The 135522-nt window shown below is 42.7% G+C and overlaps 1 protein-coding gene and 1 long non-coding RNA gene across 2 annotated transcripts; one reads left to right on the top strand and one right to left on the bottom strand.

Moving 5' to 3' along the window:
- Positions 1-37953: 37953 nt before the first annotated feature.
- Positions 37954-39352, bottom strand: LOC140734121 (uncharacterized). The gene is made up of 2 exons (XR_012100484.1): positions 38200-39352; positions 37954-38102 (listed from the first exon to the last, which is right to left on the bottom strand). It is a non-coding gene; the product is annotated as an uncharacterized lncRNA (long non-coding RNA).
- Positions 39353-39525: 173 nt separating this feature from the next.
- On the top strand, positions 39526-120192 carry LOC140734032 (stimulated by retinoic acid gene 8 protein-like). Its single transcript, XM_073057611.1, has 8 exons — positions 39526-39876; positions 42765-42978; positions 47206-47281; positions 49285-49366; positions 53173-53325; positions 60580-60865; positions 67020-67108; positions 120039-120192. Exons 2-8 carry the CDS (start codon positions 42778-42780, stop codon positions 120190-120192), a joined length of 1041 nt encoding a protein of 346 aa, XP_072913712.1. The 5' UTR covers positions 39526-39876; positions 42765-42777.
- Positions 120193-135522: the final 15330 nt, after the last annotated feature.

Genomic DNA, 135522 nt, shown 5'->3' with positions numbered 1-135522 from the left:
CCTGCCCGATGGTAACAGTGAGAAGAGGGCATGTCCTCAGTGATGGGGGTCCTTAATAATGGTGTCACCTTTCTGAGGCACCGCTCTTTGAAGACGTCTTGGATACTACAGAGGCTTGTACCCACGATGGAGCTGCCTAATTTTACAACTCTCCACAGCTTACTTCAGTCCTGTGGAGTAGACCCCCACGACCCCAAACCAGACAGTGATGCAGCCAGTTAGAGTGCTCTCCACAGTACATCTGTAATTTGTTTTTGGTGACATACCAAATCTCCTCAAACTCCTAACGAAGTATAGCCGCTGTCTTGCTCCTTTATGGCTGTATCGATAAGCTGGGCCCAGAGATACTGACAGCCAGGAACTTGAAATCACGCATTCTTTCCACTTCTGATCCCTCTACGGGGATTGGTTTGTGATTTCTCGTCTTGCCCTGTCTTAAGTCCACAATCAGTTCCTTGGTCTTACTGTAGGGTAGTGTAATTGGTGGCAATGTACATAATTCACAACCACCAACATTGAGTTGGGGTTCACTATAAAAGACTGGTCTGCATGATGACATAATTATGTGAAGTTTGGTTACCACACTCTGTTTTCAGCTTTTGAAGTACAATAGATGAGTTGTCACAGTGATGCACCATCAATAACTCTCTCTCAGATGTGAAGGTGAGATATCGGCTTTTATTGACTGGAAGAAAGAACAAGCAGTAGTTGACCATCATACTACATCCCGGAGACTGAGGGCCGGGCTCAGGCCTCAATCGCCTTTATACCGGGGTCTGTGGGAGGAGCCACGGTCAGTGGGAGGGGCCACAGGAGCAGTCAGCAGGGGGCGTGTCCAGACAGGTATATGTAGTTCACCACATTCACCCCCCCCCCTTTGTTTTAAAAAGAAATCACCGCAGACCACACCAAATTTTACTACGCGATAGTGTTTCTCAGCAACTCCACAGCTGTGAAAGTGGTAACTCTACTGGAATATCTGCCTAAACATGATAAATGTCGATCACTGTAAACTCACCTTTACAGAACTTTGGACTTAGCAGAGTCTGAGTGCGCCAAACAGTTGTACTCCTTGCCCAGCCTCAGCGATGCTAAGCCGTCAGAGATAATGGACCACATGTTGTCTCTCCTGGAAAATCACCATCCTCGTTTCATTTTTAAAGAACTCTTCATGCAGCAAATGCCTGATCAAGATTGCATAACCCTTGCTATTGCTCCTGTGAAGGATTATAGGGAGCTTGCTAAAATAGCTGATAGCCTGACGACAGTGCATCATTCCTCCTGGTTTCCCTGCCTCAATAAGACCAGTCAGCAAGGCCTCCAGTAAACACACCACTAACTACTGCTATGAAACAGACGACGCCGGGTCTGCGTTTTTATCACACCCACTCTGGTACGAATGCTAGGAAATGCGGACCAGCTTACAGATTCGACAGTGCTGGCGCTTTGGGACGTCAGAGGTCTGTGAACACTGTGAGTTCCAGCTCTCAGGGTCATCTACTGTTCATTATGGACACGCTTTCAGGGTGACATTTCCTGTGTGACACCCGCACTCGAGTGAGTGTGCTGCCAGCATCGCCCGTGGATGAGAAGGGAAAGAGTGACGAAGCCTCACTGGAGGCCACCAACAGCAGCAGGATCCAGACTTACAGGATATGACGGGTGATGCTTTGGTTCAGTGGGCGATGTTACACATTGGACTTTGTCCTGGCTGAAGTGCCTAGACCCCTGCTCGGTGCAGACTTCCTGCGTGGCCGAGGACTGTTAGTCAATCTTAAGAACTTGCAGGCTAGTAGATGTTGAGGACTTTGGGTCATTACCCTGCTCCCCCAGTAAGTTCTCCACAACGACTCTGTCAAACCCATGCGCCACTGCTCGACTGCTGGGTGAATTCCCAAACCTGATCAAGCCCACATTTTCCACCACATTTCCACAAATGGCCCACCAGTCCAAGCCCATGCCCATAGACTGAACCCAGAAAAGTTAGCAACCGCCAGGCTGAGTTTGCCAACGTGGAAAGACTTGGCATTATATGCCCTGGTCAAATAGCCCCTGGGCTTTGAGTCTCCATATGGTCCTGAAGTCCAATCGTGGTGCCGCCCATGTGGCAATTAATGAGGCCACCACCCCTGATCATTACCTGGTCCCACACAACCAAGACTTCTCTGCACGTTTAGCCGGAAAGTTAATTTTTTCCAAAGTCAGTTTAGTTAGGGCCTGCCATTAGGTGCCTGTGTCCTCAGAGGACATTCCCAAAACAGCTGTGATAACCCCATTTGGCCTCTTTGAGTTTCAGCACCTGCCGTTTGGGATGAAAAATGCAGAACAGACTTTCCAACGGCTGTTGGACTCTGTATTAAAAGACAGATTTTCTTTTTGTTTACCTGGATGATATACTTGTTGGCAGTGCATCCAGTTCTGAACACATATCCCATCTCATCTCTTCTCTGCACACTTTGTGCACTCAAACAAAAGCAGGTTGATTATTAACCCCGCTAAATGCCAGTTTGGATTGTCAACCATTGACGTCCTCGGCCATCACATCTCCACAGAAGGTACGAAACCCCTCCCATCAAAAGTAGCCACTTTTATGGATTTCCCACCGCCCCACACTACTAAACAACCGCAAGAGTTTTTAGGAATGGTGAATTTCTACCACTGCTTCTTTCCACCAGCTGCTGAACTTGTGTTCACAACTGACATATAATATATCAAGGGGAAAAATAATGCCGTGGCCGATTGCCTCTCATGGCCAGCCATTGAGGTCACGTACATCGGGGTTGACAATGCCGACCAAGCTGCTGACCCAGAGGTCCAGACTTACCAAACAGCAGCTGAGGTTGGCTGACATTAAGTTCGGGGAAGCAGGGGTGTCTCTCCTGTGCGATGTCTCAACTAGTAGCTCTTGCCCCGTTATGCTCACTAGCTGGAGATGGACTGTTTTCAACTCCATACATACATCCTCACGCGTCCGGGCTGGAAGTCCTCACAGAAAATGGTTGCACTGAAGATGGTGTGGCATGTCCTACAAAAGGACTGGCGTGATTGGACCGCAGCCTGTGTGGAGTGCCAGCAGGCAAAACTTAACCGTCATGTTCAGACGCCATTGGCTGCTTTTGAGGTCCCTGAGCGACGGTTTGATCACATCAATGTGGACCTTGTTGGTCCTCTATCCCCCCTCCCATGGTTTCACACACCTCCTTACCATGGTGGACGATACCACCAGATGGCCAGAGGTTGTCTTTCTAGCATCGACGATGGCTGCAGACCTGGCTCAGGCATTCATTAGCACCTGGGTTGCTCAGTTTGGTACCCCATCTGATATTTCCACTGACCTTGGTCCTCAATTCACATCAGACCTCTGGGCTGTGATGGCCCAGAATTTCGGCGTTAGGCTACATCACACCACGGTGCATCACCCTCAGTCCAATGGCCTATGTGAACGGTTTCACTGCTCCTCTGAGGGCTTGCCTGACAGATGAGCGTTGGCATAATCATCTCCTGTGGGTCCTGATGAGGCTCAGAACTGTCCCAAAAGAGGACTTGCAGTTGTCCACAGCTAAGTTGGAATACGGGCAGCAGTTATGAGTGCCAGGTGATTTTATTTCTGATGCCACAACTGCCTCGGCGACCCTCCTCAGTAAATTCAATTCCTTTGCACTTATTTCCTACCTGCCATCATGGTGTACACCATGCACGGGTTCCTGTTGACCCACATTTCACCTTGTTTGTTTTCATCCACTATGATGCACATCAACATCCCCTTAGCCCCCTTACAATGGCCCATTACACATTTTGGAATGGAGAGAAAAGACTTTTATCATAGACAAGAGGGTGTCGGGTTCCGGTCCGGAGCCTGCGTTCTGGGTCTTGATCCGGTCCGCAGACTCAGGACTCCGGGTCTTGTAGCTGTCCCTCCCATCACCCTTGAGCCAGTTAGGATCCTCCTGGCTTTAGGAGGCACACCTGTGGCCAATTCAGCTGCAGGTGTTTATAAGGGGCCTTGGGACTGAGACCAGGTGGGTGGTTGTTTGTTCTGTATCCTGCTGGCTCTGTACTCTGCTCCGCATACTGTTTACCCTGCCCGGGTTCTGACCTGCTCCTGTTATGCCCGCAGCCCCCTCCTTTGTGAGAATCGCAAGAGCACTAGTGGGTTGGGTCAGTGGACCCAGGAAATGGGAGAGAGACGTGCCGAATGCCTCATTCCCCGGCGATGCAAAATAACACGACATTAGCCATTGTCTCTTGGAGACACATTTGTGGATTGGGGACTAGGCTACGTGCAAGCCCTCGGGCAAAGTGGGCTGGTTGAGAGAGAGATTGCATCACCCCCAACCTGATTGACATCTACTACCCTGCAAGTCAAGATAAAAGAGGGGCTGTAGAGACAGCCCCTCAGACGCACCAGAAGAAACGCTAGCGATCCCGTAATAGCGGGAAGCCATTTGAAGGAAGCCACGTGCGTTCGGTTCCCTTGCCTGGGAGCCGGTGGCTGGTACCACGGAAAACGATTTTCTTGAACTAACAACGGGGAACCAACTCCCCCGACTCAACGGATTGGCCACATCAAAAGACCTGGGCAAGTTTAAGACTGTCTCTCTCTACAACCCAAAAAGCTGCATCTTGAATGACAATTGACTTTTATTTTTCCATCGGACAATATTTTATCCCCTAGACAAACGATAGAGCTATTTCTTATTGATGATTATTACTATACCCGCGCTTTTAGATTGAGTATTGACGACGTATATTATCTGAATGTTTGTATTAATCTTATTTTTGTGCCCCTTTATAAATAAAGACTTTAAAAAATAGTACCATCAGACTTCAACGGACCTCTCTATCTTTGCTGGTAAGTGACCCAGTTACGGGGTACGTAACAACTTGGGGGCTCATCTGGGATTTTGATACCAAATTGGAGGGCCAGTGAATCGGGATTGTAAGTCCAAACTTGGATCTGGTACGCGGGTAGCCAGACGGGAAACCAGCAAAGATGGACATGGATGAATTTATAGGAAACCCGACTCTGGGGGCGCTAGAGGCGGCCACCAAATCAGACTTGGTAAATTTGGCGAAGGGGTTAAACCTCGCAGAGGTGAGGTCGTCAATGAAAAAGCGGGAGGTGCGAAGGGCCATAACTCAGTATTACATTGAGAAGAATGTGTTTGCAGCTGAGGTATTGGAAAATATCCCTGAAAAGGTACCAGCTAGTGGGACGGCTCAGTTAGAGTTGGAGAAATTAAGGTGGGAACATGAAATTAAGTTAAAGCAGCTGGAAGCAGCCGAGAGAGAGAGAGAGAGAGAGAGAGAGAGAGAGAGAGAGAGAGAGAGAGAGAGAGAGAGAGAGAGAGAGAGAGAGAGAGAGAGAGAGAGAGAGAGAAATTAAGTTAAAGCAGCTGGAAGCAGCTGAGAGAGAGAAAGAGAGAGAGAGAGAAAGGGCCGACAAACAAAGGGAGCATGCGCTCCAGCTAAAGGAGTTAGAGGTGAAACGGGATCATGAGATCCAGCTAAAGGCATTAGAGGTGAAAAGGGAGCAGGAAAGAGCTGAGAAGCAAAGAGAGCATGAACTTCAGTTAAAAGAGCTGGAAGCAGCTGTGAAGGAGAAGGAAAGGGCCGAGAAGGAGAGGGAGGCAGAGAGACAGAGGAAACATGACTTGGAGATGGAGAAGTTAAAGCAAGTGCAACGAAGTCAGGGGTCGGACCGAGAGGAGCGGTTTGATGTTAGTCGGGCGTTGAGGTTGGTACCCCCGTTCGAGGAGACGGATGTTGATAGTTATTTCTTGCTTTTTGAAAAGGTGGCAGTGAATCAGAAGTGGCCCAGAGCACAGTGGGTGGCGTTGTTACAAAGTGTGTTAAGAGGGAAGGCACAGTGGGCATATGCGCCGTTGTCCATGGAGGAGGAAGAGGAAGAGAATTATGACCAAGTAAAGGCGGCCATTCTCCGTGGTTACGAGCTAGTACCTGAAGCATATAGACAAAAGTTCAGAAATTTACGGAAAGGGTGGAATCAGACGTATACCGAGTTTGCCTATGAGAAGGGGGTGCTCTTGGACCGTTGGTGCACCACAGAAATAGTGGACGAGGATTATGGGCATCTCCGGGAGTTAATTTTGATTGAGGAATTTAAAGGTTGTGTTCCGGAGGAGATCCGGATGTATTTGAATGAGAAGCCGAATAAGTCCATCTCAGAATTTGCTAGATTCGCAGATGAATATGCCCTAACCCACAAGACAAAGTTTTCCTCAAATAAAAGATCCCCGAGGGACCGTGGGAACGATCGAGAAAGTCCGCCGGCTGAGGCAGAGGTCCCGCCGGGAGCTAGTGGTAAGGTTGGGGGGAAAGGCCAGACGGTCAGAGATTCCGGGCTTGACCTGTTTTAATGTGGGAAGAGCGGGCATGTTGCGTCTCGGTGCTTTGCTCCGAGGAGGGAGACGGGAAAAGGGAAAGCAGCAGTCCCTATCGGATGTGCCGTGGTAATCAGTAAATCGACAAGAGAGCCCCGGGTAGACAGAGTATGAGAAGGGTCTGAGACCTGTCTGTCACACGGGACCATGTCTTTGAGGGAGGGGGACCCACCAATTCCCGTACGAATCTGGAGAGACACGGGGGCTGAGCTGTCGTTGATCAGCAGTAAGGTACTAGAGTTTGGTCGAGAAACGGGTATGGTAGCGGTGAAGGGAATAAATAAAAGGATAGAAATGGTGTCCTTACATAAGGTCATTATGGATTGTGAGCTGGTGTCTGGACCAGTTGAAATAGGGGTGCCATCAGAATTCCTGAGAACTGACGTGGACGTCCTTCTTGGTAACGATTTAGCCGGTGGTAAGGTTTGGGCAGCCATGACGCTGATAAAACAGCCTGTGAGTGTTGAGGCTCCGCCCCTAGCTTCCAAGAGCTATCCCGCATGCGCGGTCACTCGCAGCCTGTCGAGAGCGGCAGCTGAGAACGAGAGCAGTTTAAATCTGGCCAGTTTCGATTTGGCCGAGACGTTTTTACCGACCCTGTGCCACGAGGGTTTAGAGGGTGGTAAAGCGAAGAGTAGAAAAGTGAAAGAGGGTAAGGGAGAGGAGATAGATCTTTCCTTAACGAGGAGCAAGGTTCTAGAGGCAGAAAATAAAGATGAGGAACCGTTAGAGCGGTTAAGAGGTCCAGAGTTGGACATGGATGATCTGTCTGGTTTGGCAGAACTGTTTGAAGAAGTTGAAAATTCTAAAGGTGTTCCCGATAATGAAATGAGGGCAGTCCTAGATGAAAAGGGTGCCCTTGCCTTGAAGAAGTCTGCTGGGTTGGCAGATGAGGTTGTTTCAGCCCGTGGGGTTGAGTTTACTCCGGAAGGGAGTTGCCCAGAGAGTAACTGGGAGGATCAGGGGAATTTAGAATTTGAAAAAGGTACAGGTATTGAAAGCCTGGAAGAGGTCAATGTCTCGTTTGAGTGTGTCCAAGATGGGGATGCATGTGATCCTGAACCTAGTAACGGAGCTCAGAAAAAGTCTGAGGTATTTGATTCAGCTGAACGAGATGGCCGTCCTTTTGGGTCAGATAGACTTGGTTCAGTGGAAAAAGGGTTAACCCTGGTAATCGTGGGAAGTGAGAGTTCCCCGGTGTTTGTGCTCGAAGGTGTGGTGAAACTTAATGCGGAGCTCAAAAATGGGGAGATAAATATTATTAGTGAAGGAAACGGGAAATCTGCAGTTCCCAAATCGAATGAAGAAATTTTAAACCCTGCAGATCGCTTACAGATTAAGCCGGGAGATGCCGGGGCCCCCCACCCTATTGTTATTCCGGAATGTGGTGTGAAGAGGCAGAATTTGAAATGCTGCTTGAACAAAGAGTTCGAATTAAAAACCAATAGCCTGAAGGGTCCTGATGAGAGGGCTAGCCAGCTGTGTAAAATTAAAGAATTGGGTGGAAATGGTCTAAGTTTGGGACACGGTGTTGATAAAATAACCCCTATGAATGAGGCGGGTGGGAGTTTACCTCGCCAAACTACCCGAGTTCCTCCCATAGGAACTCACCGGAAAAGAGACGACGGTTAATGAAGGGCGCCATTTTTAAATAGCCCAGCCGGTTGTACGGGATTTCGGCAAAGCATGTGAATAATAAAGACAAACCCCTTGGAAGCCTGCCTGTTAAGTTGAAAGCAACATAACGATTGGTACTTGCATGACCTGTGGTAGTATACACGTAAGCTTAAGATCACAACTCGTTAGTTTTGTTTGCTGAAAAAAAAATAGGTGGTTATTAAGTTGAAGTCTGATGCTATAAGACTTTAGTAAGGTACAAGATGTTAAGCTAGTAAAGGAAGTGACACTGTAATCGTTAACTGTTTGGATGCTGAATTAAATGTATAACTGTATTGCTCTGTAGTGAAAAGAAAAGCTTTTGTATTGCGTTAGATTCTAAAATCCTGTAAGACTCTGTACTACTTCGTTTTTAACCGCTGGTAAAAAACGCTTTTAAGAGGGGAGGTGTTATGCCCGCAACCCCCTCCTTTGTGAGAATTGCAAGGGCACTAGTGGGTTGGGTCAGTGGACCCAGGAAATGGGAGAGAGACGTGCCGGATGCCTCGTTCCCCGGCGATGCAAAATAACGCAACATTGGCCATTGTCTCTTGGAGACACATTTGTGGATTGGGGACTGGGCTACGTGCAAACCCTCGGGCAAAGTGGGCTGGTTGAGAGAGAGATTGCATCACCCCCAACCTGATTGACATCTACTACCCTGCGAGTCAAGATAAAAGAGGGGCTGTAGAGACGGCCCCTCAGACGCACCAGAAGAAACGCTAGCGATCCCGTAATAGCCGGAAGCCATTTGAAGGAAGCCACATGCATTCGGTTCCCTTGCCTGGGAGCCGGTGGCTGGTACCACGGAAAACGATTTTCTTGAACTAACAATGGGGAACCAACTCCCTCGACTCAACGGATTGGCCTCATCAAAAAACCTGGGCAAGTTTAAGACTGTCTCTCTCTACAACCCAAAAAGCTGCATCTTGAATGACAATTGACTTTTATTTTTCCATCGGACAATATTTTATCCCCTAGACAAACGATAGAGCTATTTCTTATTGATGATTATTACTATACCCGCGCTTTTAGATTGAGTATTGACGACGTATATTATCTGAATGTTTGTATTAATCTTATTTTTGTGCCCCTTTATAGATAAAGACTTTAAAAAATAGTACCATCAGACTTCAACGGACCTCTCTATCTTTGCTGGTAAGTGACCCAGTTACGGGGTACGTAACAACTTGGGGGCTCATCCGGGATTTTGATACCAAATTGGAGGGCCAGTGAATCGGGATTGTAAGTCCAAACTTGGATCTGGTACGCGGGTAGCCAGACGGGAAACCAGCAAAGATGGACATGGATGAATTTATAGGAAACCCGACTCTGGGGGCGCTAGAGGCGGCCACCAAATCAGACTTGGTAAATTTGGCGAAGGGGTTAAACCTCGCAGAGGTGAGGTCGTCAATGAAAAAGCGGGAGGTGCGAAGGGCCATAACTCAGTATTACATTGAGAAGAATGTGTTTGCAGCTGAGGTATTGGAAAATATCCCTGAAAAGGTACCAGCTAGTGGGACGGCTCAGTTAGAGTTGGAGAAATTAAGGTGGGAACATGAAATTAAGTTAAAGCAGCTGGAAGCAGCCGAGAGAGAGAGAGAGAGAGAGAGAGAGAGAGAGAGAGAGAGAGAGAGAGAGAGAGAGAGAGAGAGAGAGAGAGAAATTAAGTTAAAGCAGCTGGAAGCAGCTGAGAGAGAGAAAGAGAGAGAGAGAGAAAGGGCCGACAAACAAAGGGAGCATGCGCTCCAGCTAAAGGAGTTAGAGGTGAAACGGGATCATGAGATCCAGCTAAAGGCATTAGAGGTGAAAAGGGAGCAGGAAAGAGCTGAGAAGCAAAGAGAGCATGAACTTCAGTTAAAAGAGCTGGAAGCAGCTGAGAAGGAGAGGGAAAGGGCCGAGAAGGAGAGGGAAAGGGCCGAGAAGGAGAGGGAAAGGGCCGAGAAGGAGAGGGAAAGGGCCGAGAAGGAGAGGGAGGCAGAGAGACAGAGGAAACATGACTTGGAGATGGAGAAGTTAAAGCAAGAGCCACGAAGTCAGGGGTCGGACCGAGAGGAGCGGTTTGATGTTAGTCGGGCGTTGAGGTTGGTACCCCCGTTCGAGGAGACGGATGTTGATAGTTATTTCTTGCTTTTTGAAAAGGTGGCAGTGAATCAGAAGTGGCCCAGAGCACAGTGGGTGGCGTTGTTACAAAGTGTGTTAAGAGGGAAGGCACAGCAGGCATATGCGCCGTTGTCCATGGAGGAGGAAGGGGAAGAGAATTATGACCAAGTAAAGGCGGCCATTCTCCGTGGTTACGAGCTAGTACCTGAAGCATATAGACAAAAGTTCAGAAATTTACGGAAAGGGTGGAATCAGACGTATACCGAGTTTGCCTATGAGAAGGGGGTGCTCTTGGACCGTTGGTGCACCACAGAAATAGTGGACGAGGATTATGGGCGTCTCCGGGAGTTAATTTTGATTGAGGAATTTAAAGGTTGTGTTCCGGAGGAGATCCGGATGTATTTGAATGAGAAGCCGAATAAGTCCATCTCAGAATTTGCTAGATTCGCAGATGAATATGCCCTAACCCACAAGACAAAGTTTTCCTCGAATAAAAGATCCCCGAGGGACCGTGGGAACGATCGAGAAAGTACGCCGGCTGAGGCAGAGGTCCCGCCGGGAGCTAGTGGTAAGGTTGAGGGGGAAAGGTCAGACGGTCATAGATTCCGGGATTGACCTGTTTTAATTGTGGGAAGAGCGGGCATATTGCATCTCGGTGCTTTGCTCCGAGGAAAGAGACAGGAAAAGGGAAAACAGCGGTCCCTATCGGATGTGCCGTGGTAATCAGTAAATCGACAAGAGAGCCCCGGGTAGACAGAGTATGAGAAGGGTCTGAGACATGTCTGTCACACGGGACCATGTCTTTGAGGAAGGGGGACCCACCAATTCCCGTACGAATCTGGAGAGACACGGGGGCTGAGCTGTCGTTGATCAGCAGTAAGGTACTAGAGTTTGGTCGAGAAACGGGTATTCTAGCAGTGAAGGGAATAAATAAAAGGATAGAAATGGTGTCCTTACATAAGGTCATTATGGATTGTGAGCTGGTGTCTGGACCAGTTGAAATAGGGGTGCCATCAGAATTCCTGAGAACTGACGTGGACGTCCTTCTTGGTAACGATTTAGCCGGGGGTAAGGTTTGGGCAGCCATGACGCTGATAAAACAGCCTGTGAGTGTTGAGGCTCCGCCCCTAGCTTCCAAGAGCTATCCCGCATGCGCGGTCACTCGCAGCCTGTCGAGAGCGGCAGCTGAGAACGAGAGCAGTTTAAATCTGGCCAGTTTCGATTTGGCCGAGACGTTTTTACCGACCCTGTGCCACGAGGGTTTAGAGGGTGGTAAAGCGAAGAGTAGAAAAGTGAAAGAGGGTAAGGGAGAGGAGATAGATCTTTCCTTAACGAGGAGCAAGGTTCTAGAGGCAGAAAATAAAGATGAGGAACCGTTAGAGCGGTTAAGAGGTCCAGAGTTGGACATGGATGATCTGTCTGGTTTGGCAGAACTGTTTGAAGAAGTTGAAAATTCTAAAGGTGTTCCCGATAATGAAATGAGGGCAGTCCTAGATGAAAAGGGTGCCCTTGCCTTGAAGAAGTCTGCTGGGTTGGCAGATGAGGTTGTTTCAGCCCGTGGGGTTGAGTTTACTCCGGAAGGGAGTTGCCCAGAGAGTAACTGGGAGGATCAGGGGAATTTAGAATTTGAAAAAGGTACAGGTATTGAAAGCCTGGAAGAGGTCAATGTCTCGTTTGAGTGTGTCCAAGATGGGGATGCATGTGATCCTGAACCTAGTAACGGAGCTCAGAAAAAGTCTGAGGTATTTGATTCAGCTGAACGAGATGGCCGTCCTTTTGGGTCAGATAGACTTGGTTCAGTGGAAAAAGGGTTAACCCTGGTAATCGTGGGAAGTGAGAGTTCCCCGGTGTTTGTGCTCGAAGGTGTGGTGAAACTTAATGCGGAGCTCAAAAATGGGGAGATAAATATTATTAGTGAAGGAAACGGGAAATCTGCAGTTCCCAAATCGAATGAAGAAATTTTAAACCCTGCAGATCGCTTACAGATTAAGCCGGGAGATGCCGGGGCCCCCCACCCTATTGTTATTCCGGAATGTGGTGTGAAGAGGCAGAATTTGAAATGCTGCTTGAACAAAGAGTTCGAATTAAAAACCAATAGCCTGAAGGGTCCTGATGAGAGGGCTAGCCAGCTGTGTAAAATTAAAGAATTGGGTGGAAATGGTCTAAGTTTGGGACACGGTGTTGATAAAATAACCCCTATGAACGAGGCGGGCGGGAGTTTACCTCGCCAAACTACCCGAGTTCCTCCCGTAGGAACTCACCGGAAAAGAGACGACGGTTAATGAAGGGCGCCATTTTTAAATAGCCCAGCCGGTTGTACGGGATTTCGGCAAAGCATGTGAATAATAAAGACAAACCCCTTGGAAGCCTGCCTGTTAAGTTGAAAGCAACATAACGATTGGTACTTGCATGACCTGTGGTAGTATACACGTAAGCTTAAGATCACAACTCGTTAGTTTTGTTTGCTGAAAAAAAAATAGGTGGTTATTAAGTTGAAGTCTGATGCTATAAGACTTTAGTAAGGTACAAGATGTTAAGCTAGTAAAGGAAGTGACACTGTAATCGTTAACTGTTTGGATGCTGAATTAAATGTATAACTGTATTGCTCTGTAGTGAAAAGAAAAGCTTTTGTATTGCGTTAGATTCTAAAATCCTGTAAGACTCTGTACTACTTCGTTTTTAACCGCTGGGTAAAAAACGCTTTTAAGAGGGGAGGTGTTATGCCCGCAACCCCCTCCTTTGTGAGAATCGCAAGAGCACTAGTGGGTTGGGTCAGTGGACCCAGGAAATGGGAGAGAGACGTGCCGGATGCCTCGTTCCCCTGCGATGCAAAATAATGCAACATTGGCCATTGTCTCTTGGAGACACATTTGTGGATTGGGGACTGGGCTACGTGCAAGCCCTCGGGCAAAGTGGGCTGGTTGAGAGAGAGATTGCATCACCCCCAACCTGATTGACATCTACTACCCTGCGAGTCAAGATAAAAGAGGGGCTGTAGAGACGGCCCCTCAGACGCACCAGAAGAAACGCTAGCGATCCCGTAATAGCCGGAAGCCATTTGAAGGAAGCCACGTGCATTCGGTTCCCTTGCCTGGAAGCCGGTGGCTGGTACCACGGAAAACGATTTTCTTGAACTAACAACGGGGAACCAACTCCCTCGACTCAACGGATTGGCCTCATCAAAAGACCTGGGCAAGTTTAAGACTGTCTCTCTCTACAACCCAAAAAGCTGCATCTTGAATGACAATTGACTTTTATTTTTCCATTGGACAATACAGAAACCCCTAGACAAACGATAGAGCTATTTCTTATTGATGATTATTACTATACCCGCGCTTTTAGATTGAGTATTGACGACGTATATTATCTGAATGTTTGTATTAATCTTATTTTTGTGCCCCTTTATAAATAAAGACTTTAAAAAATAGTACCATCAGACTTCAACGGACCTCTCTATCTTTGCTGGTAAGTGACCCAGTTACGGGGTACGTAACACTCTGCATACTGTTTACCCTGCCTGGGTTCATTGACCTGCTCCGCATCCTATTTACCCTGCCCGGGTTCTGACCTGCTCCGCATCCTATTTACCCTGCCCGGGTTCCGACCTGCTCTGTATTTGTTCTGTCCAGGTTGGTCTTGTTCCCCTGCTTTTTCTTGCATGTGCTGGTCCTGCTGCTCTGCCTGTTTTGCCTTGCTCGTGCTGTCGTGCTGTCTGCCTGCCTCTCCTGAGCTACCTGGGGATCATGGCTGTCGTGCTGGTCACCCTGGACCTAGTCACCGTTCTACCCCTTTGCTTCTGTTGGGCAGGTCTGTCTGGACTGCCGCTGCCCTGTGGGGTGTTCTGCCCCTTCCCCCCCCCACCCGCTTCTGATGGGCTGTGCCCTGCACCTGCCTAGGAGTCCGTGTCTTGCCCAGGCCTCCGTGTTCCTGCCTGGGAGGCGGCCCTACTTGGGATATATGTAGCCCGCCCGGAGGGGGCTCTCCTCCAGCCAAGCCATGTACCTCAAGACCCCGCCTTCTGCCCAAACTCTGGGATCCTCCTGCCTCACCTGACTCTGGAATCCTGCCCTGCCTGCCTGCTCCGCCTGCCTCACTGGATCTCTGGGGTCCTTCTGCCTGAACTCTGGGATCCACCTGCCTCGCCTGACTCTGGAATCCTGCTCTGCCTGCCCAACTAAGACTCTGTCTGCCTGAACCCCAGCATTACCCCTTGCATGCCATGGCATCCCCCTCCTGTCCTACCCCTAGTACTTCAGTGCCTGTGTCCTGCACTTGGGTCCATTCCTGTCCCTGCTCCTGACAGAGGGGTAAACCTGAATGTGTTTCAGTTGATTGCCTTAAATTGGCTGACCAAGATTTGAAGGATTCTGCACCATGCCCCTGCTGTCACAACATGACCATGAATGTGTCAACACACCTCTGGATGAGCCAGAGGCATCTGCTGTTCCTGCACCCATGGAACACAGGACCTAAGTGAGTGGCTTGTCCGAGCTCCGAACAGGCTCACAATGTGGTTTTAGTGAATTCTGTGGGAGAGGGCGGCCTGTGTAGGAAACATATATAATTCACAGCCACAAATATTGACTTGGGGTTCATTTTTCGAGGGTAGTGACGTAATTACATGAGATTTACTTACTATGCTTTATGTTCAGGTTTTGGGGTACAATAAATGGGTAGTTACAACTTTTCTTAAACATAAAGCACATCACGTTGTTTTATTTGTGAAAACTTACATTCCTGTCATTGAGTGCAAGGTTGTTGCTACAACACCACTCATCTGGCTGGTAGATCTCACTGCTGTACATCCTCTAAACCAGCTGAGATTCTGCCAACAATGGTTGTATCATCAGCAAATTTATAGATGACATTTGAGCTGTGCCTAGCCACACAGTCATTGGTGTAAAGTGAATAGAGTAGTGGGCTAAGCGCACGTCCCTGAGGTGCGCCACTGTTGATTGTCAGTGAGGTGGAGGTGTTATTTCCAATCAGCACAGATTGCGGTCTGCCGATTAGCAAGTCAACAATTCAGATGCAGAGAGAGGTACAGAGGCCCAGACTCTATAAACTTGGCAATGGTGTGCATATTCATTAAAACACATGTACAACACCAAAAATATTGACTTACTTATTTTGTCTAGTAGGTTTTGCAAAAAGACTGAACAAAATACTGCCTCTACACATAGTCAGAAGCATATTTCTTTTCCATGTGAAGAATGTTTGATGTGAAACATTATCTCTCTTTTCCCAGATGCTGCCCAACCTGCTGAATATTCCCACCACTTACTGTTTTTAATTCATAAATATCTCAGGTTGTTCAAATTTCTGTGGGGCATGTAATGTATTTAATAGTTCAGTAATATTATAAATATATTGTTTGATTAAGCATTCTTTGTTTACATGATTCATTATGGATTACATGTAGAAAGCACGTAAATAGCTACATTATTACACAATCATGTCATATGTGAATACCTCACTAAAGAAAAGAAATGTAGGACATGTTATCCTGGTCTCCCATGTTCTTCTTTCGATTAGTTTCTAAAGTTACAAAACATTACAGTGGTGATGAGGTAGTTTTAAATAGAACCTTAAGACAACTGCCTTCCTGTTAAAGCACAGCATGTTTTTTTTCTTTGGAAAGGGAGAGAGACTTCCAAATTTTTTAAAAAAAAAGCACAGCATGTGTTTCTTTGGAAGTGGACAGATACAACTTAGTTACAAAAAGGCAGAAAGCAGACTAAATTAACAAGCAATGAGTACGACAATGAGTTCATAAATATAGTATGTGCCAGGTGAGAATAACAATAATGTTTTTTAAAAAGCAGAAATGACTGGCTACATTGGAGAGATGTGTTCGATTGCACAACAGATAACTGGATGATGACTATTGAACAAATTGAGCAGTATTTTAAAATGATTGGAATAGCTGATAAGAAATGAGTGCCAGTTTTACTGTGTGCATTTGATGGAAAACATACAATTTGCTTAGAAATTTGGCTGCTCCAAACAAACCAGCTAAAATGCACTTTGCTGATATTGAGAACATAATGCAGGAACATTTAGAACCAAAACCATTATTGATTGCAGAACGCTTTGTTTCATGAGTGGAATCCAAAGGAAAGGGAGTCAATTGAAGAAATTGTCCAAGCATTGACAGTTCACTGATGGGCTAAATGATACACCAAGAGATTGTTTAGTTTGTGGAATCTTACAAGAAAGCATTCAAAAATGGCTCCTAACTGAAGCACAAGTAAAAGAGCAGTTGAAATCACTATCAATGGAAACATCAGCCAGAGATGCAATTGAGTTGCAGTCAGGAATGAAAGTGAGCTTGGACAAAATTGCAACATCTAAACAGAAACCTGCTTGGCCGAACAAATTGTGTTGCCATTGTGGCAGGGGCTCACATCATACCTCAGGGGTGTGTGCTTAGTCCACTACTCTATTCTCTCTATACCCATGACTGTGTGGCTAGGCATAGCTCAAATACCATCTATAACTTTGCTGATGATACAACCATTGTTGGTAGAATCTCAGATGGAGACGAGAGGGCGTACAAGCGTGAGATATATCAGCTAGTGGAGTGCTGTCGCAGCAACAACCTTGCATAAAATGTCAGTAAGATGAAAGAGCTGATTGTGGACTTCAGGAAGGGTAAGATGAAGGAACACATACCAATCCTCACAGAGGGATCAGAAGTGGAGAGAGTGAGCAGTTTCAAGTTCCTGCATGTCAAGATCTCTGAGGATCTAACCTGGTCCCAACATATAAAGGGGGCAAGATGGAGACTATACTTGTTTGAAGAGATTTGGTATGTCAACAAATACACTCAAAAACATCTATAGATGTACCATGAAGAGCATTCTGACAAGCTGCATCACTGTGTGGTGTGTGGTATGGGGGGGGGGGGGGTGGGGGCTACAGCACAGGACTGAAAGAAGCCGCAGAGGGTTGTAAATTTAGTCGGCTCCATCTTGGGTACTAGCCTACAAAGTACCTAGGACATCTTCAAGGAGCGGTGTCTCAGAAAGGCAGCGTCCATTATTAAGAACTTCCAGCACCCAGGATGTGCCCTTTTCTCACTGTTACCATCAGGTAGGAGGTACAGAAGCCTGAAGGCACACACTCAGCGATTCAGGAACAGGTTCTTCCCCTCTGCCATCCGATTCCTAAATAGACATCGAACCCGTGAACACTACCTCAATTTTTAAAATATATATTATTTCTGTTTTTTGCACATTCAATATACATATACTGTAATTGATTTACTTATTTATTTTTTTTAAATTATTACTATTTTATTATTTTTTCTTCTATATTATGCATTGCATTGAGCTGCTGTTGCTATGTTAACAAATGTCACGACACATGCCAGTGATAATAAACCTGATACTGATTCTGATTCATAAACCAGACCAATGCAGGTTTAAAGGCAAAACCTACAGAAAATTAAACAAAGTAGGACACATACACAGAGCGTGTTGGGCAGTCAAAAATAAGTGGACTACACAGGGAAGAGAAAAAGATAAAAAGTCATTGCAGTTCTAAGAAGACCACAAATCTACATGCCATTGATGAAAAATCTGACAGTGATGCGAGTGACACAGGACGAGGTAGCCTTGAGATTTATAATGTGAAAACTAACAATAGACAAGCAATATGGCTTACACCAGAAGTGAACAGCAAATTAATTAAAATGGAACTGGACATGTGCTTTGTTGTTTCAGTCATTCCACGGAATGAGTTTGAATGGCATTTCAAAGATACTGAAATGAAGCCTGCAGATATCCAACTGAAAACATATACTGGAGAAAAGATAACTCCAGTGAGAATGACATTTGTAACAGTGAAATACAACAACCAACAAGCCAATTGAGTTTGTATGTGGTAAAAACAGAGGAGCCAGCATTATGGGGTTGTGATTGGCTGAGACAGCTACAACTTGATCGGAGATCCATCCACAACTTGCATGCCACATCCCCATAATAGAGTCAACTGAAAGTGAGTAAAAAAGGTACTGGATGATGCTACAGATATGTTGAAGGATAGCACTGGAAAACTCAAACATATCAAGCGTAAAATAGCGTTAAATGAAAATGCCACACACAAGTTTTATAAAGTCCATTCAGTTCCTTTTATCATCCGTGGTAGTCAGTGAGCTAGGTTGCATGGAGGCTGAATAAATTCTTTCCAAGTTTGAGTGGAGCTCATGGACAATGCCAGTGGTCCCAGTAGCCTACTTAACGTATTCTTCCTAATACAAATTGAAAGTCTTCCTATTACAGCAGAGATGATCCAAAGGGAAACCAGAAACCACACTGTCTCAGGTCTGCACGGGAACCCAAAATGGCTGGAACGTGCAGCAGAAATTTCAGTTCCTCCATTTTTACCCATGCCCAAATGAACTTCCCCTTCACAGGGTTTGTCTTAAGTGGAGGTTAAGAATTGTTGTACCATCCAAGCTGATAGCTAAAGTGTGAGAGGAGTTACAGGCTGGCCATCTAGGCACGGTCAAAATGAAAGCTCCGGCTCAAAGCTTCATGTGGATCAGCATATCGAGCAGCTTGGCATACTCTGTTCAGGATGTCAACATGTCCAGAAGATGCCAAGAGCAGCGTCTCACCATCCCTGGGAAAGGCCTGCATTGACCTGGCAGAAGACTCTTGTGGATTTTGCTGGAATTTCTTGGTAGTAGTAGGTGCAGCTGCTAAGTGGCCAGAAGAGTTCCCAGTAGCCTCCACTATAGCCACACACACTGTTACTGTGTTGAGAAGCCTCTTCTCAAGAACTGGTGTTCCAGAACACTTTGTCAGTGACAATGGATCAATTTGTTGCGGAACAGCTTCAGTCATTCCTGAAAATGAATGGAATAAGCCATATTAATTCTGCACTGTACCACCCAGCTATGAATGGCCTGGTGGAAAGTTTTGTCCGGAGTCTAAAGAACGCACTGCAAGCAATATCAGCAGAACACATTACACTGACACTGAACCAGAAACTCGCTATTCTCCTCCTTGCATATCACAATGCAGCACATTCCACAACCAACAACTCACTGGCTATGCTGTTCCCGGGTTGTCCCTTGCACTCACACTTGGATCTCCTCAAACCCGATCTCGGAAGGAGTAAGCAAGACAAACAGCCGAGACACATTGAGGACTGCTCAAACAAGGAGGTTTGATGTTTCACTCCTGGACAAGCAGTCCTGACGGGAGACTGCAGAGGTGATCAAAAGTGGGCACTTGGAAAGATTAAAGGCAGAACTGGACCACTCTTCTACACAGCGGAGATTGCGTATGGTGTCATCTGGAGATCGGTTGTGGAGAGCAGAGTCAACTGTTAGAGGAGAAAGGTGTCCAGATCTGTCCAAACCACTTTCTGCAGTCTCAGAGTCAACTCCTACAAGCACCACGGAGGGTGACCCAGAACCTGAGATTGTTTCAAAACCACAAGCCTCACCTGCCAAGCAGAGTGATTCCTCCCCCCCCCCCCCCACCAGTCAGGAAGGTTGTGGTGTATTTAATATTTCAGTAATATTGTAAATATTGTTTGACTAAGTATTCTTTGTTTACATAATTCATTATGGGTTATGTGCAAGAAGCACGTGAACGGCATTACGAAATCATGTCATATATGAGCACCTCACAAAAGAAAAGAAACTGAGGAAATGTTATCCTAGGCCACTGTGTTTTTCTTTTGTTTAGTTTCTAGAGTTAAAAAGCATAACAGAACATTTTTGAGTTTTTGGACAGCTCTGTTTGATGTAGAAAATGTGGAAGATGGCAATGCACTAAGCCCAGCGGAATTGGAAACCTTGTCAACCATGGTTCCTTCATCCTTTCTTTGCCTCAATGGGACAAACCAATCCAGGACACCATGCAAGTGCTCCCCAAACAACGTCTACACATCTGTTGTGTGCTTCCCTGAGTACATCGATTAGACAATAGACAATAGATAATAGGTGCAGAAGTAGACCATTCGGCCCTTCAAGCCTGAACCGCCATTCTGAGATCATGGCTGATCATCTACTATCAATACCCGGTTCCTGTCTTGTCCCCATATCCCTTGATTCCCCTATCCATAAGATACCTATCTAGCTCCTTCTTGAAAGCATCCAGAGAATTGGCCTCCACTACCTTCCGAGGCAGTGCATTCCACACCCCCACAACTCTCTGGGAGAAAAAGTTTTTCCTTAACTCTGTCCTAAATGACCTGCCCCTTATTCTCAAACCATGCCCTCTGGTACTGGACTCTCCCAGCATCTGGAATGTATTTCCTGCCTCTATCTTGTCCAATCCCTTAATAATCTTATATGTTGCAATCAGATCCCCTCTCAATCTCCTTAATTCCAGCATGTACAAGCCCAGTCTCTCTAACCTTAAGACAGTCCGAACATCCCAGGAATTAACCTTGTGAATCTACACTGCACTTCCTCTACAGCCAGGATTTCCTTCCTTAACCCTGGAGACCAAAACTGTACACAATACTCCAGGTGTGGTCTCACCAGGGTCCTGTACAAATGCAAAAGGATTTCCTTGCTCTTGTACTCAATTCCCTTTGTAATAAAGGCCAACATTCCATTAGCCTTCTTCACTGCCTGCTGCACTTGCTCATTCACCTTCAGTGACTGATGAACAAGGACTCCTAGATCTCTTTGTATTTCTCCCTTACCTAACTCTACACCGTTCAGATAATAATCTGCCTTCCTGTTCTTACTCCCAAAGTGGATAACCTCACACTTATTCCCATTAAATGTCATCTGCCAAGTATCTGCCCACTCACCCAGCCTATCCAAGTCACCCTGAATTCTCCTAACATCCTCATCACATGTCACACTGCCACCCAGCTTAGCATCATCAGCAAATTTGCTGATGTTATTCTCAATGTCTTCATCTAAATCGTTGATGTAAATCGTAAACAACTGTGGTCCCAATACCGAGCCCTGTGGCACCCCACTAGTCACCACCTGCCATTCCGAGAAACACCCATTCACCACTACCCTTTGCTTTCTATCTGGCAACCAGTTTTCTATCCAAGTCAATATCTTCCCCCCAATGCCATGAGCTCTGATTTTACCCACCAATCTCCTATGTGGGACCTTGTCAAATGCCTTCTGAAAATCGAGGTACACTACATCCACTGGATCTCCCTTGTCTAACTTCCTGGTTACATCCTCGAAAAACTCCAATAGATTAGTCAAGCATGATTTGCCCTTGGTAAATCCATGCTGGCTCGGCCCAATCCTATCACTGCTATCTAGATATGCCACTATTTCATCTTTAATAATGGACTCTAGCATCTTCCCCACTACTGATGTTGGGCTGACAGGATGATAGTTCTCTGTTTTCTCCCTCCCTCTTTTCTTAAAAAAATTTCTCAATATATGCTCCCAAGTTTCTGCCATTAGCATCATAATTCCCCCTCACCCAATTAAATATGTTCCCATACCATCTGCTCCTATCCTTTTCCAAGGCTATGGTAAAGGTCAGGGAGTTGTGGTCACTGTCTCTGAAATTGTCTCCTACCAGGAGATCTGACACCTGACCTGGTTTATTGCCGAGCACCAAATCCAGTCTGGCCTTTATCTAGATGGCCTGTCTAAGTATTGTATCAGGAATCCTCCTTGGACACTTAACAAATTTCATCCCATTTAAATCTTTGGCACTAAGGAGGTGCCAGTCAATATTAGTGAAGCTGAAGTCACTCAAGACAACAACCTTATTATTTTTGCAAAGTTCCAAAATCTGTCTTCCATTCTGATCCTCAGTATCTCTGTTGGCTGGGAATCTAGCAACACATCTAGGGTGGAAGTTAGTAAGCAAGTCATCAAAGACAGTCGTTATTGAATCATTCTTCGTTATCGCTTGCCAGAAATAGGAAATGTGATAGATTAATATGTGGCATTAATCTGTGGCGATTTCCCGTGACATTTTACAGAAAACTCTCCATAAACAGAGGCTAGCAAACGCCGATGTTCTAAAGAAGACTGTGTGTGGTGAACTACATATACCTGTCTGGACTGCTCCTGTGGCTCCTCCCACAGACCCCTGCTGACTGCTCCTGTGGCTCCTCCCACAGACCCCTGCTGACTCCTCCCACAGACCCTGCTGACTGCTCCTGTGGCTCCTCCCACAGACCCCTGTATAAAGGCGATTGAGGCCTGAGCCCGGCCTCATTCTCCAGGATGTAGTGTTGTTCATTCTTCCAGTCAATAAAAGCCAATATCTCGCTTCTTACGTCTCAGAGTGAGTTATTGATGGTGCATCACTGTGCAAATAAAAGTAACACTGAGAAGACGTCCTTAGGTCATAGAACCAGTTCAGAGTAGTGGTGATTGAGGTTATTCACATCGGTTAAGGAGCCTGATTGTTATAGGGTCATAACTGTTCCTGAACTTGGTTGAACTATCGAAGCAAAAAATGAGAAATGCAGACCCTGTCCATTTTCAACTATTTCTCAACAATATCTCCAAAGGATCTATTATTTTCAGAGACAACAACATCAGAATGTCCTTTCTTTCCAGAATGCAGTTTCTTTCTCTGCATCTGAAGCACGCCCACTCAAATATCGTGCTCCATTAGAAAAACAAAGCTGTATCTTATGCTCATCAAAGCTGAGGTTGAGAGTAATCAATCATTGGGAGGTTCAGGTGACACTGATATCTGAGAGACCATTGTCTAAGGTGCTGATGCAGTATTGGGAGTGAAGGCAAAGTAATGACCTGGGCCTCTGATTCCCAGGGTTTGATTTCTATCATTATCCTGTTCCAACGGTGAGGAGCTCTGTAAATATAATGTCAGGTGGCCAAGACCGGATTCTTTCTCTGAGTCAAGATTCAAGCAACTCTTTGACTTTCTGGCAAAAGGCTAGAGAAAGGCTAAATAATAAACCATCCAAAGACTTCTGACACAGAGCATTCTGAGGAGTTAAAACCCCTCTACGTAAAGGGGGTTTGCTTCATTTCAGCTCTAAATCTCAGGTCTCCGGCTCCCAAGAAGACCTGACATTGTGTTTTCCAGTTCTGGAGCTGGAAGAAACAGTTTCTCATCATCTGTCCTGTCAATACCTTTCAAGATTTTGTGTGCATCCACCAGATTAAATTGCTGTCTTTTTTTAAACAGTCAGAAGAGGCCTATCTTCGTTTAATCCTCAGAGAGAAGAAACCATCTTCTCCTCAACCTGCCATTTCAAGTATCAAATCTTTAATTCTTTCTGCTGTTTGCAACATTATTCTTTAGATACAGACCAAAACAGACACACACTACAACAAATGAAGCACAATACTTCCCTCTGGTGGCAGCACAGCCTCAAGTTAAGGTCATCAAACAGACAGACATACTTTATTGATCCCGAGGGAAATTGGGTTTCGTTACAGTCGCACCAACCAAGAATAGTGAAGAAATATAGCAATATAAAACCATAAATAATTAAATAATAAGTTAATCATGCCAAGTGGAAATAAGTCCAGGACCAACCTATTGGCACAGGCTGTCTGACACTCCGAGGGAGGAGTTGTAAAGTTTGATGGCCACAGGTAGGAATGACTTCCTATGACGCTCAGTGTTACATCGCGGTGGAATGAGTCTCTGGCTGAATGTACTCCTGTGCCTAACCAGTACATTATGGAGTGGATGGGAGTCATTGTCCAAAATGGCATGCAACTTGGACAGCATCCTCTTTTCAGACGCCACCGTCAGAGAGTCCAGTTCCACCTCCACAACATCACTGGCCTTACGAATGAGTTTGTTGATTCTGTTGGTGTCTGCTACCCTCAGCCTGCTGCCCCAGCACACAACAGCAAACATGATAGCACTGGCCACCACAGCCCTATAGAACATCCTCAGCATCGTCCGGCAGATGTTAAAGGACCTCAATCTCCTCAGGAAATAGAGACGGTTCTGACCCTTCTTGTAGACAGCCTCAGTGTTCTTTGACCAGTCCAGTTTATTGTCCATTTGTATCCCCAGGTATTTGTAATCCTCCACCATGTCCACACTGACCCCTTGGATGGAAACAGGGGTCACCGGTGCCATAGCCCTCCTCAGGTCCACCACCAGCTCCTTAGTCTTTTTCACATTAAGCTGCAGATGATTCTGCTCACACTGTGTGACAAAGTTTCCCACCATACCCCTGTACTCAGCCTCATCTCCCTTGCTGATGCATCCAACTATGGCAGAGTCATCAGAAAACTTCTGAAGATGGCAAGACTGTTTGTTGTAGCTGAAGTCTGAGGTGTAGATGGTGAAGAGAAAGGGAGACAGGACAGTCCCCTGTGGAGCCCCAGTGCTGCTGACCACTCTGTCTGACACACAGTGTTGCAAGTGCACATACTGCGGTCTGCCAGAGGAGCCTTTCATATGTATGTTCCAGAGCAGACAGTATACACCATCCCTATTCCATATTTGTTTACTGGAATATTTCAGTTTTGCTAGTGCCTTTGGGTAAGAATTTCCTCCATACTGGTTTGGTTGACAGAAGTCAATTGTGGTGAGGTTTGCACAAAGTATTCTGACTCTATCTAGACTGCCTCCTACTCCCTACACCATTGTCACTACACCAATATATCCCTGAAGATTTTGCAATCACAAGATGATTGTTAAAAGTAATTGAAATGTTAGGCTTGCAAAGAAGTACAATATGTTAGACTAATAGGATCACTAAATTCCAGCTTTGATGCTGCCAAATTAATTCTGAATATTGCCAGCTGGCCAAAGGACATGTGTGGTCATGCATAATAGCAATGAGGGAGTAAATGTTCAACAGTGGTTTCCAGTTACTTCGTATCTACCTTCAACGCTAACTCACAGGCTTATTAAAAAAAAACAATGAAATGAGAAAAGGAAATGATTGGAATAACAAAAGTCAACAAGTTAATGGAGTGAATTTCCAACACAGATGTTAAACACACTGGTGTGTAGTTACCGTGTTTATTTGTTTTTTTAAACAAGGGTGCAACGTCTTCTATTTCCCATTTCTCAGAGACCCTATACACTTAGTGACCACTTTATTAGGTATTTAAAGTTGCTACTGTACGTTTGTGGTCTTTTACTGCTGTAGCCCATCCACTTCACGGTTCAACATGTTACTCTTCTGCATACCACTGTTGTAATGTGTGGTTATTTCAGTTATTTTTTCCTGCCTGTCAGCTTCAACCAGTCTGGCCATTCCCCTCTGACCTCTCTCAGTAACAAGGCACTTACAGCCATGGAACTGATGCTCACTGAATGTTTTTTTTTTTCTTTTCGCACTCTTCTCTGTAAACTCTAGAGACTATTCTGTGTGAAAACCTCCAAGAGATCAGCAGTTTCTGAGGTACTCAAACCACCCCATCTGGCACCAACCATCATTCCATAGTCAATGTCACTTAGATCACATTTCTTCCCCATTCTGATGTTTAGTTTGAACAACAGCTGAACCTCTTGTCCATGTCTACATGCTTTTATGCATTGAGATGCTGCCACATGATTGGCTGATTAGATATTTGCATTAACGAGCAGGTGTACAGGTGTACCTAATAAAGTGGCCACAGAGTGTAGCTGTTTGTAAGATTGTGGCCAAGACCTCTGCCATTTACTCCCTTACACTGGCAGCAATCTGGGAAGCATCCCATCTGGATTTATCCACTTTAAATGCAGTTAGACTTATTTCTTTACTGACCCCCAACAACAACTTTCATGGTAAAGATTTGCAGAAAGAAATCAGAGAGTGTCTCAGCCACGACCTAGGAGATTTCCATGAAGTTATAAGACATATGGCCTAATTCTGCTCCTTCAGTCCATTATGTCTGCTGCACCATCCTATCATGGCTGATTTATTAACCCTTTCAACCCCATTCTTCTGTCTTCTCACTATAATTTTTGATACCCTGACTAATCAAGAACCTATCAACCTCCACTTTAAATATACCCAATAACTTTCCCTCCACAGCCACCTTTAGCAATGAGTTCAACCGCTTCACTGCCCTCTGGCTAAAGAAACTCCTCCTCATCTCTGTTCTAAATGGACATCAGTCTATTCTGAGGTAACCCTCTGGTCCTGGACTCACTGACTGCAGGAAACATCCTCTCCACATCCACTCTATCTAGGCCTCTCAATATTCGATAGGTTTCAAAGAGATCACCCCTCATTCTGCTGAGCTCTAATGAATACAAGCCCAGAGCCATCAAACACACCTGATATGCTAACCCTTTCATTCTTGGAATCATACTCATGAACCTCCTCTGGACCCTCTCCAATGCCAGCACATCTTTTCTTAGATAAGGAGAACAAAACTGCTCACAATACTCCAAGCGTGATATGACCAATGCCTTATAAAACCTCAGAATCACATCCTTGCTTTTATAGTCTAGTCCTCTTGAAATGAATGCTAATATTCCATTTGTCTTCCTTACCACCAACACAACCTGCAGGTTAACATTTATGGAATCCTGCGCAAGGACTCCTGAGTCCCTTTGAACCTCTGATTTTTGAATTTTCTCCCCATTTAGAAAATAGTCTATGCCTTTATTCCTTCTACCAAAATGCAAGACCATACACTTCCCTACACTATATTCCATCTGCAACATTTTTGCCCATTCTCCCAGCCTGTCTAAGTTCTTCTGCAGATTCCCTGCTTCTTCAACACTTCCTGCCCCTCCACATATCTTGGTCACAAAGACATCAATTCTGTCAGCCAAATCATTGACATATAACGTGACTCTGCAGAACGCCACGAGCAACTGGCAGCCAACCAGAAAAGGCCCCTCTGTTTAGAATACTTCTTCATCTTCGTGATATATCTTTTTGCTCCCAGAAATTCCAGCCATTGCTGTTTTGCTTCATCCCTGCTAATGTCCCCTTCCAATCAACACTTAGCCAGCTCCCTTCTCATGCCTCTAATTGCCTTTACTCCACCATAACACTGATACATCTGACTTTTGCTTCTCCCTCTCAAACTGCAGGGTGGATTCTCTCAAATCATGATCACTGTCTCCTAAGGATTCCTTTACCTCAAGCTTCCTAATCAAACCTAATTCATGACACAACACCCCAATCTAGAATTGCCTTTCCTCTGGTGGGTTTGGCAACAAGCTGCTCTAAAAAGCCAACTCATAGGCATTCTATAAATTCCATCTCTTGAGATCCAGAATCAACATGATTTTCCCAATCTACCTACTTGTTGAAATCCCTCATGACTATCATAATATTGTCCTTTCTACATGCCCCTTTCTATCTCATATTGTCATTTATATGCCACATCCTGGCTACAATTCAGAGGCCAGTATATAACTTGCATCAGGGTCTTTAAACCCTTGCAGTTTCTACATCTTCTGAATCTTTGTCACCTCTTTCAAGGTTTTGATTTTTTTTTTGACCAACAGAACCACCCCAGCTCTTCTGCCTACCTGCCTGTCATTTTGATACATCATATATATCCTTAGATGTTATGCTCCCAACTATGATCTTCTCTCACAAATCAGCGATGCTAACAATGTCATGCCTGCCAATCTCTAACTGCACTACCACATCATCTAACTTATTACCCATATCGTGTGCATTCAAATATAACACCTTCAATTCTGTATTCATCACTCTTTTCAAATTTGCCCCCATTTACACCTCACTTCATCCCACTGACTGCAATTTTGCCCTGTCCTCTGTCTGTCCTTCCTCAGTCTCACTATCCATCACATCTATTTGTGTACCAATGGCCCAATCCTCACCCCTATGTTCCGGTTCCCATGCCCCTGCAAAATTAGTTTCACTTTTTGGTCTGATTGCCTCCACCTCTCATCTATCAATTCTATTCTGGATTCTTGCTTTTCACACTCACTTTGCTTCTCTTATTTCCTATCTTTTTGGCCTCCCCTTTGAACTCTTGTTTTGATTTGTATTGTAGACATTTTTCTTCTCTGTTTTCCTCTCTAGTTCATAGGTCAGTGATGGAGAACTGGAAGTAATTTCCTCTCCATTCTCCCTCATGTAAATGTACCTAGATGGTAGCTGACACCTCTCCATTTTAACGATTTCCGCCTGTAAAGTACTGCCTGCATGCTTGGATTTTCACTTACCCAGGCCAAGTCTGTCCTCATCCCATTGAAATTAACCTTTCCCTATTGACTATTTTATCTTGAACCAACCTACACAAGTTTCCATTACATCTGATGAAATCTTAAAAGCAGTTGCATTAACATATCTCCCTCCATCAATCGAAGTTCCATTTGACTATTCAGCAATTTTGAAACTTGGTCACCAGTAATGTGTGTGACATATGCTTTTACATTTACACCATAACGAACCTTTCTTTCCCCCCCCCTGGCTTTGTAGAAGTGCAGGTTAGGTCCAAGTATAGTTATAGGCTAGCTATAACTTGTGGAACCCACTGGATATTAATCATTGGTTGCACAGCAGGACCATGTCTACATTAGACAGACAGATAGATAGATAGATACTTTATTGATCCCAAAGGAAATTACAGCATCACAGTTGCATTACAAGTGCACAGACATACAAATATTAAAAGTAAGAAAGAATAAAAAATAAGTTAACTCGAACAGTCTAACAGGAGGGGCTTGTCAATTCCCTGGCTATAGGTTGATTCATTAGGGTCATTCAACTCTAATGGCCAAAGGTAAGAATGACCTCATATAGCGCTCTCTGGAGCAGCACAGTTGTCTTAGTCTATTACTAAAAGTGCTTCTCTGTTCAGCCAGGGTGGCATGCAGAGGGTAAGTAACATTGCCCAGAATTGCCAGGATTTTCTGTAGGGTTAGAAACAAGTGATGAGAGCTAATCCTGCATAACAATTCCCTCACATGCTTTTTGGGAGGGGCTTAGAATTTAGCCCCCCAAGTGATTATTGACAGCCTTGGGGAAAGTTGAATGGTTAAAACAGTCTCTAGTCAAGCCTTGGTGCTTTAGTTCTCTGGACCAAATTGAATGTGATTAAAGTTCTTTTCCCTCTCTGAAACTCTAACAGGATGACTTCCTTTATTTCCAACGAACAAGTGCTTTTTTGGTTTGGTTGTTAGATTAGAAAGTGCCTTTGCTAAGATTACTCAAGTCTCATTATAAGGAATTACTCTGCACAAATGAATGAGGCACAGTGGCAGCTCTGAGAGGCGGAATTTGAATAACAGCTGCAAAATTTTATTGGATCTTTAATGACATTGCCATTTTTCTGCCAGCACACCATCAGACTGTGACATCCCCACCCCCACATTCCAGTAATATTAATTCTTCTACTATTTTTATACACGCAGACTTAACATTTTGAAACATCCGGTAATGCTAGTTATACTGAGGATTTGAGGTTCTGTGCCAGGGCAGCTTCAGATGAATCACAATTGGCTTCCTCAAAATTCTAGGTCCATTTTGCCAAAGAGTCACAATATCCTCATTACAAGTTGCCCTTCCACCAATGTCTATATCATTAGCAAATTTGGACAATTTACATTGTAGTCCTTCCTGCACTTCATTAATGTAAATACTAAGTAACCCAGGACCAAGAGTACTCCACTACCTGTATCCTTTCCGAAAACAATTCTGGAAAGGGCCAATTATTCTGAATCTGTTTTCTATGTGATAGCCAGTTTTCAATCCATGCTAATGGACCTCCTCTGCATCAGGAACCCTTGTGCACCTTGAAAAATTTGCCTCACATTATTTGGTTTTAGATTTTGATCTGGTTGATGGGAAAGAATAGTCAGATTGGACTTATCGTACAATTGTTTTTGGATAGGACACATCACATCAAATAGTACAGCCACAGAGAGACCTCTACTGGTATCAGCCAGAAGTTAAGTATTGACAAAACACCATACATCCTCCCCCTGGACGTATCAATCACTCCCCATTAAAATAAATATAGACAGAAAGAACTTCACGAGGCATCAATTTTACTTAATGGTTAATATTTACAAACAATTTGGAGCAACTAAAATGCCACCTACAGTAACATAATTCACAAAAATGTATGTAAAAGTACTCACAAATATCAGTAAATAACATCAGAATTACCAAATGATACTGTTACGAATGTGCCACAACTCTGAGGGGCCGAAGGGTACAAAGTTGCCCCCTCCTTTTCGAGAATCACAAGATCGCTATTAATTCGGGTCTGGGACCCAGGAAATGAGAGAGAATCCACAAGGTTTGGAATGTGTCCTGGCCTCAGCGAAACAAAACCATTGATAACGGCTATTGTCTCTTGGAGACGGAATTGTGTATTGAGTACTGTACTATTCATTGAAGCCCCTCGGGACGACCAGAGTGGGCTGGTTGAGGGATTGCATCATCCCAACCTGATTGACATCTGACACCCCGTGAGTAAGGATAAAAGAGGGTCTGGGGAACAACCCCTTTAGACGCACCAGGAGAAACGCTAGAAATCCTGTGACAGCGTTTGATAGCGACAGCCGGTGGGGGCTCGTGTGCGTCCTTCCCTTGCCTGGGATTGGCGGGCTCGCCACAGAAGAACGGCTTAGCTAAAGGAGAGGCCACAAGTGAACGGCCACACCAACGAGACTCTGACGGATCGAAATCATAAAAGGAATCGGCAAGTTTTTCTCCCAAATCTCTCTCTCTCTCCAACCATTGCCACCCAGCGGTCCCCAAAGGCTGCAGCCTGCATGAACTGAGTGAACTTTATATTTCCATTGGACAATACATTATCCCCTAGACAACGATAGAGCTTATTTCTTAGTGATTATTATTATACCCGCACTTTTAGATTTAGTATTGACGACGTATATTATCTGTATATTTGCATTGATATTATTTTTGTGTATTTTTACTAATAAATACTGTTAAAAATAGTATCATCAGACTTCAACGGACCTCTCTATCTTTGCTGGTAAGTGACCCAGTTACGGGGTTCGTAGCAAAGTGCGGGCCTCGTCTCGAGATTTGATACCAAATTGGAGGGCCAGTGAATGGGGCTTTTAAGTCCAAACGTGGGTCTGGTTGCACGGGTAACCAGACGGGAAACCAGCAAAGATGGACGTTGACGAATTTATAGAAAACCCGACTCTGGAGGCGCTAGAGGCTGCCACAAAGTCGGACTTGATAAATATTGCAAAAGGACTAAATCTCACAGAGGTGAGGTTGTCGATGAAAAAGTGGGAGGTGCGGAGGGCCATAACTCAGTATTATATTGTGAAGAACGTGTTTTCTGCTGAGGTATTGGAAAATATCCCTGAAAAGGCACCAGCTAGTGGGACGGCTCAGTTAGAGTTGGAGAAATTAAGGTTGGAACATGAAATTAAGTTAAAACAGCTGGAAGCAGCTGAAAAAGAGAAGGAGAGAGCCGAGAAGGAGAGGGAGTATGAGGAGAAAGAGAAACAGAGGCAACATGACTTGGACATGGAGAAGTTAAGGCAAGAGCGAAGAGCTCAAGGGTCAGACCGAGAGGAGCGGTTTAATGTTAGTCGGCAGTTTAGGTTAGTACCTCCGTTCGAGGAGACGGATGTTGATAGTTATTTCTTGCATTTTGAAAAGGTGGCAGTGAGTCAGAAATGGCCCAAAGATCAGTGGGTGGTGTTGTTACAAAGTGTGTTAAAAGGGAAGGCACAACGGGCATATGCGGCGTTGTCCATGGAGGAGGAGGAGTCTGAGAATTATGAGAAAGTAAAGGAGGCCATTCTTCAGACCTACGAATTGGTACCTGAAGCGTATAGACAAAAGTTCAGAAATTTAAAGAAAGGGTGGAATCAGACGTATGCAGAGTTTGCCTATGAGAAGGGTGTGTTCTTGGATCATTGGTGTGCAGCAGAAATAGTGGAAGAAGATTTTTGGCGTCTCAGGGAGTTAATTCTGATTGAGGAATTGAAAGGTTGTGTTTCGGATGATATCCGGATGTATTTGAATGAGAAGCCGAATAAGTCCATCTCCGAATTTGCTAGGTTCACCGATGAATATGCCCTAACCCACAAGACAAAGTTTTCCTCGAATAAAAGTTACCAGAGAGACCGTGGGAACAGTAGAGAAAGCCCGCCGGCTGAGGCAGAGATCCCGCCGGGAGCTAGTGGTAAAATTAAGGAGGAGGAAAGGCAAGACGGCAGGAGAGGTCCTGGCTTGACCTGTTTTAATTGTGGAAAGGTGGGTCATATTGCATCTAAGTGCCTTGCTCCGAGGAAGGAGACAGGAAAATGGAAAGCAGCAGTCCCTACAGGATGTGTTGTGGTGATCAGTAAATCGACAAGAAAGCCCCAGGTAGACAGAATACGAGAGGGGTCTGAGAAATGTATTTCAGAAGGAACCGTGTCTGTGAAAGAGGGAGACACACCAGTTCCAGTGCGGATCTGGAGAGACACGGGAGCTGAGCTGTCATTGATTCACAGTACGGTACTAGGTTTTGGTTGCAAGATTGGAGAGGTAGCTTTGAGAGGCATAGGAAAAGGGACAGAAGCGGTGCCCTTGCATAGGATTGTTATAAATTGTGAGCTGGTATCTGGACCAGTTGAAATAGGGGTGAAATCAGAATTCCCGAGAACTGACGTAGACCTCCTTCTGGGTAACGATTTAGCTGGTGGTGACGTTTGGTCGGCCATGGAGCTGACGAGCCAGCCTGTAAGTGTTGAGGACCCGCCCCTAGATTCCAAGATCTATCCCGCATGCGCGACCACTCGCAGCATGTCGAGAAAGGCAGCTGAGAACGAGACCAGTTTAAATCCGGCCAGTATCGATTTGGCCAAGACGTTTTTACCGACCCTGTACCAAGAGGAGTTAGAGGGTGGAAAAACGGAGAATAGGAAAGTGAAAGAGAGTAAGGGAGAGGAGGTAGACCTGCCCTTAGCCAGGAGGAAATTTATAGAGGCACGGAGTAAAGATGAGAAACCGATAAGGCTGTTAAAATGTCCAGGGTTGGACATGGATGATCTATCTGGTTTGGCAGAACTGTTTGAAGAAGTGGAAAATTCTAAAGGTGTTCCCGATAATGAAATAAGGGCAGTACTAGATGAAAAGGATGCCATTACCTTGAAGAAGTCTGCTGGGTTGGCAGATGAGGTTGTTTCAGCCCGCGGGGTTGAGTTTACTCCGGAAGGGAGTTGCCCAGAGAGGAACTGGGAGGATCAGGGGAATTTAGAATTTGAAAAGGGTACGGGTATTGAAAGCCTGGAAGAGGCAGATGTCCTGTTTGAGTGTGTTCAAGATGTGGATGCACGTGGTACTGAACCTAGTAATGGAGCTCAGAAAAAGTCTGAGGTATTTGATTCAGTTGAAAAGGAATGCAGTCCTTGTGGGTCAGATGGACTTGGTTCAGTGAAGAAAGGGTTAACCTTGGTACTAGTGGGAAGTGAGAATTCCCAGTTGTTTGTGTTCGAAGGTGTGTTAAAAGTTAGTGAGGAGATAAAAGGTGGTGAGGTGAATATTATTATTGAAGGGAAAGGGAAAAGTGTAGTTCCTAAATTGAATGAAGAAAATTTAAAGTCTGGATTGATGTCAGAAGCAGTAACCAGGCTACAGAGACGATGGCTTGGTAACATGGTGCCTGCAAATCAATTACAGGTTGATTTGGAATGTAAAGGTGCCCACACGTTATTGTTATTCAAGGGAGTGCTGTGAAGAGGCAGAATTTGAAATGCTGTTTGGACAAAGAGAGATCGCTTGCAGAGTTTAAACTGAAAACTCATGCTAACAACTTGCTTAAAATTAAAGAATTGTGTGGAAATTCGGAAAATGGTCTAAGTTTGGAACACATTGTTGATAAAATAACTCCTATGAAAGGAGCATGCAAAAGCTTATTCCACACTAGTATACAAGTTAACCATGTGGGAGTTAACTGGAAAAGGGGCGAGGGGTGACGGGATGCCATGTTAAATAACAGGATCCGGTTTTAAGGTATTTCGACAAAGCATGTGAATAATAAAGACAACCCCCATGGAAGATTGACTGTTAAGTTTGAAAGTAACATAAAGATTAGTATTTGCATGAACTTTTGTAGTATACACGTAAGCTAAGATCACAACTCTTTAGTTTTTGTTTGCTGAAGGAAAGGAATAAAAACAGGTGGTTATCAAATTGGAGTCTGATGCTACAAGAATTTATTAAGGTACAAGATGTTAAGATATTAAAGGAAGTGACAATGTAATCGCTAACTCTTTAGATGCTGAATTGAATGTAAAACTGTATTACTCTGTAGTGAAAAAAAACTCTTTTGTATTGTGTTAGATTCTGAAATCCTGTAAGACTCTGTATTAATTAATTTTTACCTGTTGGTAAAAATCTTAGAAGGGGGTGTTACGAATGTGCCACAACTCTGAGGGGCCGAAGGGTACAAAGTCGCCCCCTCCTTTTCGAGAATCGCAAGATTGCTATTAATTCGGGTCTGAGACCCAGGAAATGAGAGAGAATCCACAAGGTTTGGAATGTGTCCTGGCCTCAGCGAAACAAAACCATTGATAATGGCTATTGTCTTTTGGAGACGGAATTGTGTATTGAGTACTGTACTATTCATTGAAGCCCCTCAGGGGATGACCAGAGTGGGCTGGTTGAGGGATTGCATCATCCCAACCTGATTGACATCTGAGACCCCGTGAGTAAGGATAAAAGAGGGTCTGGGGAACAACCCCTTTAGATGCACCAGGAGAAACGATAGAAATCCCGTGACTGCATTTAATAGTGACAGCCGGTGGGGCCTCGTGTGCGTCCTTCCCTTGCCTGGGATTGGTGGGCTCGCCACGGAAGAACGGCTTAGCTAAAGGAGAGGACACAAGTGAACGGCCACACCAACGAGACTCTGACGGATCGAAATCATAAAAGGAAAGCCGGCAAGTTTTTCTCCCAAAACTCTCTCTCTCTCCAACCATTGCAAACCCAGCGGTCCCCAAAGGCTGCAGCCTGCATGAACTGAGTGACTTTTATATTTCCATTGGACAATACATTATCCCCTAGACTACGATAGAGCTTATTTCTTAGTGATTATTATTATACCCGCATTTAGATTTAGTATTGATGACGTATATTATCTGTATATTTGCATTGATATTATTTTTGTGTATTTTTTACTAATAAATACTGTTAAAAATAGTATCATCAGACTTCAACGGACCTCTCTAGCTTTGCTGGTAAGTGACCCAGTTACGGGGTTCGTAACAATACAACCAAACTAAAACAGGACTGGCCCGTCACATAAAAATTGCTTCTGAACTTTAATAGTATAAGCAATAAAATCTGTGAAAATATTAAGAAAATGAGTAGATATCATAGTACCACAAGTTTAATGACAACTCTGTTCCCATAACGGTCTGATTCTCTGCTATGTTTTAATTTGAAGAAGAATAACCGTTAACTTGGCAATGGAGTCATCGGGGCACCGTCTTTTGACAGTGTTTTTGTAGCAAGCTATTCTTGTTTTTACGAGGCTAGCTCGACGCTCATCCCGACTTGGAATCGAACTCAGGAATTTTCACTCTGGAGTCTGGCACTGATATTATTGCGCCACCAAGTGGGACACTTTAATTTGAAAAGCTGGCTAAATGCAAAGTATTTGCAATGATTTCCTAATCTCTGGTCTAATAGAGGCAGTGGGAACCAACAAACTGCTTCATCTCCACAGAAATTGCCCCTTTCCTTATGCATCTACAAAAGAATGGCAACTCTTCTCCCAGAGGACTGGGTGATGGAAAGGTGGTGAATCAAGGCATGTCATGGTCAAATGTTCATTCATACATCAATGACCTCGAGGTGCAATCTGAAGGCTGGAGCAACAGTGCATTTTGTCTGCACTTTCTGTCCGTATCTCTATCTGTCTCACAATGCCAACCAGGTTCTTCCTCCTCTAATTTGTATAATCCTGCTTTGCATCCAAGGCTTTATCAGACCCCATATTAAATCAGGCCCTGGTAAGGTCTTTTCATCTGGCTCATATCAGAAGGTGAAAAGCAGTTTGATTTTCTTCTCACAAACATCAAGGCTAATGAGCATGGCTGAAACACACTGAGTCTGCTCTCACTCTTCCTGAACTCTGTCCCTGACTATTTCACAACGGACTGGCCCTGATGCTCAGCAACTGAGTGACTCTCTTTCCACCTTCAGAAAACTCCTTCCATACCACCGGGTATATCGTGACTTTGTGATAACCAATCTGCTGGACCAACTCAGGGGGTCAAGCAAAATCTGTGGGAGGAAGGGAATTGACATTTTGGGTCGACACTCTGCATCAGGATATTGCAACTTAACCTTGCTCTGCACAGGCATAGAAAATAAAAATGTTGGTTTCTCAGTTCAATGCAACTTTAAGAACACTTGGTAAGCTCAATTACTGGCAAATCAATACAAACTTAATTTGAGTTACTACTACTCAACCATTGCTTTTCAATATATTTGTCCTACCTCAAACACTTTTCATGCAACTGTAGTACAGGCAGCACATTAACTATTTAGTTTCCGTTTAGGTATTGCTCTGTGTATGGTGAGTTTGGCTCACAGGCTTAATGATCTACTTCACTGCTAACTTGTTAACTCTGAGGAGCCCTGCACTGTGTTTCCTAAGAACAATAGTTCCCTTGTCCCCATCTCATTGAGGTGTTCATGTCTTCCTCAATGAACACGTGACTTCACCTCATATCATCCACCTTTGTCTTAGCTATCCTTTTCTGTACATAGGTGTAGTTCCTTAAAAAGTTATCCAGCCTATCACCTTTCAGAATCCTTGTTAATATAGTGGTTAGTATTCCTGCCTGTCACACAGGAGACCGGGATTCAATTCCCTCATGGGGAGGTAACAGTTTATTCAAAGGAAATCATTGTGGAAGCTGCAGCCGAACCATTCCCCCTCTGCAAACACATGGCTTCTGCATAGAGAGAGTTAAGTGCACCAAGTTCCGAAGAGTTCACATCACAGGTCTCTTAACATCACCTCCCTCAACAAGAAAGCACGGCAGCCACCTCCACTGCTAAGAAGATTGAGGCGAGAAAGGCTCCCCTTCCCCATCTTAACTGAGTTTTACAGGAGCGCCATTGAGAACGTCTGACAAGTTGCATCTCCATCTGCTATGGGAGCAGCCAATGTCAGACCGGAAGTCCCTACGAAGGACGGGAACAACGGCTGAGAGGATCACACAGGTCTCCCTATCATCCTTTGAGGATGTTTATCAGGAATGCTGCATACGCAGGGTCCTTAGTATTATTAAGGATCCCACCCATCCGTCCAGCATCCTCATTGACTTTCTGCCATCAGGCAGGAGACTGATGTACATAAGCAAGAACGGTCAGGATGAGAAACAGTTTCTTCCCCCAGGCTTCTGAACTCCCTAATGCATTGTATTTGATGCATCACTGTTTAATCTGTTCCAGTACAATATCTAATATTAATGCACTTTAGTTTATTTACGTGTGATTCATCTGTAGATTTTATCCTACCTTCATAAATTATCGTGTGTTATGTGCTTTGTACCCTAGTTCAGAGAAATGTCTCATTTCTATATACAGTGCTTATAAAAATATTCCCCCCTCCCCACACCCAGAAGTTTTCATGTTTGAGTCACAGCGGATCTGATCCTGTTTCAGTTACTGTTCTATAGATTTGCTAAGTATGCCCGCAGAATAAGAATCTCAGGGTTGTATGTGGTGCTATGTATATACTCTGATAATAAATTTTACTTTGAACACTTCATCTCAGGTTCCTGATGTTTCTTGCCATTTATTTAGTAGCATTATTTCTTTCTTTTTGTGTTTGCAGTTTTTTGTCTTTTGCACACAGGTTTAATGCCCAAGTTTGTGTGGTCTTTCATCGACCCTATTACGGTTATTATTCAATTTTGGATTTATTAAGTATGCCAGCAAAAAATTGAATCTCAGGGTTGACATGTGTACTTCGATAATAAATTTATTTTGAACTTTGAACATGAAAAGTTTATAACAACTTTTGTTGAACAAGTTCTGACAAGTTACAGAAGTTTATAAAATTTTACCATTACCAGGAAGGATACACGATGACTCTGGTAACGTCATCCTTTTCTGAAAAGATACAATGTAAAACAATTTTTTCACTTTTTAACATAGAGTTCTTTATAAAAATTAAACTGGATAGTGATGAAAAGCTGATTTCCAATACCTGCTTTTTGTTTTGCAATTTGTATCCTGAATTCTATTTCCATTAATGTGTTGTCAATTCACTTTCACCCACGTTCCAATACCACACCATCAAAATGTATCCGTTTACCCCATTCTGTGCCACACTAAAGATCTGCAAAATATATTAAGAACTGATGCATTTAAGTGGTCTAGGACCAGAGGCCATCACCTCAGAATAGAATGACATCCCACAAGAGATGAGGAGTAATTTCTTTAGCAAGAGGGTGGTGAATCTGTGGAATTCACTGCTACAGACTGTTGCAGAGGCCAAGTTATTGGGTACATTTAAAGCAGAGGTAGATGGGTTCTCGATTAGTAAGGGTGTTAAAGGTTACGGGGAGAAGGCAGGAAAATGGGGTTGAGAGGGAAAATAAGTCATCCCTGATTGAATGTCGGAGCAGACTCGATGGGCCAAATGGCCCAATCCTACTCCTAGGTCTTATGGATTTAAGTCTCTGCTACAGATGGAGGTAATGGCTAAATGCTTTCACGTCTGTACATCCCAATTTCAGTGAAAAGTTCAGTCGACACCCCAGAAAGCTGTTCTGTAATACAGTTGTTCAGATCCTTCAAGGAGATATCCAACTAGTACAGGTTTTCTATTTTTTCTCCACAGCCATTCAAATTTTCTTTTTCTTTGTATTTTTATGAGATGTTAAACTGAGCAATCATCCGCACATGCAAGTGGATGTACCAGTCATCTCAGCATTATTTTGATTTTAAAAAACAGAGTTTTGGCAGGTGAAGAAGCTTGAGAGATCCAATGTGCCACTTAAGTAATAGTGAAGAATCATCATCTATTATTCACCTCTTAAACAGATTTCCTCAACCACATTGTTTCCCTTTACATATTGACATCTAGTAGTCCCCCGCCCCCCAAGTTGCAGCCACTTGCAAAGCTTCCACCGCACTCCCAGCGTTCATTTCATAACCGTTGAGGGTATCGAGTGAGTCAGGTGCAGTTCGATGTTCTCACAACGAGCGACGGAAGATTCCCGCACAAACCACCGGCCGACTGCCCTGCTCCCCATCTTTACCCACACCATCAAGGACCCATGCACCGACGAAATCAATCTCTCACAATTCCTGCAGACTAGGAAAAACAAAAGCCTTGCCTGCAACACCAACAGCCACTCCCGTCACCTCCACCCTTCCCTCCCCCCGTGCCCACTCGCAGTTGCCCCGCCCATTGACCGCGCCCTCACCCGGGACCCGCTGCCGGCCGGGTGCCCGCCCACTGACCTCGCAGCCGCCTTCAGCCGCCATAGAGTGCCCACCCACCAGCCTCCCTTCCCGTGGCCCAGCCTCTCCTGTCGACACCCGAGTTACCCTCCGGCTCCCGGCTTCACTCCTATTGCCCGCTGAGGGTAACCTTCCCGCCCTTCGCAAGCTGCCGTCCGCCATTGGTCACCGAGTTGCTACCCTGCGCGAAGTGGAGCTTCCCATTGGCTAGAAGATTAAAATGGAACGCGAGGTGTCAAGGGGGTCCAAAACAGCAGAGCGAGGGAGATAGAATACCAACAGGAGTCTGGAAGGCGAGGGTTAAAGAGTGAAAACGCCTTCGGGGCTAAGAAGAAGTCCGGTGTTAGAGGGTGAAAAATACAAAAGGACCGAGGAAGGCGAGTGACAGAGAGAAAACACAGAGGAGTGAGCAAAGGTGAGGGTCAGAGTGGGAAAACAGCGACAGGAGTGAGTGGAAGCAAGAGTCAGCGTGAAAAATACTAGAAAGTGAGGGTCTACAATACCAATTAGAGTGAGAGGAGGCGAGTGTTAAAGAGTAAAAAACACCGATAGGAGTGAGACCAGGCGAGGGAATGATGAGTGAAAACCCTGACTGGTGTGAGAGAAGATGAGTGTCAAAGATTGAAAACACCAGTAGGTGTTCGAGGAGGTGATTCAGAGTGGTAATACTGGTGGTGCAGTTGCCTACTGGGATATGTGTGTAGTTCTACTCATTTTTTGTTACGTATTGGAATGCTTTGGAGAAAGCTCAGAAATGATTTGTGAGGATAACAGAACTGAAAGGATGGAAATAGTAGGTAAGATTCAACAGGTAATGATCTTGTTTCTAGAAACAAAGGTTTTATTAAATTAGGACCAAGAGGATGTAATGCTGAAGCTTTGTAAGGCATTGGTCAGACCACATTTGGAGTATTATGAGCAGATTTGGGGCCCATATCTAAGAAAGGGTGTGCTGTCATTGAAGAATGTTTATGAGAATGATCCAGGGAATGGAAGGGTTAATGTGTGAGGAGCTTGTATTCGCTGGAGTTTAGAAGAATGAGAGGGATCTTACTGAAACTTACTAAATATTGAAAGGCCTAGATAGAGTGGAAGTGGAGAGGATGTTTCCAATAGTGGGACAGCATAGGACTACACGACATAATCTCAGAATATTCCTTTCTAACAGGAGTCCATGGACCCCTTAGTTCATGTAGGGGCCATGGCATAACAAAAGGTCAGGAACCCCTGATTTAGAACAGAGGTGAGAAGGAATTTCTTTAGCCAGAGCGTGGTGAGTCTCTGGAATTCATTGCCACAGATGGCTGTGGAGACCAAGTCATTGGGCGTAGTTAAAGCTGAGGTTGACAGTTTCTTGATAAGGGCATCAAATGATACAGGGAGAAGGCAGGGTGAGAGGGAAATTAAATCATCTGTGATCAAATGGTGGAGAAGACTGTATGTGAATGAATGGACTAATTCCGCTCCTTTACAGCCTCATGGATAATTGTAGGAAACTGTTCACAAGTCGTTGGAGATCTGTGGGAGTCTGAAACTTAGTACCACATGAACTATTTGCTGCAGATGGCCTTGTTACATTTTTAAAAAGAGGCTGGCTTCAGAACTAGTGGGGAAAGGAGATTCTAGGAATATCATCAGCCTTAGTGACAGCAGTGGGTAGTGGAGATGGGTGGTAGAGGGTTACTAGCATCTACGTATTCGCGGCAGTGTTTAGGCCAAATTACCTAAGAGATTATCTTTGCTTCTTCCATTATAAAAACAGGTTTTCAGCCAATTAAAACCATGTAATATCAAGAAATGACTGGGAGCAGAGGACACAGTAAAGGCAACGAGACCAAACAATATCCGTACTATAGTACTGAAGACATGTGCTCTAGAAACGATTGTACTTCTAACCAAGTTTTTCCAGCACCGTCATAACACCGGCATTCATCTGACAATGATCAAGATGAGCTTCATTTATAACATGTACATCAAAACATGCAGTGAAATGCATTGTTTGTGTGTTGTGGCACAAACACACCAGTAGCCTGATCACCAATGCCCAACTTGATTTTTGCTAGAATCATTCCGATTCAGATTCCTCTCAGACCTGATTCAAAGCTGTCCCAAGTCTTGAAGTGCAGTGAGGTCAAAGTGACTGCCCTTAACATCAGGGCAGTGACTGAGAGGCATCAAAGCTCCATGGTGAAACTGAGTTTACTGGGCACTTAGGGGAAAATGCTTCTCAAGTGGCAGTCATGCTCTGCACAAAACAAAACACTGTGGCAGCTCTGCGTCAGTCATCTCAGCCCCAGGACGTCACCACAGGAGTTACGTAAGCCAAGGTCCCAGGCCCAGCAATTTTCAAGAGCTTTGTCAATGATTTAGCTACCATTGTGAAACCTGAAGTACAGATGTTTGTTAATGATTGCACAATGTTAGTTCCATTCAGAACTCCCTAACAAATGAAGCAGTGTATGCCTGCATGCACTAAGACCTGAACCACATTCAGACATTGACTGAGAAGTGGCAGCTAGCATTTGTCATATCAAAGTGCCAGGTAATGGTCATCTCCCACAAGAAAACATCTTTGCCAATGAGTGGCACTGCCATCACCAAGGCCCCCACCATCATCTGCACCATTGACCAAAAATTCAAAGGGACCAGCCACCTAGATACTGTGGCTGCAGGATCAGCTGACTTGATTCAGCTGCTCTAAATCTTCCACCCTGGAAATCTTGGGACATCAAATTCGACAGCAGTGTGGCAGTATTCGAACAAGAGGCTAATTAGAGGTGGACATAAATTGTCAATAACATTAAATCCCACAAAATGAATTTTTAAAAAAAAATCACAAGCAGAGTAGGAAAACTCAATCAATATAAAAGAAAATCATAATGAAATAAAAATATCAGCATAGACCAGTTGGGCTAGATGCTGTAGGTAATGGCATATAGAAATTCATTGACTTCAGTAGAATAGATTTTGGAGGAAGAGCACATCAGGCTGATGCTATTATATATTGTGTTTAGTACTACCAGCAGGATTAGAGGTATATGAATATTATGAGAGATAAAATGCTTGATTATTTCTCATTCTCCTTGATTTATGGAACCTTATGAAGGACATTATTATATAATTTAAGTCATAGGATCAAATTGAGAATTTCCTTAAATGTGTTCTTCATTTCAAAGGGAAGTACTACATGAAATATTTCAAAAGTCAGGCAACATTATAAAGGAATGTATAGGAGCATGTAATTGACAGATTTGTAACGCATAACAGTCTGTAGTATGATTTGTGTCAATGTATAATTTGTAGAGTTCATGTTTCGATGGAGAGCTCTGGAGAATGCACCAGTCCGTACACAGATGCTAGCCCAAGGTTTATGGCGATGCTGCAGGAAGTGGAACCGCGGGTGGCTCGTCGTCGCCTTTCTCAGGCTCGGCATCGTGCAAAGCTGGCAGGTCTTTTCAATCACCTGCGAGATACAGTATGTCCTGTTTCCAAGAGGACCAAAAGAACAACTTCAAAAGTAAGATGGTGTTGAGCAATAATTCACAGGCACTGGAACAAATCATATACAGTGCCTATAAAGAGTATCATGTTTTATTGTTTTACAACATTGAATCACAGTGGACTTAATTTGGCTTTTTTGACACTGATCAACAAAAAAAAGATTCTTCTGTGTCAAAGTGAAAACAGATCTCTACAAAGTGATCTAAATTAATAACAAATATAAAACACAAAGCATCTACCCCTCTTTAATATGACATACCAAATCATCGCTACTGTAGCCAATTGTTTTTTTTAATATAGGTATCCGTTAGTCTCGTGAGACTGTGGATCTGCACCTTGGAAGGTTTCCAGGGTGCAGGCCTGGGCAGGGTTGTATGGGAGACTGGCAGTTGCAGGCCTTCCCCTCTCCATGCCACCGATGTTGTCCAAGGGAAGGGCACTAGGACCCAAGCAGCTTGGCACCGGTGTTGTTACAGAGCAATGTGTTGTTAAATGCCTTGCTCAAGTACACAACACGCTGCCTCAGCTGAGGCTCGAAGCAGTGACCTTCAGATCACTAGACCGATGCCTTATCCACTAGGTTACGTGCCAATTGATTTTAGAAGTCCCATAATTAGTTAAATGGAGATCACCTGCGTGCAGTCAATGTGTTTCAACTGATTGTAGTAAAAATACACCTGTATCTGGAAGGTCCAACTACTGGTTTGTCAGCATCGTGATAAAAACTACACCCTGAAGACAAAAGAACACTCCAAACAACTCTGCAAAAACGTTACTGAAAAGCACAGGTCAGGAGATGGATACAAGATCATTTCCAAGTCACTGAGTATCCCTGTGAGTGACTGTGCAAGGAGGGGATAGTGAGGGAAGTGGAAGAGACCTATGACAATTTTGGAGGAGTTACAAGCTTCAGTGGCTGAAATGGGAGAGACTGTGCATACAACACCAGTTTCAGCTTTATCAGTCACAGCTTTATGAGAGAGTGGCAAAGAGAAAGCCACTGCTGATAAAAAAAACTTTCATGAAATCTCAGCTAGAGTTTGCCAGAAGGCATGTGGGAGACCTGGTACTTATCTCTGTAAGCGTAAGTGCTACACCTGTGATGCACCATCAATAACTCTCTGAGACGTGAGGTGAGATATAGGGTTTTATTGGCTGGAAGAAAGAACAAGCAGCAATTGACCACCACACTACATCCTGGAGACTGAGGCCAGGGCTCAGGCTCCAATCGCCTTTATACCGGGGTCTGTGGGAGGAGCCACGGTCAGTGGGAGGGGCCACAGGAGCAGTCAGCGGGGGGGGGCGTGTCCAGACAGGTATATGCAGTTCACCACAACCTGTACCTACACCTCCTCTCTTACCACCATTCAGGGCCCCAAACAGTCCTTCCAGGTGAGGCAACACTTCACTTGTGACTCTGTTGGGGTAATCTATTGCATCTAGTGCTCCCGGTGCGGCCTCTTCTACATCGGTGAGACTCGACGCGGATTGGGGGACTGCTTCGTCAAGCACCGTCCGACAGGATCTCCAGGTTGCCACCCACTTCAACTCTACTTCATATTCACAATGTCCATACATGGCCTCCTCTACTGCCATGATGAGGCCAAACTCAGGTTGGAGGAGCAACACCTCAAATACCGTCTGGGTAGTCTCCAGCCCCTTGGTATGAACATCGAATTCTCCATCTTCCAGTAACACCCTCCCTCTCCCTTCCACCAACCCATTTTCACTCTGCCTCCTCTTCTAGCTGCCTATCACCTCTCTCATGATTCTGCCTTCTTCTACTACCCATAGTGCTTTCCCCTTTCCCCTTACATTCCTTCTTCACCTTTCCTGCCTATCCCCTCCCTGCTTCCCCTCCCCTACCCCTTGATCTTTCCTTTGATTGGTTTTTCACCTGGCACCTTCCACCCTCCCCCACCTTCTTTATAGGGCCCTTGCCCCCTTCTTCTTCAGTCCTGACGAAGGGTCTTGGCCCAAAACGTTAACTGCTCATTTCAACAGATGCTGCCCAACCTGCTGAGTTCATCCAGCTTGTTTGTACGTGTTGGTTTGACCACAGCATCTGCATTGTACTTTGTGTCTGCTAAGTGGGAGACTCTGAAGTCAGCTGAAAGAAGGTTCTATGATCTGATGAAACCAAAACTGAGCTTTTTGTCCATCAGACTAAACACTATGTTTGGTGTAAGCCAAACACTGCACATCATCAAAAACACACCACCCCTACGGTGAAGCATGGTGGTGGCTGCATCATGCTGTGGGGATGCTTCACTGCAGCAGGCCCTGCAAGGCTTGTGAAGGTAGAGGGTAAAATGAATGCAGCAAAATACAGGGAACTCCTGGAGAAAAACCTGATGCAGTCTGCAAGAGAACTGCAACTAGAGGAATGATGTGTTTTCCAGCAAGACAATGACCCCAAGCTTAAAGCCAAAGCTACACAGGAATGGCTTAATGTTAATATCCTGGAGTGGCCAAGACAGAGTTCAGATCTCAATCTAACTGAGAATTTGTGGCTGCATTTGAAAAGGCTGTTCACTCACAATCACCATACAATCTGACAGCTTGAGCAGTTTTGTAAAGAAGGATGGGGGGAAAATTGCTGATAGAGACCTGTCCATACAGACTCAAGGCTGTAATTACTGCCAAAGGTGCATACTAAAAACTAGCTTGAAGGCGTGAGCAATTAAGCAATCAATTATTTTGTGTTTAATAATTGTAATAAATTCAGACCAATTTGCAGAAATTTGTTTTCACTTTGACACAAAAAAATCTGTCATAAAAGACAAATAAAATCCACTGTGATTCAATGTGGTTAAACAATAAAACACAAAATCTTCCAGGGGGTGTGAAAACTTCTTATAGGTACAGTATGCTCTTGTTGTTTAGCAAGTTACATATAAAATATCGTTTCAAGAGTATGGTTAGAGAATAATTTATCCATATTTTATATTCTGCATCAAAATGCTACAGTGTAGATATGAGGCTTTGTTTATATATCATTCACTAAGATGTGTAAATCATGAAAAACAATAAAAATGATTATGAAGTGCTATTTATCCCAGCACAATATAAATGAATGTTGATCGGTCCTGGAAGAAAATCTGATAACTACCATCGCTGGATCGATTTGGATCAGTGTAGAAATTTGATGGGCACTTCTCAGAGTGAACTGTACTTGCACAAGAGAGCCTTTCCTGGCATCTGGCTTACACCTGAAGTGTCATTGTTCTTGCATTGTTGTTTTTAAGCGGTGCCAAGCTTGGTTTTAAAGCTTGCCTGCCACTGATTGCTCACAAATCAGCCTTTGTGATTTCAGGGTCACTGACTTGTAACCTCTGCATTCTACACCACAGCTCTCTGAGGTTTGCTTTCTCATTCTGAAAACTAGTGCTAATTATCAGTCAGATTGCTTTCACCTGCACTGTCATTTCCTTCTTGGGGGAAAAAAATTTCAGTGAGTGCATGTAGGATGCTCCACTTAGGTTTGCTGCAAGACTTAAACACAAGAGATTCTGCAGATGGGTTTGCTGCAAGACTTGGTACAAGACCACCAACCTCAAGGAAAAGGGCAAACAAGGGTTCATTAACGCAGACATTATTTCCTCCATCCTCCGGGTCTATGGGGTCCTGTGTTTCTATCCCAATGAGCAGTCCACTCCACAGAATAAGAATTACTGATTCATAGGGTTGTACGTCCCTGTATGACCTTAACTGTTGCTTCAGACTTGTGCCTGAATAGCTGTGTCAGCTGAGGTTAGGTCATGATTACAATAAACTTTGTAACCTCACAGTCAAAACACAAAGCTGAGGCTGGTCTGTCATGTATCGCAGATCTCTGTTTTCCAAGGTATTACTGAAAGCTCTGATATACATTGCAAAATGGAACTCGGATTGAAAGCAACACAATTTAAAACCTGGATATGAGCACAAATTACATTTCAGGATAAGTGATTAAATATATTTATTTTACTGTTTTCAAATTTATGATGTACATACTGCCTTTAACGGCCTAGGGACACTTCAAAGCATTTATAGTCAAAGGTATGCTTTGAAGTTTTAAATACAAGGTTTCAGTTGTTCAGCTTTCCTGGAGCGTGATATACTTAAGAGTTAAAGTTGGTTTGAGCAGTAGAGTGTGCCATTATCAAAAAGCTTTCAAGAAGCAAAAACAACAGATTTAAAAACCTTTTATGCATTATGACTGAAGTTAAAATTTTTGCACTAAACTTTATTTCATTTGTAGTGGCAGGTACTACGCAAAGCAAAAAGCTATATCCTGGATTTAGAAAGAAAACTTGAAAATCTGCTGAAACTTAAAGGTTAGCTTTTACATAATTATTCTAGTAAGCATTTCAACTTTTATATGGAGCTGTTCATACCATGAAAAATTACTGCTGATCTCTAACTGGTCCTTAGAATGGGATAAAAAGTTCAAGATTTAGATTTAGTGACAAAGAAAGTAGGATGAAGAATATATTTTCAAGTCTAACTTGAGTGTCTGCAAGGGGATAATGCCATCATGTGCCTGGCACTCTTGTCCTACTTGCCAGTGGAGTTCACAGGTTTAGAATGTGCTTGTCAGAATCACCTCGGCAAATATTGTCAGGGCATTTTTCAGTCCTGGTACATCAATGCTGGAAGAAAAAATGCTTAAGGTGTCCATCATGTGGGCTGTTGTCAGCAACACAAAAGATGTTTAATAGAAGCTTCCAGAAGTAGTAGAGAGAATGGGCAGCTGAGAGAAATTAGTATTGTTTTTTTTTAAATTGGAGAAAATCATCGTTTGCCTTTAGGCAAACATATTCCCAAAACGTGAAAGCTTTTGAAAGAGGTGACACTGGCAATAGTGAATGCTTTGATTGTCATCTTCCAATATTCCATCGATTCTAGATTATTTCCCGCACTTTAGTAGGAAGCAAACATAGCCGCACTATTCTGCTTCCAGTAGAAGTGGTAGAGGCAGGTTCGATTTTGTAATTAAAAAAAAAAATCAATAGATATATGGACAGGAAAGGAATGGAGGGTTATGGGCTGAGTGCCGGTAGGTGGGACTAGGTGAGAGTAAGCATTTGGCACGGACTAGAAGGGCCGAGATGGCCTGTTTCCGTGCTGTAATTGTTATATGGTTATTCAGAACTGAGGGAAAGTTTAAAGCAGGGAACTATAGGCTAACAAAGCTGAGGTCAGTACCAGGGTAAATGGCAGAAGATGTTAAAGAAGAAGTGACAGAACACTTTGAAAATGACAATTTTCTAATTGGACAGTCGGTGTGGGCTTATAAAAGGTAAATGATGCCTGGAAGTTTCTACAAGTGAGATAGGAGGAACAATTAGGTGTCGTGTTTGGAATTTCAATGTGCCAGAGCCTGTGGGATGGGGGTAATGAAGTGGCTGAGGATTGGAAGAGTTTGAGTAGAAGATTAAAGATGTATTAGTTCAATTATACAGGACCCTGGTGAGATCACACCAGACTCCTTATTTAGGAAAGGATATAATTAGGATAGGGAAAATAAAGTAGAGGTTCACTGAATTAATTTCTAGGAGGGTGTGGAGTTGGGGGGGGGGGATGGAATTGGATGTTGTCCTATGTGGAAGGACCAAGGAGACTGGGCAAACATTCTCTAAAACTTGAAAGAATGAAAAGTGATGTCATTGAAGCAAATAACACTCTTACAAAGTTAACCAAGTAGATGGAGGGTTAATATTTGCTTAAGACCATAAGCTGTAGGAACAGATTTAGGCCATCGGCTGAGACTGCCTCGCCATTCAATCATGGTAGATTATTTTTCAACCTTATTCTCCCACCTTCACATCTTGGCTCTTAACTGATCAAGAACCTATCAATTTCTGCCTTAATTACATCCAGTGACTTGGCCTCCAACATCCCTACGGCAACAAATTCCACAAGATTCACCACGCTCTGTCTGAAGCAATTTTCCCTATCTCAGTTTATTCTGAAGTTGGGCCCTTAGATCCTAGACACTCCTACTTGTGGAAACATCTTCTCCATATCCACTCTGTTCTCACCTTATAGTCTCCTCAGCTGTCATGCTTAGAACCAGGGTTCCCGCTCTTAAAACAAGAAGTTGGGGATTCACAGCCGATAAGAAGAAACTTGTTTATCCCGAGTATGGTGACTTTCGTAATTTTGGTTGTAATGACTGCAAAGAGGGCTGTGGGGCTTAATTAGTGAATATAGACAGAATGAAATGTATTCAGTCCATCACTTTAAAATTATAGTAAAATTTGTTTCATAGTGTTTGAAAGCTAAATGACGATCATACAAATCTGATTAATCCCTCTGATATTCTGGTACATGACAGAAACGTATCATTTGAAAGATGGTCAGCCATCAAGCCTGGAAGAAGTAAAAGAACAATATATTGATTACTACAAGGAACACAGGTACTTGATGAAAATAATCAGATTGACACAGATCATTAGTTCATTATGAATTTCAAATGATTCCCTTTTCCCAAAAGGATCATTATTCCACATTAATTCTTTGAGCTGTCACATTTGTTACTATTTTAAAGGGAGCGGGGCATCACAATGCGAGAACCACTGAACCATTCACTATAACCCATGCTTAAGCTCCCCCCATAGATGCTGTCTGGCCTGTTGAGTTCTGCCAGCATTTTGTGTTTTTATTTATTTCCAGCATCTGCAGATTCACTCGTGCTGCCTTAAGCTCATTTTATTCCTTTGTCCACAACTCATTCTGCTTTTGATAGAAGATGGAAGCTTAATTCTTTTTGCCTCCCTCTTGTTTGATAATGTAATTGTGGCTCTGAACTACTGATTTGGAACAGTTTTGCAACAGTGGGTCACATAGTGTTTTTAATACGTTATGTCAGAGACACTGGAATATTCTCTCACAATGTGAAAAACACACATCTTAAAGTTGGAGAGCTTTTTCAACTATAAAGGTGATTTTTAATTCTTTAACCAAATTGTAAACAAACAGAAAGTCGAGTTGTGACAGATGACTCCCACTGAGTCAAGTTACACATTCATTATAAATGGATCTCGGACAGTCAGGATGAACGATGGTTCCTCCCTCCCCATCATCCTCGACGCAGGCCGTGTGCTGAGCCCATTGCTGTACATTCTGCTCACTCTTGACTGCACGGCCGAACACCTGAGACATCACATTGTCATGGCATGTCAGTGGCGGGGCTCATCACCAACTATGATGAGACAGCATAGAGAGGAGGTGGAAGAGCTGAGGGCCTGGTAACAGGCAAACAACCTCTTCTTTATTGTCAACAAGACAAAGGAGATCATTATCGACTTTAGGAGAACTCACACCATTCACAACTGCCCCTACCTCTCCAACTTACATTGGTGACACAGCGGTGGAAACTTCAGGCAGTTCTGAACTCCTGGGAGTGCATGTCACCCACAGTCTCTCATTGTCCCAGAACACATCCTCCACAGTCAGGATAGGTCACCAACACCTCTACCTGCTGAGGAGACTGAAGAGAGCTGGACTTTCTACGTCTTTACTCATGTCATTCTACAGATGCACAGTAGAAAACATCCTAGCAAGATGCATCACTGCTTGGAATGGAAACTGCACTGTGGCAGACGGGAAGGATCTACAACAAGAGGCCAGAACTGCCTAATGTATCACTGGTGCCAGCCTACCTGCCATCAAGGACATGTATACAGAAAGGCACTGGAAAATGACCTGAAAGAATGATGCCACACTCCTGCTCATGGACTGTTTGTCCCACTCCCATCAGGGAGGAGGCTACATAGCGTCGACGCCAGGAGCACCAGTTCAGAAACAGTTACTTTCCCCAAGCAGTAAGACTGATCAACACCTCCACCCACTAACTCAACCACTACTTTATTATTTCCCATCAGTCACCTTGTGTAGAGCCTAGCATCACTTTATAGACATACAATTAATCTATGTTCCTAAGCTATCTTATGTATTAATACAGTATTTGTTGTGTTTTTTTATTATTATTGTGTTCCTTACCCTTTTTTGTGCTGCTTCAAATCCGAAGTAACGATTATTTTGTTCTCCTTACACTTGTGTACAGGAAATGACACAACCAATCTTGAATAATTATGCAGTATATACAGTCTGTTATATATTCTTTTGGCCATACAGGCATTGTCAAAGGAGTTATAAAAATAATGAGATTCCTGTAGAGGTTCAATTTCCTGGAGGTGTCTTAAAAGTAATATTGTCTGTATTTAATGTGATATATAAAATGAGAAACCAAGATCTCTGTATTTTGTCAGTCCATATCTATACAATGGCAGACAATGCATTGTATCCTTGCATTCTCTTCTTAGTCTAAGCAGAAACAGTTCAACTTTTAAAGGTTCAAAGGTTCATTTATTATCAAAGTATACAACTTAAAATTCTTCTTCTCCAGGTAGCTATGAAACCAGCGTAATTGCTTCTCTGTACTGTTAACTGCTGGGGTAAAGGTTTCTCTGTAGCTGCAATGTTTGGGTTATGACTAGAGATAATGGGACTTTATCAAATGGGAGAAGATGTTATTCTTTCTTGTATGTCTGTAAGCTGTTGGTTTCACGGCCTTTGGCCAGAAGGTGCGAGGGGAATGAAGAGAGGAGATGTGACTTGAGCGAGTCGGTGGGCTGCCCAACTGGGTGGTCTCCGGGTGGGAGTCCAGAGGTCAGCAACGATCGAAGGAGGATCCGCAAAGAGGAAGCCGTGAGCTCCAACGATCTGTGCGCAGACTGTTTAATAAGATTATTGGCGCCTTTTTCTTTTATATTTTGTTTTCTACTAACCACCTAGTCAAAGTAAGTGTTATAAAATCTTAATTGTCTAACCACACATTGTGTACTGTTTGTTATTTCGGGGTACTGATTTGAAACCGGGGACACATTGCTCCGCATCCACCCAAATGAAAGTTCTAAAGTTTGGCCAGGCAGGGGGTTAGCACCCCTGAGATCATGCCACTAGGCAACATGAGAGTTACACCAAGAAAGAAAAGAAAGGCGGCACTATCATCGACCCCCAAATCCTCCTTCTCAGCAAAAATATGAACAAAAATGGAACAGGCAGATCAACCTCCAAATCCCTCCACCCACACAAAAAAACAAAACAGAATATGCACACCGACCCCCAAACCCCTCCTCCCACACAAAAAAAACAAACAGAATGGAACAGGTGGATCTACCTCCAAATCCCACATCCTGCACAAAAAATCGAACAAAATGGAACAGGTGCTTCGATCCTCGCAAATCCCCTTCCTGCACAATAAAAAACAAAGAAAGATCAGGCGAGAAGTACGGAATATAAGTGAAACTATATGATTTAAAATGTCTGTATTGTGATGGGAAGTCTATAAAACAAGTTAATAAATTTACTTTGTTCACTGCGGTTAAGTTAAAGGTGAACACCATTGTAAGTGTTCAGAGATGATTGATTTGCAAGAGAGAATGAGATCGGTGCAGTCTGACTTACTGCAACAAGTAGTGAAATTTCAGCTACGAAACATCTAGCTTCTATAACCATTACTGTTTGTACATTAATATGTAACTGGAATATGGTATCGATGCATTACTGTGTTGTGAAAAGAGCATTGACCATTTAGCACACCAGAGTAGAGTTTGGAAGCCAACCAGTTTGAAATCACTGGAATGCATAAGAGTGAGGGGTGACCTCATTGAAACCTGTAGAATGATGAAAGGTTTGATAGAGCGGATGTGGAGAGGATGTTTCCTGTGGTGGGAGAGTCTAAGACCAGGGGTCACAAACTCAGAATAGAGGGGCGTCCTTTTCGAACGGAGATGAGGACGGATTTCTTTAGCTGGAGAGAGGTGAATCTGTGGATTTCGTTGCCGTAGGCCACTGTGGAGGTAAATCCTTATGTATATTTAAGGCAGAGGTTGATAGATTCTTGATTTGTCAGGCTGTGAAGGGATTCCGGGGTGGGGGGTGGGGGGCTGATGCTGGAGATTGGAGCTGAGAGGAAAAGTGGATCAGCCATTATGAAATAGCAGAGCAGACTCAATGGGCCAAATGGCCTAATTGTGCTCCTATATCTTATGGTCTATGGTTATAACAGGAAACAAACAATACTTCATTGAATTTTTATTCAAACTCTGAAAATATCTGATCCATTAAATGCTTCACATAAATTGGAAAAATTTGTACTTGGAATCCATAATTCTTAATATTTTTGTGCCCTTAATACAGTTTTTTTCTTCCTTCACAGTGACATGGATTCAGTAGATTTTCCTGGCAAGACAAGAGTCAGTCTTTGGCAGTGGTTGAAAGAATATAGAAGTCTTCCCGCAGAGAATGATGTGAAATCAGTCTGTTCCCAGTCTCCTGTGAAATCCTCTGCAGAACTCCTTGAATTTGAAGGGTTTGTATTACACACTGGTGCCATCATAAAACATTGGGGTGAATATAAATTATTATTGGTACAGAAACATAGAAAATCTACAGCACAATACAGGCCCTTTGGCCCACAATGTTGCGCCGAACATGTACTTACTTAGAAATTACCTAGGGTTACCCATAGCCATCTATTTTTCTAAGCTCCATGTACCTATCCAGGAGTCTTTTAAAAGACCCTATCATATCCGCCTCCACCACCGTTGCCAACAGCCCATTCCACACACTCACCACTCTCTGTGGGAAAAAGCTTACCCCTGACATCTCCTCTGTATCTGCTTCCAAGCACCTTAAAACTGTGCCCTCTCGTGCTAGCCATTTCAGCCCTGGGAAAAAGCCTCTGACTATCCATACGATCAGTGCCTCTCATCACCTTAATCACCTTTATCAGGTCACTTCTCATCCTCCGCCACTCCAAGGAGAAAAGGCTGAGTTCACTCAATCTATTCTCATAAGGCATGGTCCCCAATCCAGGCAACATCCTTGTAAATCTCCTCTGCACCCTTTCTATAGTTTCCACATCCTTCCTGTAGTGAGGTGACCAGAACTGAGCACAGTACTCCAAGTGGGGCCTGACCAGGGTCCTATATAGTTGTAACATTACCTCTCAGCTCTTAAACTCAACCCCACTGTTGATGAAGGCCAATGCACCATATGCCTTCTTAACCACACAGTCAACCTACACAGCTGCTCTGAGTGTCCTATTGACTCGGACCCCAAGATCACTCTGATCCTCCACACTGTCAAGAGTCTTACCATTAATACTATATTCTGCCATCATATTTGACCTACCAAAATGAACCACCTCACATTCATCTGGGTTGAACTCCATCTGCTACTTCTCAGCCCAGTTTCGCATCCTATCGATGTCCCACTGTAATTTCTGACAGCCCTCCACACTATCCACAACACCTCCAACCTTTGTGTCATCAGCAAATTTACTAACCCATCTTTCCATCTCCTCATCCAGGTCAGATTTATAAAAATCACGAAGAGAAGGGGTCCCAGAACAGATCTCTGAGGCACACCACTGGTCACCGACCTCCATGCAGAATATGACCTGTCAACAACCACTCTTTGCCTTCTGTTGGCAAGCTAATTCTGGATTCACAAAGCAATGTCTCCTTGGATCCCATGCCTCCTTACTTTCTCAATAAGCCTTGCATGGGGTGCCTTATCAAATGCCTCGCTGAAATCCACAACCACTGTTCTTCCTTCATCAATGTGTTTAGACACATCCTCAAAAAATTCAATCAGGCTCGTAAGGCACGACCTACCCTTGACAGAGTCATGCTGACTATTCCTAATCATATTATGCCTCTCCAAATGTTCATAAATCCCGCCTCTCAGGATCTTTTCCATCAACTTACCAACCACTGAAGTAAGACTCACTGGGCTATCTCTACTCCCTTTCTTGAATAAGGAAACAAGGTCTGCAACCCTCCAATCCTTCGGAACCTCTCCTGTCCCCACTGATGATGCCAAGATCATTGCCAGAGGCTCAGCAATCTCCTCCCTCACTTCCCACAGTAGCCTGGGGTACATCTCATCCGGTCCCGGAGACTTAATGCTTTTCAGAAGCTCAAGCACATCTTCTTTCTTAAAGTCTATCTTTTCAATCCGCTGTAAGTCATCTGTACAATTGTCAAGATGCTTTTCTGTAGTGAATAGTGAAGCCAAGTATTCATTAAGTATTTCTGCTATCTTCCCTGGTTCCATACACACTTTTCTACTGTCACACTTGATTGGTCCTTGTTGTAACGTGAGTATTATTAACAGTAAGTTAATACCAATTGGGAAGCTGTTGGTAACTAGAAGCTGGTTTCAGGGCTCAGCAGGGTTTTACTTCCGGTGTGCATTGTATGTAGTTCCACCACCCATGCCTCACGAGGTACCTGGAAGCCTCTGTGTTGTAAATATCATTTGCCGTCCTAGATAAAGATGTTCTTTTGGCCATGAACTTGTCGAGTGGTCCTTTTGTAAAGTAGAAGTTGCCACATATTTTTGGCGACAAGGTGAACTGTTTTTGTGGACGTGTCGGCCTGTTTCGAACAGGAGCTGTGAGCGGACGAGGAGCCTCGTGTTCGGATGGCTACGTTTGGGACTATTGGTGCATTTGTGGAGGGAACCGAGGACTGGCTGGAGTACGAGGAAAGGTTGGGACACTTTTTCTGTGCTAATGGAATTTTTGAGGAGGCTAAGAAGCACTCTATTCTCCTGAGCGTGTGTGGGGCAAAGACTTACAAGTTGATAAGGAACTTAGCCACACTGCAGAAACCGAGAGAAATTCCATATGGCAAACTGGTCAAGCTCGTGGGGAACCACCACAATCTGAAGCCTTCGGTGATAGTCCATCAGTTCAAGTTTCACAGCTACGTCCGGAAGCCAGGTCAGTCTGTGGCTAATTTTGTGGCCGAGCTTCGGCAGCTGTCGGAGCATTGTGATTTTGGAGCCGTGTTGGATGACGTGCTTCATGTTAGATTAGTATGTGTCATTAATAATGACATCACACAACACTGCATGCTGGGGGAAACCCCACCGTTGACTGTCAAGAAAGCCCGAGATTGCCCAAGGCATGGAGATGGCTACTAATAATGCCAAGGATATCCAGAAAGGATATGGGGGGGGGGGGGGGGGTCGCAGTTGGCGGCAGTGCTCCGAGTCAGGAGGGAGACTGGTAAACAGGCAAAGCGGGTGGAATGTTTTCGGTGTTGAGGGACGCACTATGCAAATGTTGCAAATTCAAAGATACTGTCTGCCATGCTTGTAGCAAAAAGGGACATTTAGCTAAAAAGTGCAGGAGCTTAAAGGGTAAGGTTAAGCCTGGGCAGGGGAAAGCTCAACAGACTCAGGCAGCCACACAGAAGCAGACGAGGAGGCAGTGCGTGCCTACAACATGTTTGGGGTGGAAACGGATGAGGAACCACCTGAACCATATTACGCCACAGTCACTGTCAGGGGAAAGGACATTAAGTTCGAGATTGATTCAGGGGCTACTGCATCGGTCATCAGCGAGGAGACCTACAGGAGGACACGGGGGTCCAACCTGCCTCCCACCAGACTGTCAAAGCTCAAACTCAGGACCTCTATGGGGCAGCCCGTACCTCATTTAGGGGTGATATATGTGGATAGTTCAGCCGGGGGTCAGAAGGTTGAAGCAGGCTGGTGATAGCTAAGGGCAGTGGGCCCAATCTTTTGGGCCGCAATTGGCTTCACAAAATCCGGCTCAACTGGCATGAAGTTAAGTATGCACGCACGACAGAGGACATTCTGCAGCGGTATAGTAATGTTGTCAGGGATGAACTGGGCACACTGAAGGGCGTGACCGTGAAACTCCATGTCGACCCTGAGGCCGTACCACGTTTTTTTAAGCCCAGGTCAGTGCCCTATGCCATGAAAGGTAAATTCGAGGAGGAGCTGGAACGTTTACAGGGGCTGAGCATCATTGAGCCCGTCCAGTTTTCAAGGTGGGCGGCTCCCACTGTTCCAATTTTGAAGGCGGATAAAATGGTGAGGATATGTGGAGGCTACAAGCTTACGGTGAATCAGGTCTCTAAGCTGGCGGAGTACCCATTGCCACGGGTGGATGACCTGTTTGCAACCCTGTCAGGGGGTAAACTGTTCACAAAGCTGGACATGAGCCACGCCTACCAACAGCTGCTGCTCAGCGAGGATTCAAAGGAGTACGTCACCATCAATACGCACAAGGGTTTATTCAGATACAGTCGCCTGGTGTTTGGAGTGGTGTCTAGCGCCGCCATTTCCCAAAGGACAATGGACTCCTTGGTGCAGGGGATTCCGCATGTAGCAGTGTATCTTGATGATATTTTGATCACGGGAGCCACGGAGGGGGAGCATCTGGCTAACTTAGAAAAGGTGCTGAAGAGGCTCTCAGACACAGGGCGGCGATTAAAACGTGGAAAATGTGTGTTCCTGGCTCCGAGTGTGACCTACCTGGGAGCTGAGGGGCTCTGCCCAGTGGAGGAAAAAGTGAAAGCTATTAAGGAGGCCCCAAGCCCCAAGAACATCACTGAACTCAGATCATTTTTGGGAATGGTGAATTATTATGGCAAGTTTCTTCCGGACCTCTCAAAGGTTTTGGCCCCACTGTATAAGCTGCTTCACAATGACACTAAGTGGCGGTGGGGTGAAGAGCAGGAGGAAGCTTTCAAGAAAGTGAAAGAACTCCTCCACTCAGCGAAGCTGCTCGTTCACTATGACCCAGACAAGGAGGTCACCCTTTCATGCGATGCTTCGCCCTATGGAGTCGGGGCAGTTCTCTCACATGTAATGGAGGACCGTTCAGAGAAGCTTATTGGTTTTGTTTCACGTACCCTGACGGCTGCCGAGAAGAGATATTCACAGCTAGACAAAGAAGGTCTGGCCGTTGTTTTTGTGGTCAAATGTTTTCATCAGTACCTCTATGGACATGTATTCACAATTTATACAGACCATAAACCACTGATGAGCCTTTTTAGGGAGACCAGATGCATCCCACCGCTAGCCTCAGCCAGGATACAGCGTTGGGCTCTCACATTGTCAGCCTACCAGTATACTATCGTGTACAGAGCGGGTGGGGATAATGCAAACGCCGATGCGCTGAGTCGACTCCCTTTACCTGAGTCGACTCCCTTTACCTGAGACGCCTGTTATTACATATGTGCCTCCAGAGACTGTGTTTTCATTGGAGAGGCTGTCCAAGACACCAGTAAAGGCGACCCAGATCAAGCAATGGACAGAGAGGGACCCAGTCCTGTCTCAAGTCAAGACTTTTCTTTTACAAGGTTGGCCCAGAGTCATGGAAGGAGAGGAACTGAGACCTTATGCCAAACGCAAGACAGAACTGAGCCTGCAGGATGGCTGCATTTTCTGGGGGGGTGAGGGTCATCGTGCCTCCCCCTGGCCGTTCACAGATTGTGGAGTAAATTCATGAGACTCACCCAGGGGTGTCTCGAATGAAAAGCCTTGCAAGATCCTATGTCTGGTGGCCAGGAATGGATCAGGATCTGGAGAACAAGGTAAAATCATGCACACAATGTCAGACCAATCAGAACATGCCACCACCAGCTGCTTTGCACCCATGGGAGTGGCCAGTCTACCCCTGGTCTAGGCTACATTTGAACTTTGCTGGCCCCTTTATGGGGCAGATGTTTCTTGTAATGGTAGATGCGCATTCTAAGTGGATTGAAGCTCTCAGCCCCCTCAACCATAGACAAACTCAGGCAAGTGTTGGCAGTCCACAGGTTGCCTGACACTCTGGTCACTGATAATGGCCCGACGTTCACCAGTGAGCTGTTTGGTGAGTTCATGCGGCAGAATGGCATTTGTCACATTCGGACGGCCCCTTTCCACCCAGCCTCAAATGGGTTGGCTGAGCGGGCTGTTCAGACAGTGAAGGAAGGCCTGAAGTGGATGACAGGGGACTCTCTTAGTACCCGGCTTTCACGTTTCCTGTTTAAGTACCGCCTCACGCCACAGACTACGACTGCACACACTCCAGCAGAGATGCTGATGGGGGGTAGGCCCAAGTCAAAATTGGACCTGCTGCACCCGGACATGAAGGCAAAAGTGGAGAGAAAGCAGGAAAAGCAGAAGGAGGGACATGATCAACATGCACGAGGCAGACAGTTAGAACCGGATGACAATGTCTATGTGAGAAACTTCAGCAGTAGCAATAATCAGCAATGGCTACCTGGGGTTATTCTTGAGCAGAGTGGTCCAGTCTCCTATGTTGTTAAGCTGACTGACGGTGTGTTTTCCACAGACATCAGGACCATGTGCACCTGCGTCATGATACAGGCTCCAATTAAACGCTTTCCTAACTTGACTGTTCCTATCCCTCTCCAACGCTATGGTAAAAGAGATAGAATTGTGATCACTGTCTCCAAAATGCTCTCCCACTGAGAGACCTGACACCTGACCAGGTTCATTTCCCAATACCAGATCAAGGACAGTCTCTCCTCTTGTAGGCTTATCTACATATTGTGTCAGGAAACCTTCCTGAACACACCTAACAAACTCCACCCCATCTAAACCTCTTGATCTAGGGAGATACCACACAATATTTGGGAAATTAAAATCTCCCACCACAACAACCCTGTTATTATTACACCTTTTCAGAATCTGTCTCCTTGTCTGCTCCTCGATGTCCCTGTTACTATTGGGTGGTGTATAAAAAACACCCAGTAGAGTTATTGACCCCCTTCCTGTTTCCACCCACAGACACTGAGTAGATAATCCCTCCATGACTTCCTACTTTTCTGCAGATATGACACTACCACTGATCAGAAGTGCCACGACCCCACCTCTTTTGCCTCCCTCCCTGCCCTTTCTGACGATGGTATATTTTGTCAATGGCCATTTCCTGCTTTTGCCCCATTAATTACTGTTTTCAAATAGGTTTATAATGCTCCAACAGCAAAGTATTAATAGGTTAAGGAAAATGTTCCCCCATTGCTATTCTCCTTCCTAATTAGAATGAGTGAAAAATTTCCAGGGCACATGGAAGAATTATAATTTTTTTTGGAAAAGCAGGTGCATTTATGTGGTATTTTTTCAGCTCTGATCTCCAGCATTTTGTATATCTTCTGATATAGCATGTCATAGTATCATGTTTAGGTACTAACTTGATTGGTTCTATTATACATCTCTTTGGCATGCAAATATAGGGCTCGTTTCATGTTATTTGAATTATAGAAGCTATATTACTCTATTATTGCTTGAAACTTAATGCTGAACGCCATTGTTCAGTTGATGAGATGAGTATATTTCTTTCAGTCCTATTGTAAGAGTGATGTGCCATCTGATTCCTCTCAGATTTTTCAGTAGAAGTCTTTCTCTATTCTTAACCTGTTTTCTCCAAGATTAGGAACCCATTATGTTTAACTAATCAGGGAAACACAATTATTTGGCAGTGCTATATATCATATACAAATATAGCATGTTTTAAGGATACCAAAGAGAATGACTGCTTTAATTGTCTGCTGTGGTGACATTGTAATAAAAGGTCCTGTTACCTGAAATGGTTATTTATGGATCAAAGGAATTGATATGTACGTGTGACCTTTGCACATCAATAACATCCATATCCTTAGGGAAAAATGTCTTCAGTGCCTTTTATGACCACCTCATGTGGCAAGGCACATGTGTCAGGCTCTGAAACTTTCCATATTGTTCTTTATTTTCCAAATTAATTGAAATGTTGTCTTCTTCTTACTGACAGCTACTTGAATTTTTATAAAGAAACAGTAGACCTTTTGGTGGAGAACAAGATTGTATCCATGGAACAGATCACCCTCCCCATTGTATCCAAAGCAATTTCTCACCTCTGGCAAGAAATGTCTGTGGAGGGGAAGACAGACATCTTCAACAAATGCTCTCAAAGTGCGTCTTTCTCCCCAGGAGAGCAAATCACCTTGCAGATACCTCTGTCGATAGATTGTTCGATGAGGGACCAAGCCTTAGACAGCCAGGGAGCAAGTGGCTCTTCAGAATCCAATCACGATGAGGTACCTTACCAAAAATGTTTTAAACATGATTAATCAGTTGCTGCCACTAAAAGTCACAAACATTCAGTGATTAAAATGCCCTTTATTCTTTTGGAGATCCCCAGCCAGAAGAATCACAGTGCCAAAGATGATAATGATTGTGTGATTTATGTTCTCTTTCCATATAGAGTGAATGTCCTTCTATTTGTAGATGTTGTGCTGGGATTCTGATAACCTAATAGCACAGAGTGATATTACTCTATTTGTTTTATTTCACTTTCCTTAAAAATTAAGATTTTTTTTGATTCAAGTGCATTTTAGTTCCAAATACAATATTTTCTGAGAAGCTCTGTGAAAAATTACTTAATATGTATTTTGCTATTTTTTATTGAATGCTTACAATCTGAACTTTGTTAATTGGCATTATATTGAATGGTCTTGCATGTATTAATGTTTCTCGAAGACCTACCGCGGAAGGGCTTGAGCAACATCTGTTCTCGTAGCTATGAAACTGACCTTTCAGAAGTTTACAATTATGATTCAGAGGTGGGCTTGCATCCCTTTCCACTACTTTTCTAAACTTCCTAATATGGTGCCATTTTTCACATTGTTACTTGTTCTATTTGGCTCGGCTCATTTAGTTTTCGTCCCAGGGATGTACTTTTCAAGAAGGTTCTTCTGAATCCACTTCAGAAGGTCCTTCCTCTCCTTGTTAGGTCTATTTCACAAGTCCTATTCTCCCATTGTCACTATTGTGGCCCTCTGGACTCTTCTTACAAATTTGTTCATCTTTATCCTCGTGGCTAGTTTATGGCTTGTAGAATAGTCCTCTGGTTAAAGACAAAAACCTTTTAGGCCTCTCCTGCACCTTTCTGGCAGGCATCCATCCCCTCTGCTGTGCTTGCATTCTCGTGAGCTGCAAAGTGACAGTATCCTGAAAGGTGCTATCCACAAAGTGCCCACCCTCGCAAATGGACTGCATTGATTGACACTTGAATTCCCTGTTCAGTGACACTGCATTTGTGGTCCAGAATAGAAGAAATGTCCTGGAGTTTGTATATGGCATAGTCATGAGGTACCTGTCCATGCCCCTACTTATTAGATGAACTCAGCTCACAAAATATTAAAATATTATTACTATTAGTGACGTACCTAACTGTTCATTTCCCAAGTTCTTCGTTTATATCAGAAAATACTTAACTCACTGAAACTGTTTGCTGGACTGTTTTAAAATTTGCCAGGAGTCTGTTCTTGAGCACCTTTTGTGCTCTGGGTTTTGAGCGGGGTCTCAAAGGTAGTAAGGCAAAGTAATTGGGGGAAAAGGGTTGTTCTATGTAGTGATTCCACACTACCAGCCAAATTGCTGAAGGAACAGCCCCTCTGGAATTCATGAAGATGTAGTTTGGTGACAACACTATAAACTGCTTTCAAGCTGTAACATTACTAGTGATTTACACAATTCCAGTATGATCATCATTCAGTCAAATATTGAATTTGACACCATTCATTAATGGAAATTAGATTACTAACCCTAGGATGGTTTTGTGCTTTATTTGTGTAACGGCGAGTCAAAACAACTAATGCCTATTGGTTGGCTGATGACCAATCCTGGGCTGATTTTCACTGATCGGTCATGGTTCTTGGGTAAACTATTTAAATAGTTGTGCTTTGGGATGTACTGTTGAGCTTTGAGGTGTTGATTTTACCGAATAAAGGTTTATTTCGTGTTCTGGTTTGTTCGATCTCCTGGCTTTGGGTCTCATCAGTTGTTACAGGCGATGCGAGGTGCCTTATTGTATTGACAAGGCAATTTCAGCAGATGACTTGCGTGCAATCCTGCAACAGCAGCAAGCTCAGTCAGTAATTGCGACCTTTACCAATTTCCATTTCAATGCCACTTCAGGAGTTAGATTTGAATCCTGGTTCAGACAACGTGAGGATATCTTCTGGGTCAGGTTCACCAGTAAAGACAACTCTTGGAAGACACGCAACACGCTTCGTAATTTGGGTACTGCTGAACATGAATGTTATTTCAATTTCATCCTGTCTAAGAACCCATGTGGCATACCGTTTGATGGAATTGTCCAACAGCTAACAAGCATTTTTGGAGAGCAGTCATCTCTTTTGAGTTTTTGCTAACATCACCGATAAGTTCATCACATATGCTGGGGTCGTCAGCCGCGAACGTGAACAAATCAAGCTGGGTAACATGACTGAATCACAGTTGAAATGTCTGATTTTTTTTTGCAGACCTCAGGCACCTGGTGATGCAGGCATTTGCCAGTAGCTCCGAGCCAGACTGGAGCAGGTCCCTGATATGGCTCAAGAATGTCACTGGTTGATCAACTGGAAACATGATTCCAACTTGGTCAACAGAATGTATCAATGCAGCTTCCAGTGGCCCAGATATCATCACTAGCAGGTCTCTAAGCAGCCAAACACAGCTTGTGGGAACTGTGATGTGCGGCACTATGCAACAAACTGCCAGTATAAGAAACATATTTGCAGACTGTTGTGTGAATGAAGTCACTGGAGAAAAGTACTGGTAGATACAGAACGGCTTCTTTATTCGACAAAACAAGGCACAGCAGACATCATACGGAGACGCTTTCGGTCAAAAGGTCTCCCTGGCCCAACGTGGGACTCGATATTTTATGTGCTAACCATCAAAGGACATTCCATATTTACAATGTATGGGCAATGCTTTCTTTGAAACTACATACAACCTTCACACCTCCTGATTCGCATCAGCATCACAGACATCCAAATGAATTTTAATCAGCATTGTCTAGTCTGATATTCATGGCTTTTAGGAACCCATTGTTCAGAGCTGCACTCCAAATTCAATCCACAGTACATAATCAGATGTGAAGACTGGTAGCCAAAGTCAATTGCTAAATGTATATGTCCTAAACCCAAAAATCACTGTAACACAGACAATGCCAGTACCATGGTCTCAAAGAGGACTTTTGCCATCCTTCAATGCCTTCTAGGCCAGTGAAATACAAGGGCAAGAAGTTTCAAAAGCTCCAAGCAGTTTAATGGTTACGGTCAAAGTTGATTTCACCAATGTATTTATACGTCAACAATCAGTTGGTCAAGACACAACATCAGACATTATCATTATCTCCAAATGCACGTGGCCGCCACTTGGTTCCCCACAGTCAAAACAACTCATCATCCCACTTGCAGTGCATCAGGTGAAACTTTCCAGCTAATTGGCGAACTGCACCGCATGGTGAAGCTGAACGGCAACCAATCTCAGTGGTGTGTGTTCCCTGACAGACCAGCTAGATCTGAATGTCCTTGGCATGGACTAGATGGACAAACTTGATCCTTGGTGCATCCCTCTGGATGAGGTCTGGACAAAGCCATTGGCCATTCAATACATGTCAGTCAATGCCAGTATGTGAGACCATACCACGATTGCAACAGCACTCTGTAGCAGTGTTTCTAGATGGTTTAGATCACTGTAGTTAAATACAAGCAGAACTCCATCTCCATCCAGATGCAAAGCCAGTCATCTGTCCCAAAAGTCTGGTGCCATATGCAGCCTTACCAATCGTGGAGCAAGAGCTAGATCACCTGCAACAAGGTGGTGTGATCAAAGCTGTCAGTTACTCACATTGGGCAGCTCCAGTAGTCATCATCGAGAAAGCCATCCCTACAGTGAAGTTGTGTGCAGACTTCTCAACTGGTCTTAGCGTGGCTCTGGAGACACATCAGTACTCATTACCAGTACCTGCAGATCTTTTCACAAAATTGAACTGTGGTTGTTACTTTGCAAATTTGGACTTCATAGAAGCCTACCACCAGGTAGAAGTGGCGGAATATTCACAGGAGCTTCTCACCATTACTAGACATAAGGGGTTGTTTTTCTTCCTCTGTCTGCCTTTTCAGGTAAAGGTGGCTCCTTCAGTTTTCCATGGACAGCATGCTGAGTGCTGCTGCTTACCTTGCTGACATCATTATGGTGGGAATGGATCAGACAGAACTATACTAATGTCCGGATCACATTTTATACAATCCTCAAGACCTTGGACTGCAACTTTGTGCAAAAAAAAATGCAGCCTCTTGATGTCTCTAATCGAGTATCTTGGATTCATCGTGGATGAGCACGGTCATTGCCCAGATCCCAAAAACATTGCCGCTATCTTAAAGATGCCTCTGCCATCAGATGTCAATGATTTTTAGGTACGATCAGTCCTCCAAGCTGTGCACCAGCTGAGGGAGCCATTCAATACCCTGCTCAACAAGGGTGCCATGTGGAAATGGTACAAACACTCGCAGGAGGTTTTTGATCAAGTGAAAAATTTGCTGTCATCTGACCCTCTCTTGATGCATTTCAACCTAGAGTTGCTAATCGTCATCACAGCGGATGCATCCATCTTCAGGGTACTTGCTCATATCTTTCCTGAAGGTTCCGAGAAAGCTGTCATGCATGCAGCTAGATCTTTGACCTAAGCAACTGACTAAAAGTAACTCATGACAAATTCAAAATCATCTTTGCTGTGAAGAAATTCCACAAGATGCTTTCTGGTAGACAATTCACTCTCCTTACTGATCATAAGCCACTATTGTCCATCTACATGTCTAAGAAAGGCAGCCTGGTGTATACAGCTAACTGCCTACAAAGTTGGGCAATGATGTTATTAGCCTACCATTTTGAATTCAAGTGCACATCAGCCCAGGAACTTGGTCTCCAGACTTATGAATCAGAAGCTTACTGAAAACAAAGGTGCCAGCGTGGCTGCGATTTCAATTGATTGAGAAGTCCACTGGGTTGTATTGGACTCTGCTGAAGGTCTTCCGGTCATGGTTGACAAGATCAGAGTAGAAACGTCTGCAGATCCTCTTCTTCAGAGTATCTCCAGATACCTTGTTGATGAATGGTCAGTCAATGGGTTGAGGAAGATGTCGTGCCCTTCTACCAACATCGTACGTTGCTCTTAGCTGTGAACTCCTGCTTAATGTTTGGAGACAGAATAGTGGTTCCATGAACACTTTGAGCAGAAGCACTGAACCAGTTCCACCATGGTGACCCAGGCATCAATCAAATGGAAGCGTGGCAAGAAGCTTTGTGTACTGGCCAGGTATAGATGAAGATATCACAGCTGGATGCAAACGGTGTACTCAGTGTTCGGTGGCAGCAAGGAATTCAACTACAGCTGATCCACAACCAGGGCCTCGGGCTACCAGACCTTGGATTTGAGTACATATTGACTTTGCTGGCCCAGTCAATGGGTGTATCTACTTAGTCCTGGTTGACACCTATTCCAAATGGCCAGAAGTATTACCTATGAAGTCAAGAATGATAAAGACCTGCAGTTGTTGCATGCTGCAGATCCTCAGCCACTTGGGGATGTTTCTGACAACAGCACCCAATTCGGTGCACAGCAGTTTGGTGCATTCTGCAGAACAGTGGAATTATCCACATATGCTCACCCTCCTATCATCCATAGTCCAAGAGCTGAGTAAAAAGGTTTGTGGATACCTTCAAATGTTCGCTTCTGAAATCAAGAGGGGAAGGAGCATCGGTCGAGACTCACAACACATTTCTGAGTACATTTTGCATCCAGGCCTCAAGGGGAAGTCTCCAGCTGAAGTGTTTTCAGGAAGAAAACTATGCAGTGTTGGATACAATGCCACCACAGCATCCAACATCTGAAACAACTTCGCAACAAAAAAGTGACAGCCTGCAACCACTAACAGTGACTGATCTCCAGCGCAAGCCAGTTGTTCCAATTCAAGTTAACCCTCAACTCAAATCCTACAGGTAATCATCTTCAAGAGGGAGGTGTTACAGTGAACTATTGGTCAGTTGACAATCAATCCCAGGCTGACTTTCACTGATTGGCCGTTATTCTTGACAACAATTGGAATGTTCTTCGGTAAACCGTTTAAATAGCCGAGCTTTAGGTGAACTGTTGGGTTTTTGTAGCTGCGTAGTTTTACTGACTAAAGGTTTATATCATGTTCTGGCTTGTTCTGTCTCATGGTTTCAGGTCTCATCAGTAGTTACAGGTGTGTGAGCAAACTTGCGAAAATTAAGAACGACCCATTTTAACTTAACTAAATCACCTGCAATGTAGTTTACTTCATCTGCTGAGCTACACTGGTCACTTTTTTTTTCCTTTGCATAATAAATAGTCTTGCTTTTCAACCCTTTTCACAGATACTCTTTGAAGATGCATTTGATTTGGCTTCAGGATTCCTAGTCAAATCAGACCTGAATACAGTGACAGGACTAAAGGAGGAAAGCAGGTATCAAACTGTTAACTGTCTTTTGTTCACAATCTTAAAAAAGTGTGTGATGTAGGAAGCAATATAAAAAAATCCTGAATAGATACCAACTTGCGTGTCTGGTTCAAGCTCTGTGACTCCCTAGATAAGGTAGGCACTTGCTAGTGTTTGAGTTCTGCACTTTACTGCCATTTTGTGCATGTGATAGGGTGCAGGAGTACAGTATATGGAACCTGCATTCCGTTCTGATCAGGAGTTTCCCACTTCTGTGTGATATCCCCTTATTTAATACTCTCATCCAAGAGTTACTGCTGATTAGAATCCTTGCCAGACCAAAAAGCATACTGTAAATTTGTGGCACCTCCACTTACACTCCTCGAAATAAATCAGTTTGATGAAACTTTAATGCAATAATGGAACGGTATATACAAAACTATTTATAAAAGATTTCAGTTAATTTTAGTCTAATTATCTATCGCTCCTAAAAATATGAATTTGTCACACTAACCATGTTAATCTGTGAAAATAATTTTTAACTGGCTCGTCCTACCTCTGATCCTCATCAGTTCTATCTTAAATAGTTGTTTACTGTATATCTCGCAGCAGTACCGCTGCCTGTAGCTATAACCTCTGACCTAGCTGAGGGTCTGAACTCTAGTCTCTCCTGGGTTTCGATCTCTGGAGATGAACCTATAGACCTGCCAGTTAATTATGCTCTTCCTGCTTCAAATATAAGGGGTCTGCTTGGCAGTAATGCTGTACAACTCATGTGAATGAGATCTTCTCAGCATTAACACCCAGTCTCCGGTCTGGAATCAGTTAAGGAAACTGATGTAATGTCCAAGGACATACATTAGAACATTTGGACCAAATTTCATCGTGCAAGTGGGAGCAGAGGCATCAATCTATTAACTGGCTTAGGATTCTCGTAAACAATGACTGTGTTCAGTATCATTTTCAGTAAGGTGTTACACAAAGTTAAACAAGCACTTGGGGTATGGAGTGCTGCAACTAGCAAACAAGAAATGGCTTACCCCAACACCTTCAAATCATTGTCGAGGACTTCAGTCAGGCTTGTTTGAAGAAATCTCTGCCCATTTATCATATACGTATCTCCTATAGCAGGAAGGGTCTCAACACGCTCGACCACTGTTCCATACTTAGACCGCATTTCAGGAAATCTAATCATCCAGCCACCTTCCTTCTACCTGCATACAGAGACTAAAGAGCAACTCTCCAGAGATAAGGACAACAAAGAGGTGGTCACAGGGGGCAGAGGAATGATTATGGAATTGCTTTGAGTCGGTGGACTGGGCCATGTTCAAGGGCTCATCAGAAGATATGAATGAATACACTAGAGTTGTCACAGACTTTATAAAAACAGTCGTAGAAGAGTATGTCCCGACAAAACCATTCAGAGCCTTCCCCAACCAGAAGCCCTGGATGTACCAAGAGATCCAAAATCTGCTGAGGACCAGATCAGTGACATTCAGGTCTGGCAACCAAGTAAAATAAAGGAGGTCCAGGTATGATCTCCAGAAAGCCACCTTACCAGTGCAGTGGCAATTCCAGACTAAACTCGAATCACTGAATGAAGCTCGACAGCCATGACAGGACTTGAATGCTATCACCTCCTACAAAAGTGAAACCAAGTGACATGGGTGACAACAAGGTTTTGCTCCCAGATGAGCTCAATGTCTTCTACGTTCACTTTGACTGTCAAAGATGGTCAAAACATGGAGGCACCTTACAGACTCCCACAGCCCCTGACAACCCTGTGATTTTAGTCTCTGAGGCCGACGTGAGAGGGTCCTTCAGGAGGGTGAAGCCACGGAAAGCATCCGTAATACAACCTGTGCTGATCCTGTACTTAATATTAGTCTTCTTCAGTTTTTCAGTGTTTTCTTTCTTGTGGACTATTGGTGGCTGGGTGGTCTGTTAATTTTGTGTGTGTGTGTGTGTGGGGGGGGGGGCGTTTGATGTTCAGTGCTACTATTGTTGTTCGTTCTGCGAGTGAGGTAGGTGATATTGTGGCTGTTTTTTGTTGTGGGGGAGCAGGTCAGTGATTGTTATTGTGGCTGTTTTTTGCTGCAGGTGTGGGGGGGGGTGAATTTTGAGGGTCTGCCAGTATTGTTCCTTTTCTTTTTCTTTCATCAACACCATCGGTCTTTCTGTATTTAATGGCTATCTGGAGAAGCCAAATATCAGAGTTGTATTGTACATGCATTCTTTGACAATAAAATGAACCTTTGATCAACTGGCTGGTGTGTTCACTGATATCTCTAACCTTCACTTCAGCCATCTGAGGTACTCACCTGCTTCAAGCAGGCTTCAATTATACCAGTGCCTAAGGAAGACATGGCAACCTGCCTCAATGACTATCATCCAGTAGCACCTACATCCACTGTGATGAAGTGCTTTGGGAGGTTGGTAATGAAACATATCAACTCCTGCCTGATGACTGACTTTGATCTGCTCCAATTTGCCTCCCACCACAACAGGTCCATTTCATTGGCTCTTCACTCAGCACTGGGAACATCTGGACCCTGGTTCACATCAGGATGCTCGTCTTCGACTACAGCTGAACATTCAATGCCAGTGTGCCCTCAAAACTAATACCTAATCTCCAAGACCTAGGCCTCAATACCTCACAATGCAATTGGATCCTAGATTTCCGTGATCTCCATCAGCAAAAGTACAACACAAGGCTGTGTGCTTAGCCCCATGCTCTACTAGACTTGTACTTATGACTGCGAGGCTAAGTATAGCTTAAATTCTATATTTAAGTTTGATGACAACACCACTATTGTTGGCTGAACTCAAAGTGGAAGGAGATTGATAATTTGGCTGAGTGATGCCACAACAACAACCTCTCATTCAATGTCAACAAGACCGAGGAGCTGATTATTGACTACGGAAGGAGGAAACCAGAAGCCCACGAGCCAGTCCTCATCGGGGGATCAGAGATGGAGTGGGTCAGCAATTTGAAATTCCTCAGAGTTATCATTTCAGAGGACCCATCCTGGATTCAGCATGTAAGTACCGTTACAAAGAAAGCACGGCAACGCCTCTACTTTCTAAGAAGTTTGCGAAGGTTTGGCATGTCATCTAAAACTTTATAAACTTCTATAGATGCACTGTGAAGAGTATATTGACTAGTTGCATCATGGCCTAGTATGGAAACACCAATGCCCAGGAATGGAAAGCCCTACAAAAAGTGGTTGATACAGCCCAGTCCATCACTGGTAAAGCCTTCTTCAACGATGAGCATATGTACATGGAGCACTGTCGCAGAAAACAGTATCCATCATCAAGGACCCACCCCCACCATTCAGAGGAGAATCAGAATCAGTTCAATATCTCTGGCATACATTGAGAAATTTGCTGTTTAATTGCAGCAGTACATTGTAATACATACAACAAAAACTGTAATAAAATAAGTATATATAAAAAATTAAGTAAGTAGTGCAAAAAGAGAAAAAAGTAATAGTGAGGTAGTGTTCATGGATTCATTGTCCATTCAGAAATCTCTTGATGGAGGGGAAGAAGCTGTTTCTGAAATGATGAGGATATGTCTTCAGGCTCCTGTACCTCCTCCTTGATGGTAGCAATAAGAAGAGGACATGTCCTGGATTAATGATGGATGCCGCCTTTTTGAGGCATTGCCTTTTGAAGGTGTCCTCGATGCTGGGGAGGTTAGTGCCAATGATGGTGTTGACTGAGTTTACAACTTTTTTGCAGCTTTTCCAATCCTGTGCAGTGGCCCCTCCGTACTAGATGGTGCTGCAATCAGTTAGCATGCTCGCCACGGTACATCTGTAGAAATTTGTGAGAGTGCTTGGTGTCATTCCAAGTCTCCTGAAACTCCCAATAAATATAGCCTATGTTGTACCTTCTTTGTAATTGCATAGATAGGTTGGGCCAAGGATAGATCTTCAGAGATGTTGACATCCAGGAACTAGCTCACCCCTTCCACATCTGATCCCTCAGTGAGGACTGATGTGTATTTCCTTGACGTTGTCACAGGAAAGCAGCATCCATCATCAGGGACCTCCACCCAGGGCACACTCTCTTGTACAGGAGCCTCAGGACTCGCACCACCAGGTTTGGGAACAGTTACTAACTCTCAACCATCAGGCTCTTGAACCAAAGGGGATAACTTCACTTGCCCATCATTGAAATGTTTCCACAACTCAATTTCAAGAACTCTTCATCTCATGTTCTTGATATTTATTGCTTATTTATTTTTTATTATTGTTATTTATATCGGCACAGTTTGTTGTCTTTTGCACACTGGATGAACCCCCAAGTTGGTGTGATCTTTCAGTGATTCTATTGTGGTTATTATTCTATTATGGACTTATTGAGTATGCCCACAAGACAATGAATCTCAGGGTTGTATATAGTGACATATATGTATAGGGTAATGTAATTGGTGGAAACCTACATAATTCACAACCACCAACATTGAGCTTGGGTTCACTTTAAGGGGCTGGTTTGACGTGATGACGTAATTATGTGAAGCTTGGTTACCATACTTTGTGTTCACTGTTCGGAGTACAATAAATGATTGTTATGGTTTTTCTTAAACATAAAACTTCTCACACTGTTTTATTTGTGTAAACCTTCATTGGAGACTCCGATACTCTAGGATGATCCCAGAGTTATTGAACATGTCAGCCAATGCATTCACTTTGAAACTGCTGGAGTTTTGGGAGCAAAATGCTATGGCTCGGCTTGTACAAGCTGAGGCTCAATTTGCGCTGTGAGAAATCACCACGGACCACACCAAATTTTACTCTGCTGTAGTGTTTCTCAGCAACTCCACAGCTGCGAGAGTGGTAACTCTACTGGAATATCCACCTGCACATGATAAATAGCGATCACTGAAAACTCAGCTTTACAGACTTTTGGACTTAGCGGAGTCTGAGTGCACCAAACAGTTGTCCTCCTTGCCCAGCCTCAGCGATGCTAAGCCATCAGAGCTAATGGACCACATGTTGTCTCTCCTGGAAAATCACCATCCTCGTTTTATTTTTAAAGAACTCTTCATGCAGCAAATGCCTGATCAAGTTCATATAGCCCTTGATAATGTACCTGTGTAGGTCTACAGGGAACTTGCTAAAATAGCAGATAGTCTACACTTGGCCTGAGAAAGGTGCATCATTCCTCCTTTCCCAGTCTCCATATGTCTGGTCAGCAAGGTTTCCAACATAAGCATGTCTGCAAAACATGTTTTTACCAAGCTCGCTTTGGTACGAAAATTAGGAAATGCCAACCGTCTTGCAGATTTGACAGTGCCAATGCATCGGGACATCAGAGGTCTGTGAACACTGTGGGTTCCAGCTGCCAGGGACATCTACTGTTCATTACGGACTCCCTTTCAGGGCCACGCTTCCCGTGTGACATGAGTGCTCAAGTGAGTGCACTGCCAGCATTACCCATTGAGAAGGCAAAGAATGACGATACCTCGCTGGAGGCTGCAAACAACAGCAGGATCCAGACTTACAGGATATGACAGATGATGTTCTGCTTCAGTGGGCAATGTTACAGATGGGACTTCATCTAGACCAAAGTGGATAGTCCATTGCTTGGTGCTGATTTCCTGTGTACCCAAGGATTTCTAGTCCATCTTAAGAACCAGCAGCTTGTAGATGTCAATGACTTTGGGTCTTTACCCTGCTTCCCCAGTAAGTTCCCCACAACAACTCTGTCAAGCACATGCACCACTGCATGTGAGTTTACTCAACTGCTGGGTGAATTCCCAAACCTCGCCAAGCCCACATTCTCCACTGAAGTCACAAGACATGGGGTCAAGCAACACCTTTCTACAACTGGCTTGCCAGTTTATGCTCACACGTGTAGACTGGACCCAGAAAAGCTGACAACTGCGAAGGCCGTGTTTGCAGAAAGACTTGGCATTGTATGCCAGTCAAATGGCCCCTGGGCTTTGCCCTTCCATATGGTCCCCAAGTCCATTGGTGTTTGCCACCCGTGTGGCAATGACTGACACCTTAACAAGGTCACCGTCCCCGATTGTTACTTGGTCCCACACATCCAAGACTTTTCGGCATGTTCAGCCAGAAGGCTAATTTTTTGTGAACTTGACTTAGTTCGGGACTACCATTAGGTGCCTACTAATTTGGCCTGGTTTTTGGGACAAGATTCCCAAAACAGCTGTGATAACCTCATTTGGCCTCATTGAGTTTCTGCACACGCTGTTTGGACTGAAAAATGCAGCAGACTTTCCAATGGCTGACGGACTCTGTATTAAAAGACTTAGATTTTCCTTTTCGTTTACCTGGATGACAAACTTGTCGCTAGTTCATCCAAAACCGAACACGGATCTCAGCTCTGCACACTTTGAGTGCTTAAGCCAACACAGGTTGATTATTACCCCTGGCAAATGCCACCTTCGGTTGTCAACAGGAGTTTTTAGAAGTGGTGAATTTCTATTGCTGCTTCATTCCACGAGCTGCTGAACTTGTGCTCCGCCTGATACCCCTAATCGTGTGCTTGATTGGTCAGTCGACATGACCAGAGCATTTGATCATACCAAACGAGCTCTTTCTAACGCAACCCTACTGGCACTAGCCATTGCTACTGGCACTTCAGACTGTGCTGTGCATGAACAGCTGGTCGGAGGCATGTGGCTGCCACTCACTGCCTTCAGCCGGCAGCTCCACCCTGCCGAAAGGAAGTACAGCACGTTTGACCGTGAGCTTCTCACTCTCTATCTGGCTGTCCGCCATTTTCATTTTCTTCTAAAGGTATCAGACCCTTGGGCTGCACAGGTCAGCAATGCCTGCAGTACGTCTCAGAGTTCACAAATGATGTACAAACCATATCAAAGGGAAAATTAATGTTGTGGCTGATTGTCTTTCATGGCCAGCCATTGAGGGTGTACACATAGGGGTTGACTATACTGGCATGGCAGCTGACCAAGCTACTGACCCCTAGGTGCAGCCTTACTGAACAGCAGTCATGGGCCTGTGGTTGGCTGACATTAAGTTCAGGGAAGCTGGGGTTTCTCTCTTCTGTGATGTCTCAACGAATCACTCTCGCCCCATAGTGCCCGCAAACTGGAGGCAGACTGTTTCGGCTCCATACATGGCTTCTCGCATCTTGCTGGAAGGCCTCACAGAAACTGGTTGTACTAAAGCTGGTGTGGCATGACGTTAGAAGGGATATATGTGATTGGAGTACAGCCTGTGTGGAATGCCAGTGGGCAGAAATTAACTGCCATGTTTAGGCACCGTTGGCTGCTTTTGAGATGCCTAGGTGGTGGTTTGACCATGTCAATGCGGACCTTGTTGGTCCTCTTCCTTCCTCTCCCAGTTTCATGCACCTCCTTACCATGGTGGACCTGGCATCGACAACAGCCGAAGACATGGCCCGGGCATTCATCAGCACCGGGGTTGCTCGGTTTGGCACCCCTGACCGAGGTCCCCAGTTCACATCAGACCTCTGGGCTGCGATGGCCCAGAACTTCACACCACAGTGTGTCACCCGCAATCCAATGGTCTATGCAAGCAGATTCTCTGTTCCCTAAAGGCTGCTCCGAATGCTTCCCTGAACGATGAGTGTTGGCATGATGGCTTCCCGTGGGTCCTGCTGGAGCTCAGAACTGCTCCAAAAGAGGATCTACAGTTGTCTGTGGCTGAGTTACCATAAGGGGAGCCATTTTGAGTGCCAGGTGATTTTATTCCTGACGCCATGACCGCCTGGTTGGCCTCTCAAAACCTGTTCCATGGTTTGGATTGGAGAGAAAAGACTTTTATCACAGATAAGAGGGGTAACCCCGAATGTATTTCAGTATATTGCCTTTAACCGGCCCTGCAAAGATTTTCAGTATTCCGCTACTCTGCCCCTGTCATCACACGACCATGAGTGTGTCAATACACCTCTGGACAAGCCAGAGGCACCTGCTGTTCCTCCACCCATGGAACACAGGGCCAAAGCCAGGCAGCTCGTCCGAGCTCCAGACAAGCTCACTACGTCAGTTTTAGTGAATTCTGGGGGGGCCTGTGTACCCCAACATAGAGTTGGGGTTCACATTAAGCAGCTGGTCAGCCATGATGATGTAATTACGTGAAATTTGGTTACTGTGCTTTGTGTCCAGTGTTTGGAGTACAATAAATGACTTGTTGTGGTTTTTCTTAAAGATTAAATGCCTTACGCCATTTTATTTGTGAAAAGCTACATACGTACTTTGACAATAAATTTACTTTGAACTCAAACAACTGATCAATCTCATTCCTGTATGCCTCCTTGTCACCATCTGAAATCTGCCAACGATAGTTATGTTTTTGGCAAATTTATAGATAGTGTTTGAGCTGTGCCTAGCCACACAGTTGTGGGTGTAGAGAGAGTTGAGGCTAAGTATGCAACCTTGAGGTGCACCAGTATTGATTGTCAGCAAGGAGGAGATAATATTCGAATCTGCAGTGACTGGTCTCATGGTGTGGAAGTCTAAGTAAGATCCATTTGCAGACAGGGGTACAGAGGACAAGGTTTTGGAGCTTGTTGGCTGGTACTGAAGGTATGATTGTATTGAACACTGAGCTATAATCAATAAACAGCCTGACGTAAGTATTGCTATTATCCAGGTGATCAAAGGCCGATTGGAGAGCCAGTGAGATCACATCTGTTGTAGATGTATTGTGGCAAGAGGTAAATTGTAGCAAATCTAGGTTTTTGCTTAGGCAGGAGCTGATTCTGATCATAACAAACCTCTTAAAGCACTTAATCACATTAGATGTGAGTGCAACTGGGTGATAGTCATTGAGGAAACTCATCTGCTCTTCTTGGGCACTGGTATGAGTGTTGCCCTTTTGAAGCAGACAGGAACCTCCAATTGCAGCCGTGAGAGACTGAAGATGTTCCGAAACACTTCTGCCAGTGGTTGGCACAGGCTTTCAGGCCCTTATCAGGTACACCATCAGGGCCTGACATCTGGCAAGGATATAGCCTTTTGAAAGATGATCTGATGTCAGCCCCTATGTGTATGGCCTCAATGGCTGGCCATGAGAGCCAATCAGCCCACAGCATTATTTTTCCCCTTGATATGTTGTATATCATTTGTGAACTCTGAGATGTACCGTAGGCCTAGTGGCAGACCAAGGGTCTGATACTTTGGCCATCGTGTGTACAAAGAGTTTGGGTATAGGGCATGCTCCCCAATCCAGGCAACATCCTTGTAAATCTCATCTGCACCCTTTCCACAGTTTCCACATCCTTCGTGTAGTGAGGTGACCAGAAATGAGCACAGTACTCCAAGTGGGGTCTGACCAGGGTCCTATATAGCTGCAATATTACCTCTCCGCTCTTAAACTCAATCCCATGGTTGATGAAGGCCAATGCACCATATGCCTTCTTAACCACACAGTCAACCTGCGCAGCAGCTTTGAGTGTCCTATGGACTCGGACCCCAAGATCCCTCTGATCCTCCACACTGCCAAGAATCTTACCGTAATACTATATTCTGCCATCATATTTGACCTACCGAAATGAACCACCTCACACTTATCTGGGTTGAACTCCATCTGCCACTTCTCAGCCCAGTTTTGCATCCTATCGATGTCCCACTGACAGCCCTCCACACTATCCACAACATCCCCAACCTTTGTGTCATCAGCAAATTTTCTAACCCATCCCTCCACTTCCTCATCCAGGTCGTTTATAAAAATCCCGAAGAGAAGGGGTCCCAGAATAGATCCCTGAGGCACACCACTGGTCAACAACCTCCATGCAGAATATGACCCGTCTACAACCACTCTTTGCCTTCTGTGAGGAAGCCAATTCCGGATTCACAAAGCAAGGTCCCCTTGGATCCCATGCCTCCTTACTTTCTCAATAAGCCTTGCATGGGGTACCTTATCAAATGCCTTGCTGAAATCCATATACACTACATCTACTGCTCTTCCTTCATCAATGTGTTTAGTTATATCCTCAAAAAATTCATCAGGCTAGTAAGGCATGACCTGCCTTTGACAAAACCATCCTGACTATTCCTAATCATATTATGCCTCTCCAAGTGTTCATAAATCCTGCCTCTCAGGATCTTCTCCATCAACTTACCAACCACTGAAGATGTTAGAGCAAAAATCAAGGCAGCAAAGGGAAGAATTCACGAGTTCATTTATAGTGAGTACCAGGTGCTAATAATCATAAATAAAAGAAATGACTGGCTACATCAGAAGGATAGGCATGTTTGATTGCACAGAAGATAACTGGTTGCTGTACACTGAGCTAACTGAGCAGTATTTTAAAGCAAGTAGAGTAACCAAAGAGAAACAAGTACCAGTTTTGCTGAGTGCATTGGGTGGAAAGCATACAGTTTGTTTAGAAATTAACTGTTTCAACCTAATCAGCCAAAATGAACTTTGCTGATATTGTGAAAGTAATACAAGAACATTTAGAACTGAAATCATTGTTGATTGCAGAATGTGTTAGGTTTCATAAATAGAATCAAAGGGAAGGGGAGCCAATTTTAGCTTATATGGCTGAATTGAAGAGATTATCTGAGCATTGTCAGTTTAGTGTTGGGCTTAATGATGCACTGAGAGATTGTTTAGTTTGTGGAATCCTACAAGAAATCATTGTGCTACCTGAAGAGCAGTTGAGATGGCAACAGCAGACAGAGGCACAATGGAGTTGCAGTCAGGAATGAAAATGAGTGTGTACAAAATCATAGCATCTAGAGGGGGGCTTGCCTGTCCGAACAAATTGTGTTACCATTGTGGTAGGCGCTCACATACACCAGAGCAATGCAGGTTCAAAGCTGAAACTTGCAGAAAATACAACAAAGTATAATGCATACAAAGAGCATGTTGGACAGACAAAAATAAATGGACTGTACAGGGAAGAGAAAAAGTCCAGTTGCAGTTTCACAAAGAGCATAATCTGCATACTGTTGATGAAAAATGAAAATGATGAGGGAGACACAGGACACTAACAAGAGACAAGCAACATGGATTACACCAGACATGAATGGCAAATTAATTAAATTGAATTGGACACTGGCTTGGCTGTTTCAGTTTTTCCACAAAATGAGTGTGGATGGCTTTTCAAAGATACGGAACTGAAGCCTGCCGATATCGAAGAATTTATACTGGAGAAAAGATAACTCCTGTGGAAATGATATTTGTAATAGGGAAATACAACAATCAACAAGCCATATTGAACTTATATGTGGTAAAAACAGGAGGGCAGTCAGTGTAGGGATATGAGTAGCCGAGACATCTACTACTTGGTTGAAAATCCGTCCACCATTTGCATGCCACATCCCCTGTAATGAGTCAAGTGAAAGTACTGGATGGTGCCACAACTGTTTCCCTGCTGTACACCCTGAACTATTGCCCAACAGAGGGCAAGCAGGTATTGATGCCAACTTCCATGCTTCTGATCAGAAAACATATTGGACCAAGGAAGGACCACGCTGCTCAGAGGAATTGTACAAGTGATGGAAACAGTGGTCTGACTGCAAACATTTTTGTAGGCAACGTGTCTGAGAAAGCTTCTTGTATGTTAATCAGGCAGCTACTTGTGAAGTGTGGCTTGGTTTTGAGCTGGAAGAGAGTTCAAGGAGCTTCAGGAAAGTTGCAAGCATTCAGCTTTCGTAAATATAAAGAACGAGAATCCACTCTGCATGCATTGAGGCTATTGTGTGAACTTAAAGTGGGAAACAAAAAGTTGCTTGTAAAAGTAGATGCAAAGACCAAAGCCCAGCTGGATGAATGGAAGACCAAAAAGAAAGCTATCAAGAAAATAGATAATGTTGTGGAGGATGAAACCAAGAGGAGAGATCAGATCATAAAGGAAGCAATAGAAGGATTAATGAGAGAATATTCCAGTGAACTAAATGCACTCTCCCAAGATCAAGATGCACATTCTAGAAGGAAGAGAAGGATAATATAAGTGCCTGTGGAAATGGAAAAGGATAAACAAGATCTAATTCCTTGAGAAATTAGCAAATTTAGAGATACTCACAAGAAACTAGAAGAAAGAAAATGGAAGACGAGAAGGAAAAAGGCACGAAAGAGAGAAGGAATGCGAGAAAGAAAAAGAGCAGGGTAAAGAGGGAGAAAAAAGCCTGGACCAGGAGAGAAGCAAGGATCGAAGTAGATCCAGAGAGAAAAACCAAGAAAAGATGAAGAAATGTGTCCAGAGCTGTCAGAACCACTTCCTGCAGTCTCAGAGTCAAAATGTGTGTATGTATATAATCTGAGATCCATTCTATATTGAGTTGGAGTTTATAGCTAAGCAGAGAGGAGTGTTGTGTAGTTAATATTTCAGTAATATTGTGAATATGTTGTTTAAGTAAGCATTCTTTGTTATTTACATAATGCATTTGTGGGTTATCTATAAAGACATGTGCCTTGCTTAAAGTAAAAATGAAGTTAGACTTGCATTCTTGGCCTCCTTATTTTTCTTTATGTTTGGGAGTTTTTAAAAAAGTGTACCAGCATCTAACAGTACTTTATGAGGACTCCCTTTCTCAGAACTTGCAAGTTTAGGAAAGACGTTCATTCACTGCCTGCTTCGAGCACTGGGCACAGAAGTTACTGTTCAGCAAAATAGATACTGGCGATTGATGTATGTCACTGTAGGTAAGGCTGGGTAAATCACATATTGGAAAGTATCTGAGCTCAGCTTTATTCGTGCACTTTCAGTGTTGAAGAGGCTGTTGGCGCAGCTATTATTGAAGGTTGAGAGAAGTGAGATGAACTAATCAGGTACAGAATCAGAATGAGGTTTAATATCACTGGCATGTGTCATGAAATTTGTTATGTGGCAGCAGTACATTACAATACGTTATAATAAAACTGTGAATTATAGTAAGAAGTGTTGTGAGGTAGTGCTCATGGGTTTAATGTACATTCAGAAATCTGATGGCAGGCGGCAAGAAGCTGTTCCTGAATTATTGAATGTGTGCCTTCAGGCTCCAGTACATCCTCCCTGATGGTAGCAATGAGAAGAGGGCATGTCCTGGGTGATGGGGGTGGGGGGGGGGTCCTTAATGATGGATGCCACCTTTTTGAGGCACTGCTCCTTGAAGATGTCCTGGGGAAGCCAGTGCCCATGATGGAGCTGACAGAGTTTACAATTTTCTGCAGCTTATGTCAATTCTGTGCAGTGGCCCCCACCCTGCCCCCTCCCCAAAACCAGACGGCGTTGCAGCCAGTTAGAAGGCTCGCCACGATACGTTTGTAGAAAGTTGAAATAGTTTACGGATTGATGAAATCTAAATGGCTGAACATAAAGTTGAATATTCTGGTTGGAATCATACCAGGCACAGAGAAGATGTTATTGCAGCCTCACTCATTATTACAGTCAATTGTTAAGGGAGAGTTTTATCTATTTTATGATAAATTCTTAAATGTCCTTCCTTCAGTTATAAGGCCTATAGTAAGGCTGTTCATGATTGTTCATGATCAATTTTCAGTGTATGCAGTTCATGGTTTAGGTAATGGTGTGGTGAATTCCCTGAGGTATGTTGACTGGTAATATTCTATTAATTGAGTAGATGCACAAATGTGAGAATAATAAATAGGATCTTGTAAAATGGAACAAGTAAATGTAGTATTTTAATATGCTTTCAATAAAGAGATAGGTTTACACAAGTGAATCTGCAGATGCTGGAAATAAATAAAAAACACAAAATGCTGGCAGAACTCAGCAGGCCAGACAGCATCTTTGGGAGGAGGTAGTAACAACGTTTCGGGCCAAAACCCTTCATCAGGAGTAATTCCCTTTATCAGGGAAAACCGTTTATCAGGAGATGGGTTTATTCAGGTTATTATGAGAGTCATCATTTGTAATATTGGCCACATGGATGTTGCTATGTTGATTCCTACCTTTATTTCCTCTTTGTTTGGATTAAAAGCTCTATCTTCACTCATGTCTCCTCGGAAAACCTAGAAGAGGCCCGCATGCTCTACAAGGAGATAATCAACTTTGTGATGGCTAAGTCTGGAACAGAGACACTCCATTCACAGGTACATGTACAGAATCAGACTCAGGTCTATTATCTCAGGTCTTATATGATGTGAAATTTGTTTGTTTTGCAGCAGCAGTGCAAAGACATAAAATAACTACAAATTACAAACAAAAAAGGAGTAATTCAAACAGTGATGGTATAGGGATGGAAGCAGTTGCTGAGTCATTGAGTGTGGGTCTTGAGGCTGCTGTACCTCCACCGTGATGGCAGTAACGAGAAGAGAGCATGTCTGGGGTGTTGAAGGCCCTTAGTGATAGATTCCGCCTACTTGAGGCACTGCCTCTTAAAGATGTTCTTGGTGGTGGGGAGAGTTGTGCCCCTCATGGAGCTGGCTGACTCTACAACCCTCTCCAGCCTCTTGCAGCCCAGTGCATCAGAGCAGGCTGTGTTGCAAGCAGTCAGAATCTCTCCACCATATATCTATAGAGTTTGCAAAAGTCTTTAGTGATATACCAAATCTCTTCAAAATTCTTATGAAGTGAAGCTGCTGGTGTGCCTTCTTCACGATTGCATCAATCTGTTGTCCCAAGATGGATCTTCCCAGATTCACCCAGGAACTTGAGGTTGTTCCTTTCCACAACTGACTTCTCAATGAGGACTGATGTGTGTCCTCCTGACTTACCCTTCCTGAAGTCCACAATCAATTTCTTGGTCTAGCTGATGCTGAGTGACCTCACTCAACCAGCTGATTTATCTCACTCCTGTAGGCCTCCTTGTTGCCACCTAAGATTAAATAAAGGATGTCACCTTAGTGTTGAGTTTCAAATCTGATGAAAATGGGACAACTTTAAAGATCCAAGTATTCTAAACAGGTAGCCATATGAAAACCAGTTTTTGTAACAAAATCAGAATAACAATGTTCTCATTAATTTTCATTTTTCTGATTTCTCTTGCTGTTGGGCAAAAGCAGTGCATCATATTGAGGGCCTGTGGATGTTAATGAGTATGTTTTTTAGCTAATTAGGAAGGTCTGGTGGCGCAGTGACATCAGCGCTGGACTCCGGAGCGAAGGTTCCTGAGTTCGAATCCAGTCAGGCCGCTCCCAGACTCGCTTTCCATCTGTGCCGGGTTGAGGGTTGAGCTTGCAGCTCGGCCTCGTAATAAAGAACACTGTGCTGTGAGAAGCCTGGGGGACCGCTCACAGAATCTGTCCTCCAAGACAACCGCTTGAAAAAAAATAAGTGGTCGCTGAGGCTCTGGCAGAGTATGGCACACAAAAAAAAGGGAGAAAGGGAGATCTAGCACGTCACCCACCAATAACAAACTGCTGCAGATGTACTGTTGGAAGTTTCCTGGCTGGTTGCTTTGTGATCCTGTACAGTAGTTTGAATATAAGAATCTGGGAAGAGTAGACTCAGCCCAAGACATCCCTTCGCACCATCAAAAATACATGAGTTGTCATCTGAAATCTATCATCAAAAATCCCCACCATCCAGGTCATGCCTTCTTTTCACAGCCAGCATCAGCAGGAGGTACAGAAGCCTGAAGTTGCCCACCACCAGGGTCAGGAACAGCTACATCGCATCAGCCATTCAGATTTTGAGCCAACCCCCATAACCCTAATCACTACCTCAGTATAGAAACACTATGACCAGTTTGACCACTTCGCAGAGCAAGGAATTTTTTTTTTATTCTATCGTGTTCTTTCTTGTACAATTTATGTTTAACTAATGTTTTTTTGTTGTAAATGTTGTGTCTCTAATACTATGTGCCTATGATTCTACTTCACAAAAGATTTTCATTGCATCCATGCGTCTATGTACTTGTGAATAAACTAGAGCTGGGGTCAATCTGGTCATGAATAGGGGCCTGTCTAAATTCATTTTAGTTACTACTTAGGGAGTATCAGGAGGAGAGTGAGAAAAAAAATAGAGTAGAAACACACTTCTGTAATTTTATGTACACCTGATTTAGTTCCCTACACAGTATAGGTCTCTGGATTGGGTATCACTTGGTCTTCCTGGTGGTGAGTTAGGCAGTTAATTGATTGGTATGCGAAAAATATCCATCTCTTGCTCTGCCATAGGTTTGAGCAATAGAAATCTTAGTAATTGAGCAAGATAACAAGCATAATTCCTTAATACCTTTTAGTTCCAATTAATTTAGTTCATGGTAATGCTGATCAGTTTTGCTCTGTTATATCCTGGTTCAATTATAGGTACTCCTGTCTGATAGAGTAGCGTGTTGCAATATCTTATATAAAGCCTGTGACCTTGGGGATTATATATTATTCCATGACAGGGCCATGTGGGATTTTGAATGAACATTGATTAAGCAGGATGAAGGTCATTTGCAGGTGACATGTTTACTCCTTCCTTTAGTGCTAAATGACTCTCACCTCTCTACAGGAAAGTTCTCCAAACCTTGACGATGAAACAGTCCTCCTGAGATGCACAGAAACATTTGATGATGATCTTTAATTGATGGCACTTCTGCAAAAAATTCTGCTAAACGCAAGTGATTAGCTTGCAGTAATATCAGACAAGTATTTCCAAAATTTATTTGAATTTTTTTTGAATGGATTTGACCCGAATTTTATGAATTCACTAATATGGAAACAGTGGGTACAAAATAAATAATATTTAAAATGTGTCCAATTAATCTAAAAGAGTGAATTAAATAAATTATATTTTACCCTGTACTGGGGTGCATATTTTCACAAGGATTTTTCTGCCCAGTGACAGCAGCCTATTGATTGTATTGTGTGGTTATTGGCAGCATCTTTAGTTATCCCCGTGCTGCTGGCTACAATGTATTGTAAATATGTGTGTGTTTAACTTAACAGGATTTGCAAATACAGTTTGTGCTTATGGTTATTCCACATTTTGGAAATATGAAAGGCTTAAATTAAACACAATTATAACTAATAATTGTTGTCTAGGTTAGATAGGGAAGCAGTCTGGTGGTAAAACAGATGCCAAGTTATCGGTAGCTGTTTGAGAGGAGAGGGAGGACCTCTGGTTTGAAATTGATACTTATTTCTATGTATATGATACTGAAAAATACCATTTCAGAATATTCCAGGTGTTAAAATACAGTTTTTCAGTCTTGAAAATGTGCATTTGAAATAAAGATTTTGTACAGTTCTCTGTATATGTTAATTAGAGCCTTAAATTTCTATTCATGTATAATTGTTTCATGTAAACAATTGCATTTTCTTATTCAGAATTATTGCCCCTTTTTCATACTTCAGGAACTCGTGCTTTTCTCAAAAACATTTGTTCCAGTGATCTAAGAAAGTTATGGTATCTCAGTCTAAAGAATATTGTTTGTTTGTGCCAATTCAGAGATTATTAACAGCTTATTCTTTAGCTGAGATTGATTCAATTTTATCTCAGTGTTTATGCACCTGTCACATTTTTCATAATTTTTACTGGATCATTCACCTCAATATAAATTAACCTGAAACATTCTACTGTTTTCTGAGCACTGTACTTCATATTGTCTTTAACCACTAGCAAATTACTGTACATCAAATATTTCCTCCAACATTTGCTTTATCGGTCTTCTCAATTTTATTTAAAATCATCTTGATAGCAATTTGCATCTCTCACTCTCTCACTTTCTCTCACTCTCATTCTCTCACTCACTCACTCACTCTCTCTCACTCTCGCTCCCTGAACTCTCACATCTCACATACACATTTCCATTGTTTTTATGAAATTAAGTGCAGTAAATGGTTGACAGAAGGTATGAAACTGAACTGAGGACTTTAATGGGAAATATTTAGCTCTTGAAATGACAGGTGCTGCTAGTCTAATTTTATAGCAAGTTTGCTCACTTCTTTTCCTTTCCAAGCAAAAATAATACAAGTGTGATTCAGGCAGGGTAGTTTTCAAAAGGAGGAAGAGTTGTTCATCACTTTTAAGATGAACAAGTTGTTTTACTTTCTGCCAGAGTTATTCTTCTTCCACTTGAAGGATTCTTGATCTAGGGGTCAAATAAGAAGTGAGGATATATACCCTACATGTAAAAAAAATCTCAGAACTTTGATAATCTCATTAAGAAACAGAATGCAGAAGTAAGTTACCCCGTGCATTTGAGTAGAGTCCGATTCCTGTTCTGCTATCCAATGTTTATATTATTACTAGTACAGAGAAGTCCTTGATTGTCTACCCTTTGTCAGATTTTCTATTTATAAATAAATACATTTGAGTTCATATTAATAACATTTACCAGTTGTTTTAAAGGGAATCTGCTCTGAGAACATCTTTGTTCCTGGAAATATATTTGTAATTTGAGTCAATCCTCTAGATTTGTGTTCTGTTGAAGGCAGGTTTAGTTTGCCGCCATTAAAGTGCCAGAATAACACTGGTCATTTTTTAAAATCCTTGGATGATGAAGCTCTGGGAAACGAACGGACAATTTTCAATATCACGGTTCCTTGGAGTGGATTTAACAAGATGAGTCATGCACAGATGTTTGAAACATAACTTGCACTGTTTGATAATAGCTAAGAGGTATGCATGTAAATAGTCATAATTAATTAAGATCTTTTGAACAGCATACTCTTGTGATGAGAGCTGATTGAAATTCTTGTGACTACAAATGTTCTGGTGTTCGCATTGTTTTAAAATAGTTTTTAATTAAACCATTGCTATCTTGGTGTCATTGGGACGGTTGTGGATTGTAATGTTGTTGGTATTGCAATTAAACGCCATTGGTCTTCGTGTTTAAATCAGAAGCATTCTGGTATGTGAGTTTTATTTTCATTTAAGTAGCTTTTGTGTTTCTCAGACTCCTTTCTCTTGAACTGATCAAAACGCCTGCTACATGTTACTGACTTCATTGACCTGTGATTGGAGGACAATTCCCAAGTTCCTTATAGTGAACAAAACTTTCATTAGGCAAATACTGAGTTAAATAAAACCCTTTGTTGAAGCAACAATGTAAATGTTTCTTAACCAGCATAACGCTGCACTTGGGCATTGTCGGTGCAAATACTGGAACTTCCTACCCAACACCAGAAGACTGCAGTGGTGCGGTTCCAGCACTCAGGCAGCTTAGCGCCATCCAGGACGAAACAGTTCCGTCCCAGCCACTGCGCAAAATACTCATTCATTGCACCACCATTGAAAAAGATCACATTGTTAGGACACCCCAAGAGTACTTGGAACTTTTCAACCAGGAAGAATAAATGCCTCTAAAGTTTGCTAACCTTTCCAACTTAGAAATACTGTATATTACTGGGTCTAAATCCAAGAACTCCCCATAAGGACTGTGGAAGTGCCTTCAACAGACCTTCTGGAACAGTTGAAGAAAGCCCCTCATTCCAACCCATCATCACTAAAGGCCTGGCTCGTGATCATCATGTCCAACGTGGTGTGGGTTAGCACAGCACTGCTATAGCTCAGAGTTCACTCCTGGCGTCCTCTGTAAGGAGTCTTTGTACATCCTCTCTGTGGAATGCGTTTCTCTGGGTCCTCCGGTTTCTCCCACTGTCCAAAGACATACCAGGTAGGGTCATTGATCATTATAAACTGTTGCACGATTAAGTTGGGGTTGTCAGGGGTTACAGGGCAGTGTGACATGAAGGACCTATTCAATTCTGTACCTCCAAATAAATGTTAATTAAAATAAGATAAACATCCTTCTCAATGCTGATGTCCCCAAAGTACAAAAATCTGCCAACCTCTCATGTGAACTTACATGACAAATGAGCATTTGCAGCCTTCCTGAAAAGAAGCTTTTAAAATTGATTTTTTTAAAAAGTGCATCCTTTTCTCAGCCCTAAACATGTTTCTCTTTATCCTGAGACTCTCCAGCCAAAGGACATTGCCATCAGACATTTCCATTCCCTACACTCTCAAAATGTTAATGTTTCAGTGAGATAGCCTATCACTTTTCTAAACTCCAAATAGTACAGGTCTATTCTATTTGCCCTTCTTAAAGGAAACGATCCTCATCCTAGGAGTCAGCCTATAAACATAAATGGCATTCCATCCAAGGTCAGTAGGTCCCTCCCATCTGCCCAGAGTACTTAAGTTATGGCCTCAACAAATCCCTGCACAACTGCAACAAAATTTCCTCACATTTTATTTCAGTTCCCTTGAAGAAAAAGCCAAAATATCATTTGCTGCCTTGTTTTTTTTAAAGAGAAATGTTTGAGGAGATAGTGTTTTCCCTAAAGAGATCGACATTGATAATGTGCCAGGCCAGAAAAAGCTGACAACTGAGAGTGACACTGACGACTGTAGTAATTTCCCCTGCCTCTGGCATTTTCCAAATTAGTGCTCGAAACACAGTGAGTCTCCAAATTTCCAAAGCATTATAGTGGGTTGCAGAGATCCCTGCACAAGGAAAGTTACGTTGCCTTGTCAGTAGGTAGACTAAGGACAGGGAATCTCCAGGCCAATGGGATTCTCGGCTGTGCGAGGGGTGACTGACATTTTCCATATTTCATTCTGTTTACCAATTAAAAAGGATATCACTCCAAAGTTTGTCAATGGAAAAGGCCAGAAAATAATCATAGTCAAAACCCAGAACCACTTGTGACGCTCTTACCTTCTGTTCTTTCTCTTTTATGGTTAACATGTCAGAATAAGTGGTCAAATTCAAAGTAAATTTATTATCAGAGTACGCACCATCCTGTGCAAAAGTCTCAGGCACATATAGATAGCTAGGGTGTCTTAAGACTTTTGCATGTGCATTGCACTGTACTGCTGCCACAAAAAAACAAATTTCCTGACATATGTGAGCAATGATAAACCTGATTCTGATATGGGTCTCTGTTGTCGGCTGAGAGTGGGAAGGAGACAGGGTGAGGGGAATCATGGTTGGGGAAAGAGGAAAGGGGGAGGGGCAGGAAGCACCGGAGAGACATTCTGTAATGGTCAATAAACCTATTGTTTGGAATCAAATGACCTTGCCTCGTGTCTCAGAGCTGGATGCATTTGCACCCGCGCCATTCCCCGCCTCGGCATTCCTTCTCTGCCCCCTTCACCCCCCCCCCCCCCCGCAGCGCTCCACCCTTGCCATTCCCAACATCCTTTGCTCCCATCAGATGTACATATTTGCTATCCTCTCCACATTGACAAATACTGTACTCTGCAAGAGTATCAGGCACCCTAACTATATATATGTACCTAAGACTTTTGTACAGTACTGTGTACATCACCATATACAACCTTGAGGTTCATTTTCTTGTGGGAATTCATAATAATCCAAGAGGTGCAATAGGATCAATGAAAGACTGCACTCAACAGGATGGACAAATGACCTTTCATCCTTTCCCATGATTGACCAGAAACTTAACTGGAATGGTTGCGTTATAGTTGAGGTTGTAATGTGCAAGAGACAACAAACAGTGCAAGTACAAAAGAAAATAAAGAAAATAAATAAATAAGCAATAAATATCGAGAACATGAGATGAAGAGTCCTTGAACATGAAATAAGTGGTGGCTACTTTAAAAAAGTTTAACTTCGCAACACCAAATTGCTTGCAGCCATTGGAGGGTGGCCCTTAAGAGGAGAAAGCAGATGTAACAGAAGTCATGGTACCACCAATAACAGAGAGCAAACAAATGCTATTCTTTTGCAATGCTTCTCGTGTGGTTTCACTCAAGAGGTGTCCTGCAGAACAGTGAAGAGCACACATCTTTTATCATGGCTGTGTTTTCCACAAACGAGTATGTTGCGGATTTAGTCCTTTGCAGAAATTCAGGAGTGGGGCTGAAGGAGGAGGAGGAAAGAGAACTGTGGGAGGTGGAAAAGGAATCAGCATTGAGTCCTTTCTCATTCAATGAATAATAGAACCAGCATCGAATCAGTGTGCTACACAGTAAACAACTCCAGACCAACCACCACACAATATAGAGAGTATAAATCCGGACAGTCAAACTCCCAGACTGTGAATACACTTAGCAACAGAGGATAATAATGCCTACTACCAGAAAAAAAAGGGAGCTGAAAGCAAGGGACCGAAAAGAAGAAAAAAAGAAGAAAAAAAAACCCTAGTCAAGAGGAAGGTTATGAAAGTACTCGATAAAAGGTCCCCAGACCTTATGGAACTTTAGACCCGAATTAAGAACTGAATAATGAATTTTTTTGAGGTCCAAGCAGGCCATAATGTCGTTAAGCCATTGCGCATGAGTGGGCGGGGCAACATCTCTCCATCTAAGGAGGATCAAGCGTCTCGCCAGGAGAGAGGCAAAGGATAGTATTTGGCATTTGGTCGGACCCAGACATAAATCTGTCTCGCCCCAAAAACCAAACAGAGCAATTAAGGGGTTTGGTTCTAGGTGCTGATTCAGAATACCCGATAATGTAGTGAAGACATCTTTCCAGAATTTCTCCAAGCTAGGACAGAACCAGTACATATGGATGAGAGAGGCCACGCCCCTCTTGCATTTATCACAGAGCGGACTAATGCCAGGGTAGAATCGAGATAGTTTAGATTTAGACATATGGGCTCTATGAACAATCTTAAACTGTAAAAGGCAAAGGCGAGCACAAAGGGAGGTTGAGTTAACCGATTTGAGAACTGAGTCCCAGCTCTCCTCGGATAAGGAGATATTTAAATCCTGCTCCCAGGCCATTTTAATTTTATCCACAGGGGCCCGTCGTAAGGCTGCTAGTTTATCTCGGATAATTGATATTAAACCTTTACCTAGTGGATTAATGGAAAGAAATAGGTCCATAGCATTTTTCGCAAGCATTTCAGGAAAGTTAGGAATTAAAGGAGCAGTAAAATGTCAGATTTGGAGATATCTGAAAAAGTGAGCGTTAGGCAGGTTGAACTTAACAGAGAGCTGCTGAAAAGAAGCGAAGCGATTATCAATGAAGAGATCTTCAAAATGTCTAATGCCCTTCCTGTACCAAACATGGAATGCTGAATCGTACGTAGTAGGTAAAAAAAGGTGATTATGTGCGACAGGGCTAGAAACGGAAAACCCCTGGAAACCATAGCATTTCCTGAACTGAGCCCATATACGCAAAGTGTGTCTAACAAGAGGATTAGCTATTGATCTGGGCAGACTGCTAGGGAGCGCAGAGCCAAGAAGTGCAGATATAGATAATTCTTTAGTGGAGCTCAGCTCCATTGCCACCCAGTTAGGGCACTCGGGTTGACCGTGGAAGAAAGACCAGAAGGCAGCACAACGTATATTAGCTGCCCAGTAATATAAGCGAAAGTTAGGTAAAGCCATGCCACCCACTTTTTTAGATTTTTGGAGGTGGATTTTATTAATTCTAGAGTGCTTATTCTGCCACAGATATGACAAAATAAAAGAGTCTAAGGAATCAAAAAAAGATTTAGGAATAAAAATTGGGATAGATTGAAATAAGTATAAAAATTTGGGGAGAACATACATTTTAACAACATTAATACGACCTACCAAAGACATAGATAGAGGTGACCATTGTACCAGACTCTGTTTTATAGCATATGAAAGATTGACAAAGTTTTCACGAAAGAGATCTTTAAACTTCCTTGTGACTGTAATTCCAAGATAAGTAAATTGATTATGGACTACTTTAAAAGGGAGATCACGAAATATTAGTTCTTGTGCTTCTTTATTAATTGGGAAAAGTTCACTCTTATGTAAGTTGAGTTTATAGCCAGAGATCTGGCTAAACTGGTCAAGAAGTGAAAACATTAGAGGTAAGGATGTAGACGGATTTGAGAGAAAGAGTAATAAGTCATCAGCATAGAGAGAAACTTTATGCTCAACACCCCCTCTCCAAATCCCAGTCAATTCAGGACAATTTCGAAATGAAATCGCCAGAGGTTCTATAGCCAAATCAAAGAGAAAGGGACTTAAGGGGCATCCCTGACGGGTGCCTCGTTTGAGATTAAATACTTGGGATTTCTGAAAATTAGTTAGAACAGAAGCAGTAGGACACAGGTACAGCAATTGGATCCAAGAGATGAAACTTTGGCCGAGGTCAAATTTTTCTAAGACTGCAAAAAGGTAGTTCCACTCTATACGATCAAATGCTTTCTCCGCATCAAGGGAGATAACACATTCAGGAGTCCCAGTTGGAACTGAGTATAAAATATTAAATAGACGCCGAATGTTAAAAAAAGGGAGACGGTTTTTAATAAAGCCTGTTTGGTCATCAGAGATAATGGAGGGAATAACGGTTTCTAATCTATGAGCCAACACTTTAGCTAAGATCTTTACATCAACATTGAGCAGAGAGATCGGCCTGTACGAGGAACACTCTGTTGGGTCTTTGCCCTTTTTTAAAAGAAGAATAGTAGATGCCTCATTAAAAGAGGGTGGCAATTTGACGTAATTAAACGAGTCAGATAATACTGAAAGTAACTGAGGAGAAAGAAGTGAAGAGAATGATTTATAAAATTCTACAGGGAACCCATCAGGTCCAGGAGATTTCCCTGAGGACAGTGCAGAAATTGCAAAAGATATTTCTTCTGGTGATATAGGCGCATTGAGTTTGGCTTTGAAATCAGATGAAAGTGAGGGGATATTCAAATTCTGTAAAAATTGATCCACAGAGATATTGTCATTCAGAGATTCAGAGGAATAAAGCCGAGAATAAAATTTTTTAAATGCGTCATTAATTTCTAAATGATCCGATGTAAAGTCTCCGTTCTCCTTCCGGATCTTTGTAATATGTTGTTTGGCTTTGGAACGCCTCAGCTGATTGGCTAGGAATTTACCAGACTTATCCCCATGAATGTAAAAGCGACTCTTGCTTTCGAGAAGTTGGCATTCGACAGGTTGAGTGGACAGAAGGTTAAATTTAGTTTGGAGTTCAACGCGCTTCTTGTATAATTCAGGGTTCTTAGTTTGGGCATATATTTGATCCAAATCTTTAATCAGGTTAATGAGGTCTGCTTGATCTGCACGGGATCTTCTATTGAGATTTGCTGTGTAAGAGATTATTTGACCCCTCAGATATGCTTTCATGGCATCCCAGACAATCTGGGATGGCACTTCAGGTGATGTATTAGTGTTAAAATAAAAGGTTATCTGATCCTTAATAAATTTTATGAAATCATCATCCGCTATTAAAGTTGAATCGAACCGCCAGTGTTTATTCCTCTGAGGGAGACCAGGAAAGTTCAGAGAGAGGGTAATTGGGGCATGGTCAGAAATCAGTATACTCTGATAGTCACAAGAGTGGGCAAATGGGATAAGTTGGTTATCGAGTAAGAAATAGTCAATTCTAGTGAAGGTATGGTGAACATGTGAGAAAAAAGAATAATCTCTCTCTGTAGGATGGAGGAAATGCCATATATCAGAGATACCAAAATTAGAGAGAAACGATTGAATAGCTAAGGCAGATTTAGTAGGTGATCTGGTAACAGAGGACGATCGGTCCAGTTTAGGATCCAGCCACCAGTTGAAGTCACCACCCAGTATAAGAGAGTATGAGTTTAAGTCTGGTAGTGAGGAAAAAAACCATTCAAAAAAGTTAACATCATCAAAGTTGGGGGCATACAGGTTTGCTAGTGCAACTTTAGTGTTATATAGTTTACCAGAAACAATAATAAAATGGCCATTTGTATCAGATATTTTATTATGGAGTTCAAAATGAATATTTGAGTTAATAAGAATGGAGACTCCCCTAGCTTTAGCGGCAAAGGATGAATGAAAATGCTGACCTGCCCACTTTGACAGAAGCCGGGAGTTATCAAAACAACGAATATGAGTTTCTTGGAGGAAAGCAATGTCAGCTTTGAGTTGTTTGATATGTGAGAATACCTTCCTCCTTTTAACAGGGTGGTTCAATCCCTTTACATTCCAGCTCACGAATTTAAGTGCACTAGTCATTATCAATTACTAATGCATAAAAGGCAGCAGGCATATAAAAAGTCAAGCAGTACAATAGCAGTCTGGGAGCAGAGATGTAAACATAGATTCGTAAAGTCAAAATATAAACATGTCCTGAGCAATAAAGAGAAACAATAAATACAGTGAGTGATGTTGGAACTGGAAAATCCACCCCATCCGCACAACCCAAAACTAGACGGCTACCAAAACAAGTAGCTAGCTCTACCAAAAAAATTAACCCAAATACAACTTCCAGATCTGTGTCATTAACAACAGTTCCATATAAATACTATAGCAAATAGTAACTAGTTTATGCACTAGAAAACATAACTACAGATTAGAACACCTTCTGCAGAAATATAAAACTTAATACAGAGAAAATTGGAAGAAAACCAAAACTAACCTACCCGCGAAAAATTATAGAAGAATAAAGTAAGAGAAAGGGAAAAAAAGGTAAGAAAGAAAAAGAAAAAAGAAGAGGAAGGGGAAAATTATAAATTCAAGACGAGTATTTATCAACCATTTACAGAGAAGGGAGAAAAAAATTCAGAGATTAGAAAAAAGGGGTGAAGAAAAGAAAAAAAAAGATAAAATGAATAAATATTTTAAAAAAAGGAAAAATAAATCAGCAATTAAACTGTGAACCAACAAACAGGGAGGCCTTCACTAAAAACTTTGAACCTCCAAAACAAGTTAGAGTTAGTTGTAGAACTCTGTAGGTAAAGTTATACAAGAATAAAAATAGATTACACACACACCAAATCCCGGGAGAGATTGTCAACAGCCCTTAAAGTTTCAATGAATAATGTCTGAGTGATTCAAGTGAATTCCGAGTCCAGAGAAAGTAATTTTACTACGAGGAGTACTTGTCCACCATTTTAGGAGGTCCGATCAGATTCCGAAGATGACTGTATAGCCGGAAGACTTGCCACAAACGCTTCAGCTTCCTTTGCTGATTTGAACTACTTGTATTTCCCGGTATTAAGCTTGATTCGTAGATCAGCAGGGTTACGAAGGGAAGGTTTGAAACCATGATCAAAAAGCACTTTCATTGCGCCTTTAAACTCAGCGCGCATCTTTAAGGACTGGGGTGCAAAATCTTCCACAAAGCGAATGGTTGTATCCTGGAAAGGAAAAGACCCCCTGCGACGCGCCTCTACAATCAGACTGTGTTTTACCTGGTATTGATGGAAACACAAGACTACTGGTCGCGGACGGGAGCCCAGAATTCCGAGGGGAACGTAAACTCTGTGTGCCCGTTCGAGCTCGGGCGGCTTTGGAAGCAAGGTATGAGTCACTTAATCGAAAGTTCAATCACATTTTTATCTCCTCAGAAAGAGAAGCAACCACACCCTTTACGTAAAGCCAAAGCAACAGTCAGGCAGGACCTGGGAAGCGGCAAGGACGTTTTTCACTTCACGTGCACAGGACAATAGCAATCTCCATTAATACAGGTCCTATCCATCTACCTATGGCATTGCCTTGACAAGACCCCCCACCATAAATGACTGGGTGGGCAATTAGTGTCCAGAAATTTTAGTGGGCATAGGACATGGAACCTAGAAAAGTACAGTAAAGGATTAGGCTGTTTGGTCCATGACGTTACACTAATCTAATTATACTTGTAACTAAATGTCTAACTAAGCTGACCCTTTGTGCCTACACAATGTCCATACCCTTCCATTCTCTGCCCAATCATGAGCCTATCAAGAAGCCTCTTGAATGTCTCTATTATATTTGCTTCCTCCACATTCCAGGCCAACTACTCTGTGTTAAAAAACTTGTCCTGCACATCTGCTTTGAACTTTAAATGCATGACCTCTAGTATTAAACATTTTGACCCTGGGGGAAGAAAAGTTAACAGCTGTCCACTTTATATCTTTGCCTTTTCAATCTTATAAACTACTATTAGATCCCCCCTCAGCCTTCGCTCCTCTAGAGAAAACAAAGTTTGTCCAGCCTCTCTAACTAGAGGGTACATACCCTCTAACCTAGGCAGCATCCTGGTAAACCTCTTCTGCACCATCTCCAAAGCCTCCACATCCTTCCTATACTGGGACAGCCAGAATTGAATGCAATACTCAGAGGTGAGCAATCACATTAATTGTGTGGCCACTTCAGTCGGTCGGCATCTGGATATCCTATGTCAAGTGAATCACCTCCTGATACCCCTCAGAGTATGATGGAGCTCTTTGTTTAGCTGAGTACAGCTGTCACAATGCACTAGAAGCTTGGCACCAACATCACCATGATCCTCTTGAGCAGATTCACAACTACTAAGCTCAATATTCTGTCCCTCTACCAGCTATGCAACATGAACATTGTACAATATTCTGTCCCTCTACCAGCTATGCAACATGGACATTGTACAATATTCTGTCCCTTCACCAGCTATGCAACATGGACATTGTACAATATTCTGTCCCTCTACCAGTTCTGCAACATGGACATTGTACAATATTCTGTCCCTCTACCAGTTATGCAACATGGACATTGTACAATATTCTGTCCCTCTACCAGCTATGCAACATGGACATTGTACAATATTCTGTCCCTCTACCAGCTATGCAACATGGACATTGTACAATATTCTGTCCCTCTACCAGCTATGCAACATGGACATTGTACAATATTCTGTCCCTTCACCAGCTATGCAACACGGACATTGTACAATATTCTGTCCCTCTACCAGCTATGCAACATGGACATTGTACAATATTCTGTCCCTCTACCAGCTATGCAACATGGACATTGAACAATATTCTGTCCCTTCACCAGCTATGCAACATGGACATTGTACAATATTCTGTCCCTCTACCAGCTATGCAACATGGACATTGTACAATATTCTGTCCCTCTACCAGCTATGCAACATGGACATTGAACAATATTCTGTCCCTTCACCAGCTCTGCAACATGGACATTGTACAATATTCTGTCCCTTCACCAGCTATGCAACATGGACATTGTACAATATTCTGTCCCTCTACCAGCTTTGCAACATGAACATTGTACAATATTCTGTCCCTTCACCAGTTATGCAACATGGACATTGTACAATATTCTGTCCCTCTACCAGCTATGCAACATGGACATTGTACAATATTCTGTCCCTTCACCAGCTATGCAACATGGACATTGTACAATATTCTGTCACTTCACCAGCTATGCAACATGAACATTGTACAATATTCTGTCCCTCTACCAGCTATGCAACATGGACATTGTACAATATTCTGTCCCTTCACCAGCTATGCAACACGGACATTGTACAATATTCTGTCCCTCTACCAGCTTTGCAACATGAACATTGTACAATATTCTGTCCCTTCACCAGCTATGCAACATGGACATTGTACAATATTCTGTCCCTCTACCAGCTATGCAACATGGACATTGTACAATATTCTGCCCCTTCACCAGCTATGCAACATGAACATTGTACAATATTCTGTCCCTTCACCAGCTATGCAACATGAACATTGTACAATATTCTGTCCCTCTACCAGCTATGCAACATGGACATTGTACAATATTCTGTCCCTTCACCAGCTATGCAACATGGACATTGTACAATATTCTGTCCCTCTACCAGCTATGCAACATGGACATTGTACAATATTCTGTCCCTCTACCAGCTATGCAACATGGACATTGTACAATATTCTGTCCCTCTACCAGTTATGCAACATGGATATTGTACAATATTCTGTCCCTTCACCAGTTATGCAACATGGACATTGTACAATATTCTGTCCCTCTACCAGCTATGCAACATGGACATTGTACAATATTCTGTCCCTCTACCAGCTATGCAGCATGAACATTGTACAATATTCTGTCCCTTCACCAGCTATGCAACATGAACATTGTACAATATTCTGTCCCTTCACCAGCTATGCAACATGAACATTGTACAATATTCTGTCCCTTCACCAGCTATACAACATGGACATTGTACAATATTCTGTCCCTCTACCAGCTATGCAACATGGACATTGTACAATATTCTGTCCCATCACCAGCTATGCAACATGAACATTGTACAATATTCTGTCCCTCTACCAGCTATGCAACATGGACATTGTACAATATTCTGTCCCTCTACCAGCTATGCAACATGGACATTGAACAATATTCTGTCCCTTCACCAGCTCTGCAACATGGACATTGTACAATATTCTGTCCCTTCACCAGCTATGCAACATGGACATTGTACAATATTCTGTCCCTCTACCAGCTTTGCAACATGAACATTGTACAATATTCTGTCCCTTCACCAGTTATGCAACATGGACATTGTACAATATTCTGTCCCTCTACCAGCTATGCAACATGGACATTGTACAATATTCTGTCCCTTCACCAGCTATGCAACATGGACATTGTACAATATTCTGTCACTTCACCAGCTATGCAACATGAACATTGTACAATATTCTGTCCCTCTACCAGCTATGCAACATGGACATTGTACAATATTCTGTCCCTTCACCAGCTATGCAACACGGACATTGTACAATATTCTGTCCCTCTACCAGCTTTGCAACATGAACATTGTACAATATTCTGTCCCTTCACCAGCTATGCAACATGGACATTGTACAATATTCTGTCCCTCTACCAGCTATGCAACATGGACATTGTACAATATTCTGCCCCTTCACCAGCTATGCAACATGAACATTGTACAATATTCTGTCCCTTCACCAGCTATGCAACATGAACATTGTACAATATTCTGTCCCTCTACCAGCTATGCAACATGGACATTGTACAATATTCTGTCCCTTCACCAGCTATGCAACATGGACATTGTACAATATTCTGTCCCTCTACCAGCTATGCAACATGGACATTGTACAATATTCTGTCCCTCTACCAGCTATGCAACATGGACATTGTACAATATTCTGTCCCTCTACCAGTTATGCAACATGGATATTGTACAATATTCTGTCCCTTCACCAGTTATGCAACATGGACATTGTACAATATTCTGTCCCTCTACCAGCTATGCAACATGGACATTGTACAATATTCTGTCCCTCTACCAGCTATGCAGCATGAACATTGTACAATATTCTGTCCCTTCACCAGCTATGCAACATGAACATTGTACAATATTCTGTCCCTTCACCAGCTATGCAACATGAACATTGTACAATATTCTGTCCCTTCACCAGCTATGCAACATGGACATTGTACAATATTCTGTCCCTCTACCAGCTATGCAACATGGACATTGTACAATATTCTGTCCCATCACCAGCTATGCAACATGAACATTGTACAATATTCTGTCCCTCTACCAGCTATGCAACATGGACATTGTACAATATTCTTTCCCTTCACCAGCTATGCAACATGGACATTGTACAATATTCTGTCCCTCTACCAGCTATGCAACATTGTACAATATTCTGTCCCTCTGCCAGCTATGCAACATGAACATTGTACAATATTCTGTCCCTTCACCAGCTATGCAACATGAACATTGTACAATATTCTGTCCCTCTACCAGCTATGCAACATGGACATTGTACAATATTCTGTCCCTCTACCAGCTATGCAACATTGTACAATATTCTGTCCCTTCACCAGCTATGCAACATGGACATTGTACAATATTCTGTCCCTCTACCAGCTATGCAACATGGACATTGTACAATATTCTGTCCCTTCACCAGCTATGCAACATGGACATTGTACAATATTCTGTCCCTCTACCAGCTTTGCAACATGAACATTGTACAATATTCTGTCCCTCTACCAGCTATGCAACATGGACATTGTACAATATTCTGTCCCTTCACCAGCTATGCAACATGGACATTGTACAATATTCTGTCCCTCTACCAGCTATGCAACATGGACATTGTACAATATTCTGTCCCTCTACCAGCTTTGCAACATGAACATTGTACAATATTCTGTCCCTTCACCAGCTATGCAACATGGACATTGTACAATATTCTGTCCCTCTACCAGTTATGCAACATGGACATTGTACAATATTCTGTCCCTCTACCAGCTATGCAACATGGACATTGTACAATATTCTGTCCCTCTACCAGCTATGCAACATGAACATTGTACAATATTCTGTCCCTTCACCAGCTATGCAACATGGACATTGTACAATATTCTGTCCCTCTACCAGCTTTGCAACATGGACATTGTACAATATTCTGTCCCTCTACCAGTTATGCAACATGGACATTGTACAATATTCTGTCCCTCCGCCAGCTATGCAACATGGACATTGTACAATATTCTGTCCCTTCACCAGCTATGCAACATGGACATTGTACAATATTCTGTCCCTTCACCAGCTATGTAACATGGACATTGTACAATATTCTGTCCCTTCACCAGCTATGCAACATGGACATTGTACAATATTCTGTCCCTCTACCAGCTATGCAACATGGACATTGTACAATATTCTGTCCCTCTACCAGCTATGCAACATGAACATTGTACAATATTCTGTCCCTTCACCAGCTATGCAACATGAACATTGTACAATATTCTGTCCCTCTACCAGCTATGCAACATGGACATTGTACAATATTCTGTCCCTTCACCAGCTATGCAACATGGACATTGTACAATATTCTGTCCCTCTACCAGCTATGCAACATGGACATTGTACAATATTCTGTCCCTCTACCAGCTATGCAACATGGACATTGTACAATATTCTGTCCCTCTACCAGTTATGCAACATGGATATTGTACAATATTCTGTCCCTTCACCAGTTATGCAACATGGACATTGTACAATATTCTGTCCCTCTACCAGCTATGCAACATGGACATTGTACAATATTCTGTCCCTCTACCAGCTATGCAGCATGAACATTGTACAATATTCTGTCCCTTCACCAGCTATGCAACATGAACATTGTACAATATTCTGTCCCTTCACCAGCTATGCAACATGAACATTGTACAATATTCTGTCCCTTCACCAGCTATGCAACATGGACATTGTACAATATTCTGTCCCTCTACCAGCTATGCAACATGGACATTGTACAATATTCTGTCCCTTCACCAGCTATGCAACATGAACATTGTACAATATTCTGTCCCTCTACCAGCTATGCAACATGGACATTGTACAATATTCTTTCCCTTCACCAGCTATGCAACATGGACATTGTACAATATTCTGTCCCTCTACCAGCTATGCAACATTGTACAATATTCTGTCCCTCTGCCAGCTATGCAACATGAACATTGTACAATATTCTGTCCCTTCACCAGCTATGCAACATGAACATTGTACAATATTCTGTCCCTCTACCAGCTATGCAACATGGACATTGTACAATATTCTGTCCCTCTACCAGCTATGCAACATTGTACAATATTCTGTCCCTTCACCAGCTATGCAACATGGACATTGTACAATATTCTGTCCCTCTACCAGCTATGCAACATGGACATTGTACAATATTCTGTCCCTTCACCAGCTATGCAACATGGACATTGTACAATATTCTGTCCCTCTACCAGCTTTGCAACATGAACATTGTACAATATTCTGTCCCTCTACCAGCTATGCAACATGGACATTGTACAATATTCTGTCCCTTCACCAGCTATGCAACATGGACATTGTACAATATTCTGTCCCTCTACCAGCTATGCAACATGGACATTGTACAATATTCTGTCCCTCTACCAGCTTTGCAACATGAACATTGTACAATATTCTGTCCCTTCACCAGCTATGCAACATGGACATTGTACAATATTCTGTCCCTCTACCAGTTATGCAACATGGACATTGTACAATATTCTGTCCCTCTACCAGCTATGCAACATGGACATTGTACAATATTCTGTCCCTCTACCAGCTATGCAACATGAACATTGTACAATATTCTGTCCCTTCACCAGCTATGCAACATGGACATTGTACAATATTCTGTCCCTCTACCAGCTTTGCAACATGGACATTGTACAATATTCTGTCCCTCTACCAGTTATGCAACATGGACATTGTACAATATTCTGTCCCTCCGCCAGCTATGCAACATGGACATTGTACAATATTCTGTCCCTTCACCAGCTATGCAACATGGACATTGTACAATATTCTGTCCCTTCACCAGCTATGTAACATGGACATTGTACAATATTCTGTCCCTTCACCAGCTATGCAACATGGACATTGTACAATATTCTGTCCCTCTACCAGCTATGCAACATGGACATTGTACAATATTCTGTCCCTCTACCAGCTATGCAACATGAACATTGAACAATATTCTGTCCCTTCACCAGCTATGCAACATGGACATTGTACAATATTCTGTCCCTCTACCAGCTATGCAACATGGACATTGTACAATATTCTGTCCCTTCACCAGCTATGCAACATGGACATTGTACAATATTCTGTCCCTCTACCAGCTATGCAACATGAACATTGAACAATATTCTGTCCCTTCACCAGCTATGCAACATGGACATTGTACAATATTCTGTCCCTCTACCAGTTATGCAACATGGACATTGTACAATATTCTGTCCCTCTACCAGCTATGCAACATGGACATTGTACAATATTCTGTCCCTCTACCAGCTATGCAACATGGACATTGTACAATATTCTGTCCCTTCACCAGCTATGCAACATGGACATTGTACAATATTCTGTCCCTCTACCAGCTATGCAACATGGACATTGTACAATATTCTGTCCCTCTACCAGCTATGCAACATGGACATTGTACAATATTCTGTCCCTCTACCAGTTATGCAACATGGATATTGTACAATATTCTGTCCCTTCACCAGTTATGCAAAATGGACATTGTACAATATTCTGTCCCTCTACCAGCTATGCAACATGGACATTGTACAATATTCTGTCCCTCTACCAGCTATGCAGCATGAACATTGTACAATATTCTGTCCCTTCACCAGCTATGCAACATGAACATTGTACAATATTCTGTCCCTTCACCAGCTATGCAACATGAACATTGTACAATATTCTGTCCCTTCACCAGCTATGCAACATGGACATTGTACAATATTCTGTCCCTCTACCAGCTATGCAACATGGACATTGTACAATATTCTGTCCCTTCAGCAGCTATGCAACATGAACATTGTACAATATTCTGTCCCTCTACCAGCTATGCAACATGGACATTGTACAATATTCTGTCCCTTCACCAGCTATGCAACATGGACATTGTACAATATTCTGTCCCTCTACCAGCTATGCAACATTGTACAATATTCTGTCCCTCTGCCAGCTATGCAACATGAACATTGTACAATATTCTGTCCCTTCACCAGCTATGCAACATGAACATTGTACAATATTCTGTCCCTCTACCAGCTATGCAACATGGACATTGTACAATATTCTGTCCCTCTACCAGCTATGCAACATTGTACAATATTCTGTCCCTTCACCAGCTATGCAACATGGACATTGTACAATATTCTGTCCCTCTACCAGCTATGCAACATGGACATTGTACAATATTCTGTCCCTTCACCAGCTATGCAACATGGACATTGTACAATATTCTGTCCCTCTACCAGCTTTGCAACATGAACATTGTACAATATTCTGTCCCTTCACCAGCTATGCAACATGGACATTGTACAATATTCTGTCCCTCTACCAGCTTTGCAACATGAACATTGTACAATATTCTGTCCCTTCACCAGCTATGCAACATGGACATTGTACAATATTCTGTCCCTCTACCAGTTATGCAACATGGACATTGTACAATATTCTGTCCCTCTACCAGCTATGCAACATGGACATTGTACAATATTCTGTCCCTCTACCAGCTATGCAACATGGACATTGTACAATATTCTGTCCCTCTACCAGCTATGCAACATGAACATTGAACAATATTCTGTCCCTTCACCAGCTATGCAACATGGACATTGTACAATATTCTGTCCCTCTACCAGCTATGCAACATGGACATTGTACAATATTCTGTCCCTCTACCAGCTATGCAACATGGACATTGTACAATATTCTGTCCCTTCACCAGCTATGCAACATGGACATTGTACAATATTCTGTCCCTCTACCAGCTATGCAACATGGACATTGTACAATATTCTGTCCCTCTACCAGCTATGCAACATGGACATTGTACAATATTCTGTCCCTCTACCAGCTATGCAACATGGACATTGTACAATATTCTGTCCCTTCACCAGCTATGCAACATGGACATTGTACAATATTCTGTCCCTCTACCAGCTATGCAACATGGACATTGTACAATATTCTGTCCCTCTACCAGTTATGCAACATGGATATTGTACAATATTCTGTCCCTTCACCAGTTATGCAACATGGACATTGTACAATATTCTGTCCCTCTACCAGCTATGCAACATGGACATTGTACAATATTCTGTCCCTCTACCAGCTATGCAGCATGAACATTGTACAATATTCTGTCCCTTCACCAGCTATGCAACATGAACATTGTACAATATTCTGTCCCTTCACCAGCTATGCAACATGAACATTGTACAATATTCTGTCCCTTCACCAGCTATGCAACATGGACATTGTACAATATTCTGTCCCTCTACCAGCTATGCAACATGGACATTGTACAATATTCTGTCCCTTCACCAGCTATGCAACATGAACATTGTACAATATTCTGTCCCTCTACCAGCTATGCAACATGGACATTGTACAATATTCTGTCCCTTCACCAGCTATGCAACATGGACATTGTACAATATTCTGTCCCTCTACCAGCTATGCAACATGGACATTGTACAATATTCTGTCCCTCTGCCAGCTATGCAACATGAACATTGTACAATATTCTGTCCCTTCACCAGCTATGCAACATGAACATTGTACAATATTCTGTCCCTCTACCAGCTATGCAACATGGACATTGTACAATATTCTGTCCCTCTACCAGCTATGCAACATTGTACAATATTCTGTCCCTTCACCAGCTATGCAACATGGACATTGTACAATATTCTGTCCCTCTACCAGCTATGCAACATGGACATTGTACAATATTCTGTCCCTTCACCAGCTATGCAACATGGACATTGTACAATATTCTGTCCCTCTACCAGCTTTGCAACATGAACATTGTACAATATTCTGTCCCTTCACCAGCTATGCAACATGGACATTGTACAATATTCTGTCCCTCTACCAGCTTTGCAACATGAACATTGTACAATATTCTGTCCCTTCACCAGCTATGCAACATGGACATTGTACAATATTCTGTCCCTCTACCAGTTATGCAACATGGACATTGTACAATATTCTGTCCCTCTACCAGCTATGCAACATGGACATTGTACAATATTCTGTCCCTCTACCAGCTATGCAACATGAACATTGTACAATATTCTGTCCCTTCACCAGCTATGCAACATGGACATTGTACAATATTCTGTCCCTCTACCAGCTTTGCAACATGGACATTGTACAATATTCTGTCCCTCTACCAGTTATGCAACATGGACATTGTACAATATTCTGTCCCTCTACCAGCTATGCAACATGTACATTGTACAATATTCTGTCCCTCTACCAGCTATGCAACATGAACATTGTACAATATTCTGTCCCTACACCAGCTATGCAACATGGATATTGTACAATATTCTGTCCCTCTACCAGCTATGCAACATGGACATTGTACAATATTCTATCCCTTCACCAGCTATGCAACATGGACATTGTACAATATTCTGTCCCTCTACCAGCTATGCAACATGGACATTGTACAATATTCTGTCCCTCTACCAGCTATGCAACATGGACATTGTACAATATTCTGTCCCTCTACCAGCTATGCAACATGAACATTGTACAATATTCTGTCCCTTCACCAGCTATGCAACATGGACATTGTACAATATTCTGTCCCTCTACCAGCTATGCAACATGGACATTGTACAATATTCTGTCCCTTCACCAGCTATGCAACATGAACATTGTACAATATACTATCCCTTCACCAGCTATGCAACATGGACATTGTACAATATTCTGTCCCTCTACCAGCTATGCAGCATGAACATTGTACAATATTCTGTCCCTTCACCAGCTATGCAACATGAACATTGTACAATATTCTGTCCCTTCACCAGCTATGCAACATGAACATTGTACAATATTCTGTCCCTTCACCAGCTATGCAACATGGACATTGTACAATATTCTGTCCCTCTACCAGCTATGCAACATGGACATTGTACAATATTCTGTCCCATCACCAGCTATGCAACATGAACATTGTACAATATTCTGTCCCTCTACCAGCTATGCAACATGGACATTGTACAATATTCTGTCCCTCTACCAGCTATGCAACATGGACATTGAACAATATTCTGTCCCTTCACCAGCTCTGCAACATGGACATTGTACAATATTCTGTCCCTTCACCAGCTATGCAACATGGACATTGTACAATATTCTGTCCCTCTACCAGCTTTGCAACATGAACATTGTACAATATTCTGTCCCTTCACCAGTTATGCAACATGGACATTGTACAATATTCTGTCCCTCTACCAGCTATGCAACATGGACATTGTACAATATTCTGTCCCTTCACCAGCTATGCAACATGGACATTGTACAATATTCTGTCACTTCACCAGCTATGCAACATGAACATTGTACAATATTCTGTCCCTCTACCAGCTATGCAACATGGACATTGTACAATATTCTGTCCCTTCACCAGCTATGCAACACGGACATTGTACAATATTCTGTCCCTCTACCAGCTTTGCAACATGAACATTGTACAATATTCTGTCCCTTCACCAGCTATGCAACATGGACATTGTACAATATTCTGTCCCTCTACCAGCTATGCAACATGGACATTGTACAATATTCTGCCCCTTCACCAGCTATGCAACATGAACATTGTACAATATTCTGTCCCTTCACCAGCTATGCAACATGAACATTGTACAATATTCTGTCCCTCTACCAGCTATGCAACATGGACATTGTACAATATTCTGTCCCTTCACCAGCTATGCAACATGGACATTGTACAATATTCTGTCCCTCTACCAGCTATGCAACATGGACATTGTACAATATTCTGTCCCTCTACCAGCTATGCAACATGGACATTGTACAATATTCTGTCCCTCTACCAGTTATGCAACATGGATATTGTACAATATTCTGTCCCTTCACCAGTTATGCAACATGGACATTGTACAATATTCTGTCCCTCTACCAGCTATGCAACATGGACATTGTACAATATTCTGTCCCTCTACCAGCTATGCAGCATGAACATTGTACAATATTCTGTCCCTTCACCAGCTATGCAACATGAACATTGTACAATATTCTGTCCCTTCACCAGCTATGCAACATGAACATTGTACAATATTCTGTCCCTTCACCAGCTATGCAACATGGACATTGTACAATATTCTGTCCCTCTACCAGCTATGCAACATGGACATTGTACAATATTCTGTCCCATCACCAGCTATGCAACATGAACATTGTACAATATTCTGTCCCTCTACCAGCTATGCAACATGGACATTGTACAATATTCTTTCCCTTCACCAGCTATGCAACATGGACATTGTACAATATTCTGTCCCTCTACCAGCTATGCAACATTGTACAATATTCTGTCCCTCTGCCAGCTATGCAACATGAACATTGTACAATATTCTGTCCCTTCACCAGCTATGCAACATGAACATTGTACAATATTCTGTCCCTCTACCAGCTATGCAACATGGACATTGTACAATATTCTGTCCCTCTACCAGCTATGCAACATTGTACAATATTCTGTCCCTTCACCAGCTATGCAACATGGACATTGTACAATATTCTGTCCCTCTACCAGCTATGCAACATGGACATTGTACAATATTCTGTCCCTTCACCAGCTATGCAACATGGACATTGTACAATATTCTGTCCCTCTACCAGCTTTGCAACATGAACATTGTACAATATTCTGTCCCTCTACCAGCTATGCAACATGGACATTGTACAATATTCTGTCCCTTCACCAGCTATGCAACATGGACATTGTACAATATTCTGTCCCTCTACCAGCTATGCAACATGGACATTGTACAATATTCTGTCCCTCTACCAGCTTTGCAACATGAACATTGTACAATATTCTGTCCCTTCACCAGCTATGCAACATGGACATTGTACAATATTCTGTCCCTCTACCAGTTATGCAACATGGACATTGTACAATATTCTGTCCCTCTACCAGCTATGCAACATGGACATTGTACAATATTCTGTCCCTCTACCAGCTATGCAACATGAACATTGTACAATATTCTGTCCCTTCACCAGCTATGCAACATGGACATTGTACAATATTCTGTCCCTCTACCAGCTTTGCAACATGGACATTGTACAATATTCTGTCCCTCTACCAGTTATGCAACATGGACATTGTACAATATTCTGTCCCTCCGCCAGCTATGCAACATGGACATTGTACAATATTCTGTCCCTTCACCAGCTATGCAACATGGACATTGTACAATATTCTGTCCCTTCACCAGCTATGTAACATGGACATTGTACAATATTCTGTCCCTTCACCAGCTATGCAACATGGACATTGTACAATATTCTGTCCCTCTACCAGCTATGCAACATGGACATTGTACAATATTCTGTCCCTCTACCAGCTATGCAACATGAACATTGTACAATATTCTGTCCCTTCACCAGCTATGCAACATGAACATTGTACAATATTCTGTCCCTCTACCAGCTATGCAACATGGACATTGTACAATATTCTGTCCCTTCACCAGCTATGCAACATGGACATTGTACAATATTCTGTCCCTCTACCAGCTATGCAACATGGACATTGTACAATATTCTGTCCCTCTACCAGCTATGCAACATGGACATTGTACAATATTCTGTCCCTCTACCAGTTATGCAACATGGATATTGTACAATATTCTGTCCCTTCACCAGTTATGCAACATGGACATTGTACAATATTCTGTCCCTCTACCAGCTATGCAACATGGACATTGTACAATATTCTGTCCCTCTACCAGCTATGCAGCATGAACATTGTACAATATTCTGTCCCTTCACCAGCTATGCAACATGAACATTGTACAATATTCTGTCCCTTCACCAGCTATGCAACATGAACATTGTACAATATTCTGTCCCTTCACCAGCTATGCAACATGGACATTGTACAATATTCTGTCCCTCTACCAGCTATGCAACATGGACATTGTACAATATTCTGTCCCTTCACCAGCTATGCAACATGAACATTGTACAATATTCTGTCCCTCTACCAGCTATGCAACATGGACATTGTACAATATTCTTTCCCTTCACCAGCTATGCAACATGGACATTGTACAATATTCTGTCCCTCTACCAGCTATGCAACATTGTACAATATTCTGTCCCTCTGCCAGCTATGCAACATGAACATTGTACAATATTCTGTCCCTTCACCAGCTATGCAACATGAACATTGTACAATATTCTGTCCCTCTACCAGCTATGCAACATGGACATTGTACAATATTCTGTCCCTCTACCAGCTATGCAACATTGTACAATATTCTGTCCCTTCACCAGCTATGCAACATGGACATTGTACAATATTCTGTCCCTCTACCAGCTATGCAACATGGACATTGTACAATATTCTGTCCCTTCACCAGCTATGCAACATGGACATTGTACAATATTCTGTCCCTCTACCAGCTTTGCAACATGAACATTGTACAATATTCTGTCCCTCTACCAGCTATGCAACATGGACATTGTACAATATTCTGTCCCTTCACCAGCTATGCAACATGGACATTGTACAATATTCTGTCCCTCTACCAGCTATGCAACATGGACATTGTACAATATTCTGTCCCTCTACCAGCTTTGCAACATGAACATTGTACAATATTCTGTCCCTTCACCAGCTATGCAACATGGACATTGTACAATATTCTGTCCCTCTACCAGTTATGCAACATGGACATTGTACAATATTCTGTCCCTCTACCAGCTATGCAACATGGACATTGTACAATATTCTGTCCCTCTACCAGCTATGCAACATGAACATTGTACAATATTCTGTCCCTTCACCAGCTATGCAACATGGACATTGTACAATATTCTGTCCCTCTACCAGCTTTGCAACATGGACATTGTACAATATTCTGTCCCTCTACCAGTTATGCAACATGGACATTGTACAATATTCTGTCCCTCCGCCAGCTATGCAACATGGACATTGTACAATATTCTGTCCCTTCACCAGCTATGCAACATGGACATTGTACAATATTCTGTCCCTTCACCAGCTATGTAACATGGACATTGTACAATATTCTGTCCCTTCACCAGCTATGCAACATGGACATTGTACAATATTCTGTCCCTCTACCAGCTATGCAACATGGACATTGTACAATATTCTGTCCCTCTACCAGCTATGCAACATGAACATTGAACAATATTCTGTCCCTTCACCAGCTATGCAACATGGACATTGTACAATATTCTGTCCCTCTACCAGCTATGCAACATGGACATTGTACAATATTCTGTCCCTTCACCAGCTATGCAACATGGACATTGTACAATATTCTGTCCCTCTACCAGCTATGCAACATGAACATTGAACAATATTCTGTCCCTTCACCAGCTATGCAACATGGACATTGTACAATATTCTGTCCCTCTACCAGTTATGCAACATGGACATTGTACAATATTCTGTCCCTCTACCAGCTATGCAACATGGACATTGTACAATATTCTGTCCCTCTACCAGCTATGCAACATGGACATTGTACAATATTCTGTCCCTTCACCAGCTATGCAACATGGACATTGTACAATATTCTGTCCCTCTACCAGCTATGCAACATGGACATTGTACAATATTCTGTCCCTCTACCAGCTATGCAACATGGACATTGTACAATATTCTGTCCCTCTACCAGTTATGCAACATGGATATTGTACAATATTCTGTCCCTTCACCAGTTATGCAAAATGGACATTGTACAATATTCTGTCCCTCTACCAGCTATGCAACATGGACATTGTACAATATTCTGTCCCTCTACCAGCTATGCAGCATGAACATTGTACAATATTCTGTCCCTTCACCAGCTATGCAACATGAACATTGTACAATATTCTGTCCCTTCACCAGCTATGCAACATGAACATTGTACAATATTCTGTCCCTTCACCAGCTATGCAACATGGACATTGTACAATATTCTGTCCCTCTACCAGCTATGCAACATGGACATTGTACAATATTCTGTCCCTTCACCAGCTATGCAACATGAACATTGTACAATATTCTGTCCCTCTACCAGCTATGCAACATGGACATTGTACAATATTCTGTCCCTTCACCAGCTATGCAACATGGACATTGTACAATATTCTGTCCCTCTACCAGCTATGCAACATTGTACAATATTCTGTCCCTCTGCCAGCTATGCAACATGAACATTGTACAATATTCTGTCCCTTCACCAGCTATGCAACATGAACATTGTACAATATTCTGTCCCTCTACCAGCTATGCAACATGGACATTGTACAATATTCTGTCCCTCTACCAGCTATGCAACATTGTACAATATTCTGTCCCTTCACCAGCTATGCAACATGGACATTGTACAATATTCTGTCCCTCTACCAGCTATGCAACATGGACATTGTACAATATTCTGTCCCTTCACCAGCTATGCAACATGGACATTGTACAATATTCTGTCCCTCTACCAGCTTTGCAACATGAACATTGTACAATATTCTGTCCCTTCACCAGCTATGCAACATGGACATTGTACAATATTCTGTCCCTCTACCAGCTTTGCAACATGAACATTGTACAATATTCTGTCCCTTCACCAGCTATGCAACATGGACATTGTACAATATTCTGTCCCTCTACCAGTTATGCAACATGGACATTGTACAATATTCTGTCCCTCTACCAGCTATGCAACATGGACATTGTACAATATTCTGTCCCTCTACCAGCTATGCAACATGGACATTGTACAATATTCTGTCCCTCTACCAGCTATGCAACATGAACATTGAACAATATTCTGTCCCTTCACCAGCTATGCAACATGGACATTGTACAATATTCTGTCCCTCTACCAGCTATGCAACATGGACATTGTACAATATTCTGTCCCTCTACCAGCTATGCAACATGGACATTGTACAATATTCTGTCCCTTCACCAGCTATGCAACATGGACATTGTACAATATTCTGTCCCTCTACCAGCTATGCAACATGGACATTGTACAATATTCTGTCCCTCTACCAGCTATGCAACATGGACATTGTACAATATTCTGTCCCTCTACCAGCTATGCAACATGGACATTGTACAATATTCTGTCCCTTCACCAGCTATGCAACATGGACATTGTACAATATTCTGTCCCTCTACCAGCTATGCAACATGGACATTGTACAATATTCTGTCCCTCTACCAGTTATGCAACATGGATATTGTACAATATTCTGTCCCTTCACCAGTTATGCAACATGGACATTGTACAATATTCTGTCCCTCTACCAGCTATGCAACATGGACATTGTACAATATTCTGTCCCTCTACCAGCTATGCAGCATGAACATTGTACAATATTCTGTCCCTTCACCAGCTATGCAACATGAACATTGTACAATATTCTGTCCCTTCACCAGCTATGCAACATGAACATTGTACAATATTCTGTCCCTTCACCAGCTATGCAACATGGACATTGTACAATATTCTGTCCCTCTACCAGCTATGCAACATGGACATTGTACAATATTCTGTCCCTTCACCAGCTATGCAACATGAACATTGTACAATATTCTGTCCCTCTACCAGCTATGCAACATGGACATTGTACAATATTCTGTCCCTTCACCAGCTATGCAACATGGACATTGTACAATATTCTGTCCCTCTACCAGCTATGCAACATGGACATTGTACAATATTCTGTCCCTCTGCCAGCTATGCAACATGAACATTGTACAATATTCTGTCCCTTCACCAGCTATGCAACATGAACATTGTACAATATTCTGTCCCTCTACCAGCTATGCAACATGGACATTGTACAATATTCTGTCCCTCTACCAGCTATGCAACATTGTACAATATTCTGTCCCTTCACCAGCTATGCAACATGGACATTGTACAATATTCTGTCCCTCTACCAGCTATGCAACATGGACATTGTACAATATTCTGTCCCTTCACCAGCTATGCAACATGGACATTGTACAATATTCTGTCCCTCTACCAGCTTTGCAACATGAACATTGTACAATATTCTGTCCCTTCACCAGCTATGCAACATGGACATTGTACAATATTCTGTCCCTCTACCAGCTTTGCAACATGAACATTGTACAATATTCTGTCCCTTCACCAGCTATGCAACATGGACATTGTACAATATTCTGTCCCTCTACCAGTTATGCAACATGGACATTGTACAATATTCTGTCCCTCTACCAGCTATGCAACATGGACATTGTACAATATTCTGTCCCTCTACCAGCTATGCAACATGAACATTGTACAATATTCTGTCCCTTCACCAGCTATGCAACATGGACATTGTACAATATTCTGTCCCTCTACCAGCTTTGCAACATGGACATTGTACAATATTCTGTCCCTCTACCAGTTATGCAACATGGACATTGTACAATATTCTGTCCCTCTACCAGCTATGCAACATGTACATTGTACAATATTCTGTCCCTCTACCAGCTATGCAACATGAACATTGTACAATATTCTGTCCCTACACCAGCTATGCAACATGGATATTGTACAATATTCTGTCCCTCTACCAGCTATGCAACATGGACATTGTACAATATTCTATCCCTTCACCAGCTATGCAACATGGACATTGTACAATATTCTGTCCCTCTACCAGCTATGCAACATGGACATTGTACAATATTCTGTCCCTCTACCAGCTATGCAACATGGACATTGTACAATATTCTGTCCCTCTACCAGCTATGCAACATGAACATTGTACAATATTCTGTCCCTTCACCAGCTATGCAACATGGACATTGTACAATATTCTGTCCCTCTACCAGCTATGCAACATGGACATTGTACAATATTCTGTCCCTTCACCAGCTATGCAACATGAACATTGTACAATATACTATCCCTTCACCAGCTATGCAACATGGACATTGTACAATATTCTGTCCCTCTACCAGCTATGCAACATGGACATTGTACAATATTCTGTCCCTCTACCAGCTATGCAACATGGACATTGTACAATATTCTGTCCCTTCACCAGCTATGCAACATGAACATTGTACAATATACTATCCCTTCACCAGCTATGCAACATGGACATTGTACAATGTTCTGTCCCTCTACCAGCTATGCAACATGGACATTGTACAATATTCTGTCCCTTCACCAGCTATGCAACATGAACATTGTACAATATACTATCCCTTCACCAGCTATGCAACATGGACATTGTACAATATTCTGTCCCTCTACCAGCTATGCAACATGGACATTGTACAATATTCTGTCCCTCTACCAGCTATGCAACATGGACATTGTACAATATTCTGTCCCTTCACCAGCTATGCAACATGAACATTGTACAATATACTATCCCTTCACCAGCTATGCAACATGGACATTGTACAATATTCTGTCCCTCTACCAGCTATGCAACATGGACATTGTACAATATTCTATCCCTCTACCAGCTATGCAACATGGACATTGTACAATATTCTATCCCTCTACCAGCTATGCAACATGAACATTGTACAATATTCTGTCCCTCTACCAGCTATGCAACATTGTACAATATTCTGTCCCTTCACCAGCTATGCAACATGGACATTGTACAATATTCTGTCCCTCTACCAGCTATGCAACATGGACATTGTACAATATTCTGTCCCTTCACCAGCTATGCAACATGGACATTGTACAATATTCTGTCCCTCTACCAGCTTTGCAACATGAACATTGTACAATATTCTGTCCCTTCACCAGCTATGCAACATGGACATTGTACAATATTCTGTCCCTCTACCAGCTTTGCAACATGAACATTGTACAATATTCTGTCCCTTCACCAGCTATGCAACATGGACATTGTACAATATTCTGTCCCTCTACCAGTTATGCAACATGGACATTGTACAATATTCTGTCCCTCTACCAGCTATGCAACATGGACATTGTACAATATTCTGTCCCTCTACCAGCTATGCAACATGAACATTGTACAATATTCTGTCCCTTCACCAGCTATGCAACATGGACATTGTACAATATTCTGTCCCTCTACCAGCTTTGCAACATGGACATTGTACAATATTCTGTCCCTCTACCAGTTATGCAACATGGACATTGTACAATATTCTGTCCCTCTACCAGCTATGCAACATGTACATTGTACAATATTCTGTCCCTCTACCAGCTATGCAACATGAACATTGTACAATATTCTGTCCCTACACCAGCTATGCAACATGGATATTGTACAATATTCTGTCCCTCTACCAGCTATGCAACATGGACATTGTACAATATTCTATCCCTTCACCAGCTATGCAACATGGACATTGTACAATATTCTGTCCCTCTACCAGCTATGCAACATGGACATTGTACAATATTCTGTCCCTCTACCAGCTATGCAACATGGACATTGTACAATATTCTGTCCCTCTACCAGCTATGCAACATGAACATTGTACAATATTCTGTCCCTTCACCAGCTATGCAACATGGACATTGTACAATATTCTGTCCCTCTACCAGCTATGCAACATGGACATTGTACAATATTCTGTCCCTTCACCAGCTATGCAACATGAACATTGTACAATATACTATCCCTTCACCAGCTATGCAACATGGACATTGTACAATATTCTGTCCCTCTACCAGCTATGCAACATGGACATTGTACAATATTCTGTCCCTCTACCAGCTATGCAACATGGACATTGTACAATATTCTGTCCCTTCACCAGCTATGCAACATGAACATTGTACAATATACTATCCCTTCACCAGCTATGCAACATGGACATTGTACAATGTTCTGTCCCTCTACCAGCTATGCAACATGGACATTGTACAATATTCTGTCCCTTCACCAGCTATGCAACATGAACATTGTACAATATACTATCCCTTCACCAGCTATGCAACATGGACATTGTACAATATTCTGTCCCTCTACCAGCTATGCAACATGGACATTGTACAATATTCTGTCCCTCTACCAGCTATGCAACATGGACATTGTACAATATTCTGTCCCTTCACCAGCTATGCAACATGAACATTGTACAATATACTATCCCTTCACCAGCTATGCAACATGGACATTGTACAATATTCTGTCCCTCTACCAGCTATGCAACATGGACATTGTACAATATTCTATCCCTCTACCAGCTATGCAACATGGACATTGTACAATATTCTATCCCTCTACCAGCTATGCAACATGAACATTGTACAATATTCTGTCCCTCTACCAGCTATGCAACATGAACATTGTACAATATTCTGTCCCTCTACCAGCTATGCAACATGAACATTGTACAATATTCTGTCCCTCTACCAGCTATGCAACATGAACATTGTACAATATTCTGTCCCTCTACCAGTTATGCAACATGGACATTGTACAATATTCTGTCCCTCCGCCAGCTATGCAACATGGACATTGTACAATATTCTGTCCCTCTACCAGCTATGCAACATGGACATTGTACAATATTCTATCCCTTCACCAGTTATGCAACATGGACATTGTACAATATTCTGTCCCTCCGCCAGCTATGCAACATGGACATTGTACAATATTCTGTCCCTTCACCAGCTATGCAACATGGACATTGTACAATATTCTGTCCCTTCACCAGCTATGTAACATGGACATTGTACAATATTCTGTCCCTTCACCAGCTATGCAACATGGACATTGTACAATATTTTGTCCCTTCACCAGCTATGGAAAATGGACATTGTACAATATTCTGTCCCTTCACCAGCTATGCATCATGGACATTGTACAATATTCTGTCCCTCTACCAGCTATGCAACATGGACATTGTACAATATTCTATCCCTTCACCAGCTATGCAACATGGACATTGTACAATATTCTGTCCCTCTACCAGCTATGCAACATGGACATTGTACAATATTCTGTCCCTCTACCAGCTATGCAGCATGAACATTGTACAATATTCTGTCCCTTCACCAGCTATGCAACATGAACATTGTACAATATTCTGTCCCTCTGCCAGCTATGCAACATGAACATTGTACAATATTCTGTCCCTTCACCAGCTATGGAACATGAACATTGTACAATATTCTGTCCCTCTGCCAGCTATGCAACATGAACATTGTACAATATTCTGTCCCTCTACCAGCTATGCAACATGGACATTGTACAATATTCTGTCCCTTCACCAGCTATGGAAAATGGACATTGTACAATATTCTGTCCCTTCACCAGCTATGCAACATGGACATCTCCAAAATATTATAAGACCATAAAACATAGGAGTAGAATTAGGTCATTCCTTTGAGTCTGCTCCATCATTCAATTGTGGCTAATTAATTCTTCCCCTCTCCACCCTATTTTCATGCCTACTCCCCATCATCTTTGACACCCTTACTAATCAAGATCCTATCAACATCCACTTTAAATGTACCCAAAGACTTTGACTCCACAACGTTTATAGCAATGAATTCCAGAGATTCGCCATTGTCTGGCTGAAGAAATTCTACCTCATTTCTGTTATACAGTACAGGGATGTTCTTTCAGTCTCAGCTTGTGCACTCTAATGTTAGACTCTCCTACTACTGGAAACATAATCTCCATGTCCGCTCTATCTCTTTCAATATTTGGTATGTGAAATATTTTCAGTTGGTGAAACTCAACTGAGATCTTTGTTACCCATCAAGGTTTCCTGAAATTTGAACCAAACTAGCAACCTGGAGCACCTGGAAAAATAAAGGCAGTATTTGGAAAGGTAACAATACCATCTGGAAATTCCCTTCTGAGTCACAAGCCCTCTTGTCTTGGAAGTATATCACCTTTCCCTCACCATTGTGGAGTCTAATTCCTGAAATCCAAATGCAACAACACTGTGGAAGTCCCTTCACCAGGAGCTTTGCAGGGGTTCTGGAACATGGCTCACCGCTGCCTTCTCAAAGACAAGAATGGAAGGGTAACTACAATGGCCTCTCATCCAGGATGATACATTAAGTCTGACTGGTCTGCCTGATAACTTGATGTGTGAATTGTTTGCTGTGCAATTTTCAATCTTCTCACCAGTGCCATCCTCTACATTGCTGTTTCTTTCCTCTGGTGTTCTACGATTATTTCTATTTAATTTAACTAATATATATATATATAGCAATTCTGTATTGCATTGTACTGCTGCTGCAAAGATGAGAAATTTCACAACACATGCCAGTGATAATAAACCTGATCCTGATTCTGATTCTGATTTTTCCTTCATAAAGACAAAATTGTGCAGAATAAACTGGGGCAATCTCCCAGAGAATGCTCCCATTCTGCCTCAGCGCCTGAATTTCTTCATAATTCATAACAACATAAAAGGTCATTTAGCTTTCCGATTCTCTGCCAGCTCCCCAAACAATCTCATTCCCTCACTTAATTATTTCTAACATTTGTTAACTTCTTTCTCACACATACCCAGTCAAAGCTCCCTGTTTCTTCCGCTAGCCACCTACACCGGGGTCATTTACGGTAACCAACTAATCCAACAACCAGAACGTATCCTGGGATCTAGGAAAAAATTGGATGATGAGGGGTACACACTGTCATGGGGGAATTTCCACACACAACCTGGAGCTGGAAGACGATGTCATTACCTGTCGCACCACCCTGTTATGCTTGGATTCTGAAAGAGAGTTTGTTAAAAACCCCGGTGTGCATCAAGGTTTTTCACATGCATTATATCTCAATGTCATGAGTAGAACATCCACCAGTTGCCAATACCACACTCCTCCAGTTGTTTTGTGACCAAGTAAATAACTTTGCAATAATTGTCTGGTAGCAGGCAGAGTGGTGGAAATTGAGATGAAAACCCTTTTGCAGTGGTTGTTGAATCACATTCTTGGAGTGATAGTCCCTCCAATTCACATTTGGAGACCACAGCATGTAGATTTTAGCCAATTAATTCTTTGTACACTTGGGGCTCTGAAAGCAAAGGATGTTGTTATTACTTTTTAGATTCTCAGGCTCAATGATATCTATGAAGCCAATATGTTTGTGTAAAGAAGTAACAATGATCAGATTCCTAGCATTTAATTTTCCCAGAACCAGATGTGCAAAGGAGATTCAAGGTAAGGTGGATGATATTAATAGATGACTCCTTTGTTTTCTCCAAGGCAGCTTATATCCAAAGTGCACCTCCAACTCCAATGGCAAACGAAACCTGCCCACTTCAGTGGTCAGACATGATCAGATGAATCTGGAGTCAGAGCAGTTGGCTCCACCATTTAGTAAGATCAAGGTGATCTGTTGTAACCTCAGGTCTACATTCCAGTATATGTACTGTATCGTAACCTTCCAGACTCTGCTTCTCTCTTTGACGAAGAAAGTTTCAAAGACTCCCTACATTTTGAGAGAATTTTTTAAACTCATCTCTGTTATAATTGGGTGGCCATTAATTTTAAATAAAGTTGGAAGTTGCTAACTGTGTACTTTAACCCATGAAGTCTTGAACCACAGTACTGATAAACAATTACCTAAACTACTTGTCAATGTGAGTACTTGACTTATTACCTATGACAGCAGAATTGAACAAGTTAACCTTCTGACTCTCGATGCAAAGTGCCTATGACTCAAATGAAGTGGAGGCAAGGAGCAAGTGACCTTTGCTTCTTAATGATCTGTTTTCTGATGAAGTGATGGGCAAGGGTGGCAACGTAAAGGAAAATCCCAATGTTATATTTAGTTAAATTCACACACAGAAAGATCCATGCTGATTGTAGGCAATAAAAAGGGTGTTGGCTTACTAGTGCCCATTTTGGAGGGTCAAGATCCACTCCACTGACTTCAGATGATAATTAGACATCATCTATCTGAGTCAGGGTGACTTGGGCAGGTTACACAGTCATCTATCTCCTCTTATAACCTTGAAGAGAATGGGTTACACAACATTTAATGCCAGTTGTAACATAACCTAGCAACAAAGGAAATGTTTGTCCAGAGGAGGAAATACACTTTGTACTACAAAGTGTACAGTGTGTATAATGTTGGCACTTTGTAGAACTCTCCCAATATGACCAGTAATTTAGGTCAACATGGAATTGGAGGTTTTTGATGGAAACTCTTTGTCACCTAAGCTGAGAGTTTGTACCAACCCCTTCCCTTCCCATCTAAGCTGTATTTATGCACAGTGCAGCTCCAGAGGCTACCTGTATGTTGAGTAAGTGCAGGTCAATATTTGTTGCTGAGGTTTATCAGAAGGTCTAAACCCCATCTTCCTTCTGATTTCAAGAAGGAATGATAGTCTCATTTCTAGCGTGCTGGGGACCCTTCACCAATTAGAGTTGTCATCATTATAAAATTTTAGAGTAAGTGTAAAACTCTAATAATCTGGCATCCTTGGGATTTTGATGGTGCCATTCTGCAGATTTTCTGAACTATTGGGTATCATTCCTACTTATACCCCAACACAATTTTAATTCACTTTTTTTTGCATGGTAGAAAACTAAATTTCTACAGTAAACTCGGTGAGTATCAAAGTGGCACAAGAAATGGTTCTCAGTGGCTTAAAGAAACAGAGCATTAGTACATTTAAAGGGAGTGTGAGAAATGGTATCCTGGTGAATTGAAAGACAGAGTGGGAACTAGGGCCCAGGTATTTAAAGCGTAAATGAGAAACTGTGCTGGTGAACCAAATACTGAATTATCAGGATTTCCAAATATAGTGGCTTTCCGGGTTCAAATAAGTTACAGAGATCTGATTCTACAAGAGCTCTCCCAAAAAAACATTCAAAGCATTTTTCAAGCTAGTATAACAATAAACTGTTTATGTCCTTTCTGCTCTGGCAGAGGGACCCTGGAGCCTATCCTCGGCAGCTGCCCGAAAGCCCTGGGAGAAGGCCGCTACTGCTGGCGCCACGACCAGTTGCTGAAGGCAGTGGCAGAAACTATCTCCTTTGCCATTAAGAACAGGATGACCCTGAGCACTTCAGCAGCCCAGTAAGTCCATAGCCTTTGTCAAAACTGGAGACCAACTACAGCCTCAGCCCAGGTCAGCACCAGGCTTGATCACCATGGCAACTGAAAGTCGATCTTGGCAAGCAATTGCAGTTCCCTGACTTCATCACATTATCATCGCTGAGGCCTGGCATGGTCATTCTGTCAGAAATCTCAAAGTAGGTGGTCACGGTAGAACTGACTGTGCATTGGGAAGACCGGACTGATGAGGCATTTGAATGTAAGAAAACCAAATACCAGGAGTTGGTAGAGGAGTGCCAGAGGTGGGCATGATGTGAGTCTGTAGAGGTGGGGTGTAGAGGATTTGCTGGCTGCTCACACTGCAGAACCTACTCTCTTCTGGCATTATGGGGAATGCAATGAAAACAACCATTATGGCTGTCACAGAGGCTGCTGAGCGAGTCTCCAGATGGCTGTGGATCAAGAGGTGTGACCAGAGGGCCATTGCTCCTGGGACACAAGCCAGGGCCTGATCAGATCTGGCTGGGTCGCCTGTGCAAGTGTCTCTGATTCTGAAAAACCCAAAACACGCGATAGCTCCAGGTTATATCATCGATGATGTGTCCCAGCGCATCCTAAATGTATCTCAGCATCATGGAATTGACTGATGACTGGCTACAGTAGATGTTCCATTTGTTTAATTATGTGTAGTGCTGGGGTAGTTATTCAATAAAATGAAAGAATTTTAGCAATTTTACGTAGAGCAATGTCATATGGGGAGCAACAGAAAATAGAAATTTCTGTCTTACAGAAGAACAGCGTACAGTAAGTTCTCAGAAACTGAGCCCTCATACCTCTTGGGTCTGCTGGTAATTGGATAGTGGATTACTGGAGTTTTTAACTAAAGAAAATATAAGTTTAACTTTGCACTGAATATTTTGTATATTCTAGTGTAAATCAATGCTTCCCTCAGTTATGTCCGATACACTCTGATTGTATCAATTTTGTTGATTTTATCCCTGTACTCACCTCTTCCAGAACAGGTGGAGAAAGGAAGAGAACTCATTGAAGGGGTGTAAAATTAATTTAAAAAGACCCAGACGAATGAGCTGTAACTGCTCAAAGCCATATGATGTGACCTGGGTGCCATTAGAGAGAGGCCGAAGATGTAAAAAGAACTGTACGTGCTAAAAGGAAGGCTTTTTAAAGCAATTAGTTCCACAAGTTGGGGGAGAATCCTACTCCAATGTTGGCAGTACCTTTGATAAATAACATTCATTTCCTTTTCATGCACTTCCTATCTCAACATGACAGTCTTCCTGTCACAGAGTTAGATTGTGCAAGTAGAACATTTTTCCAGTACTGGGGAAATTTTTAGCTGGAGTCTGTGATCTGTCTGCGTTAAACTTACCAAAACTTAAATAAAGGTCCACCAAAACAAAGTTATAAAAATATTAACAGGAACCATAAATGTTTAAGAGGGGAATTGTGCTTAAAATTGTTTGCAGTTTCAAAAGACAAAAAGAAATTCCTTGATAACTTATGCAATAAATCTTAAAACTTGGATTTATAAACTAAATATAAAATGTTTTGGAAATTTAACTCATGGTTAACAAAATTTCATTTTGATTGTTGCCATAGTCATGTTAATTCAAAAGCTGAGGTATAGTACAATCAGGTATGAAAATATTTCTTTCTCTACTTAATTGTAGTTGTTGATAAACACAATGCAGGAAGAGGTTTGTCTTCAAAGGAAAGTTGACTAAGAGGTATCTAAATATTTTTAATTTGTAGAAAGTCATTGAAGGTCTTTCTTTACATTTTTCCATTAGTTCTCTTTTTTCAAGAACCTGATGTTCAAGTTTCATTTCTGACTATATGGTCACGATCATTATTCAGACATTTGGAGTATGCCTTTAATCCTTCTACCCTACATCAAATCCAAATCCTCCCCCTACCAACTCCAGTGCTTACTTGACAATTGAATAGATCAGTGATGATAGATGGCCACGTGGCAAAGGAATCGGAGCACATGCCTGGAGACTCTCCTTCATTGAGTAGCAGGCCAGCTGTTCAGAAGTGTACTGGAATTACCGACTGATGAAACTGCCAGGCTGCTTTGAGATGATTGCTTGTTACACAAATGCAATTGATTACCCATTGATGAGTGAGCATCCTTTCAGACAGCAGGCACATATGTTTTCTGCTGCTGGCTTGCACCATAGACAGGAACATTAATGTACATGTCCACCTGTGGTGACCTACATATACCCGTCTGGACATACCCCCTGCTGACTGCTCCTGTGGCTCCTCCCACAGACCCCTGTATAAAGGCGATTGAGGTCTGAGCCCGGCCTCTCTGTCTCCAGGATGTAGTATGGTGGTCAACCACTGCTTGTTCCTTCTTCCAGACAATAAAAGCCGATACCTCGTCTAAACGTCTCAGAGAGAGTTATTGATGGTGCATCACCACCCATGTAACAAGTGATCTGCTGCCTGATTTATGTATTTGCATTTGTGTAATGAAATATGTCGAATCACTGATTAACCAATGTGGCAGTCTTGAATGAGATCAGTCTTAGTACTCCTATTGTTCCGAAAATGCTTGGGAGTTCCCTTGCAGACATTAACAAAGAAATCCCCCAATGCTCGATTCCAAAATGTAACAATTTCCTTTAAGCAGAAGTTGACTTCTCTTTGAACAAACCTTTGGTACACTTAATAATTACATGAGAATCAATAAATAGTAGCAGAGTTCTTCAAAGCACTTGATTATAAAGTGAAACATCTGTGTTTTTTTGAAAGTTACTTGAAAGTGTACCATTACACCAGCTCTCAAAATATATCATGGAGATGTTACAGAAATGTTACAGAAATTGGGGTGTGTTTGGATCAGCATAAAAACTACATTGTAATAATTAAACTGGAACAAAAATGGAATGAGTCTAACGTGCTATGTCTGAATACTGATTGTGACCATAGAGTCAGAATTGCAATGAAATAAAGGGAATTAGGGATGCATCAGACAGGAGTTTGCCCAGATGGATTAGAGGAGGATACAGGTGGGGATGATAGCAGAGCAGAGATGGCTGAGGTTTCTGGAACCTCAGTCATCACAAGATGCAGGACAGATATGTCCCACGCAAGAAAAAGTTCTCAAATGGCAGGGCTAGGCAACCGTGGCTGAAAAGAAGTTAAGGACTGTGTAAAGGCAAAGGAAAGGGCATATAAAGTAGCAAAAGTGAGTGAGAAGTTGGATGATTGGGAAGATTTTAAAATCCAACAAAAGGCAGCTGAAAAAAAACCATAAGGGAAAATATGAAATATGAGGGCAGTCCAGCCAATAATATAAAGCAGGAGACCAAAAGTTTTTTTTCAGCTATATAACGAGTAAAAGGGAGGTGAGAGTTGATATTGAACCACTGGAAAATTATGCTGGTGAGGTAGTAATGGGGGACAAAGAAATGGCAGATGAACTTAACGGGTACATTGCATCAGTCTCCACTGAGGAAGACACTAGCAGTGTTCCAGAGGTATGTGAGTGTCAGGGAGCAGGAGTGAGTGCCATTGCTGTTCCAAAGGAAAAAATGCTAGGCAAACTCAAAGGTCTTAAGTTGAATAAGTCACCTGGGCCAAATGGACTACATCCCAGAGTCCTGAGAGAGGTTGCTGAAGAGATAATGGATGCATTGGTCATGATCTTTCATGAATCATTTGATTCTGGCATGGTCCCAGAGGACTGGACAATTGCAAATGTCACTCCACTCTTTAAGAAGGGAAGAAGGCAAAAGAAAAGAAATTATTGGCCAGTTAGCCTAACCCTAGTGGTCGGTAAAGTGTTGGAGTCTATTATTAAGGATGAGGTTTCGAGGTACTTGGAGACTATTGATAAAATAAGTCAAAGTCAGCATGGTTTCTATAAAGGAAACTTTGCTGACAAATCTGTTAAAGTTCTTCTAGGACGTAACAAACAAGGTGGACAAAGGAGAGGCAGTGGATATCATTTACTTGGATTTTCAGAAGGCATTTGATAAGGTGCCTCACATGAGGCTGCTTACCAAGATAAAATCCAATGGCGTTATGGGAAAAATAATGGCATGGATAGTGGAATGGTAGCGAGTGGGAATAAAAGGGGGCCTTTTCTGGTTGGCTGCCGGTAACTATTGATGTTCCTCAGGGGTCAGTATTGGGACCGTTACTTCTCACATTGTTTGTCAATGATTTAGATAATGGAATTGCTGGCTTTGTGGCAAAGTTTGCAGGTGATACAAAGAAAGGTGGGTAGGTGGGTTGTGCTGAGAAAGCAATGCAATTGTAACAGGACTTAGACAAATTGGAAGAATGGGCAAAAAAGTGGCAGATGGTATACAGCATTGGGAGAAGTCTGATCATGGCATTTTGGTAAAGGGAACATTAGTGTGGACTATTATCTAAATGGGGAGAAGGTTCAAACATCAGAGGTGCAGAGGAACTTAGGAATCCTTGAGCAAGACTCCCAGAAGTTTAATTTACAGGTTGAGTCTGTGGTAAAGAAGGCATATACAATGTTGCCATTTATTTCAAAGGAAATAGAATATAAAAACAAAGAGATGATGCTGAGCTAGTCCAGGCACACTTAGAGTATTGTCAACAGTTTTGAGCCCCATATCTCAGAAAGGACGCTGTGTCATTGGAGAGAGTCCAGAGGAAGTTCACAAGGATGATTCTGGGAATTCTGAATTAACATATGAAGAGCGTTTGTCAGCTTTGGGCCTGTACTCACTGGAATTTAGAAGAATGCAGGAGGATCTCATTGAAACCTACCGAATGTTGAAAGGACTAGATAGGGTTGATGTGAAGAGGGTGTTTCCTATGGTGGGGGTATCCAGAACTAGAGGGCACAGCCTCAAAATTGAGGGGCATCCCTTTGGAACAGAGTTAAGGAGGATTTTTTTTTAATCCAGAGTGAAAACACGGAATGCTCTGCCACAGACTGCGGTGGAGCCAAGTCCGTAGGTATATTTAAGGCAGAAGTTGATCGTTTCCTGATTGGTCAAGGCATCAAAGAATATGGCAAGAAGGCAGGTGTATGGGGCTGACTGGGATCCGGGATCAGCCATGATAGAATGGTAGAGCAGACTCGATGGGCTGAATGGCCTAATTCTGCTCCTATGTCTCGTGGTCTTATGAAATTTATTTCACTTGGACAAGGATTCGAAAGCAGGGATAAATTCAACATTGTTCTTGTGCTTAGGAATTACTTTCAGAACCACCAACTTTGGAAAAAAAGATATTTTCTAAGACATATAAATTTCAGGTGAAGATAGGAAGCTGATGAGTCATGTGAGCAATATAGAAAAAAGTTGCAAAAATTGTACTGGGAGAAACAGAGACAGGTGCATTGGATTGCAAACCCAAGGGAGCAGCAAAGATTGATTTGAGAGATATCCTTGGCTGAGAAACAGTTTAGAATTGTTGTGTGGCAGGAAGTAGGGAGTATCAGCCTGAAGCGATTAATGAGTCAACAAACTGGAATGTCACTAAAGTAAGAAGTCCCAGAAAATCTCAGGTAATAGAAAACAGCCTGAAGCCATTGTTAAAGAATCTTATAGAAACAGGTGCTTTGGGAAAAGAAAAACATGTCCAGCTTTCAGTAAAATAGGTAACAAGTGTTGGCGAGGTGGGTATTTTGGTTGGGGGATGTTTGGGCAGGAGAGTCAAACACTTATCTGATGTTTTGAATGAACACAGGTATAATTCTGAAAGCAAAATACTGCAGTTGCTGGAACTCTACAATAAGCTAAAATTCTTGGAGTACTCAGCAGATCAGGCAACAGTTGTGGAAACAGAAATGGAACTAATGTTCAGGCTGAAGATCTTTTCTTCAGAACAATGTACCAGTAATACCATTCTGCTTCACAGATATACCGGGGTATACTGAGCAGTGGAGGCTACTCAGTATACTTCCTCAGTAGATATAGATACGTTCGGTGAATGGGCAGGGGTGTGGCAGGTGGAGCACAATGTTGGTAAACGTGCAGTCATCCACTTTGGAAGGAAAATAAAATAAAAGAGCAGCTAATTATTTAAATTTAAAAAAATTGCAGCATGCTGCTGTGAAGAGGGACTTGGGAGTGCTTGTGAATGAATCACAAATGGTTGGTTTGCAGGTACAGCAGGATATTGAGAAGGCAAATGGGAGGTTGTCCTTCATTGCTAGAGGGATTGAATTTAAGAGCAGGAAGGTCATGCTGCAACTGTACAGGTTACTGGTGAGACTGCACCTGGACTACTACATGTAGTTCTGGTTTCCTTATTTGAGGAAGGATATACTGGCTTTGGAGGTGGTGCAGAGGAGATTCACCAGGTTGATTCCAGAGATGAGGGGATTAGACTATGAGGAGAGATTGAGTCACCTGGGACTGTACACGCTGGAATTCAGAAGAATGAGAAGTGATCTTATAGAAACATATAAAATTGTGAAAGGGATAGATAAGATAGAGGCAGGAAAGTTGTTTTCACTAGTAAGTGAGACTAGAACTAGGAAACATAGCCTCAAAATTCGAGGATTTGAATGGAGATGAGGAGCAATTGCTTTTTCCAGAGAGTGGTGAATCTGTGGAATTCTCTGTCCAATGAAGCAGTGGGGGCTACCTCAGTAAATGTATTTAAGACAAGTTTGGATAGATTTTTGCGTAGTAGGGGAATTAAGGGTTATGGGGAAAAGACAGGTAGGTGGAGATGAGTCCATGTCCAGATCATTATGAATGGTGGAACAGGCTCAACGGGCCAGATGGCCTACTCCTGTTCCTATTTCTTATGTTCATGTATGCAAAAGAAAACAACCAAAGGTTTTAAACTGGGGAAAATTGAACCACTTCAGTCATAACTTGTAAACAGTTCCTCCGGTTGACTCAATGTATAAATTGGACTGTGAACTTATTGATAGGATGACTATAAGACCCCTAATTAATAAAAAGGCAATTCTGAGCACAGCTAATATCAAGCATAACAATGATGTTTGGCACAGAACATTTTCCACTGGAATAATAATATATTTAATGAATGACTGTGAGCTATAGCCAATGATTATTTGAAACAGCAGTATTATCTAGTATTTATTGGTAGAACTGATCAATTTAAAAGAGTGTGTTGTAAATCAGGGGAAACTTGTGGCTTTAAAGAGTAAGCTGAAAGAAGGTTAAGTAATCTGGTCAGACAAGATTTCTAGTTTCAATAACAACTCCAGCAACTTGAATCAGTCCAGTGGCAGACAGTGAGGATAGGAATCGAATGAAGTGGTGAATAAATGCGAGGCTGAAGATTTGGAGAAGGGGGCAGGGATTCAGATTTCTAAATCATTAGGACCTCTTCTGGGGCAGGTGTGGCCTGTACAAAAGGGATGGGTTGCACTTGAATCTGAGCGGGACCAAAATTCTTGTGGGCAGATTTGCTAGAGCTGTTGGGAGTGGTGTAAACTAATATGGCAGGGGGAAGGGTGCCAGTATGATAGAGCTGAGGACGAGCCAGCAGGTTTACAGGTATTTGATGTCATATGTCATATGAATGTAAGGAAGAACAAGCCAATGATTGGGTACAACTGCAGAACAGAGCAAAGAGTTAAGTTGTACCACTGAGTCAAAACTCGTAAGGGTAAAGAATGCAGGACTGAAGGTGCTATATTAAAGTGCACGTAGCATTCGGAATAAGGTGGACGAACTCGGTGCAGTTAGAGATTGGTCTGTATGACGTTGTGGGCATCACTGAGTCCTGGCTGAAAAAAGGTCATAGTTGGAAGTTTAACATCAAGGGATGTACTTTGTATTGAAAGGACAGGCAGGGAGTCTTAGGCAGTGACGTGGCTGCATTGGTAAGAGGTGGAGTTACATCCTTAGAAAGAGGTGACAGGGTCAGAGAGTGTTGAATCTTTGTGGGTGGAGTTACGGAACTGCAAGGATAAAAGAAACATTATGGGAATCATATATAGGCCTCCAAGTAGTAACCAAGATGTGGGGTTGAGATTGCAAAGGGAGCTGGAAAGGGCATGTAATAAGGGTAATGTCACAATTGCAATGGGGGACTTCAATATGCAAGGGTATTGGGAAAATCAGGTTGGTATCATATCGCAAGAGAAGAAATTTGTTGAATGCCTACAAGATGGCTTTTTAGAACAGCTCGTGCTCGAGCCTACTAAGGGAAAGGCTATCTTAGATTGGATATTGTGTAATTACCCAATATTGTATTTGCCAGCTTATGTAAAGGAACCCTTAGGAGGCAGTGATCTTAATATGATTGAATTCATACTGCAATTTGAGAGGGAGAAGCATAAGACACATATATTGGTATTGCAATGGAATAAAGGGAATTACAGAGGCATGAGAGAAGAACTTGGCCGGGTGGATTGAAGGGGGATACAGGTGGGGATGACGACACAGCAGTGGTGGCTGAATCTTCTGGGAATGGGTCACAAGGCGCAGGATAGATATGTCTCACAGAAGAAGTTGTTCTCAAGTGACAGGGCTAGGTAACCATGGCTGACAAGGGAAGTTAAGGACTACATAAAAGCCAAGGAAAGGGTATATAAAGTAGCAAAAGCAAATGGGAAGTTGGATGATTAGGAAGTTTTTAAAATCCAACAAAAGGCAACTAAGAAAGCTATAAGAAGGGAAAAGATGAAATATGAGGGCAAACTAGCCAATAATACAAAGCAGCATACCAAAAGTTTTTTCAGTTATATAAAGAGTAAAAGGGAGGTGAGATTTGATATTGGACCACTGGAAAATGATATTGGTGAGGTAGTAATGGGGGATAAAGAAATGGCAGATGAACTTAATAAGTACCTAGCTTCAGTCTTTACTGTGGAAGACACTAGCTGTATGCCAGAGGTCTGTGAGTGTCAGGGAGCAGGAGTGAGTGCCATCGCTATTACAAAGGAAAAAGTGCATAAATCTCCTGGACCAGATGGACTACATCCCAGAGTCCTGAAAGAGGTTGCTGAATTGATAACAGATGCATTGGTCATGATCTTTCAAGAGTCACTTGATTCTGGCATGGTCCCGGAGGACTAGAAAATTGCAAAAGTCACTCCACTCCTTAAGAAGGGAGGAAGACAAAAGAGGAAATTATAGGCCTGTTAGCCTAACTTCAGTGGTTGGGAAGTGTTGGAATCCATTATTAAGGGCGAGGTTTTGGGGTGCTTGGAGACTAATATTAAAATAAGTCAAAATCAGCATTGTTTCTGTAAAGGGAAATCTTGTTTAACAAATAGAATTCTTCAAGGAAATAACAAGTAGAGTGGACATAGAAGATGCAGTGGATTTCATTTACTTGGATTTTCAGAAGGCATTTGATAAGGTGCCTCACATGAGACTGCTTATCTAGATAAAATTCTATGGCTTCATAGGAAAGATACTGGCACAGTTAGAAGAACGGCTGACAGGTAGGAGGCAGCCAGTGGGAATAAAGCGGGCTTTTCCTGGTTGGCTGCCAGTGACTAGAGGTGTTCCTCAGTGGGTCAGTATTGGGATTGCTACTTTTTTACATTGTTTCTCAATGATTTAGATAGTGGAATTGCTGGCTTTGTGGCAAAATTTGCAGACGATCCAAAGATAAGTGGAGGGGTAGGTAGTGCTCAGGATGCAATGCAATTGCAGCAGGACTTAGACAGATTGGAAGAATGGGCAAAAAAGTTGCAGATGGAATACAATGTTGGGAAATGTATGATAATGCATTTTGGTGAAAGGAACAATAGAGCAGACTGTTATTTAAATGAGGAGAAAGCTCAAATATCAGAGGTGCAGAGGGACTTAGGAATCCTTGTGCAAGACTTCCAGAAGGTTAATTCATAAGTTGAGTCTGTGGTAAGAAGGTAAATGTAATATTGGCATATATTTCAAGGGGAATAGAATATAAAAACAAGGAGGTAATGCTGAAGCTTTAAGAGACACTTGTCAGGCTGTACTTGGAATATTTTCAACAGTTTTGGGCCCCTTATCTCAGAAAGGACGTTTTGTCTTTGGAGAGAGTCCAGAGGAGGTTCACGAGGATGATTCCGGGAATTCCTGGTTAACATATGAGGAGCATTTGGCACCTTTGGGCCCTGTACTCATTGGAATATAGAAGAATGTGTGGGGATCTCATTGAAACCTACTTGAATGTTGAAACGTCTAGATAAGGTGGATGTGGAGAGGATGTTTCCTCTCTCTGGTGGGAGCATGCAGTACTAGAGGACACAGCCTCAAAACTGAGAAGTAACCTTTTAGAACAGAAGCAAGGAGGAATTTTTTAAGGCAAATAGTGGTGAATCTGTGGAATACTCTGCCACAGACTACAGTGGAGGGTAAGACCATGGGTATACTTATAGTGGAAGTTGATAGATGCCTCATTTTTTGGGGGGGGACATTAAGGGATATGGACAGAGGGCAAGTCTCTGGTGAGACGGCACTTAGAGTATTGTGTTCAATTCTGGTCACCTCATTATAGGAAGGATGTGGAAGCTATGGAGAGGGTGCAGAGGAGATTTACCAGGATGTTGCCTGGTTTGGAGAACAAGTCATATGAAGCAAGGTTAGCAGAGCTGGGACTTTTCTCTTTGGAGCGTAGAAGAATGAGAGGGGACTCAATAGAGGTCTACAAGATTATGAGAGGCATAGATAGGGTGGATAGTCAGTACCTGTTTCCCAGGGCACCGATAGCAAACACCAGAGGACATAGGTACAAAATTAAGGGAGGGAAGTTTAGAGGAGACATCAGGGGTAAGTTTTTTACACAGAGGGTTGTGAGTGTCTGGAATGACTTACCAGGGACAGTGGTGGAGGCTAAAACATTAGGGGTATTTAAGAGCCTCTTGGACAGGCACATGGATGAAAGAAAAATGGAGGGTTATGGGGTGGTGTGGGTTTAGCACTTTTTTTAAGGATTATATGGGTCGGCACAACACGGAGGGCTGAAGGGCCTGTACTGTGCTGTAGTGTTCTATGGTTCTATGGTTTATGGGGTTGAATGGGATCCGGGATCAGCCATGCTGTGAAATGGTAGAGCAGAGTTGATGGGCTGATTGGCATAATTTTGCTCCTATGTCTTATAGTCCTGTGATCTAACACCCAAAAAGAATAGATCACTGCTTATATTGTCTGTCAAATTCACACTCAGTCACAGTACTGAGATCTGGTGAAAGGCATAATTAGCCTACTTCAAACTATTAAAGTAGAAACGCTCACTCCTTTTACAGAATACCACCCACCAGGTCAGAAGGAGATCAGCTTTGGATAAATTTGTGCCTTTCCTTTGCTGTCAGATACTGGATACGGATACAGGGTCTCCATGTGAACATTTGTCCCAGTAGGAATTCAAAGGGTTATCCTTTCCTAAGCATTCCTCTTCATTCTCCTCTCAGGGGCCGGGGATTCCCATTTGTCAGAGACAAGGGTCCACTTTCTCAAAGATACTTCAAAACTGTGAAACAGTTTCTGCCTGTCTGCACCAAAGTCAGAACAACCATCAGGCATGACCTGAGAAATGCCAGGTAACTTCTGGCCATACCTGAAATTGTCCAGTCCTGTAAAACCTGTGGCATCATGAACAGGTCAGGAATGAGTATCCTGTAGCAAGTGACTCAGCTCCTGGTAGTCAAAGCCTTTCCACTGCTTACAAGGTGTATCAGGAAAACCCTGAACATTTGAAACGCAGGACTGATAAGCGGAATACATAAGATATTTGTCAATCATATCATCTGTCCTATTACCTATGACCAGCAGAAGTGGATTAAGTTAAATTACTCATTCACAGTGCAAAGTGCCCATAACTCCAACAAGGTGGAGGCACGAAGCAAGTGATCTCTGCTCCTAATCATTGGTTTCTCAACAAATAGATGGACAAGGTTAGCAATGTAAAGCAAATAAAGTTCGATTTTAGTAACATTTAGCCAGATATATGTTATGTAAAAATAATCAGATGTTGCTCACTATTGCCTAAAGAAAAAGATGGAATATGAAGGTAAGCTAGCAAATAATATTAATGAAGATACTAAAAGGTTCTTCAGATATATAAAGTTTAAAAGAGAGGTGACAGTAGATATTGGACTGCTGGAAAATGATGCAGGGGAGGTAGTAATAGGGGAATAAGGAACTGGCGGATGAACGGAGTAAGTATTTTGCATCAGTCTTCACTGTGGAAGACATAGAGGTATGCTGGATGTTTGAGAGTGTCTGGGGGCAGAAGTATGTGAAGTTTCCATTATTAGGGAGAAGCTGCTTGGGAAACTGAAAGATCTGAATGTAGATAAGTCACCTGGATCTGATGAACTACACCCCAGGGTTCTGAAAGAGGTGACTGAAGAGAAGGTGGAGGCACTAGTAACGATCTTTCAAGAATCACTAGATTCTGGAATGGTTCAGGAAAATGGCAAATGTCACTCCACACTTCAAGAAGGGAGAGAGGCAGGAGTAAGATTAGATTAGTCTGATCTCAATGGTTGGGAAATTGTTGGGGTTGATTGTTCAAGATGTAGCTTCAGGGGTACTTGGAGGGACGTGATAAAGTAGGCCATTGTCAGCATTGATTCCTTAAGGGAAAATCTTGCCTGACAAATCTGTTGGAGTTCTTTGAAGAAATAACAAATAGGATAGACAAATGAAAATCGGTGGATGTTGTGTATTTGAATTTTCAGAAGGCCTTTGACAAGGTGCCACACATGCAGCTTGTTAACAAGATAAGAGGCCATTGTATTACAGGAAAGATAATAGCCTGGATAGATCATTGGCTGATTGGCAAGAGGCAAAAAAGTGGGAATAAAGGGAGCTTTTTCTGGTTGACTGCTGGTGACTAGTGGTATTTCACAAGGGTCTGTGTTGGGACTGCTTCTCTTTACATTATACGTCAATGATTTGGATGAGGGACTGATGGCTTTGTGGCCAAGTTTGCAGACAATTCGAAGATAGGTGGTAGCGCAGGTAGTTTTGGGGAAGCAGAGAGGCTACAGAAGGACTGAGACAGATTAGGGGAATTGGCAAAGAAGTGGCAGATGGAATACAGTGTCAGGAAGTGTATGGTCATGCACTTTGGTAGAAGAAATAAAAGTATAGACCATTTTCTAAATGGAGAGAAACCTCAAAAGTTTGAGGTCCAAAGGGACTTGGGAGTCTTCGTGCATGATTCTCTAAAGATTAATTTGCAGGTTGAGTCAATGGTAAGGAAGGCAAATGTGATGTTAGCATTTATTTCAAGAGGACTAGAAAATAAAAGCAAGGATGTAATATTGAGGCTTTATAAGGCACTGGTGAGACCTCACATTGAGTATTGTGAGCAGTTTTGGGCCCCTTATCTAAGCAAGGATCTGCTGACATTGGAAAGGGTTCAAAGAAGATTCATGAAAATGATTCCAGGATTGAAAGGCTTATCATATGAGGAGAGTTTGATGGGTAGTAACTGGAAGTCAGAAGAATAAAGGGGGATCTCATTGAAAGCTATTAAATGTTGAAAGGTCTTGGTAGAGTGGAGAGTATGTTTCCTTTGGTGGGGTTATCTAAGATCAGAGGACACAGCCTCAGAATAGAGATACGCCCATTTAGAATGGGGATGAGGAGAAATTTCTTTCACCAGAGAGCACTGAATCTGTGAAATTCGTTTCCACAGGTGGCTGTGGAGGCCAAGTTATTGGGTATATTTAAAGCAGATGTTGATAGATTCTTGATTAGTCAGAGCATGGAATGATATGGGGAGAAGGTAGGAGATTGGGACTGAGAAGAAAAATGGATCAGCCATGTTGAAATGATGAAGCAAACGATGGGCTAAATGATCTAATTCTGCTCCTATATCTTATAACAGTATTGCACAGAGTTAAACAATATTCCAATTACTTTGGTTGATATTGGACCTAATTCTTCTGAGTCAAGGATAACTGTGGCTCTACAGGTTGCACCCTCATTATTTCCTCTTATCATTCCAGGGAGTCTGTACCACACAACATCTAATGTTCCTAACCTGAAAAATCAGTAAAGAAAATGTTTGCCCAGAGAAGGATCTGCAGATGATTATGGACCAAGTGCTGGTGAATGAGATCTGTATGGATGTGTACTTAATAGTTTGTGTTGACATGTGGACTGAGGTCCTTTATCTGTGCTGTATGATCCTATGATCTGTTGGGCCTCAGGGGATTTGCGTCAAACTCTTGATTGTCCCTGGTTAATGGTCTGCATCCAATCCCCTCCTAGCCTAATGGATGTGTACAGATGCACAGTGCAGATTTAGAAGTATCTATTTACTGCACTACTGTACTGGGATTAGACAAAGGGCAGAGTGGACATTCAGAATAGTTCCTATGCTTAGGAAGTCATCTTGGATTGTCAGCTTGAGAAAAAATACCATACCCTCCAGGAGGTACGAGTTTCAGGAGAAGGTAGGAGGCTGGTGAGAAATCCTGGTCACAGCATTGGACTACAAGAGCTTGAAGCATTTACTGGGTCCAAGAAACAATGATGTACACTTTGTAAACTCACCTTGCTGAAGGAAGTAGCATCAGTTATTCATTTTGATGGACTATCATTGAAAGAACAGATTGAGGACTGTTGTAATATGCATGACCCTGGTTATTCTCTTATCTGTCCACAGTGTCTAAAGAAGTACACAATAACTGAAACAACGTTTAAGGACCCCGTAAGTCAAACACCAGTCACTGATTGTAGACCTGGAAAACAGTGCCAACCACCAACATTATGGAAGGATCAAGAGCTTTTATAATGTTTCTTGCAATTGGATATTTGGTGCTGTTAAACAGTAACATTTTGTTTGAAACAAAAAATGTAACGAGGTACATTACATTACTTAGTAAACCTTATAATGGTTAACAAGTTCACATCCTCAGGTCTGGTGTTTCAGTGAGTTCTTGAGGGTGCCCACATGGGTTTGTGAACTAACAAATTTGGACATACCTGGATCCTAAATGACATATAATTAACTTGTTTTACATTAAATAACAGGTGACATCTTTGTTTAACATACAGTTGTGAATCATCACATGAATAGCAGAGAGAGACACACCCTGCTAGTACCACCAGCAGAACCCTGGAATTAAGTTGAAGTGCAGAATTTGACACCACAGATGGAGGGGTCCACCAGGTCCAATTAGTGGTGGATCTTGTTCAAGGAAGCTGCAAAAGTCCAAAACCAGCTGCTCACCCTTTACACTATGACCTCTCAATGAGGACAGGTGTGTGTTCTCCCAACTTTTCCTTCCAGAAGTCCACAATCGAATCTTTGCTCTTGCTGACATTGAGTGAGGTTGTTGCTGTGACACCACTCAACCAGTCAATCTATCTCACTTCTGTATGCCTCCTCATTGCCACCCAAGATTTTACCACCAACAGTGCAAATTTATAAATGGTCTTTGTGCTGTGTTTAG

The sequence above is a fragment of the Hemitrygon akajei genome, chromosome 10, assembly GCF_048418815.1.
Source record: "Hemitrygon akajei chromosome 10, sHemAka1.3, whole genome shotgun sequence".
NCBI lineage: Eukaryota > Metazoa > Chordata > Chondrichthyes > Myliobatiformes > Dasyatidae > Hemitrygon > Hemitrygon akajei.
This window is presented reverse-complemented; position numbering and strand designations above follow the sequence as displayed.

Excerpts from the sequence above, each read along its gene's own strand:
- LOC140734032 (XM_073057611.1), top strand. The coding sequence starts at position 42,778 with ATGGAGAGCTCTGGAGAATGCACCAGTCCGTACACAGATGCTAGCCCA. Across the intron at positions 42,979-47,205 it reads CCAAAAGAACAACTTCAAAA|TGGCAGGTACTACGCAAAGC; the intron begins GTAAGATGGTGT and ends TTTCATTTGTAG. Across the intron at positions 49,367-53,172 it reads GATTACTACAAGGAACACAG|TGACATGGATTCAGTAGATT; the intron begins GTACTTGATGAA and ends CTTCCTTCACAG.